Raw genomic sequence first — 144,179 nt, 5'->3', positions numbered from 1 at the left:
TTACACGGCCATTTTTAACTTGGCCTATTTAAAAAATTTAAAGGTCATGTTAAATATACATTGATAAATATTACGCTAGACTAAAGATTAAAGAAAAAGTTATACTAAAGATAAAAAGCGTGGGCTTTTTTTTTTAATTTTTAAACAGGATATATAAAAATTTAATTGTTCTTTTCTGACATTATCTGAAATTAAAATGCTGGAAAAGAGCAAACAGTGGAATTAGCGTTACATTTTATTCAACACTGTATATGATGATCCATACATGCTTTTATAAGCCTACATGAGTAAAGAATATTTTGATTTTGATTTATATTGTCACCGTTCCTCTCAAAACGATCAATATTATTGTAAATGTATAAAATATTGATGTAAAAGGTATATTGTAAACAGTGGCGGTATAACGCCCACACAACCTACGGCCTCGCGTTGTAAAGGGCCCCGCACTCGAAATTTGAAAAAAAAATTTCGGGTATATAATTGAAGTGCTATGTAGTAAGAACAGCTCAACCTACTCCGAATAAAACGAGTTGGAATACATGAAACTCTACTAAATAAATACATAAATAACAACATCACATTACTCTGATCCAAATGTAAGTAGCTAAAGCATTTGTGTTATGGAAAATCAGAAGTAACGACGGAACAAATATTAAATTAAATTAAGAAGATTTTCTTGGTGTTAGGGCTTTGTCATTGACGATGTAAAGAATAGTTAATATTTCTTACAGCATCATTGTCTACGGGTGATGGTGACCACTTACCATCAGGTGGCCCATATGCTCGTCCGCCAACCTATACCTTAAAAAAAAGATATACCTATATTTTATTTAACCTCATACCCGTCATTAATAACAAAATTATAACCCTAAAGTTGTCTCGAACAAGGCGATATCAAACAATAGGGGTGTTCTTGTACGAAAGTGATTATTACTACGTGGTTTATACAAAACAATATATAGTATATCTATATATTTAACAAGAGAATGAGTAGCGAGACGGCAATTTACGGTAGCGAAAGAAAAATCTGTAAAGTGCCACTTTAATTTTCACTTCAAAATACTTAAATGAGAAGTAACATTTTACCCGCGTATAGTAATTTGTATTCCGTTGAAATTCTTTCTCATTAAAGCCGTTCCTGCAACGGCACGGTTACCTTAATTACCGACCACCGACCAGCTGATGACCATTATCTGGAACTCTTTATGGAACAAACTTTTCACCGTACAGTTCAGATCATATTTTATTTTTAGTAATATTTTAAAACGTTATAGTGAAAATGGGTAATGTGTTACAGAGAAATGTAAGTATTTATGATGTATTATGATATTTTTTATAAATTTCTATATTTTATTATTCTTTCTCCACTAACTAATATAATATCTATATATCAATACCATCTTAAAACAATATTATATCATAACAAGTAAGTTTCATATCAATTGTATTGCTATTTCTGCATGGATTCAAAAAAAAAACACAAAGCTCTCATTTTCTAATTACTGTATTTCTAACTGAAATATTTTAAGAAAAGAGCCTACATATTTCTCAAGGGCGACAAAGCAAATGCAGGATGCATTGCAGATGTCCAGGACGTTGGAAGTCGATTTCCATCAGGAGAACCACATGCTCGTATTTCTTCGTCTTTCGACTATATATAAAAATTAGTGTAGCTTTGGCTATTATGGCCCAGTGGTTAGAACGCGTGCATCTTAACCGATGATTTCGGGTTCAAACCCAGGCAAGCCAACCCGCATTGGAACAGCGTGGTGGAATATGTTTCAACACCTCTCCTTAATGGGAGAGTAGGCTTTAGCCCAACTGTGCGAAATATACAGTCTACTTTTTAGTGTATATAATATATTCAAAACGTTCTTGTACGGTTTGAAGGGTGAGTGAGCTAGCGTAACTACAGGCACAAGGGATATAGCATCTTAGTTCCCAAGGTTGATGGCGTATTGACGATGTAAGGATTAGTTAGTTCTTACAGCGCCATTGTCTATGGGTGATGGTGACCACTTACCATCAGGTGGCCCATTTGCACGTCCTCCAACCTATTCCATAAAAAAAAAGAAAAACCAGCATATTTGTATAACATTTATATTCAAATTTAAATATTAAAATGATGAAACAAAATAGATAGACATATTAAAAAATTCACACAAGATGGCTTTAGAAGCCCTCCGATGCACAAGAATGTGAACAGTTCCATCTTCCAGACTCTAGTCTACTAAAAATTCCAATTACTACTCAACCTGACCCAGACTTTGAACCCAGGGAGTTAAAATCTTGAGCTTTATAAACTAGTCTCCAGAGGAACGAGGCAAAAAATATTAAATAAAGCTAAAAGTTATGCCGATTTATAAAAGTATTATGCATAGAAGGAAGTTTGTCAAGTTCGTAAGGTTGGCCGACCGCTTGTAGCAGGTGCTGTGGTAATGAGACTTATTCCCAACTTTTTCTGCAGTCTCGGCGGACGCGGTGATAAGTAAGGAACATTCGAGGAGATAGCGATAGAGAATATTAAGAAACTTTTGTCTTTAAAAATAATTTTAATTACCAACTTAATACCCAATAGACGACCTCGGTGATAGAGTAGTTTGTACGCCGGTTTTCAAGGATACGCCACTCCGAGGTCGCTGGTTCGATTTTCGGTCGAGTCGATGTAGAAAAAAGTTCATTAGTTTTCTAAGTTGTCGTGGGTTTGGATGTTTGTGTTACCGTAGCTACTTATGATTTTCCATAACAAGTGCTTTAGCTATTTACGTTGGGTTTAGAGTAATGTATGTGATGTTGTCCAATATTTATTTAATAGATTGCCTCTCAAGTCTCAACTATAACTGATGCAGCGATCCCATATCTGTAGTAATATTGTAAACGAAAGTTCTCTCAGTTTATTTCATCTTAATGACTGAACCGATCATAATAAAAGACATTGCTCGTACGAGGGTCTACTTTATGTATTTAATATTTCAAGCACATTAATTAAATTAATTATTGTTGTAAATAGCTGGATACACTCGTAACAACCAATTATTCATGGAACCTCTTGAGACAAACCAATAATATTTGCTGGGTCGTATTTTAGCCAAAATCTTTGTACATTTACATTCAAATATTTTGAAAATTATTATTCGAAACCTTTAACATTATTATATAGATAGAAATTCAACTTAGAAATTGAAAATATGCAAATAAAATTAGACATAGTATGTCGTGCTTTCGTGGAATGCACCCTTTTGTTGACGACGTTATGTAAATACGAAATAGCCTTTCCATCCAAATTCGTCGATATACAATGTTGGCATTTAAAGGTACGCCTTTATATATAAAGAGCGAATGTCGTCAACCCACGAATAAATGGATCATAATGAAAATATATTATGAGCCGTTCCATCGTAAACGACTGCGGTAGAAACGAATGTTGCTCAATGAAACATTGCCCTGAACGATATCACTGAGTTACAAAAATCGTAAATTTTACAACTATGCTTGCTTGCGTAACACATATGTACGGTAGATGACGAGTACGATAAAAAATCACCACAGTGTACGATAAATCTATTGTCGACGCCTTCTTTTAGAATAAAATTGTTATTTCTCTATTTTTTTAAACTGAAACCAGTATTACTCTATTTTCTTTTCATGTGCGAATAAATTCTATATTAAAGACCGAAATAGGACTTAGAAATCTTCGAGAAAAGAGAGTACACATTTCTTAAAGGCCGGCTATGTTGCAGATGTTTATGAGTGGTGGTGGTAGCCTCTTACCATCAGGTGAGCCTGAGGCATATTCGCCACCTATTCCATAAAAAATGTATTAAAATGTGCTTCATAATGTAATAAATTATCAATATAAACATTAACAAATACCAAATAACTTCATTGCCTATATTAGAACTAAATAATTTTATTAGTATTATAAATACGCAAGTTTAGATGTGAGAACGTTTGTTAGTGAATGGCGATAGAACAGCATAACAGATCTTAACGAAATTTGAAACAGACATATTATAATCTGCCCAAACACGTAGTCTCTCCTTTCACCTGGAAAGGAAATTTAATCACTAGTTCTTGCCCACGGGTGAACCCGTGGGCAAGAACTAGTGATTAAATAAACGAGGAGGAAGCTGAAAGAGTTTCTAATTGAACTCAAATTCCGATTCTTTTGTGACTAGTGTAAGAAAAATTGAATTAATTAAATAAAAGTGCACCAAGTACTCCAATAACCGAGTGTTTCGTCCACAGTTGATAAAAAAGTAAATTTTGTAATGGAAGATGTATTGCTTTCAGCACTTTCGCCGCTGCCCTGAACTCCATTCCTCTCACATAAAACGAAGATATTGCATGAAGGAATAATATTCTTGATATTTTACGATGTCCTACTTACATTTGACTAGAATACATTTGTATCTTTTAGTTGTAATGATATTTGTCATCCCTTCTATTAATCATAATCTCATTATACAAGATATGCCCATAATATTTCTGTAACAGTGACTAAAATAAGTTGTCAAATGACCTGCCACATCAATAAAACATTTTCAGGGATACTAAAAACACTTTTATAAAAATAACATTTCCTAATATAGTTGCATAGAAATGACATATTTTTAATGAATCAAAACAAAATTTTCGTATTCAATATGGAAGCATATTCTTACTTATTGATTGTCAGATTAAACCATTCCACTCGGAACTCAGTGGCGGTGTTTGTTAATTTGTGATTATTTTTATATATATTAAATTCCCAATATATTAAGTTCCCAAGGTATGAGCCATCAACTCATTAATTCCAACAAATAAATTTGTCCGGAGAGGCATTTTGAACGCTTTCTGAGATACTGTTGTAAATCCGTATACATTGATTTATAGATTCTATGCAGTTGAATTTCAATTCCACCAACCCGCATTGGAACAGCGTGGTGGAATATGTACCAAACCTTCTCCCCAAAAAGCGAGAAGAGGTCTTTACCCAGCAATGGGAAATTTACAGGTTGTTGTTTGTTGTTGTTGAATTATAGGAGTGACAAGTTTGTGTTTATTCCTTGTACCAATGTTATGAGTGTCAAATGAATGCAACCCTTTCTAAAGCAAAAATGTCGTATCGATATCGGCTTCGTTACCACAAAACATTATACCGTAAGATATTCTACTGTGAAAGTAACTGAAATATGTAAGCTAGATTTCAGCATCGATAAATAATCAAATAAATAAAATCGAATACTATAAAGTGACCTAAATTCACCGATAACAATAATTCATATAAAAAAGGGGCGAAGCCTCAGGCCAAAAGGCGGGACTCGGGAGAACACTGAATCGTAATGACCACTGAATTTTCGTTCCCGGCGGTGAGGAAAACATCTCGAGGAAACCACAGGCCCGCAAGGGAGTAGCGTGGTGGAGTAAACGTTCTCAAGGTCATTTACAGGTTGTTACTTTTTTATTAATATGTACTACCAATACAAAATTTTTTAACACATAATGTGTATTCTTTTAAAAGTCAATTGTTCTAGCATTCAGCCGACAAAGGGTAAAATGTTGAAACGTTTATAATTAAAACTCAGGAGTCGATAATAAAGAAATGACATCATACTAAGAAATTGTGCTGAAAATCAATAGCGGCTTTGTTACGATTAATTTATATTATGTTTGTACAATTGTGATATTGTTTCATTTATTAGTTTATTATTGTTGTTCTTTGTTAACGCAAAGTAAAGTAAAGTAACAGCCTGTAAATTCCCACTGCTGGACTAAAGGCCTCCTCTCCCTTTGAGGAGAAGGTTTGGAACATATTCCACCACGCTGTTCCAATGCGGGTTGGTGGAATACACATGTGGCAGAATTTCTATGAAATTTGTCACATGCAGGTTTCCTCACGATGTTTTCCTTCACCGCTGAGCACGAGATGAATTATAAAGACAAATTAAGCACATGAATCAGCGGTGCTCGCCTGGGTTTGAACCCGCAATCATCGGTTAAGATGCACGCGTTCTAACCACTGGGCCATCTCAGCTCTCAGCCTTTGTTGTGTTGTGCGTTTATGTTATATTGTGATGTATGTATTTAATGAATTAATTGCTATTATTAACCTATGGAATTAAATATACGCCATTATATTGCAGATAATTTTACTATAGTAACTCCTCATACTAAACTTTAATCTGTGATAAATTAGTTAAAATAGAAAAAAAAATGCAACAGATTACATCTACGCTTATAAAGAAAACGGATAAGAGCTAAGTGCACGTTGAGAGCTAATTAGCTGATATGAATACTGCGTTCGTGAAAGAGATAAGTTTCTTTAAGTCTGAAGTAAGTCTTTCAAGTAACCTTACTATCGGCACAATAAAATTGTGTCATCAAATTATTATGCCAGCTAATAAATCAGTTAAATAACAAAACAAATTGGTGGAATTGTATAGGTTCATATCTTTCAACGTTTAAATTCAAATATCATATATTTTTGAAAGTTATATTTTCTTACAATATTTCTTTATGTAAAACCAGATGTTTGTTTTTTTTTTATGACATAGGTGGCAAACGAGCAGGAGGCTCACCTGATGGAAAGTGTGGAAAGTGACTACCACCGCCCATGGACATCTGCAACACCAGGGGGCCTGCAGGTGCGTTGCCGGCCTTTAAGGAAGGATTTTTCCTTAAGCGGAACCGTTGAGCTATGAAACAAATTAATGCAAATATAATTATTATTTATTAAAGTTTAAGATTCTTAATATATTCTCAACGTCTGTACTACAATCCTGTACAATACTTCAACTGATAGGTTAGTTCACCATACGAGTATCTGCCAACAAACTCTTCTGTTCGATTGGACATGATTTAGAAATAGTACTAGTCCTATATTGGTGTCAGGCACTTGGGCAAAACCATCTAGCTCACTCCTCACTTACAGCACGCAGAGAAGGTAAGCCAGTTATATTACAGGAACAAGGACATAACGTGAGATCTTATTTCCTTATCCAATTTCTTAACGTCTGTGACGCAATTTTATGTTATGATTACAGCACCATTATCTATGGGCGGTGGTGACCATTTATCAACACATGGCCTTACTGATAGATGGTGTCATTGTGAGAAATATTGAGCGGTGGTAACCACCAGATGCTAATTTCGCGTCCACCTATTCATTTTTAAGAATATAATATATTATTCTGTAACAATTTCTCTTGAAAAATTTAGCCAGAAAAATCGCTTTTCATAAGATTACACATTAGTTGCCTGTCAAGTAAAAATAATATTCATTTTCGAATGTTTATTTCTCACAAGCAGTGAGAATAGTGAGATATCAAACATTGATGTTCGGAAACTAGTAAGCTGAAGCGTCATTCGCTTTTCCAACTTTTTTTTACTTTAGTTACCTTTAATAATGGGTTACTGTAGATAGTCTTCCAAATAAATTATTAATAAAATCCCACCCAACTAGGTAAAATAAAATTTCACTGGTGACAATAATATAGTAAATAGTTTTTTAAATTTAAATAGATTAAATTAAAGCTTATATCTCATAAATTTGTATGGAGCTTCGTAACAACCTAGCGATCACTACAAGAAGCCTTTGCGTAAATCATTTAAAATCTTCACAAAAATTCAGTGTCGTTCATAAGATTCATAAAATCATAGAACAATGAATAACATAATTTCAGCTTTATCATAAAAGTTCCTGAGAAACTAACGCGATGTGAATGATTGATAAAGTAAGGGGCGCCTTCGGTGATCTATCAGACTAGCCCGGCCGACGATTAATAATGTTAACACACCCAAAGAGAATCTAATTAATTATTTTTCCTACGCACGCTAACCATAAAGCCCAGTGATTCATTTTTAAAAAGTGACGATAACTTTTTTATTGCAAAAACATAACGTAAAAGTGCCGGGAATGTGTAACGAAATGTAACTTTAAACTACCTCTATACCAGCAGTGGTTACATATAGGAAAACATTTTTTTCAGAATAATTCCACAATACCACTTATGTGATAATAATGTGATTGTGGATAAACGTGGAAGTTTTCGCTGACATAATGAAAATATATTTTTTTTACGATTTAAGCAAGGCGGCAGGCAGGAGCTGGATGCGAGTAGCCGGAGAAAGACCAGAGTGGCGTGCGCTTGGAGAGGCCTATGTCCAGCAGTGGACGGGTACGGGCTGATGATGATGATGATATATATATTCGGTACTTGGAATTGAAATAATAAATAACATAGAGCGGTTCGCTCTCGAAGACCACAAGAACATCTGTTTTAGTAGGAAATCATTCAATCGTGACCTGATTTCCTTCATAATAGTGACCGTTGAGACGTTTTGTTTTTCCGTAACGAACTTATTATTGCGGTCACTCCCCTTTTCCTCGTTATATCCGCGCAACAAATATCAACGTATTATATTTCCGTCCAAAAAAGGTTAAGACCAACTATAGGAGTGTATGAAAATCATAAATTAGATGATCACACGGAATAATAGCTATTAATTTAATGACGACATGAATTCCCCTAATTTACAGATGAAACCAACGTGACCTGATAATTTATGTGTTCCCTATTCACCTTGCCAATAAAATAACATTTAATTTCACAACAACAAATAACTATTGTCATGATTTTTTTAAATATACTTAAACATAATTTGAATTGAAATAAAAGTTAGTACGTCTTTAATTTTTTAATACGTTTTTATTTGAATCAAATCAAATCAAAATAAACTTTATTCAAGTAGGCTTTTACAAGCACTTTTGAGTCGTCATTTTACAATTAAGTGAAGCTACCACCGGTTCGGAAAGTAGATTCTACCGAGAAGAACTGGCAAGAAACTCAGTAGTTACTCTTTTTTAACATTTAAAAGATACAAAGTCATGTTAGTTAAATACAATTATTTAAATTAGTAGTAACATTTATTAGTATAATTATTGATTCTGTTATCGACACCGTATTGTGGGACTCCCGTCACTTCTCTAGTGGTGTGGTGCGGCGAGCTGGTACTGCCTGGCACGAGAAAAACTAAAGGCGGTGGATTTTGAACGGGCAGGGCAGAAGAGAGCTAGATTCGGGGATGGGCGGTAAAAGGATATAATTATATACAATAAGCGGATAAATAACATATGTATCGATTGGAAGATTAATATAGTGACATAAATTAATGTTGCGTTCGTAGTTTTATTAAACTGTTATCAAATGTATTTATATATGTAAAACTGTAATGTTTCAAAAAACCTCTCTATCATCTTTAAAAGTATAAACATATACCTTCTTCTATCTATGTTTTGTGGTAGAGCTCTCTGCAGACGCGCCAATGTAAATAACACCACATCACATATGCTACTCCTTAATTAAATTTGATGTGGAAGAGTGCATAAAGCTAATATTTTTGTATGAAGTATGCATTAGTATTACGTTAAAATAATAAAAGAAACACTAACTACGTGATCAGTTTTACGAATTTTGCCAATGCTACATCAAAGTTGTGTCGTACTATACGTACTGCCAATGACATACGTTTTACGTCGAAATACTGTCGAATTTCGACCAATGGGCGGCCAATGGTTTTTTATTAATTTTCATTATGACTGCGAAAAATCCCATAGTCAGATATTCGTACTTATATTATAGCTTCAGTATACAAATAATAAGTTGGACGAAGAAAACCGTTTTAGGTAACTATACAATGTTGCTTATCAAGTACCCAGTTTTTATTATTTATCTGTCTTAATAAATATTTTAAAATCAATCAAATTATTTATTAGCATTCAATATTAGGCTATATCTATTACTATTATTTTTTTATTTTAATTAGTATATTAAATCACCGTGCACTTTCGCATTTATTATTCAGAATATATTATTAAATACTTTTTTAAGTAACCGCATAACAGTTACAACACCTGTGTTGCTATGGACAGCGAGCTACTTAAGTATATGAAAAAATAGCAATACTCACTTAATTTTACACACATCTTGATTTTTAAAATTTAATAATGTATATGATAATAGTTTAATTTATTAAGTTTTATCTAATTGATATACTGTAGAGTGTAGACCGTAGACTTATTCCGTAATTCGAAACTCACCACAGAACATGAAAACCGCGTGAAAGTTACAATTTGATATGCGATTGACAACGATAATAATAAAATGTGTTATTTGTTACAATAATAATAAGTTATACATGTCAAAATGGCATTTAATGGCGCTTTGCTGCCCATCAGTGGTTTTATTTTTCAACCGATTTCAAAAAGGAGGAGGTTATCAATTCCCATTTTATGGGACCGGCTCCAAATATAACAATACTTATAACTACGTTAGGTATATAATCGTTAATCGACTTTTAAGTAGTCTAGTATTTTTCAATACATTTTACCTAGGAGGACTCTAAAAATATGTTAAAAATGCAATTATTTTTATCACTTTTTAGTGCATTTTTATTTGATTTAAAATAGTGTTTTGTTTGAAGTCGGTTTTTCTTTTTGTTAAAATTTTATTTTTTAAATATTGTAAACATAAAATATTTAACATTATCAAGTACGTCCCTAAGAAAATGTGATAACCCTTGTTGCTCATTAATATTACTGGGAAATAATTGTAGTACGTGAATCTCGAAAATACATTCCCGCTTTTCCAACCGGACGTAAGTAATGTTACAGTATCCGGTGTAGAGATTAAACTAATACATTGAAGTTTGTGTACCGCCCTCATAACGAGGTTTTCTTAAAAATATGTATAATAATATAGCATGTATATGTGAGAGCCGAAATGGCCCAATGGTTAGAACGCGTGCTTCTTACCGATGACCAGTATAGATGATTACAATATTATTAATTGAATATACATTTAAAATTAAATGGCAAACTCCAATGACAAAAACAAGCCATCGTCGTATGTGTTACGAGAGTAACCTAAGCCTTCAATACGGTGTTATGACATATGATTCTATATCATAATTTATATCACATTATTATTGCATATTATTAATATAGCAGGGGCTATTGAATTTACTTTATTATATACTTATTATTGTAATTAATTGATCAATAATTTGTAAGACTGTGATTAATATTATTTTAAATAGCATAGCATTTAATACTGGCATGTAACACTATTTCTTATTTTAAATATGATTGAGCTGTCATTAAAAACAATTGGACGATAGCTTACAAATGATAGAGAGATTGAAGCATCATTGTAAAACGATAATATTATTTTGGCCATCCCGGACTACTGAAATTACAGTAGGTACGTTGAAAATTAAATCGCGAACTCCAATGACAGAATCAAGGCATCGTCGTGTGTTATTAATCAATGGAAAACCTAAATGGCAAACGATGCCAATAAATTTATAATTCATAAAATACCAACTAAAATAACATCGCACTTCAAATCACTATTATTCAATTCAGCTAAATTATTAACTGATGATTCCAAATATAGTATTGACTTATCATTTAAAATAGCCGCTGCAGATTTCATAAAAGTATTTCAAGCTTTATTATTAAAAAACCGAATGACCTGTGAAGTGAAGTGAAGTGTTTCAGTGAATTGAGTTATAAGCATTATACATGATATCGCTCCCGATTAAAGCTTTAATTTTTAACGAGGGGTTGGGCACGGATTCTATTCCGGATTTATTTAAATTATATTGATACCTCAAACTTAGGTAAATATTTTAAAATGCTTGTCAATTTCGACTGAATTATTATAATTTGTCATTGTTAGTGTAACGTGTCTTCGTTCCCAAGGTTGCTAGCGCATTGGCGATATCAGGAATGGTTAATATTTCTAACAGCGCAAATGTTTACTGGCAGTCACTTACCATCAGGTCGCCCATATGCTCATCCGAATGGTATAAAAAAGCCAAGCCAAGCCAAGCCAAGCCTTGGAATTGAATAGCCGACGCATTCTTGTACGACTATCAACTAATGAGTTTATGGAAAAATGACTCTCGCCCGGCAACCGATACCACAAAAAAAGAGTGTCGCGATAGCAACGGCCGGTTGGAGAATAACAGAGTGAAGGAAAAGATAAAGGGTTCATGACAATAAAAATGGAGAATACAGTAGTTGTTTTTGTCTTTCGTTTCACTAGCTATGCTGTGTTATCAGATTTTCATTACAATCAAGTTTATAATATAAGTAATATATAAGTTAATAATAAATAATAATTAAGGACCAGAATCTTGTATATATACGCCTGCGTCATATGTCGTTGATTCCAGAAGACCTCTTCGTTGACTCGGAATGGAATTATTTCGTTCTTATATCAGTCAAATAATTAACTTATATTAATTAAATAAAGCATTCTTAATTATTTAAATGCGTGGAACTAATATTTTCAACAATTCATATTATGTATATTAATTATGTATATTTTACACCATATTACCAATATTGAATATTAAAAAATATTTATGTAGTTTCGTTGACTATGGTGCTTTAATAATAATAACATTAAAATGTTTAAATACATAAATCTACTGGTCGGTAAAATGACTCAAATACTAAGAACGGTTTATAAAAATAAACTCCTAGATCGCAAAAGTATAAAAACCCTCCTTTCCCATAACTTCAACAATCTTGGAGTTTACACGTTCGTCGTTCGTCCAAGACCACCCACAGCGGTTGTCTGTATAATAAGAAAAATATCCTTGCGACCTTTTAAACTTTTACTTTTAAACAAAACTTCTTTTACTTTTAAATAATTTTTGAACTTCGAATCTCTCTCATCTCATTAAAAGTTGTTTTTTGTAATTAACATTTCAGCTACTAGTTACAACGTGCTCTGAATACTCACCAAAATGAAGTTGTGGACAATAGCTCATAGTTAAGGAAGTGTTTTGAATATTGCCTCTCGTGCCTTTGCTTCCACCTTTCGTCATAGATTTTCGGAAATCCAATTTTGAGTTATTGTCTTTATGGTATACGGAGCGTCCATGATATATGTATTTCAATTCGAAAAAAGCTTTCAAGACCCAATACCGACGTAGCCCAGCCTACATATATATAACCTAATATATTTTTGTTGTTTATTTTTGCTTCTTTTATGTATAATATTATGTTATTATTCCAAAAATGTGGTGCGCAATTTATATTTAATAGCAATTAAGGATTATTCATAAAAAGCTTACTAAACAAATTTGGCTCTATTTGTATGAAATTATTTTCAGGTTTCACCCTTTTTTGAAGAGACAAGATTTTGGTCCATTTAAAAAAAAACCGTTTCGTTATAAAGCATTTCCTATTAACTTCCAGATTAAGAAAAACAATAGAATTACATGAGGAAAGTCTAATTTCACTGTTGTCAGTTATTTTTAATAACATCATAATTGAAGTAACACTATATTAAAGCAACCTTCGGCTTAATTTTGCAGAACCCATCTGAACAAATTAATTGCGTTTTGAAAAGATTTTTCATTTCTTTAAAATTATCTTAAGAACGATACGCAAACCGTCTTGACGCTTTGAAATAACAAAAGCATAAAAATATAAATGTTTTTCAAAATTAGGAATACTCATAAAAATGGTTAATCATAATAAAAATGGAATAAAAAAAATAGTTGCTTCGTACCATGAGTTGTGCAATATTTATTTAAAAAAAAAAACATCATACGCCTAAAAATATTTTAATTTAATTTAGATGCACGTCATTTAATCTTGCAATTAAGTCTTAAGCTGGCAACTTTTGTGTTACACGAGTTGATGACCAAAGTTTCTGTAGTTGTTGGTAACTTTCTGAACAATTACAAATACAGACGTTGCAAACAATTTAAGTAGAAACGAACCTTTAAACACAACGTTTGGACTATTTACTAGCAATCAGCTTGTTTTTGTTTTGTATTTCAGTTTGTAAGGTGAAGGAGATGAGCCCAGGGAATATCTTTACAGAGCGATGGGCGAAGATACGATCATACCCGTAACATATGATACATAACCATGGTCTACATCACGGGAGTCGTGAATACGTAGACCACGTAGGCGTGAATAAAAAATCACAAGATGTTAAAATATGGTCCACAAAATTTTTTCTGCTTTAGATACTTAAGAGCAAAATTGTAAGCATAGTTATATTTCCTTATTAATTTTTAATTGTAGCTAATTCTATTCTTTTAAAGTTTCAGAAAATTTTCTTATTTTCGTCCTATTGGAATATACGGACGGAACTCAAAGCGACGCAATTTTTATTTTTTGGCGACTTTAAGAATGTGGTAGAAATGTAGCACGGAAACCAATAAAATTTTGAAAGTGATCCACGAAAAAAAATAAGTTTGGGAACTACTGGCCTACATCCTTTCTAATAAAAATGTAAAAAATATAGACCCACAATTATATATTATATTTACCTATTTAAAATATAATTATTTACGATGGTATGGAAGGCTTCGTTTTTCTTATTTTAAATCACGTTAGCATAGAGTGGAAAACTGGCCGCGTCTATTTCGTCATCGAATCCTGAATATTTACTAATGATATTCTAAAGAAATTAAATCATACAAAAGATTTAAGACTAATTAGGGTTTATCAAAAAAAAACAAAACAATTAAGAAATCAAACAACACAATATTAAATTAGTTAAATAAGTAAAAACGTAGTGTTTGTGTAACTCATCTAGTAAGTTAGAATATTCCTTCAGTTGCATGGATTTCCTTCTATAAAACACAAAGAAAGATTAGATAGAGAACAGAATTTTTTTATTAAGTCTTTATGTTGTGAAGAAAACAATAGTTTTTTTTTATAATATTGTTATCTTGAATAAATATTCCAATTCGTTAAATAAGCATTTTACATTTGCTAATGCGCAGACATGATGGATTCGTATTTTCTACGTAAAATATTATCAGGTAACACAGATTACCGCGACCTACTACCTACTGGCTGAAATTAAATTAGTTATTCCGAGAGAAAATGCAAGGCCTATAAATATACCGACTTCCAAATGTCGGTTTTCGAGAACAAATTTAGACATAACCGCGTCTTTAACTGCACCCGCAAATTTTATAAAGCTTCATAGCATACAAACATTTATCCTCCATTTGAAAAGAGAAGTAAAAAAGTAGTCTATATCCTTCAATATGACTTATCTCTAAACTATCTCCACACTAAATTGTACCTAAAACGGTTTGGCAATTGAAGCGTGAAGAGGTAACAGACAGAATTTCGGATTTTTAATTATTATATATAGTTAGAAGAAAATTAAAATCACAAATAGCAACACTGTGACCGGATATATAAGGACGACGGTTGGCGATAATCGTCCATCCGCTTAGCTGTCTGAATATTTAGCCTGTCATAGAGTAAAAAAGGTCTGTTGGCCGTGATTGAAATATTTAAAAAATATCATTTCGTAATTCACTAAAGCATATAAATATAAATAAAAAAATATTACGATAATACAGTATTATAGACGTAAAAGTACCGCCTCGTTTTGTTCATACTGTAACCCCAATTTTATACCGATATATTTTTTTATTTTTTATTCATATTACGATATTTTAAATCATATTATTGTTTTCTTTTTTCGATTTAATTTATATATTGTTTTTCTTTTGTACATATCATTTTACTTTAATACGTGCTTCTATTGAACATTGTTTTTTATAGGTAATATTGTTTCGAGCAAAACTGGATCTGCCAGATCTGAATAGCATAATGTGTTGGTATTACTAAATACGTCAATTGTTAACAAGTGGAACATAGGCACCCAACTGTTGTGGCATATAATAACAACTCTCAATAATATACATATTATCCTGATTTATTTACCTATACTTTATTATTTGTACAATGTATTATTTATGATTACGGTATTCGTTATGTTAATAAATTAACAGTAATTTAACCTCACTAGTTCGTCAACTGACTTCCGACTATTTTTTTTAAATGAGATAGGACGCGCCAAAAGGGATGCCATTCTGTTTTTTAAAAATACCTGTATAACGTTACGCTGCTCTAGTATATCAAAATGGAGAGTGTGTTAAGTGATAGATTTTGTTTGAATTTCTTAAAAACCCACAAGTGTTAACACAATATTTAAAATTGTTTTTTTTTAAGACAGATATAATGCGCTTTGTGTTAACTTCATTGCCGTCTCAAGCTACACTAAAATTATCTACCTAGCAAAATATTTACCAAAGTTATAATGAAACAATATATTTTTAATTTTAAAAATTCGTATACCTGTAGAAATAATGTACAGAGATCAACATTAGTTTTAAAATTAATTAATAACAAGTAAATTTCATAAATTCTTTGGAATTTGATTGGTGGTATAATTTTATGGTCATAGCATATTTATTTCTATCATGAAAATTATAGATGTATAATTTTCAACTTTTAATATCGACTACTGTCAAAGGCCTTTTGATAAATATGTTAGTTGATTCCGACAAATATGGAAAATCTGAAAATATACATAGTAGTCTACGTCTACTAGACAAAGACGGTAATGGTTAGTATCTACTTAATAAAAAAAAAACTAACATATAACCTCCAGAATATTACCTGCCAGTATATTAGGCATTATAACCATTTTTAATCGGAAAACACGAAACAATCATATAATTTAAAATGATATTCTTAAAAAATATTAAAATCCGTTTATATGAAATAATCTTCTGATTAAAATATTTCTATTGTGGATTTCCCTCTAAGCTCGCCGCGCCTCAACTAACCTAATTCTCTCCAACATTTCTCATTTTAGACTGAGTTTATAAATTCTCATTATGTAACTTAAGGGCAGGTACAGCTTAACAAACTTAGTAATAATGTTACCCTATTTCTTTTTTCGTGAAAACTATTCACACTAAATAATAAATAGGTACATGCGGAAAAATTTTAGAGTATTAAATAAGTCGGGTCTTGAACATATTTATTATTACCATACCTCACCTAATGAAAACTGATTTCATATATTAAAAATGTTCGTAACAAAAAGAATTGTGAATAGATTTAAAAACGCATCCTGTTAGTGGGTATCTTTTGACATTTATGTATGTTTACAATATTTTTAAGTCTACCGATAAGATATCGATTCAAAACTGCAGTATAGTTCTCATCAGAATAAGTTGATCTAGTGCGATAAGCTCTTTATTTGTTACTACACTTATAACTTATTATTACTTTGAGAATAAAACGTAGATATGTGTACTGCTGCTACCCTAACACGGTATCAGTCAAATGCTATATGTGCGCTTCGCCACCGACAGACACCGTGTCGAGCTAGTAAAAGCCACGTTTCAGCCAACTACATTCGTCAGATTATTTATACACTCCATTTCTATAAAGCTGTGTCGGTGTATCACAAAATAATTAATACTTACTTCATTTTCTTGCTTACTCTCTTCTCTTACCTGATTAATTATTATTCGCATATACATATAAATAGAATAAGCCGATTTGATATTAAAAAAGCAAGTGTAAAACGAGTTATAATGAGCGTACCAAAAAGGCGCAAATAAAACATTATATATAATAATAAATAAATAAAATAAAAAGGCTCTTATTTCTTGCATAATACTATATGCTTTACATACAATTTCGAAAAAGAAAGATTATGACTATAATTATAAAGAAAAAGAAAGTACTACACATACTATGTTTTACAATAAAGATCAATTTTTAGCAAGAACCCCTCCTCAGGTGAAGGTGAAGGCCTCCTCTAATGAAAAAATCATTCTACATCTTAAAATATTTATTGAGAACAAATCGAGAATATATTATTGTAATCTATGTTATTGTGAATATACGTAATAATAAAAGATATTGTGACACAACTATAAATTTACCCACTTTATGAAAAGCATCCCAAATGGACTTTCAAGCTTTTTTGATGGTTGACGGACGAGCCTATGGGCCACCTGATGATAAGCGGTCACCATCACCCATAGACAATGACGCTGTAAGAAATATTAACTATTCCTTACATCGTCAATGCGCCACCAACCTTGGGAACTAAGATGCTATGTCCCTTGTGCCTGTAGTTAACCTGGCTCACTCACTCTTCAAACCTGATCACAACAATACTGCGTACTGTTGTTTAGAAGTTAGTAGAATAACTGATAAGTAGGTGGTACCTACCCAGGCAGGCTTGCACAAAGTCCTACCACCAATTAAAAAACTATATAAATAGATTGAACAGTTCTTTTCTGGAGAATAAAAAAAAACTGTACCACAAACCAAAGTATTCTAATCGACCGATATACATTGTATGTTACATGGTGATTTTTTTTTTTTACAATTTCAGAATTAGCAGATGCAGGAGTGAAGGAGAAGGTAAGTGGTCAATAAAATGCATGAACATGGTGAAGCATACATAATATTGCCATATTATAATGTAGAATGTGTTTTTAATATGACAGATGTCAATGAACCGTCAGTTCTGATTAAATATTTCACGAGATGCTGTGTTTCAATATTCACCTCGAAATTAGCAATACACAATAAATATAACGATATACAAAATCATGTATTTAAAATATAAAACATTCCATCCTTAAAAAACATCTATTTTAAATTAATTGAAGCTTCATTCTTCAAATCCATCTATAACTTATTTGATAAAGGTGACATTGTGAAAATAAAACCAAAATTTCAAACTTCAAAGTATTTGCCCCCGGGGCTGATTCAACTTCCATGTCACGATATAAAAGGATTTTAACGAGAACTTAGAGCTTTAAAGTGTTTTCGTTTCTGAAAGATCATCACCTAATAGAGCCTTCTAGATATATTTTGAATATCTACTAAGTTAATAATTACAATTGAAATTATCTATGTGATTTTAACTTAAGCGATTCATGGGATTAATTAATTCCTGAACGAAATTCGTATTTAGAGCTAAGACTATTACATGGAAAGTAGAGCTAGAGGATGACGCCTGTTGAATTCACGCCGGTGACCTGCGTAATTTACGATTTCCGAATTCTTAGAAGTAATTGAATTCGTAAAACGATTCCTATTGAACCTTCGCACTTAGCTTTATTATTTACACACATTTTAAATATGCAGAACTTAGGATAGTGGCTATTTAAAAAACAACATCAACTGCAAATGTTAGGGTTCTCCTAGACCATTGTCAACAACTGTTATTGAATAAATTCTGTCACACACTTGTTCTTCAATTGTCATTAAAACCTTTTTAATGTATCAGCAAGTGAACCGATAGAGCTAATTTTTATATACTGTGTAACGCTTATATCGGGTATTTCGATAAGCTAGGTACAACCGAAACAGCAATTCTAAGATTATCTACGCGGCAATTCCGATTCGCGGTATTACAAATATACCTTACACCATGGCTCGCGAAACCTTCCCTGTTGAGGATAGTTGGTAGATAACTGGAGTGATCCACACTATACGAAGATGACCTCAATTTGCGAAAGTCGTACGTCATGGAAAGATTACAGGCGTGAAAATAGTATCTCCGTTGATCCGCTCCACCAAAGAAGACAGGAGATAAGTCACCAGCTTTATGATAATCACATGAAATTGTATATTAAGATTTTGTGCAGATTTGACGTGCTTTTTTAGACCCGAAATTATCGTGATGCCAACGTATACGTAACGTACTAACCATCTACTAAACCAGGATATCGGTGTATTGTAATTTTAATCAATGCCCAAAACCAGTGGTGCCGTGTAATGTTGTGATGGAAAATAAAGTTAAAAATGTAATACAATGTAATAGTACATTTGCTTTAGGAAATATTGTATAATATTATTTGTACACACGAATTATATTTAATAACTGTCAACAAAATCGCGTCACAGCCATGTATCGTTAAAGTTTCAACGCTTTTTAAGGTGGCTTTGTTTCAGCGAGCATAATAAAGACATTTTCCAGGGTGATAGAGCGTCCGATATCTTATTACAGCGAGCTTGTAAACTGACGAAACGCTCCTCGAATCACTGCTTTTATAGCCTCCGTTGCGATATTCACATTCTACAGCCATTACAATCTTGCAACAAAAATGTATCTTATGGCTCGAATGATAGAGTTTCGAATCAAATAACAATCGTAAACCAAGAGTATAGCCTGGTATAGGCAGATTTTTTGTCGACTGTGATGGATAAACCGAAGTAACGGGAGGCGTCTTGATTGAAAATACCGTTAAAGAGAGAAAAGGCTTTACGGGGTTTTTCAAAAGCGGTATTTCTACGTTCTTTGTTTAAATATCTCTATTGTAATAAAATTTAGTTTCTTAGAATTGTAATGTTTTCTTCAAACAACAAATGAATAGCTTGAACCTTAATGAGATAGATAAAATTATATTAATATTAAAAGGCCTTGAACGCATATTTAAGTAGAGATTGTGTTAAGACTTGATGCTTTTACTCAATAGTAGTAATTAAAGTATTACAGTAAATTGGTTCGAGTAAGCTGTTCTGGGTATAAATACGTCAAATAGCAATATAACTAGAATGAGCTAAGGTAACATACAAACACGACATCTTAGATACTTAGGTTTATGGTACTTTGACAAATGATTAAATAAGTATGAGACAATATCACATACATTACTTTTCATTACTCTGATCCCAATGTTAGCTAAAGCTCTTGTGGCATGGAAAATCAGAGGTAACGACGGCACCACAAACACCCAGACCCAAGACTCGGCCGAGAATCGAACCCGGGACCTCGGAGTGGCGTACCCATGAAAAACACATGAGTAGTATTGCGTACAGTGAAAATAATGACTATCGGCTATTGTGATGACTTAACAGGTGGTCCAAATTCCATCCTGCTTTCCATCGTAAATCAATTAAATAAATAAAATTTTAACAAAAAGAAAAACCGACTTCAAACAAAACACTATTTTAAAACAAATAAAAATGCACTAAAAAGTAATAAAAATAATTGCATATTTAACATATTTTTGAGAGTCCTCCTAGGTAAAATGAAATGAAAAATATTAGACTACTTAAAAGTCGATTTACGATTATATAACGTTGTTATATTTGGAGCCGGTGTCAGCCACGGGCACACGCTTCAACAATCAAAAGAAAGAAGCGATACGAGCCTCTTGATTGACCCAGTATAATTTCGTATAAAACGTAATTTGTAAGAAACGTATTTCTTAAAGTATTCTCGTATTGTTTATTGATAGATATAGTATAGGTTGGCTGACACCGGCTCCAAATATAGCAATAATTATAACTACATTATATAATCGTAAATCGACTTTCAAGTAGTCTAATATTTTTCATTTCATTTTACCTAGGAGGACTCTCAAAAATATGTTAAATATGCAATTATTTTTATTACTTTTTAGTGCATTTTTATTTGTTTTAAAATAGTGTTTTGTTTGAAGTCGGTTTTTCTTTTTGTTAAAATTTTATTTATTTTTTGATTTTAAGTGAAGCTGATGTAGACTAACATTTTTTTCTTATATGGATAGATTAAGCGTGCCGTTTATATGAATCAGAAACTACTTTGGGGACAATTTCAAAAGAAACTTTCGAATAAAGCAAAAATAGACTTTCGAAAATGCGGTTTTAATACGTCATGCGGCATAAACTACAAGGTACCACCCTCGAATGAGCTGTAATCGACCTCAGTAAAAAAAAATTGCAAAAGAGCTATTCGTATGCTATGTCGTACATCATATGACATCACATCATATACACAAAATTTGATTGAAGACAGTAAGAAATTCTGCCCCAAATAGCACCCTAACTGTAAGCCTTTTAGGAGTTCCGCCAATACATAGTATAAATCAAAGTCGCTTTCTCTGTCCCTATATCTTTAAAACTACACAACGGATTTTAATGCGGTTTTTTTTAATAGATAGTGTAATTCAAGGAGAAGGTTTGTGTATATAATACATGAACAATATATTAAAGAAACACTGACAATTTTAGAAGTTTGCAATGTGATGTCGTAAATAAACAAATTCTTTAGTATATTTAGTATTAGTTTTGCACCCGTGAGAAGTCGGGATGGGTCGCTAGTTGATTATAATATTCGATTATGACTATTACATGAACATAACCACGTTCCGGAAGGTGATTTAAATATCCAAGTAACCCATAAATAAAAGATTCGACCGAGTATTGCTAACGTGCTCCTCAGAATTGTTCCGTTCCCTCCCGTTCCCTTAATTTGTCATGGATCCTATGCTCAAAACCTTACCAAACTTACACCAAGCTACCCTTAAAGTATGTCCTTTATAATAAAAAAAGAATCATCAAAATTGGTTTACGTGATTTTGAGTTATTCACCTATTTGTCGCGCATATACATAATGCAAATTTAAGACTTATGTCGTTTTCATACGGATACCATCATCGGAAAAAAATTAAAAAAGAATGGGACCCCACGGGAAGCACTACCTTTCAAACAAAAAAAAATTATAGAAATCGGTCCACCCAGTAAAAAGTTATGAGGTAACAAACATAAAAAAAAAAAAAAATACAGACGCATTGATAACCTCCTCCTTTTTTAAGTCGGTTGAAAATATATGAAGATCCCCTGACCATTTTCTGCCGAGGCGCTTATTCTCAAGGGATATTCGCAGGACATAATATATGCACAAGTGGGTGCGCGAAGTGCTCTTTATTATATCACTCTTGTGACTCAATTGAACGGCAAATTCGACACGACCTGATATTGCAAATATTCGATACCAACGGTTTTCCATATGTTGCGAGGAACGGGAGAATAATCTTTAAAAACATATTCCATAGAAAGGAATCTTATAATAGACGGCACATCGGCGTATCAGTCAAGACTGAAACAAGTTCAATCCTTGAAGACGCTCAACCCGCGTGAGCCTCGAGGTGACCACGGCTAATTAGTTGCCATGGTTGTCAAACCTGGAAAAGTAAATTTTTTTCATCGATATATTTTTTTTATGGTTATATGATAAACTTATACCATTTTTCTTAATGATGCAGAATGTAACCGTTTTGGATAATAAATAAATAAATAAATAAATATGGAACAACATCACATACATTACTCTGATCCCAATGTAAGTAGCTAAAAAATCAGAAGTAATGACGATACCACAAACACCCAGACCCAAGACAGCATAGAAAACTAATGAATTTTCTACATTGACTCGGCCGGGAATCGAACGGGACCGGGATCGGGGAGTGGCGTACCCATGAAAACCGGTGTACACACTATTCGACCACGGAGGTCGTCATAATGCTCACCAGAAATCTTTGTCTGAAAAAATATCAACTTCCAAATCCAGAAAATTAGAAATACGGTATTGTCACAAAGAATTTACAACATTATTTTATTTTTTTATTTAATTTTCAGTCGTTTAAGGTATTTAAAATTAATAAATTAATAAATGTGAACCAATGATTACAAAATAATATTTAAATACAAAAAATATCGCGACGTAATTTAACTATACAAAATAATTTAATCTGATTGTTCATAAAGGTCGTATCTACATGTTCCCACTAGATTTCCCAGCTGTTGTACGTGGATTATAATGTCCTCATACTACTGCAGACAGGCCTAAATGGATAATATTTTTTTCATATTCCGACTACTGGATTGTTTTTATTTATTTTATATTATTAATTGTACCCTGCATATCGTAGTTAACTTAAGGCAGGAGTTACAGATAAAGAAAGTCCTGCCTTAAGTTTCCATACCAAAAATGAAACTGTTTTATTATTTATGGTGTCAAATTCCTGTCTCGTAGATTTTAATAATTTTAGGTGAAGAAACAGTATCCAACGACACTTTAATTTTAAAAAATAGGCTTAAATATATATATTTATTAATATTCAATTCAATTCTTAGTTAAATGGCTTTTAACTAAGAATGGTAGCTTCACTTAATTGTAAAATGACGATTCAAAAGTGCTTATTAAAGCCTACTTGAATAAAGTTTATTTTGATTTTGATTTTTGAATAATAATAATTCTTTTTTTTTTGGGCGGATATAATAAGGAAGATGCAATATTTTTATGTTGTGTTTATTTTAAACAACTCCATATAGAATAGACCACGAGTATATTAAAAATCTAAAACAATGTAATTTACTGCCAAAAATGCGTTACAAAATGTCAATTTAAATTTTCTCGCGAAAATGGATCTATATTTCGTATGTTATTATTCATTTATATCACATATCTGTCACTGGCCCACTGATCATACTTGTCCTCGCTGGCTTTCATACTTATGCATTTTTGCGGCCTTTAATATTTTTTTTCGCTTTTTTCTTTTCTTCGAGGGAAAAGGCAAAGGTATTACACCGTACAGCCATTTGCGGCCTTTAAGATACTTTTTTGGAAAAATTTAAAACAGACTATCGATACTTCGAAAACAAGCTTCGTTGACGTATTTTTTGTACCAATGAGATCATCTACTTCAACAATGTTTTCAAATAAATGGTTTTTGACTGGACCTTATGACTCAAAACTGAGATAAAAGTGATTTCAAGCTAAAAAGAGGAATCTAGAGTCTACTTTGTCAAACGTAACTTCCATTTTAATTCGAAAATTGCAATTAATTTTTGTTTCAACGTTCATTATTTTATAACTATAACCTAAAATAAGTAGTCATAACAGGAGTGACGTCACTGAACGCCAAATCAGTGTTTTTGAAATACGTTCCGTTTCACGTCACTTTAATTCGTAATTATTGTCAAAAAAAACATAACTATATCAAATATAAACCAGTTGCAGTGGCTATTCTCTTATTTTTTTTTTTAACATTTTGATAGCAACATATTCATAAATATTATATTTGCGTTTTCCCTATTAGTAATAAACGTTTATTTTATATACTTACGCAACATTTAAAAAATAGTGATATATTTGTAAGACATAGATCCAGAATTTAATTTAACAATAAAATTTTAACCTAAAACATCTTATAATATGTTATGTGTAAATGATTATTTGTATTTATTTTATTATGTGATATTTTATGGCTCCTTAGCAGTTTTACAATTATGTAAATATTTATAATAAAATTATGTCTGTAAAAATATTATGCTTACGGAGCAAACAATGAAACCAAAATTATAATTACAATGGCAACCTCAGCTAATACGTCACCAGCTGAAAATTCAAGGCCCTACCTTTTATTTCTACTTGTCAAAGCTTGTCGACTGAGGCTGTAATTTCTTACAGCCGGATACTGTCGTTGTAAATCGAATAAGAAAACCTTAGATATCCCACAACAACATGGGAGATTCCCTTGATGGGAGTGAAAATGCCCCCGAGGCTCAAAATATAGTTGTAGTCGAATTCCAAGATTTTGCGAATTACTTGCGTCGGGCTGCAACGGTACTTTTGCCTGAGGATGACATCGTTCCACCGGCTCTCACCGCTGCACTTGACGACAAAGTGAATCAAGATTGCATTCGAAAATTTATCACAGATCCGCAAGTCTCAGCGCTGTATGTTCAGCGATTTTCATTAAAAGGTATGCGTTCTTTTAAGACTATCGATCGCATGAGATCTTTATCCAACTGCATTGACGCATTATGCAAATTATGTGTTACCCACATATGAGTAATGACTCATAGAAATCGAGCCAATGAACTATTATTGATCATAGATATAATTCTGTTTGTATAAATTGTATTATTTGTATTATAAATTTGGACTAAAGAAATTACATTTGATATTCATTAAATGAAATGATTTTTTAACAGAGGATGACAATGAGCAGCCTACAGAGGGGGAAGAAGAGAAAGAGGCTGTCTCATACCAAATTAGCAATGAGGTATGCAACAAATAACAAAAACATATGAAAGTATATTTCAAACATATTTATTAACAAATATTTAAAATCACAGGTGCACTTCACATCACCCCGAGTAGCTGCGTTTGTCTGCATCAAGCGTGGTATTGTGATCGAAGCTGACAAGTCCATTCACAGCCAACTGCGCCTCATCAACTTATCCGATGGATCTCCATATGAGACCCTTCATGCTTTCATCAGCAAAACGATGGCACCATTCTTCAAAAGCTATGTTAAAGAAAGTGGAAGGGCTGACAGGTTGCTATACTTTTCACATCATTATCTGCTTGTGAAATTACAAACGTTAACATTTATACTAATATTGGTTCATTGTATACAGAGATGGTGATAAGATGGCGCCATCAGTTGAAAAGAAAATTGCGGAATTAGAGATGGGGCTGCTACATCTACAGCAAAATATTGATATCCCTGAGATCACTCTTCCTGTTCATCAACTCGTTGCTGCTGTCATTAAAAGGTTTGTTAAGATAATTGTAAAATTAGCTAAACACAGCCTAATATGATGTTTTAATTTTTACATTCTTCTAGGGCTGCTGATGAAGGTCGTAAGCCCCGTGTAGCAGATTTTGGTGATAAAGTGGAAGACTCAACATTCCTCAACCAATTGCAAAATGGTGTAAACCGCTGGATCAAAGAAATTCAAAAGGTTTTTATTTTTAAAGCTAGATTTCATCAGTTTCATCATACAGTATTGAATATTGGACATAATATACATTGATATGATATTATAATAATATATATGATATATGGGACACAGGTGTTTACTAAGAGTTACCTGTGTCCAGGCAGTTTGACTGACAAGAACTCTTACTCTTTACCACCAATAAAGTATAATAGTAAAGATACTCGAGATACATATGTACAAAACATTAATTTGTAAGGTTTCTTGGTCTAGAAAGCCAAAATGTTAATTAATGGCATTACATCATTATGTAATACCATTAAATATTTTAGCATGTTAATACTCTCGGTATATACTATGTTAATTTAATGCCATCTAGGTTACCAAACTTGACCGTGACCCATCTAACGGCACTGCTCTGCAAGAAATCTCTTTCTGGCTCAACCTTGAGAGGGCTCTCCATCGTATCCAAGAAAAAAGAGAAAGCATTGAGGTAAATATACATCAATAAGTACTATAAAATATAGGAAATAAAATTTGTATTTATTTAACAACTAAATTATTATAACAGGTTGCCTTGACACTGGATATCCTCAAATACGGCAAAAGATTTCATGCTACAGTCTCCTTCGATACAGACACAGGCCTTAAACAAGCTCTTGCAACTGTGTCTGATTACAACCCGCTTATGAAAGACTTTCCTATCAATGATCTGCTCAGTGCAACGGAACTGGAACGGATTAGGTAAGCTTGTTTATAATTTTGGTGAATCTGTTTATTTTGTTTATTACATGTGAATATTTTCATATTTTATCTTAAGGTTTTGGCTAAAGAAAGCTGTATTTTGTTAAAATTTTTCTCATTGCAAAAGTAATGAGAAATATTTTTTTTAGGCTTGGCTGAATGTCATTCAGATTGCTAGTAGAACTGTGCCGATTAGGAAAATGGCTAGGCGTTTGATTAGATAGCTAATTAAGCTATTTGCTTACAATATTAATTGCAGCAATTTGCTGGGTTCTGCCTGTATGGTATAATAGCTACACCTATTGCAAATTTGCATAACTACTATGAAAAATTTATTAAACTAAATTTCTTTTCAGGCTGGCTGTGCAACAAATCTTCTCACATCTGCGCAAAATTCGTTCCACTAAATATCCTATCCAGCGTGGCCTCAGGCTCGTCGAAGCTATATCTCGCGACTTGGGACAGCAGCTCTTAAAGGTGATACAATCTATAACACAATTATGACATAATTTGTTAGATATTCACTTATTAATAATAATTATTCATACAAATCTATTGATGGAAATTTCATGTGACAATTGATGTTTAGAAAGAATCCAAAAGAGGTTGGAAATAATTTTTAACTCGAAGACCTGTCCAATAAATCAAATAATTCTCGTAGGTGCTGGGAACTCGACGCCTGATGCACATACCTTTTGAAGACTTCGAGCGTGTCATGACCCAGTGCTTCGAGGTGTTCTCCTGCTGGGACGACGAGTACGAAAAGCTGCAGGGCCTCCTGAGGTGAGAGTCGACCCACACTTTACCGTTAGTGGATACTGTTTGATTAGTTGATGACTGAGTTGTTCTGTTCCGTCCGCAGGGACATCGTGAAGAAGAAGCGCGACGAGCACCTGAAGATGGTGTGGCGCGTGTCGCCCTCGCACAAGCGCCTGCAGGCGCGCATGGAGCACATGCGCCGCTTCCGCCGCCACCACGAACAGTTGCGCACCGTCATGCTCCGGGTACGGACAAACAACAACAACAACAGCCTGTAAATTCCCACTGCTGGGTTAAAGGCCTCCTCTCCCTTTAAGGAGAAGGTTTTAGAACATATTCCACCACGCTGTTCCAATGCGGGTTGGTGGAATACACATGTGGCAGAATTCCTATGAAATTTGTCACAGGCAGGTTTCCTCACGATGTTTTCCTTCACCGCTGAGCACGAGACGAATTTTAAAGACAAATTAAGCACATGAATCAGCGGTGCTTGCCTGGGTTTGAACCCGCAATCATCGGTTAAGATGCACGCGTTCTGACCACTGGGCCATCTCGACTTGTTAATTCATATAACAGAGCTGGTAACGAGAACCTTGCTATAAATGTTTGTGTTGTGTGCAGGTGCTGCGTCCGCGCGCCACTGCCAATGCAGAGGGAGGAGCGGGGGGTGAACCCACGCAGCCGCACTCGCTGACCATGGACGCGGCTGATGCCAACGCCATCGCTGAGGTGAGCTTGTTGACTTACACGTCTCAAAGTCAAAGTCAAAATATACTTTATTCAAGTGGGCTTTTAAAAGCACTTTTGAATCGTCATATAAAAATTAAATGAAGCTACCACCGATTCGAAAAGTAGGTTCTACCGAGAAGAACCGGCAAGAAACTCAGTAATTACTCTTTTTCAACGGTACTCTTTTTCAGTAGTTGTCTACTTTTCAATTCCAAATTGTAATGTTTAATTTGAAGGGGGGCCAATTGTAATATATAATTGGCTAAAATATAAATTTAAATTTAAAAAATATTAATTTTCTTCGAGGCAAACTAAAAATGCGGTAGAGCTGGACAAGGTTTTTATATTAAACAAATCCTCGAAAGAAAGTGCTCCGGAAGTCAGTTAAATAACCCTTCAACATTACAAGTAGATTTACAGAAAAGGCAAATCTATGTTCCAAATTAATTTATTCAAAAGAATATATCAAAATAATTTTAACAATTAAAAAGTCTTAAAGTAACAACAGTAACAAAATCGGGCGCTTGGATGTTTACATCCATTTAAATTCACTAATCTTAATTAAATATTTACCAATTGTAAATGTTTTAAAGTTAGCAAAAATATTTTAAAGTTAGACTAAGTTATGTAATAAAAGTTACAAACAAGTCAAAAATTAAGTGTAAATAACGTTACAATAAGGTATAAATATCCTTAAAAAAAAATGTTTGAATGCCAAATTTTCATAAAGTTATAAAAATGTATACTAAATCCCACAAAGTTCCAAAGTTGACGCAAAAATAAATATGTAAAAACTACATACCGAAATCCAGAGGTTAAATAATTGTTATAAAGTTTAAACTTCCTTTACACGGTGTACGGTTTCTAAAATTTAATCTTCAAAATATCCAAAGAAATAAAGTTCATGAGTTCTTCGAAAAGCGTTGAAAATAATCCACTCGAAGATACAGCCAAAGAGAATAATTCGAGGAATCATCCACGATAATAAAGTTGTAGAAAATAACTGCAGAAAATAAATTTCGAAAATAACCATTGAAAATAACTGCAAAAGAGAAACAATTCTAATTAGAACCTAATACGAATTTCGAAAATCTATAGTTTCACTTTAATAATCCAACCAACTTACCCGGTCAATTCCGGTTATTTTCCAAAAATAACAAAATGCATCATGGGAAATATTCTAAAGATCCCCTGTAAAGAACCACAATCGTTGTTACGAAACCGAACAATTGAAATAAATTCAAATTTCGAAGAAAGTTTTTCGACTTACCACGAGGCGACAAATATCCAAATTTATTTATGTAATCCGACATGGATTTACTTCCAATCGTTTAAATTAAGACATATCGTGCCTTAAAACTTCAATTTTCAACAATATTCAATAGTTTAAACCAAATAAAAGTTACAAAAACTTTGAAAATAATTTAGCGTCACATTTCGACTTAAAAGGCGGAAGGAAAGTGAGGTCTTAGACAAATGTCAAAGATCATCTCAAAGATAATATAAAGATAATAAATTACAATTAGGTCAGGAACGCATAATGCATAAAAAGTGCATTTTTATTTTAAATGTCAAATTTAGCGGTATTTTTAAATGATGCATAAACATAGCCTTAGAAATGATTGTCAAAGTCAAATGACAGATGACATCCGATAACCTATGTTAGAAATTTAATATTTTTTGACGAAATTATTTAAAAATGGATGAAACATGTAACGTGCGCCACAATTACGTTACAAAATATTACCAATTTTATTACAATCCCAATCATAAAAACGTCATAATGAATATATTTTTAAAATTGAAGGTGAACCTGGCGTACGAGAACGTGAAGGAAGTGGACTGCCTGGACATCTCACGCGAGGGCTGCGACGCGTGGGAGGCGGCCGTGCGGCGCTACGAGGACCGCATCGGTACGACTGCGCGTGCGCAGTGCATGTGGCGTGTGGAGTGACACTAACCTGCCCCCCCCCCGCAGACCGCGTGGAGACGCGCATCACGGCGCACCTGCGCGACCAGCTGGGCACGGCCAAGAACGCCAACGAGATGTTCCGCATCTTCTCGCGCTTCAACGCGCTGTTCGTGCGGCCGCACATCCGCGGCGCCATCCGCGAGTACCAGACGCAGCTCATCCAGCGCGTCAAGGACGACATCGAGGCGCTGCACGAGAAGTTCAAGGTCGCTACGATGATTATATGCTGTATCGATAGTTACAGCGCAACACTATTGCGTATAGTATGACACAAATTAGATGTAGCATCGGAAAATGCAATGGAATGAACATAAAACCGATTGCTGCCGATTTACACAACCAATAGAAATAGCTCCCTATCGCGCCATTCGACGCTATTCGTCGCTATAGATTCACGCGTCAGAGGAAGCAAGTGCATGTAAATCGACGCGTCAAATTGACGAATATATTAGGTCATATGATATTATACGTTATTACGTTTGTGTAAAGATCATATTCGCATGACAAATAAATATTGATAATTTAGGATAGCGTACTCAATTCGGATGTGATCGGTTTTACGAATTTTGCCGATGCGACAGCTAAGTTGTGTCCTACTATACATATTTATGAGCACAATAATTTTCCCTCTAAAATCATGACACAGACTTCGCCGACATTCAAGTCGCCATTTAAACACGAATCCAGGACATTGAAATCAGCTGGACTTTTGCTTCTAGTGATTGAATTTAATTTTAATGTAGTAAATATTTTTTTTAGGTCCAGTACCCGCAGTCGAAGTGCAGCCGGCTGTCTCTGGTGCGCGACTTGCCCCCCGTGGCCGGTTCCATCATATGGGCCAAGCAAATCGACCATCAGCTCACGGCCTACTTGAAGCGGGTCGAGGACGTGCTCGGTAAACTTGATTTAAGTTATCGCAGACACTGAGCACAGACGAGTCGAGATGGCCCAGTGGTTAGAACGCGTGCATCTTAACCGATGATTGCGGGTTCAAACCCAGGCAAGCAGCGCTGTTTCATGTGCCTAATTTGTCTTTATAATTCATTCTTTATTTCATTGGAACAGCGTGGTGGAATATGTTCCAAACCTTCTCCTCAAAGGGAGAGGAGGCCTTTAGCCCAGCAGTGGGAATTTACAGGCTGTTGTTGTTGTTGAGCACAGACTAATCCATTCATTAACGCGTTCGTTACATTTTATAGGAAAGGGCTGGGAAAACCATATCGAGGGACAAAAGCTGAAAGCAGACGGCGACAGCTTCCGGCTTAAACTGGACACTCAGGAAGTGTTCGATGATTGGGCTCGTAAGGTAAGATACGAATGAGGGAAACAAGCAAAAACAAAAAAAAAAACAATAAATTGAACGATATATTATTATTTGTTGCTAATTTCAGGTCCAACAACGTAACTTGGGCGTATCCGGTCGGATCTTCGCAATAGAATCGGTGCGCGCTCGCTCCAGCAAGACCGGCACCGTACTCAAATTGAAGGTCAACTTTTTGCCCGAAATCATTACACTCTACAAGGAAGTCCGTAACTTGAAAAACTTGGGATTCAGGTGAGTGTGTTTTATATTTAAAGCAGATCTGATCTATCTGATGGTGAGGTCGTTAACTTAACTATCAATGATGTATTATGGCTTGGTGGTAGAATAAATACTGAGAGAGTGAAGCACATCAGACAAGCCTGACTTGTATAAACTACGCCACCTGTTAACAAACTGCTTATAAAGTTAAAAAACAGAAACGATGACAACACAAACAACGCCACGTTCCCGATATCATATCCAAACAAACGCTATGAAAATATATTGCAAAACAAACCAATATAATGTACATGAGAAACTTTAATTTCAATTTTAATTTTTAGATATTATTATCATTCTTAAAATGTTATGTGAATAAATATAAATTTGATTTTCAGAGTACCGCTCGCCATAGTGAACAAAGCTCACCAAGCTAATCAACTATATCCCTTCGCGATCTCGCTCATCGAAAGCGTACGCACTTACGAACGTACGCTCGAAAAGGTATTTATATTAACATCCGTCTTATAATAAAAAAAATATGCCAACATTCTCACAACGTAAGCACCACGAAATAACATAGAACAATAATAGTTGCCACTTCTATACGCCTTCCAATACAACGCGAAGGGAAATGAAAATACACTTGATATATATTATAATGACGTCACTAACACCTGTGTATTTAATTTGTGCAGCTAAATAATAGGAACCATACGAAGGTAGCTTATTTATAGGCCGCATGATATTATTACAATGCTTGAGAAACTGAGCACATTTTGCTTTTTTAATTAATATGCTTTAAAAAGCTTCATTATTTACGTTGTTACTGTATACAACACTTATCTGAGTGCCGTATTTAACATTGTGCGTAATGATAGAGTTTGAAAATGAGCATTGCTTATCTAGATAGTGCAAATTGGCTTAGATTTTTGTGAAATTTTTGGTCCCACTTGTTTGACTATATCCTAATTAATGTAAAATGTTCCAGATCCGCGACAAGGCTTCGATCATACCGCTGGTTGCGGGGCTTCGTCGCGATGTCCTATTCCAAGTTTCCGAGGGCATGGCTCTGGTGTGGGAGTCGTACAAACTCGACCCGTACGTGCAGAAGCTTAGCGAAGTCGTACTACTATTCCAAGAAAAGGTAAGGAAAAAATATATTCCTCGAATGAAGATTTAACTTTATATAATTTTTCACGATAGAAACTAAAGTAAAGTAAGTAAAGTAACAGCCTGTACATTTCCCACTGCTGAGATAAGGCCTCCTCTTCCATTAAGGAGAGGGCTTGGAACATATTCCACCACCCTGTTCCAATGCGGGTTGGTGGAATGCACATGTGGCAGAATTTCGATGAAATGAGACACATGCAGGTTTCCTCACGATGTTTTCCTTCACCGCCGAGTACGAGATGAATTATAAACACAAATTAAGCACATGAATCAGCGGTGCTTGCCTGGGTTTGAACCCGCAACCATCGGTTAAGATGCACGCGTTCTAACCACTGGGCCATCTCCATAGAAACTATTAAGGGTTAATTTACCCATTTGGTCACAATGGTCGTGTGCGCCAGGTGGAGGACCTGCTGGCCGTGGAGGAGCAGATCTCTGTGGACGCGCGCTCGCTGGAGACGTGCCCGTACTCCGCGCACAGCCTGGCCGACATCCTCAGCCGCCTGCAGCGCGCCATCGACGACCTGTCGCTGCGCCAGTACAGCAACCTGCACCTCTGGGTGCAGCGCCTCGACGAGGAGGTACGACAAAACAAACACATAGACACATCACATATAGATTCATTATTGTTAAAGCCTCACATTTTATGTAAATATTCATAAAATAATAAATAAGTTTAAAATAAAATATAATATAAAATGAGATAAAATGTATGTAATCAAATAGTATGTCACTATAAACAAATCACGATTCATCCTGAATCGCGCTAGCGAAGTTGTCAACTGAATCTTCATATATGTCATGGGCGGTAAGCAACGGCAGCTCATTTCTGAATCGCGCAAGCGTTGTGTTCGCGGGAAAGTACAGAAGGGTCGCCCTGTTTACATACGGGCTTTTTCATACAAGTGTGTATAAAGTCGGTTCACCTTGCAACGGTTGATTTACTGAGTGTAATCCCGTAGTAGGTGGCTTTTATTGGATGCGTGTCGAACAATTATTATTATTTTTTTAATGGCCTGTTTACACCTGTAATAATTTATTCACCTAGATTTAATACCCTGTATCTACTGCCAAGTGAAAGTGTTAGTGATAAGTCGATGGTGTAACTATTTCCAATAAATAAATAAAATAAAACAATATTATATACCTCATTCTCTTGTATGTCGATGAGGAGACTTAATTCTTACAGTACAAATTATACTCTTTATGACTACAAATGCAAGAAGTGAATTGAAATGAATTATGTATGTATACAAAAAATAATGTATTTTGCAGGTCGAGAAGAGTCTTGCTGCTCGCTTGCAAGCCGGTATTGAAGCTTGGACCATGGCTCTGTTGGGCAAGACAAATGAGCTCGATCTCTCCATGGATACATATTCTCCCACCGAACAGACCCACAAACCAGGTGGTGAACCTCAGGTAATGTTTACGTACAAAATGCCTTACAAATAATTAGTGAAATAAGAGTAAATATGTTTTGGTATTATTGCTTTAAATTTGAATAACGATTTTGTGATTGTGGTACAGATCGGTCGCGTGGTGCACGAGGTGCGCATCACCAACCAGCAGATGTACCTGTTCCCGTCGCTGGAGGAGGCGCGGTTCCAGCTCATGCGCCAGATGTTCGCCTGGCAGGCCGTGGTCACCAGCCAGCACCGTTTGCAGAGCACTAGGTACGTTTGGGGTCTTTATTTAGTTATATATATTGCTGGCATAAACAAGCAACATCAGCGTCAAGTCACACAACCTCCGTTTTAAAAAAAAAAAAAAAGCGGGAGATTCGTAGTTGACACATTGAGAATGGCAATTATAATTATTACGGTGTAATGTGATTATTGATGGTTATTTGTGTTGTAGACTAAATGTTTTTCTTTTGTGGTAGATTGATTGTTATTATAAATTAAAGATAATTGTTTTAGAGGTTAACCTACTTCCTACTTCTGGTTCTAAAAATATATTATCAGAATGATGAAATATTTACTCATATGCATGGTTACAACTAATACGTGTGGGCAGGTACCAGGTGGGCGTGGCGCGGGCGCAGACCGCAACCTACAGGAACCTGCTGACCAAGCTGCCCGGCGGCTCGTCGCCGCTCGAGAACGCGTACGACGCCATCGAGCAGAAGATCTCGCAGGTGCGCGAGTACGTCGACGAGTGGCTCCGGTGAGTATGCGTGGTGAGGCTGCCCGGCGGTGGTGGTGGTACGGCTCGGCTGTGACGAGGGTACCCCCGCAGGTACCAGGCGCTGTGGGACCTGCAGCCCGAGAGCCTGTACGGGCGGCTGGGCGAGGACATCGCGCTGTGGATCAAGTGCCTCAACGACATCAAGAAGTCGCGCACGACGTTCGACACGTCGGACACGCGGCGCGAGTACGGGCCCGTCGTGATCGACTTCGCGCGCGTGCAGAGCAAGGTGGCGCTCAAGTACGACGCCTGGCACAAGGACGTGCTGGGCAAGTTCGGCGCGCTGCTGGCCGGCGAGATGGTGCAGTTCCACGCGCGCCTCGCCAAGTCGCGCGGACAGCTCGAGCAGCAGACCATCGGTGCGTCACTCCATCCGTAGTGTTGCTTGCCTACTTGTATTGCAGCTTGCCTACTTGTATTGCTGAGGACGCGTCTCCCGCCTGTTGCAGAGGCGGCGTCCACGAGCGACGCCGTGTCGCTGATCACGTACGTGCAGCAGCTGAAGCGGGAGGTGCTGGCGTGGGAGAAGCAGGTCGACGTCTACAGGGAGGCGCAGCGCATTCTCGAGAGGCAGAGGTATACAGCAATACTTATTTGCTTGTTGCGCTGCTGTATCAGCTCATATTATATAATGGCTGAATGTTTCGTGTAGATTCCAGTTCCCTGCGCAATGGCTACACGTGGACAACATCGAGGGCGAGTGGAGCGCCTTCAACGAAATTATGCGCAGAAAGGACTCCTCCATCCAGACCCAAGTAAGACGCCGTTTTCCCTATTTTATAAATTGCTACTAATTAAAATTTTCACCAGAAAAATAGCACTAAATAAAATATATATGAAAAACAACATTATATAAAATACATTAAATCCTCCTGTTCCAATTTTATACTCAACGACCAATTTCACGGACCACAAAAAAGTAACTAAAGTTCACAAGTTTATTTACAAACACTCCCATACAACTAGTGCATAACGTAAAATAATATATAGACACAACCATGGTAATTTGTTTCGTAGGTGGCATCACTGCAGCAAAAGATCGTGGCCGAGGACAAGGCAGTGGAGGCCCGCACGCTGGAGTTCCTGGGCGAGTGGGAGCGCAGCAAGCCCACGGACGGCTCCACGCGGCCCGAGGACGCGCTGACGCGCCTGCAGGCCATGGAGACGCGCTACACGCGCCTCAAGGACGAGCGCGACAACGTGGCCAAGGCCAAGGAGGCACTCGAGCTGCACGACACCGGTGCGCTTGTTCTACTACTACTACTACTACAATAATGGTTTTTATTCAATGAAGCGACTTTTTTCGAGATGGCCCAGTGGTTAGAACGCGTGCATCTTAACCGAGGATTGCGGGTTCAAACCCAGGCAAGCAGCACTGATTCAAGTGCTTAATTTTTCTTTATAATTCATCTCGTACTCGGCGGTGAAGGAAAACATCGTGAGGAAATCTGCATGTGTCTAATTTCATCGAAATTCTGCCACATGTGCATTCCACCAACCCGCATTGGAACAGCGTGGTGGAATATGTTCCAAACCTTCTCCTTAAAGGGAGAGGAGGCCTTTAGCTGTTTTTGAAGCGACTTTTTTAAATGTAATGTTATAATGCATAATTCTGTGATTTACAGGTAGTTCAGTGAACAATGAACGTATGACGGTGGCTTTGGAGGAACTGCAAGATTTACGCGGAGTTTGGAGTTCACTCAGCAAGATTTGGACCCAAATAGATGACATCAGGGAGAAGCCGTGGCTCTCGGTACAACCGAGAAAGCTAAGGTAAGTCTTGTCTTGGTACTTATTACAAATCATACTTTTTATTTATATTAAAACATGAATATTATACATCAATAGCTTGGTAATATGAACGTTACAGAATCTATGCCAATCCCTTGCGACTATAGTCCTCCCCATTTCTAATGCCAGGTGTACTTTTAATTGGACGAAAATCATCTAAATTCGCTTTGAAAGAACGGATACCATTTAATGTTCGTTTTGATCGCAGGCAACAGCTGGAAGCGATGCTGAACGAGCTGAAGGAGCTGCCGGCGCGGCTGCGCATGTACGACAGCTACGAGTACGTGCGCAAGCTGCTGCAGTCGTACACGAAGGTGAACATGCTCATCGTGGAGCTGAAGTCGGACGCGCTGAAGGAGCGGCACTGGCGCCAGCTGTGCCGCGCGCTGCGCGTGGACTGGGCGCTGTCCGAGCTGTCGCTGGGCCAGGTGTGGGACGCCGACCTGCTGCGCAACGAGCACACCGTGCGCGACGTCGTCTCCGTGGCGCAGGGCGAGATGGCGCTCGAGGAGTTCCTCAAGCAGGTGCGCGAGTCCTGGCAGAGCTACGAGCTCGACCTCATCCACTACCAGAGCAAGTGCAAGATCATCCGCGGCTGGGACGACCTCTTCAACAAGGTCAAGGAGCACATCAACAGCGTCGCCGCCATGAAGCTGTCGCCCTACTACAAGGTGTTCGAGGAGGAGGCTCTCACCTGGGAGGAGAAGCTGAACCGTATCAACGCTCTGTTCGATGTGTGGATCGATGTCCAGCGCCGTTGGGTATACCTGGAGGGAATCTTCAGCGGTTCTGCGGATATTAAAACTTTGTTGCCGGTCGAAACTAGCCGCTTCCAGAGTATAAGGTAATATATTAACCATTATCTTAGCATAACAACTAAACTGCTATGTGAATTGCTCCTAATCGTTGGTAACAATTTATTGCTACTTATATTTTTAATTTTAGAAATATTTTATAGTAAATATATTTTCCTCCAGTTCGGAATTCCTCGGCTTAATGAAGAAGGTAGGTAAATCCCCAATGGTTATGGACGTCCTTAACATACCCGGCGTGCAACGCTCTCTGGAGCGACTGGCAGACCTACTGGGCAAGATACAGAAAGCATTAGGAGAGTACCTGGAGAGGGAGAGGAGCAGCTTCCCTCGGTAAGTCGTTAAAAGTAATCACTTCTGATCCAACGAAAAATCTGAAGTAATTAATAGTAAGACATTTAATGAATTATTGTATTTTAGTTTCTACTTCGTCGGTGATGAGGATCTCCTGGAAATTATTGGTAATAGCAAAAACATCGCTCGGCTCCAAAAGCACTTCAAAAAGATGTTTGCGGGAGTCGCGGCCATCATCCTCAACGAGGACAACACCATCATCAACGGCATCGCCTCGCGGGAGGGCGAGGAGGTAGGCAGCCGCCCACCCGTACCCGCGTCAACACGCGCACCGGCCTAATGCGAGGCGTGCCCGCAGGTGTACTTCACGTCGCCGGTGTCGACGGTGGAGAACCCGAAGATCAACTCGTGGCTGTCCATGGTGGAGCGCGAGATGCGCGTCACGCTGGCGTGCCGGCTCAAGGACGCCGTGTACGACGTGAAACAGTTCAAGGACGGCAACGTGGACCCGCAGAAGTTCATCGACTGGTGCGACAAGTACCAGGTGAGGGTCGGCCCGCCTCCTCGTGTGCGTGTGGGGGGGGGCGGGGCGTGACGCAGTGCTGCTGGTCCACAGGCGCAGATCGTGGTGCTGGCCGTGCAGATCCTGTGGTCCGAGGACGTGGAGGCGGCGCTGGCGGGCGGCACGGACCTGCAGCGCGTGCTGCAGCACGTCGAGAACATGCTGAACATCCTGGCCGACTCCGTGCTGCAGGAGCAGCCGCCGCTGCGCAGGAGGAAGCTCGAGCATCTCGTGAGTCCGCACTGAGGAGTCCAACGTACGTGACACGAAGTCCGACTGCGACTTTGCTAACTCGACTGCTTTGCGAACAGATCAACGAGTTCGTCCACAAGCGCACGGTGACGCGGCGCCTGATCGCGTCCGAGGTCAACAACTGCCGCTCCTTCGAGTGGCTCTGCGAGATGCGCTTCTACTTCGATCCGAGAAATAACGATGTGAGTTGTAACACAACAGCAGCAGCTTTGACGAGAATCATCGAAACATAGTCAATGACTAAAATAAATTGGATTCAGACAGTTATGAGAGTGCAGATTATACGAGCATGTTTTGTAACGCAGGTGCTGCAGCAACTGACGATCCACATGGCGAACGCTAAGTTCCTGTACGGGTTCGAATACCTGGGCGTGCAGGACCGCCTGGTGCAGACGCCGCTGACGGACCGCTGCTACCTCACCATGACGCAGGCCTTGGAGGCCAGGCTCGGAGGCTCCCCATTCGGTGAGTACCGCTCACGTCTATATGTAACTATAGATTTATTTATATTAAAACAACAGCCTGTAAATTCCCACTGCTGGGCTAAAGGCCTCCTCTCCCTTTGAGGAGAAGGTTTGGAACATATTCCACCACGCTGTTCCAATGCGGTTTGGTGGAATACACGTGTGGCAGAATTTCTATGAAATTTGTCACATGCAGGTTTCCTCACGATGTTTTCCTTCACCGCTGAGCACGAGATGAATTTTAAAGACAAATTAAGGACATGAATCAGCGGTGCTTGCCTGGCTTTGAAACCGCAATCATCGGTTAAGATGCACGCGTTCTAACCACTGGGCCATCTCGACTCAGTATTATCCATCTCGTAAATAATTTAGACAATGCATTATATACTTTGATTATCTATTTAATCCTTTTAAAATCATATGTTATCTGGTTTGTATGATTGATGCCGCCAGGCCCCGCCGGCACGGGTAAGACGGAGTCGGTGAAGGCGCTCGGCAACCAGCTCGGACGCTTCGTGTTGGTGTTCAACTGCGACGAAACCTTCGACTTCCAAGCCATGGGAAGAATCTTCGTGGGTCTTTGTCAGGTACGCTATTCATAATTACTATTTTTCTAAATCATTATGTACAAAAATTAATTTATGTTTTCTCTAGGCTACTTTGTATTGTAATTAATGATATTTCTACAACCCAGCTTTGATATAATATTAAAATAGGCTATTTGACTGTTTTTTAAAATCCATTTTATATTATTTAGTAGAGGTTAAGGAACCCAGTAAAAATTGTTTTTTTTTATTTCTAGTACATATTTACCGAAAAATATCATATTAAAAATTCCATATTTAAAGGCGCGAAAAAGATACTTGGACAATATGGCGTTGCAATGGGGTCGGTGACGTCACTTTGCTGTATTTTAATCTGTGGTACATATAGTAGAAAAGCAAGGTTTACAAGAAAGTGACTTCATCATAAGCCCGGCCTAGCAGGAGCGTTTTGTGTCACGTGACAAACGTTTGAAAAAATGCATTTTTATTTATTGATTTTTGAATAAATTGAGTATTATTTTCAAGTTTCGTTAGTAAATAACCATTTTTAAACTCATTATATACACTGATTACAATAATTCACAATTTATTTTTGCATTGTCAAATAGCCTATTAATGACTTTTTCTGCAATCCACTGATAGCTTCGATATTATATTAAAATTGTAATTTGTTTTGTTCAATTTAATTTCAATGTACAGGTGGGTGCGTGGGGTTGTTTCGACGAGTTCAATCGTCTTGAAGAAAGAATGCTGTCCGCTGTGTCGCAACAAGTGCAGACTATACAAGAAGCTCTCAAGAGTCACCAGGAAGGAGACAATACGGGTACATATACTTTCGCTTTTAATTGTTTTTTTTATATATCATCCAGTATATAACATTATGTGGTAATATTTCTGTTTCAGCTAAATCTATAACAGTGGAACTAGTGGGTAAGCAAGTGCGCGTCAGCCAAGACATGGCCATATTCATTACTATGAACCCTGGCTACGCGGGTCGTTCCAACTTGCCCGACAATCTCAAGAAGCTGTTCCGAAGCTTGGCCATGACGACGCCCGACAGGCAACTGATCGCTGAAGTCATGCTGTTCAGCCAAGGGTTCAGGACTGCAGAGAAACTCGCTTGCAAGATCGTACCTTTCTTCAAGTAAGCACTACTAACCTCTTTTTTTACTTGTCTTAAAAGTAGTAAATTAAAGTTTACTAAATCTACTAACCGAGCAGTCATCTCCTCCTCGTCAAAATATTCAGTCTATTAATATTTACTTGATGATTTCTGACTTTGTATCATCAATTTACAAAGATATTTGACCTGCGAGTCGTATTTGAAATTGCTTACAAAGAAAGGAATTTAAAAACGCTAATATTTCTCTTTATTTACAGACTTTGTGACGAACAGCTGTCAAATCAATCTCACTACGACTTTGGCCTGCGTGCTCTGAAGTCGGTTCTCGTGTCCGCCGGAAACGTCAAGCGTGACCGCATTCAAAAGATAAAGGTATTGAACACATTTTTACGTTTTTCTAACATTTATTTTAGGTGTGTTTAAACTAACAAGGTGCTATCATTGTAGGAGAACCTCATCGAGCGCGGCACGGAGGCCCCCGACGAGGCCTCGATAGCGGAGTCCCTCCCCGAGCAGGACATTTTGATCCAGTCCGTCTGCGAGACCATGGTGCCTAAACTTGTGGCTGAGGACATTCCTCTGCTGTTCTCCTTGCTGAACGACGTCTTCCCTAACGTTGGATACACCAGGGCCGAAATGACCGGTGAGCGAGACAGAGATATAATCTATCTCGTATTTCTTTATCATAATTATACTCACACATGGTAATTTTTAGGTCTGAAGAATGAAATTCGGGCGGTCTGCGCCGAAGAATTTTTGGTCTGCGGAGAGGGAGACGAGCACGGCAACACCTGGATGGAAAAGGTAAATTACGAATATTTCAAATCAATAGTAACGAATGCAATGGTTACATGCTGCAATTAATATCCATAACAAATTAATACTACTAATTCGGTTAAGGATCACTAGATAACTAAGTGGGGGAAAAGTCACTCATCTCATCGTCGATCAATCGTGCAAATCCAGCGACGCTTAACGGAGCACTATTACTTATTATTTACTCATCGACATAAGCATCCGTGACCCTGTCACCACCGCTCCCATGATCACAGTCAAGGGGGGGGGGGGTGTCACAGGCCGTAGTGTCATAAGCCGTAAGTAGCGCGACTGAGTGGGTGGTTGTTGCATGCGGCGCAGCGGCGCGGCGCGGGCGGGCGCGCGCAGCACAGCACGTGGATCGAGAAGGTCAGTCGCGCCGCCGCTTGTGTGTCCCATGTCTGCCGCCTTCCCGTTTATTATTTCAGTTGTACCTGTCCGTAGCCCGTTTTCGCTTTATACTTTTAAATAACTACTCTAACACGACTTACACTAGCATAGTTTTAATTAGATTAGCATGCTGCCTGGCTCTGGTCGTCCTGTTATATGTCCTGCTGTCCCCGATACTTGTAGTCAAACGTGTGTCTTCCTCGTCGGTAGAGCGTCTTCAGATTAAACTTTAAGCCCATCCTCCACGTGAAGTCTTTATGTGGAGTCACCCCACGCAATATATATTTTATTTGCTGCGCACTCTTCATTTGCATTGCACAGACATTACTCAATCCTAGTTCCTTCATTGAAAGGTCGAAATTAAAATGGCTGAGTAGATTTGCAAAGAGTTTGTATCCTGTTGCTAAATCCAAGTTTTTTTAATTTAGATACATTTTGTTCTTTCTCTTATGTTTCTTTAATTTGTATTTTAAACGTTTTATTCAGTTTTTATTGTAAGTGTGGCGTGTGCAGGTCCTGCAACTGTACCAGATATGCAAGTTGAATCACGGTCTGATGATGGTCGGACCGTCGGGAAGTGGAAAATCTACAGCCTGGCGTGTACTGCTTAAAGCTTTGGAACGGTAAGTGCTATATCAAACTATACATACAGAAGTTGACCTTTTAGCAATACTATTCAAGACTGACACAATAATACAGGATGTTTCTTTTTTTTTTGATTTTTTTCTTAAGGCCTTCTCCCAGATTTCATTGAGAATTTTTTGATAATTTTGGACTTGATTTTTGTACCGTTTAAATTCAGGTTTGAGGGAGTAGAGGGCGTCGCTCACGTCATCGATCCGAAGGCGATGTCAAAGGAAACGCTGTACGGTGTCCTCGATCCGAATACTCGCGAGTGGACCGACGGACTGTTCACTCATATACTGAGGTTAGTACACACATACCGTTTTTCTATAATTCGTTCGTATTAAGTCGGTTATATAAATTGACGACCTCCGTGGTCGAGTGATGTGTACACCGTTTTTCATGGGTACACCACTCCGAGGTCCCGGTTCGATTCCCGGCTGAATCGATGTAGATTATCATAAGTTTTCTATGTTGCCTTGGGTCTGGGTGTTTGTGGTACCGTCGTTACTTCTGATTTTCCATAACACAAGTGCTTAAGCTACTTACATTGGGATCAGAGTAATGTATGTGACGTTGTCTCATATAGAAAATATAAATGAGGCACTCGTATGGCCCGCAGGAAGATAATCGACAACGTGCGCGGCGAGATCAACAAGCGGCAGTGGATCATCTTCGACGGCGACGTGGACCCCGAGTGGGTGGAGAACCTCAACTCCGTGCTGGACGACAACAAGCTGCTCACGCTGCCCAACGGCGAGCGCCTGTCGCTGCCGCACAACGTGCGCGTCATGTTCGAGGTGCCGCCCCCTGCCTCACCTTGCCTGACCTTGCCTGACCTTGCCTGACCTTGCGCACTCGCACTGTCTCATGATCGTAGTTAACTTCCATTTGGCAAAATACACCCGTATGGCGTTGTATCAAGTTATATACAATACCAAGAATCCTATGATGTTTGCAAATACTATTGGTGTATGCTATATTTTGGCTCCTAAACAAATTCGACCAAAAAATGATTTGTTTCTGTAATTCTAGCCATTTATGTATATTGTTACAAGGATTATTGCTAGTTGTTAAATATTTTTTCAACCAGTATAGAAGTATCAGGCATATTATAATATCAGGCAATTTAAGCATTTTCTGAAAAGTGTATTCTAACAAAAATAATGGTGTAACTTAGGTACAAGATCTGAAATACGCGACCCTCGCCACGGTGTCCCGCTGCGGCATGGTGTGGTTCTCACAGGACGTGCTGTCAACGGAAATGATCTTCGAGAATTACTTACTGAGGTAAATACATTTTATATGATCATAGTTATATACAGTCTTTTTGTCAAGTTTCACCATATTTATTATTAATTCCTGTCACAAATCCATGACTCTAAATGTGGCTTTAAGTGACGCCGTTTTTCCACGCATTGCAATTATCATGACGCATAATTTTTTTTGTTTACAGTACAGTATATTTAACTGTATTAACATTTATATGTATCTGTGTCTATATCTGTATGTATAACACCTGCTTCATTTTAGGTTAAGGAATATACCCCTGGAAGACGGCGAAGAGGATTCCTTCAGCATCGTAATGGCAGCACCGACCGCAGGCGGCGATCAAAACGCCACGGAGAATATACTGTCGCCGGCGCTCCAGGTATGGGACGGGCCCCGGGGCCAACATTGACGGAGAGACCCGTGCAAGTCACTTAGCGTTACTGTTTCGTGCGCAGACGCAGCGCGACGTGGCGGCCATCCTGCAGCCGCTGTTCTACGGCGACGGGCTGGTGGTCAAGTGCCTGGAGCGCGCCGCCAGCCTCGACCACATCATGGACTTCACGCGCCACCGCGCGCTGTCCTCGCTGCACTCCATGCTCAACCGCGGCGTCAGGTGCGCTGCCCTGCCGGCCTCATCGCTATCGTCCAGGGGGCTCCCTTCACTAACTGGTATGATATTTTTATAGGAACATCCTCGCCTACAATCGGCAGCACCCTGACTTCCCGATCACCAACGAGCAGCTGGAAGCTTACGTACCCAAGTGGCTCGTGTACTCGTTGCTGTGGTCGTTCGCCGGTGACGCTAAACTTAAGGTGACCCATATTCGATGGACTCATAAATATTTATTTCTCATAGTTCGGAGGTAATCGATTTAAAAAAAGTAAGGAATAACACACTTTGACCGTATAATTATTCCACAGGACCGTAACGAGTTGGGTGACTTTATAAGGTCGGCCAGCACGATGCTCCTGCCCAACTGCGGGGCCAACCAGCACATCATTGACTTTGAGGTACGGCGGCATCGCACCAAGCGAAGAAGTCGCGGGAGTATCGATATCGATCTCTTGTGTACGGTTGGACTATGCGCAGGTGTCGATAACTGGCGAGTGGGTGCCGTGGTCGGCCAAGGTGCCGCAGATCGAGGTGGAGACGCACAAGGTGGCCGCACCCGACGTGGTGGTGCCCACCCTGGACACCGTGCGCCACGAGGCTCTGCTCTACACCTGGCTGGCCGAGCACAAGCCACTCGGTACGCTGACGGCTGACTCAAATGGTAGGGCAAATTATAACGAGGATGTATTTTTATTCGTGTGTAACTGTTTTAGTGCTGTGCGGTCCCCCCGGTTCCGGTAAGACCATGACCCTCTTCTCCGCGCTACGAGCCCTGCCGGACATGGAGGTGGTCGGTCTCAACTTCTCGTCGGCGACCACTCCCGAGCTGCTTCTCAAGACATTCGACCACTACTGCGAGTACCGCAAGACGCCCAACGGGGTCGTACTCGCTCCCGTGCAGGTAAGCTACAATACATTATGTGCACTCCGCAGCGACTTTGATGCGATAAACTACATACCTTTCCAACATTTTAATAACGCGACTTTCACTCGTTTCCAGCTCGGAAAGTGGCTCGTGCTGTTCTGCGACGAGATCAACCTGCCCGACATGGACCAGTACGGCACGCAGCGGGTTATCTCGTTCCTGAGACAACTGCTCGAGCACAAGGGATTCTACAGATCGAGCGGTAAGTAGTCCCCCGCCCCGCCCCCCGCCACTGCACTCGCACGGTGCTGAGTAGTGACTGACGCGCGGCCCGCAGACCACTCGTGGGTGCACCTGGAGCGCATCCAGTTCGTGGGCGCCTGCAACCCGCCCACGGACCCGGGCCGCAAGCCGCTGTCGCACCGGCTGCTGCGCCACGTGCCCGTCATCTACGTGGACTACCCGGGCGAGACGTCGCTGGAGCAGATCTACGGCACGTTCACGCGCGCCATGCTGCGCATGCAGCCCGCGCTGCGCGGCTACGCCGAGCCGCTCACGCAGGCCATGGTCAAGCTGTACCTGGCCTCGCAGGAGCGCTTCACGCAGGACATGCAGCCGCACTACGTGTACTCGCCGCGCGAGATGACGCGCTGGGTGCGCGGCATCTGCGAGGCCATCCGCCCGCTCGACAGCCTGCCCGTCGAGGGCCTGGTGCGCCTCTGGGCGCACGAGGCGCTGCGCCTCTTCCAGGACCGCCTGGTCGAGGACTCGGAGCGCCAGTGGACCGAGGAGAACATCGACAACTTCGCCATGAGGTTCTTCCCGGGTGAGTGAATGTTTCTATTGAGGATGTTCTATATCAGCGTCGAAGCTATATCACGGTTACAAACGGTGCATCGTTCCCGATCAGGTATCAACCGAGAGCAGGCTCTGGCCCGGCCCATTCTGTACAGCAACTGGCTGAGCAAGGACTACGTGCCCGTCCAGAGAGATCAGCTCCGCGAGTACGTCAAGGCTAGGCTCAAGGTAAGCTCGCTCACTCACATTTGTAATTTCTATCGCAGTGGAAATTCAATAGTGCTTGTATCAACTTGTCGAACTTTATCAAATGGATCCCTGTGTAATCTTCCATGACTGCGCCAGGTGTTCTACGAGGAGGAGCTGGACGTGCCGCTGGTGCTGTTCGACGAGGTGCTGGAGCACGTGCTGCGCATCGACCGTATCTTCCGGCAGCCGCAGGGACACTTGCTGCTCATCGGCGTCTCCGGCGCCGGCAAAACCACGCTCAGCCGTTTCGTGGCCTGGATGAACGGGCTCAGCATCTTCCAAATCAAGGTACGAAAGATAACCGTACGCCACAAAAATATACTGACATTTACCGAGTCTAAATTGCTCAGCTCTGATACTCACTTAATGTGAATTGGCTTTGTAGGTCCACAACAAGTACACCGGCGCCGACTTCGACGAAGATCTCCGTTCGGTTTTGCGTCGCGCCGGCTGCCGCGACGAAAAGGTCGCCTTCATCCTGGACGAGTCCAACGTGCTCGACAGCGGCTTCCTCGAGAGGATGAACACGCTCCTCGCCAACGGAGAGGTCACTGACCTACTTATTATCAAATTATATATACAATCTATCGTGTATAAGACCATACTATATTTGTACTACTGTTCACAGGTGCCCGGTTTGTTCGAAGGTGATGAATTTGCAGCTCTCATGACACAGTGCAAAGAAGGTGCCCAGAGGGAAGGACTGATGTTGGATTCTAATGACGAATTGTATAAGTGGTAAGATAATATGTGGTAGCGACTTAAGAGTTTACACATAAATAAAACTAGAACCCGTGTCGAAAGCCACGGGCGCTCGCGAGCGGAAAGCAAGTAACGGCTGCGTGCGCAGGTTCACGGGGCAGGTGATGAGGAACCTTCACGTGGTGTTCACCATGAACCCGTCGTCCGAGGGCCTGAAGGACCGCGCCGCCACGTCGCCCGCGCTCTTCAACCGCTGCGTGCTCAACTGGTTCGGCGACTGGAGCGACGGCGCGCTCTTCCAGGTGCGCTACAACACTCACTAAACGAAATACTTAATAAGAAATCTGTTAGCAACACATGATGACATTTCACGTGTATTAAACTTCACTAACAAAGTAAAATGAATATGGGCACTGACGGTGTAACGGTGATGGGGCGGCAGGTGGGCAAGGAGTTCACGTCGCGCATGGACCTGGACTGGGCGGAGTACGCGCCGCCGGCGGAGTTCCCGCGCGCGTGCGGCGCCCTGGGCCCGCGCCCCGCGCACCGCGCCGCCGTGGTCAACGCGTGCGTGTACGTGCACCAGACGCTGCACGCCGCCAACGCGCGCCTGGCCAAGCGCGCCAACCGCACCATGGCCATCACGCCGCGCCACTACCTCGACTTCATCCAGCAGATGGTCAAGCTCTACGCCGAGAAGCGCGCCGACCTGGAGGAGCAGCAGCTGCACCTCAACGTGGGGCTCGGCAAGATCGCCGAGACCGTCGAGCAGGTCGAGGAGATGCAGAAGAGCCTCGCCGTCAAGTCGCAGGTGCGCCCCCGCGCTCGAGTGCGCGTTAAGTATAACTTGAGTCGCAAATGTACTCTATATTGACATTTTGCTATGGTTTATTTTCAATATCACAGGAGCTCCAAGCTAAGAACGAAGCCGCCAACGCGAAACTCCGACAAATGGTTAAAGACCAGCAGGAGGCCGAGAAGAAGAAAGTCGAAAGTCAGGAGATCCAGGTTTGAAACCAGTTGACAACAGAGTCCAAACTGAAATTAGTGTCCGTTTCGAAACCGATGTAACAACCATTCTGTAATGTTGCAACGATGCAGGTCGCACTAGAGAAGCAAACGAAGGAAATCGAAGCCAAGCGCAAGGACGTGATGGCGGACTTGGCACAAGTCGAGCCGGCGGTTATCGAGGCGCAAAACGGTTTGGTTCCTTTCTTATCTGTCTTCCCTCTCTGTCTAACACACCGTAATATTTCAAAGCTTGATTAGCAAAATTCAGCCACAAAAATATGAAAATTATATCCCTGAAATTAAATCATTTTATGTAACTTGTTTTTGTGGTTGCACGTTGATGTAGTTTAATACGCAAATATCCCCAATCCTCATGTAGATGTAGATATGTGTTCGCCATCTAAACGAGATCCGATGTGAGGCCGTAGGCCTAGCTCCTCGTTAGTCGTACGCCGATGTACGAAAAGATCGTAAGTGTGTCTGCGGAGCGTACGTTTCGTATTAAGACGAAGCTGATCCCAAACAGCGGTCCGATCGATCAAGAAGCAACAGCTGGTGGAAGTGCGGTCGATGGCCAACCCGCCGTCCGTGGTCAAGATGGCGCTGGAGTCCATCTGCACCTTGCTCGGCGAGAAGGGGGACACGTGGAAGGGCATCCGCTCCGTTGTCATGAAGGACAACTTCATATCCACTATTGTTAACTTCGAGACTGAGAACATCACGTTAGTGCAGTTCAGTTATGGCCGGGAAGATCGCACGTTTCTCTCTCTCTCTTCGCCTCTCTCGTGAAGGAGACGGCAAGTTTCGATAGCCACTAAGTCATTAATATTAATACAACGTGCGATCTTTCCACAAGTAAAGAAATAGATAAATATGTAAAAGTCCATCGATAGTCCTCATCTCACTCGAATGTAACTGTAGATAGCAACCATAAATGTACCCTTCTCAGTCCGATATTTATTGGCAAAAACATTTTAGTGTATTTAGTGCATCGAAAATTGTAATATTTATTATACTGTCTGTAACACATATTTTACTAAGCATTGTACGTATTTATAAGTTCTATACTCTTTGTTATCGTGAATGATGTTTAAACGAATTAGATGATTAATATTGTACATAAGCTAAGCTTGCTCGCATACGTGACGATGTCATGAATGTACCGCATCGCAACCGGCCCGGCCCGTCCGGCGCCGGCGCACATTAACCCCGTGACTAACCCGGCGACGTACACTCAGCTAAAGCCCGTTTTGTTTCTCTCGTATCTCGCTCTCGCTTGGCGGGTGTGGGCTCTGCAGCGGTGAAATCTATAAAGAAGCAGCACCTGGTGGAGGTGCGCTCCATGGGCAACCCGCCCGCCCTCGTCAAGGTGGCGCTGGAGTCCATCTGCCTGCTGCTGGGCGAGAACGCCACCGACTGGAAGGCCATCCGCGCCGTCATCATGCGGGAGAACTTCATCAACAGCATCGTCTCCAACTTCTCCACCGAGGACATCACGTGAGCACGCCTCCACGCTTACCCGTCTCGTCCCCCGACCCTGGAACTGCTGTCCGGTGGTGGTCCGATGGTGCGGTGACGATGGTACTACTTATCATGCTCGGGGCGTCACCGTCCGACGGCGGCGGGGCCGAATGATGAGTGGTATCACTAGGAAGTATTGCGCGAATAGGTTTATTTACGTGAAGGTGTTATTGTTTAGTCGCTTCGGGCTTGCTTTTGCATGGTGAATGTCTGCATTTGTAATTGTTCGTATTTTAAATGCATAACGAATTTTCCAGAATATTATATAGAGTAGATAGTGCCCGTTGGAAACCCGCCCCCTAGCGATCGATCTCAAACCATAATTTAACAACTAGATCCTCCACGTTGACAATGTATCGTAGTCGAACATTAATCATTGCAATCAGTAAACAGCAGCATCCTAGATATTTGACATACTGGCAAAAATATTCTAAGATAGTTCGTTCTGCACAGTTAAGTTGCATGTGTTTGGAAAGGTTTGTGGTGATGGACTGTACTAAAAATAAAGTAATCTCTCCTACTTAGAATTTAGTTTTATGGGTTATCAAAGTTTTTATATTTGCCAAGGAATAAAATGTGATTACCTTGACAGGTAACACTTTGTTTGATTACATCATGATGTGGCAAATGTTTGAAAAACTGTTTTCCTAGCAGTGCTCGGTTCGCAGATTGTCCAGGTATCACACACACACAGATCTTCGAGTTGCATGAATGTATTTGCCAATAAATAATGTCCGTCCGTAAGTGGTCTCCAAGACGCTGTTGAATATCACTAACGGCAGTGAATTGCTTTGTTTTTTTTTTTATCATCATTATGTTAGTTTGTTTGCTATCTATATCGTTCAAACAGGACCGTGAGTCATTCATTCTTTATTTATTATTCTGTTAAATGTTCAGTTAAAGTTACTTTCATTCCGTTCATCATTCGGGTTGAAGGAATTAAAGGTTTATGGATATCCGAATGTGCATGAAACAAATGGTCAAAGTTCATTTTTTGTTTTGTTTTTGGTTTGGTTCATTGGTTTCACATAACGCACAGAGATAGTTTCAAAAGTAACGAAGAGCTTTATACAAATTATTAATCACCGTTTTTCATTTGTCAGTGACGATGTAAGGGAAAAAATGAAGACTCGTTATCTCAGTAACCCTGACTATAACTTCGAGAAAGTAAACCGAGCCAGTATGGCCTGCGGTCCGATGGTAAAGTGGGCTATAGCTCAGGTAAGTTACAAATGACTACGGATACATTTGTCAATACCACATTCGTATTTACAAAATGTTATCTAATATGGCTGTGGGTTTTTTAGATTGAATACGCCGACATGTTGAAACGCGTGGAACCGCTACGAAGCGAACTCCAAGCTCTCGAAGACCAGGCTCAGTACAACGTGAAGGCCGGCAACGAAGTGCGCGATCTCATCGCGCAACTCGAGAAATCCATCGCCTCGTACAAGGAGGAATACGCGCAGCTCATCAGCCAGGCTCAGGCCATCAAGACTGATCTAGAAAATGTCCAAGCTAAAGTAAAAATATTTCTATAATCTTTTCATTCGAAACTATACTTCTACCTAACAATATTTTAAATTTTTCAATCTCAATCGTTTTGCAGGTGGACCGATCGATAGCGTTGCTGAAGAGCTTGGTGATCGAGCGCGAGCGCTGGGAGGCCAGCTCCGAGACGTTCCGCTCGCAGATGAGCACCATCGTCGGGGACGTGCTGCTGTCCGCCGCTTTCATCGCCTACGGCGGCTACTTCGACCAGCACGTGAGTATACCACGTATACTCCACGTATTACTTGATACCGAACAAGACTCGGTCCTATACTGTCTCACCCCTCCCCACAGTACCGCCAGAACCTGTTCTCGACGTGGACGAGCCACCTGGCGGCGGCCAACATCAAGTTCCGCGCCGACATCGCGCGCACGGAGTACCTCAGCAACCCCGACGAGCGCCTGCGCTGGCAGGCCAACGCGCTGCCCACCGACGAGCTCTGCGTCGAGAACGCCATCATGCTCAAGGTGAGACACCCCCCCCCCCTGCGCACGCGACCGTGACCACTCGACTGGTACTCACGCACTCTCTGTTGCAGCGCTTCAACCGGTACCCGCTGATCATCGACCCGTCGGGCCAGGCGACCGAATTCATAATGCGCGAGTTTAAGGAGCGCAAGATAACGAAGACTTCCTTCCTCGACGACTCGTTCAGGAAGAACCTGGAGTCGGCTCTGCGTTTCGGTAACCCGTTGCTCGTACAGGTTAGTCGGGATTGTTCTCACGTATAGTACGACACAAATTAGATGTAGCATCGGAAAATGCAATGGAATGAAAATAAAACCAATTACTGCCGATTTATACAACCAATAGAAATAGCTCCCTATCGCGCCATTCGACGCTATTCGTCGCTATAGATTCACGCGTCAGAGAAAGCAAGTGCATATAAATCGACGTGTCAAATTGATGAATATATTAGGTCATATGATATTACAAGTTATTACGTTTGTTTAAAGATCATATTCGTATCAGAAATAAATATTGATAATTTGGGATAGCGTACTCAATTCGGATGTGATCGGTTTTACGAATTTTGCCGATGCGACATCTAAGTTGTGTCGTACTATAAGTACCTATTGCATTGTAACATATTAATTCAATCGGCATATATATTTGTAGGACGTCGAGAACTACGACCCCATCCTGAACCCAGTACTGAATCGCGAATTGCGTCGCACCGGCGGCCGGGTGCTCATCACGCTCGGAGACCAGGACATCGATCTTAGTCCCTCGTTCGTCATATTCCTAAGTACCAGGTACGAGTTAATTTAATGATTTAGATGACTCGTTACAAAGAAGTGAATATTTATGGAAATAAATGTGTTTTGTCGGAAGGGACCCGACGGTGGAGTTCCCGCCCGACATGTGCTCGCGGGTGACGTTCGTGAACTTCACGGTGACGCGCTCGTCGCTGCAGTCGCAGTGCCTGCACCGCGTGCTCAAGGCCGAGCGCCCCGACATCGACACCAAGCGCTCCGACCTGCTCAAACTGCAAGGCGAGTGCCGTCAGCTCGTACTTTGGATTTTAAGTGCAATTACATTTAAATTTGAGTCGAGGTGGCCCAGCGGTTTAAACACGTGCATCTTAATCGATGATTGCGGGTTCAAACCCAGGCAAGCACCGCTGATTCATGTGCTTAATTTGTCTTATAATTCATCTCGTGCTCAGCGTTGAAGGAGAACATCGTGAGGAATCCTGCATGTGACAAATTTCATAGAAATTCTGCCACATGTGCATTCCACCAACCCGCATTGGAACAGCGTGGTCGAATATGTTCCAAACCTTCTCCTCAAAGGAATTTACAGGCTGCTGTTGTTCATTTAAATTGTTTATATAATACAAGAGACTAAAAAAACCCGCTGAGTTTCTTTCGCGAGTTCTTCTCAGGTCAGAGTATTTTCTTTTCCGAATCGGTGGTACTGTTTCAATTGACCATCAGTAAGAAAGTGTAATACTTCTATATTGAATAAAGCATTTTGAGTTTGAGTTTAAATTATGTGTTGATTCTATCGAATAAGTAATGTTTACTAACGGTGACTTGTGTTTGAATAAAAAAGGCTAATAAAATCACTGTGTTTCATGCCCTTCTCATTAGAATCTACACACCTATGAAGTGATATTAAATTTAATGTTCAATTTACGCTACTTTATTGCAGTAGTAGTAGTGGAGTGCAAATGAATGGCATCTCCGAGGTTCACAAATTTCTAAATTGTAATATTCATTACATGCTGTGCCGCCCGCAGGTGAATTCCATTTGCGTCTCCGGCAACTCGAGAAGTCTCTGCTGCAAGCGCTGAACGACGCGAAGGGCAAGATTCTCGACGATGATTCCGTTATCGCGACCCTCGAAACGCTCAAGAAGGAGGCCGACGATATCGGACAGAAGGTACGGAATATTTTATTTTTATCCTGAACATTACGTGTATCACCTTGTTATGTTACGAGTGACACAATCTCTTGCCCCTTTTCAGGTCGAAGAAACCGATAAGGTTATCGGTGAAATAGAAACCGTGAGCCAACAGTATCTGCCCCTGTCTCAAGTAAGTCCACCGCAAAATAATACAATATTTTATATAAGACTTTTATTTCGTTACAAAAAATATTTATTTCAATATTTGTTTATTTCAGGCTTGCAGCAGCATATACTTCACGATGGAGTCCCTGCACCAGGTGCACTTCCTGTACCAGTACTCGCTCAAGATGTTCCTCGACATATTCAGCACCGTGCTGGTGTGCCCGCGCCTCGCCGGCGTCAGCGACTACACCGCCCGGCTCATGATCATCACCGAGGAGCTGTTCACGGTAGGCCCCCGCGCTAAGTGCGTGTAAGTGCGTCCGCCCCGAGCGCCAAGTGCATCTCCCGTCGTGCGCAGGCCGTGTACGAGCGCGTGGCGCGAGGCATGCTGCACACCGACCGCCTCACCTTCGCGCTGCTGCTGTGCCGCATCCAGCTCAAGGGCACGGGCGCCGAGGACACGCTGGACCAGCAGTTCGGGGTGTTCCTGCGCGGCCGCGAGGGCTTCGTGGCCGACTCGCCGCCGCTGGAGCCGCTCACGCAGCAGCAGCACGACGCCGCCGCCCGCCTCAGCTCCCGGTGAGTGCCCGTCCGCCCGCCCCTCGCGGCGCCCGAAAGCCCCACTGACCTCACCTCCCGCAGGCTGGTGGCGTTCCGGCGGCTGCTGGACAAGGCGCGCGAGCTGCCCGAGCTGTGCGCGTGGCTGGCGCAGGCGGCGCCCGAGCAGTGCGTGCCCACGCTGTGGGACGGCGAGCCCTCCGCGCGCCCGCACACGCTGGCCATGTACCGCCTGCTGCTCATACAGGTCAGCGACCACCAAACACAACCACCCCCCGCCCCTCACCTCCGGTTCCTTTGTGCCGCGATACTCACTCGCGTGCTCCGCAGGCGTTCCGGCCGGACCGCGTGATCGCGGCCGCCACGCAGCTGGTCGCCTCGGTGCTGGGGCCCACGTTCATGGCCAAGGCGGAGACCGAGCTGGAGCTCTCCAGCATAACGGAGAACCAGCTGAACGCCACCACGCCCGCGCTGCTGTGCTCCGTGCCCGGATACGACGCCAGCGGTACGGAATATTCGAGAGTGTATTTACATTCCGACCTCTCGTGGTGGTCGATCTGATTATGATTAATATTTACGCGGTGTTTAGGTCGGGTGGACGATATGGCCACGGAACTGAACAAGCCACTGTCGAGTATCGCCATCGGTTCGGCGGAAGGTTTCAACCAAGCCGAGCGGGCCATTAACACTGCTTGCAAGACTGGAAGGTTTGTAATTTTGTACAATACCACATAAATTTGAAAGTATATAGTAGACATTTTATTACTTAAATTAAATTCACGCTAGTCAACTATATCGATTCGTTTATTTACCATATATGAACAATTTGTCGCAGACTCGCAAAATAACTTACATGTAGAGCAACCAAATGCCACAGACACTCTTTATCGACAAGTAAAATGAAAAAAATTTGGCTCGCCATGCGCCGTCATATATATTTATCAGTACATAATATATAGAGAATTTTATTGACGTTTAAATGTAAACAAGTAACAAGCTATGACTTTGACATACATATATCAGTCACTTTTTTCTTTCATGTATAAACTACTACTACCCTTCAAAATAACTCCAACAAACTGCGCTTTTATCGTCAGATGGGTGATGCTAAAGAACGTGCACCTGGCACCGGTATGGCTGGTGCAGCTGGAGAAGAAGCTGCACTCGCTGCAGCCGCACCCGAACTTCCGGCTGTTCCTGACGACGGAGATCAGCCCCAAGCTGCCCGTCAACCTGCTGCGAGCCGGCCGCGTGGTGGTGTTCGAGCCGCCGCCCGGCATCCGCGCCAACCTGCTGCGCACCTTCGCCACCGTCAGTAGCTCCAGACAGAACGTCATTGGCTACGACAGGCTGTACTATAAGTTTAAATCTGTCCTTTTCCTCCAGGTTCCGGCATCTCGGATGATGAAACAACCCTCGGAGCGCGCGAGGCTTTACTTCCTGCTGGCGTGGTTCCACGGTACGCGACCACCCTCACTCTTACATGGTTTGCTGTTTGTCACCACGCTCTACAATATAATGTTGGTGTTGTGCAGGCATCGTGCAGGAGCGCTTGCGCTACGTGCCGCTGGGCTGGGCTAAGTACTACGAGTTCAACGAGTCCGACCTGCGTGTGGCGTGCGACACCCTCGATACCTGGATTGACTCCACAGCCATGGTGAGTATAAGAAAATATTTTGTCTGCATATTGTTTACTGGTTGGGTAATTTGAGTTCCAATTCAAAGTGAGCACATTCCTAAAATTTGCCATTGATAAAATTGTTATATAACCCAGAGATGAAAAGATGCCAATAAGCCTCAACTTGATGTGCGCAAACTGCAACTACGTGAAATTAATTGGCATTGTCATCCACAGGGTCGCACCAACCTGCCACCGGAGAAGGTACCGTGGGACGCTCTCGTGACGTTGCTGTCGCAGTGCATATACGGCGGCAAGATCGACAACTTGTTCGACCAGCGCCTGCTGCACTCGTTCCTCTGCAAGCTTTTTACCCCGAGGTCATTCGAAGCCGACTTCGCTCTCGTGGCCAACGTCGACGGTGTAAGTTGGAAATATTTTGCGAACTACACACATACATAAATACAGCTGATATATTTTAATGTTATCCATGAATTTTTTTTACAGGCTTCCGGCAACCAACGCCATATCACCATGCCGGATGGAAACCGACGCGATCACTTCCTCAAGTGGATCGAAGAACTGTCGGACCGACAGACGCCTTCGTGGCTCGGACTTCCCAACAATGCTGAGAAGGTAATGACCGAAATTTTATTCAGAGTAAAATTATAATTAGCAGTTATTCATAATTAATTTAATTTATAACATTTTTGTTAGGTTCTCTTAACAACACAAGGCAGTGACCTCGTTTCTAAGCTTCTGAAGATGCAGCAACTTGAAGACGAAGAGGAGCTGGCGTACAACGCGGCCACCCAGGAACATGACCCGCGTAAGACACCACTCGTTTCTGTAACTGTATAGTGTGTCCTCAGCTGACGATGTAACTATTGTATCGTTTGTCTACAAAACAGTCGCAGTCGTCGTGGAAGGCGATGGGCGCCCAGCGTGGATGAAGGTTTTGCATCAAACTTCTACGAGCTGGCTGAAACTTCTACCGGAGGAGTTACCAGTGAGTATTAAACTTGTCATTTTGACATCCCTGCTGCTACTTGATTCAATATAAATTGAAGGCTCTCATCACATAGGACTACGTATAATTTTAGAATAAGTTTTTATATCCATATCGATTTATATAATTTTCAATTCATATAAGTTATTTTGTTCTCGTTTGCGTTCCCAGACTCTTCGGCGCACGGTCGAAAACATAAAGGACCCGCTGTACCGGTTCTTCGAGCGCGAGGTGGCGGCCGGCGCGTCGCTGCTGCAGCAGGTGCTGCACGACCTGCGGAACGTCTCCGCCATCTGCCAGGTAACGCCGGCCTGGCCCAGTGTGGCCCGCGAGCTCGCCCGGCACAGCTAACCCTCGGGCGGTCGCAGGGCGAGATGAAGCAGACGAACGAGACGCGCGCCATGGTGGGGTCGCTGGTGCGCGGCATGCTGCCGGCGGGCTGGCGGCGCTACGCCGTGGCGCGCGGCTGCACGGTGCAGCAGTGGGTGGACGACTTCGCGCGCCGCGTGGCGCAGCTGGCGCACGTGTCGCGCGCCGTGGCCGAGCAGGGCGCCAAGCGCCTGCAGGGCGTGCCCGTGTGGCTGGGCGGCCTGCTCAACCCCGAGGCCTACATCACGGCCACGCGCCAGTGCGTCGCGCAGGCCAACTCCTGGTCGCTCGAGGAGCTCAGCCTGCAGGTCACCATCCCCGACCCGGGCGCGCCGGCCGACGCCGCGCAGGCCGAGTGGTCCTTCTCGGTCACCGGCCTCAAGCTGCAGGGCGCCACCGTCAAGGGCAACCGCCTGCTGCTCACCAACACCATCATGGTCGACCTGCCGCTCACCGTGCTCACCTGGATACGGTACGTCTCGCTCGGGAGCGGAGGGCCGGGGCGTGCGCTTCCACTGACGAGCGACTGTGTCCACAGCGGGGCGGAGCCGGCGAGCGCGGGGCAGGTGCTGACGCTGCCGGTGTACCTCAACAGCGCCCGCTCGGAGCTGCTGTTCACGGTGCGGCTGCCCATCGCGGCGGGGCAGGAGCCGCACGCCTTCTACGAGCGCGGCGTGGCGCTGCTCACCTCCACCGCGCTCAACTAGTGCGCATCCGACACCGACACCGACACCGACACCGACACCGGCACGCACCGCGCTCTCGGCGTTCGTTGCCGACAGTGCGTAATCTTTGCACTCGCATATATTTATTCAGTAAATAAAACAATGCATTAAAAATTTCAAGATTTTTATTTATCCAATAATTATTACAGTAAACGAGTGCGATTTTGCTCTTGTCGAAGCAAAAGTTCTTAAACATATTAATAATGTTTTACAGTAGTGTCATGGTTTGATAACTATTCTCGGAGTAAACAATACTGAAGAATTAAAGCTGGCTGCTGCCCTGGATAACTGTTTTTAACCCGGGCGGTTTTTGCTTCGGCAACCTGAAATAAAATTAAATGATAATAAGGTTGTAAAATCCAATGACCAAATATGCTCGAAATTGTTTAATTTTCACCATTTGATTTGTAAGGGACAGAATATTTTATATTAAAATTCGTAATAACTTCCTTTGGTTTGGTAAAATCAAATTCTTTAAAAAATAAGCGCACGTCGGCTAAATAATTCACCTTGTATAGATTATTTTCCGAGGAGATGACGGATGCACGAGGTCGTGCTGTCGCTCCCACTCCATGTATTTCTGGTGCTGACGTTGTCGTCGACGATCCACGTAACTTATCTGAACAAAACATATGGATATATATCATTGTCTCAAAGCAAGTTCAAAAAGATATCGAGAAACCCCGGTAGCGATCTGATTTATTGAAATAAGAATGTGACCTAAAGTAGTACACAAAAGAGACTCCTAGTTTTTTAAATGCAAGTCGAGTTTATTTGTTTTTTAATCAAAGGTTTTATAATGAAAAACATATTAGTGTTTTAGTGGAATCATAAGGTTGAATAAATAGATAGAATTATTTTAAATTTATTACAGATAAAATAATATAGATTAAAAATTTATACTATGTTCAATTATTTCAGTGTTAGAAACAAAAAAAAATAAATACCCAAAAAAGGATTGTAACATCCTAGCATCAAATATTAAAATAAAAATCATAGTTCGCCATCATCTAGTTTTCCTTTTTTTTGTTCATCAATCCCATGAAAAATATAGAACATGGGCTATGATACGTCGACGGGGAATCATAGATTAACAGATATTAAATTATTTTTGGATTCCGTTGATGCTTCCCATGTTTTACTTATTTCCCTTATAATACGTATCCAGAAGCTTATGGGTTAGCTCATGGGATGGGTTACAGCTAGTTATTTAATATCGACGCCAGGGGACGAACCACGCAGCTGGCCGGGATCCACACGAAGGCGGTGACGAGCACGACGACGCCGACGATGTTGTCGCGCAGGAAGCCCAGCACGTTGTTGATGTTGATGTCCTCGATGATGTCCCAGAAGCGCTCCACCACGTCCTGAATCGTCTTCTCACAAACACCCTGACAACACAGCGGATTTTTTTTATGGTATAGGTTGGCGGACGAGCATATAGGCCACCTGATGGTAAGTGATCACCATCGCCCATAGACAATGACGCTATAAGAAATATTAACTATTCTTTACGTCAATGTGCCACTAGCCTTGGGAACTAAGATGCTATGTCCCTTGTGCCTGTAGTTACACTGGCTCACTCACCCTTCAAACCGGAACACAACAATACTGAGTCCTGTTGTTTGGCGGTAGAATAACTGGTGAGTGGGTGGTACCTACCCAGACGGGCTTGCACAAAGCCCTACCACCAAGTAAAAAAAAACGCGGTGAACTCATTACCATCTTTAAGTTACATTTTTGACTCACACATGGATAAACAATGTATAATCTGTTCCAACCGTGAGAGGAGCGATATTATTGGTCGAGAGCTTGATTAGTTTGTGATATTCAGTATTGGGTATTGGAAGTAAAATTTAAGTGGAAATAATTACTTTAGTGTAATAGTGTTGCTTTATAAATAAATATGCATTAATCATAAACTTATTACATCTGATTTATTAACATGAAATACCTGAGTATAAGGTTTTATATTATCTTTATGCCTATTATACTTCCAATGGAATAGGCTATACATAATACTTATATATTGCTTCACAAATTGATTTACTTTATAATTTACTTTGTAATATAAGGTAATATAATTCACAGTTAGTTAGAGTTATAATATAAACATTGTAATTCCTATGATTTATAAGATCAATATTATATTTATATTAATTTATTTAAAAATGAGTAAAAAAACAAATTTTTATACATCAGCATTCTGTCTCCTTTCATAATGCAATACTATTATCCTCATTTTTTTATTTCTTATTGCTTCTTATATCAACGTCGCCAGTGTTAAAATTACATTTTATTAGGTTAGTTTAAGATTTCAGTTACATACTATTATAACTATACTCCTGAATAAACTTTTAATAAACATATAATATTTATTTCTTATTGCTTTTTATTATTTAAGCAAAAAAAAAATCATAAACGGTATAATTATATTTCTTATTAGAATATTGGGTATAACATACTTTATTGCAGAAGCCTTGAATACAGGGTGTTCCATCCGGCAGGATATCGTTGTGTGCGACCGGGAAGCAGGTCTTGTTCAAACTCTTGCGGCAACAGCGCTTGCAGGCGTCCGCCACTACATGTCCACGGGCAAGACAAAATAGGGAGATTGCTGCAAACTTTACGACCGGTTACTATATCCAGAACAAGATATTGTTGCTTACGGGTGGTAGTTGCTGCACATTTCGAAGTTGTCAACTTCTAATAAAAGTCTAAGCGGTTTAAGAGTTTAAAAGCCGATTAGTTAGTAGCGTAAAGTAATTATGTAAATATAGGAACCGGTCATTTCAGATTTAAAATAAGTTAAATATGAAAGATAATGTCTCTACTAATATATTTATCACTTTAGTAAGACAAATAATCCTATAAATTACATATATTTTATAATTACTTTTCAAACTTCATATAAAAACTTTTTTTTAATTGTTAAACTTATTTAATTTGTAAGTGCACATATCGTGTTCACTTAAAAGGAGGGAGGCATGGCTTTCTCGGCCTATAACTACTGCAGTAAAATAACAACTATCACTGAATTCATTAAAAAGTGGTAACACAAAAGTTGCCATAGTACTGCAGCTAATTAGAAATCGCAGTACAGCTACTCGTGGGACGATTAGTAGGGAATATTGTCTGAGGAAAATAAACAAAACCCGTCCGGCGGCGCCCGGGGCGGCGGCGGCGGCGGGGGCGGCGTACCGATGTCGCACATGCAGCTGTGCAGGCCCTGCGTCTCGCAGTACGGCACGCACGAGCCGTTGCGGCAGCGCCCGCGCTCCGCGCACTCGTGCTCGTCCGCGATGGCCGGCGCCTGCGCACGCTCGCGTTAGTGTGTGCGGGTGTGTGTGCGTGTGTGCGTGTGCGTGCGTGTGCGTGCGTGCGGCACCTTGGGGCAGTCGGCGGAGGCGCCGGTGCAGATGGCCTGGCCCTCGCAGGCGGAGTGCGCGGCCTCGCGGCACACAACGCCGGGCGCGGCGAACACGCAGCCGGCGCAGCAGGGCGAGTTCTTGTCGCTGCGGACACGCCACGCACTCGTTAGTTGGGCCCTCGCCCCCGCCCTCGCCCCCGCGGGCCGCCTCCCTCGCACACTTGCCTGCAGACGGCTCCTTGGTTCTTTCTGAGCTTGCAGTTCTTGTCGCAGCACATGTCGTTGTCCTCGGTACCTGCGGGAGACAGAATATTCAATTAATTACATTTATTACTATCCTAAAAAATCACAATTGAAAAATACTCGTAAATTAATTTTATTTTGATTACTATAAATAATTTTACTTCAATCCATCATTCTCTTTTGAGTTCTTTTTGTACCTTACTTTATTGGCACTGTGACCGCCTTGACAACATGTCAGGCCAAAAATTCGATGAGGAATTAATCACTCACCGAGCAGGCCCGCGTCGCACTCCTCCCCGCCCTCGACGCGCAGGTTGCCGCAGAAGCTCTCCTCGGGCTCCGAGAAGCAGCGCCCCGACTTGGCCTGCAGCACCTTGCGGATGGAGCGCAGGCTGCACGGCGAGAACCTCTGGCGACAGAGCGGGCCGTGAGCGGGGCCGCGACGGGGGCGCGACGGGGCCGCGCCGGGCCGGCAGCGGGCGGCTCACCTTGTTGTTGACGTCGTAGCCGCTGACGCTGTAGGTGTACATGAGGTAGGAGCCCCCGTGGCTGGCGGCGGGCGAGCACTCGGCCACGTCGGGGTCGTGCTCGGAGCCCCAGTTGTGGCCGAACTCGTGCGCCGTGACCAGGTCGGCCTCGCGGGTGATGACGCGCTGGCCGTAGTGGTTGCGCGACGACGACAGCCCCGAGTTCAGGTACAGCGTGTACCCGTTCTTGAAGTACTCTGCAACGCGCGCTCCCGTCAGCTCGGCCCACTCTCGCCCGACCGCTGTCTCATTTGACTTGCTCGTATTAGTGCATCTAACTATTCCGTTACTCATCCTATTAAATATTCAGTTTCAAAATTTGTAAATAACGAATAGCTTTTACTTTTTACTTTTACTCGCCGATAGATGGCGCTCCAGAACATCAACCTCTATAGCGTTCAACTGATCGCTATGACAATTGGTAAACATTTGTGATTATTTTGACACTATCTACAGACGAAAAATTAAATACGCAGGAGAACAAATTATATTGGATCTATAATTTTAGTATACGTGCCTACTATCCAACAGACTATTGGCAATTCATGGTTGATTAACGAGACTCATTACAACACTAAATACACTTATAATGTAAAGAACGAATGACTTAACAATAAATATGAGTATATAATGATAGCAAATATTAAGGTTATATAAACAGAGCATGCAAAGCGAACAAAACAACATAAAGGAACACTCACATTTTGCACCAAAGAAACTGAAAATAAAAACAAAAATCTAAGCATGTATAAAATATCAATAGAAATATAAATAAATAAAACACTACACGCTAGTGATGTAATCAATAATGATATTCATATCCGAATATACTTATCGAATATTATGGGTTTTTTTTTATTAAAATTAAGATATATTTCTTATATAAATATTACAAGAAATTTATTCAAAGATAATAAATTACTTGGAATATACATGATAGTAGTTAAACGGTATTGGTTACATCACTTCAACAGACAATCGCATAATTTACGTTTTAAATATAATAATTAATAAACACAAACTACAAAAAAAATCTGATTGATACAAAATAATATCGAGGTATATTTAAAATTTCGACCACTTTTTTAACGAGCAAGTCACGGATTCGAATCCTTGGTTCTTATATCCAACCGATGGTCCTTTGATCCGGTGACGTCATCAGGTTACGGCTGCAAGAGAGCTGCTCTTAGCCTGGCGTGCCATGCCAGCGGGCTGGCGGGGTACGCACCGGGCGTGCAGATGCCGCCCACGGAGTTGCGGCGCGGGGAGCCCACGTAGGCCAGCCCCAGTATGCCGCCCTCGAACTTCAGGTCCGTGAACAGGTGCGCCAGGCAGAAGTCCTTGTGCGAGTATTCGCGGCTGAAAACCTGTTCGCAGAAAGAATCTTGAAGAATTCGTTGATAATACTGAACTATTTTTATGAGTCCCCCAGTGTAAATGCACCTTTATAACTAGACTAAGCTTCAACACATTGTAGAAGCCATCTTAAAGAATGTATTTGCTATTCTGAATTTGCTCTATCATACAAAATAACTCTAACTCTTAACTCAAATTCAAATTCCTTTATTCAATATAGAAGCATCACACTTACTTATTGATTGTCAAATAAACACTACCACCGGTTCGGAAAAAGGAACACCCTGACCTGAGAAGAAACGGCGAAAGAAACTCAGCGGGTCAAAACCACTGAATTATGCTTATATACAACTATTTCATAATCTTAACTAAATATAATCGTCTGAAATTATTCAGAGTGAATAAAGTATACACTCTGTCGAGTGTGTGATTCTCATAACATTGGTACAAGGAACAAACACAATCTTGTTACTCCTGTTACTCGACTGCATAGAGTCAGTAACTCTTTTGTGGGGCAATGTATACGCTTCTACAACAGGATCCCAGAAAGCGTTCAAAATGCTTCTATTGCCAAATTTAAAAAAATTGTTAAGGAACGCTTGTGTGCAAAAGGTTACTATACAATTAGCGAGTTTATGTTTGATAGCACACCTTGGGAATGAAACGATCGCCTCCTGGCTATTTCTAATCATATACTAAAATGGACCTTATAAATTTGACAAAAAAAAAATAACAGAAAAAAAAGACCCGCTGAGTTTCTTTCGCCGGTTCTTCTCAGGTCAGGGTGTTCCTTTTTCCGAACCGGTGGTAGTGTTTATTTGACAATCAATAAGTAAGTGTAATGCTTTTATATTGAATAAAGGAATTTGAGTTTGAGTTTGAGTGACACGTGGGCAGGCCCGTACCTCGAGCAGGTTGCGCACATCCCACTTCTCGCGCACCATGTTGTAGTGCGCCTCGCCGCCGCGCACGCGCGTGGGCTCCGAGTGCACGAGTATCTTCTTGATCACAAAGCCCATGCCCTTGAACCCGTCCGCGTCCTGAAACCACTTGCCATCACACTCTGACCGCACTTGGAAAGACTTCAAGGTAACATACTAACCTGGCGATCCTGCCACACTGTATCGTTGTATATCTTATGAACCCTATCAATGAGGCTGATCTGTAATAAAGATACCACTGTTAGAAGAAGAAGGCAGTCTCTATGGTGTGCTTCTAAAAAACCTTCATAGCCATACAAACATACCCTATTGTATGTCTTATTTAATTGCTTAGTTTAAAGTTTTAATTTTCAATTTTATCTGAAGCTTTGTTGAGTTACAATTCAGAAAAAATATTTTAATGCGATAAAAGCCATAATATAATATGATAAAAATATGTACATCATTAAAGTCCACTGTTTTCCAGAAAAAAATATACTCTTAGTAGAAAATCACTGGTTACTGGCATGGAAAAACCAAACAAAAGATTACACACTAACCAGATAACTGATGGTAGTTTTAGTGTTGCTGGCTCCCATTTCCTGAAAGAACCTGTAATCTGCAACGAGGAGCAGAGGGCAGCGTGTCTTGGTTGGGGTGTACTCATAATCACTTTGTCTTTTAACTCTCTTCCCACTGTTGTCCTGGTTCCCCTCGCCCGGGGCTTGTGCTGGCTTTTTATCATCTGTATTTTGATTTTGACTAAAATATTTGTCTTTTTCTAACTGTTCATGCTTAGACTCTAAGTTTTCATTGTAATCGTCTTCATCATCTTCGTCTTCTAATTCTATGTATAAAAACAAATTGTATTAATATATGCAACATTGCCATATTTTTTTCATATGTTATTATCTTTTATACCTTTCCCTTCCTTAACATAACCACAAACACGTGGCTTGCTATCTCTCGAATTGGTCCAACTAAATCTTATATCTGAAGACCGGTATGTGATCATGGTTTTATCATCAAGGTGTGGCAGGTGCCGCCATGATGGCTACATAAACATGAAATGTTATTATTTAACATAAACATATATGAACTGAATTTGAAATTAGAAATTTTACTTTAAGAATAGCCAAAGAGGTTTTATGTCCAAAAATTATGCCTTCTTGCCTTTTACACTAAGCTTTTTTTTATATCTATTTCATTTCTAGTATGTCTAAAATGGAAATAAATAAATGATAAGCACTTCTGAAAGAATGTTTTACCTCAATGTGATAAGTTTCCTCAGGAGTGTGTATTGTACCCGTAATGACACCATCCTCAATGTGTAACTTTACGTCTGATGATTTCTCTCCAAAAACTCTTCCAGTATAAAAGTGATCATAATCTAAATAAAATTATACATCATTATTATTGAATGAAGAAGAATTTCATAGCTTAAGAACTTGCACAGTTTTGAAAGTGCATTACATCTCTACTTGGAGCAGTGATCTTCAAAGTTGCATTTTTTAAATGATATAAGTAGGGAGACAAATGGATGGTCCATAAAAAAGGTCCTAAGAGTTCACTACCATTAATTGGCAGTGACTCATTGGCGCTCCTGTGCTAACTTTCATAAGGACTAATTTGTATTAATACTATCTGAAGTTCACTATCTAAGTTTTTTATATTCTGACATTTTTAATATGCAAATTACTATACCCCGAGTCATTGTGCCCATCTTTATACACCCATAATGTTAAATATGTTATGTATGGTTAGGTGACAAAGAAATATATTTATAAATATGTTAATATAGATTTATAAATAGTGTTGTCTTTTTTAAATATATTATTAAACTACGCATACAATGGGCTCATTAATGAGAACAAAATTGTTTTAAATTTATGGTTTTTTTATAGAACTAATTTTTTTTACGAAAAATCTTGAATATAGTAGATATAACTTACCTATATGAATAATACTTTTGTTTCCATCGGCATCTACTGAATATGCCTTAAAATTTGAATGCAGTACTGAGTTGTGCGGATGAAGTATAAGCCTAAAGCTCTTCCCGAGAGTTTGAAACTGCAACTCCTTGATTATATTAAAAGGATGATGTGATAACTTCACACCTCGTTTCACAATGTGATGCGTGAATTTTGAAGCATGCAACGTCTCAAAATATTTTAAATTTTGATAAATCGAACCTTAAAACACATAAAATCAGTTATGTTTCTGTCTCATAACATTATATATATTTGAATTTATTAATATTTATAATATTATGTATGTTTAATATGTACTTACAATGAGAAAAATAGATAAAACTTATTACTAATGTTAATGGAAACAAGTAATTTATTTCCATGATCAAATATTACAAACAAAATATTAACTTATCTCACATGAACTATTTAGCTAAATACAAATAAACCACGATTCAACTATTTATTTTAATTTTTATCCTTCCTTTACTCAATAATACAACATCTATAATAAATTAAATATAATTAAGCTTTTCTTATAAAATCATTAACTAATATGTACGGACTACTGTATACCTATATTTTTGTATTTAAATTTTAGAAATGTCAAGTGTCATCACAGATAAATTATAGTAAGTAGGATATCTAAAATCCAATAATGACTAGTCCATAAATCCACGAGTGCATTCCGAAAGGTTTTAATTTATTTTTTACTAAGAAACTTAACTAATAGCATTTATAATCATCATCATCATCATGTCAGCCATAAGACGTCCACTGCTGAACATAGGCCTCTCCCAATGATTTCCACCTTGACCGATGAGTACAGGCCTGCATCCAGCGCTACCCCGCGGACTTGACCAGATCGTCGGTCCATCTCGCGAGGGACGCCCTACGCTGCGCTTGCCGATACGTGGTCTCCACTCGAGAACTTTTTTACCACATCGGCCATCAGTTCTTCGAGCAATGTAGCCCTACCCATTGCCACTTCAGTGCGCTGATCGCTTCGATACGTTGGTTACCTTTGTTCGTTTATGGATCTCCTCGTTTCTGATTCTATCACGTAGAGAAATGCCGAGCATAGCTCGCTCCATAGCTCGCTGAGTGACTCTGAGCTTTTTTAAAAGGCCCACAGTTAGAGAACACGTCTCGGCACCGGCAATACGCACACTTTTGTCTTAAGACACTGAGGTATTTTGGACGTGAAGACGCTGCGTAACTTCCCGAACGCTGCCCAACCGAATTGGATTCGCCGAAAGACCTCTTTCTTGAAGGTGGATCTTCCTAGTTGGACCGTTTGTCCTAGATAAACGTATTCGTCTGCCACTTCGAGAATCGAGTTTCCCAATGATATTATGGCGGGCGCTACATGGGAATTGGCCGTGACTTTGGTTTTGTCATGTTTATTTTGAGGCCCACCTTTTGGGAAAAACGATTGAGGGCTTGGAGCATTTTGCTGAGGTCTTCCAACGATTCTGCCAAGACTACGATATAGTCTGCAAATCGAAGGTGAGTGATATATTCGCCATCGATATTGACGCCAAGCTCTTGAGCTTGAAAGAGTTTGAAAGCATCTTCCATCGCATTGGTCAAGAGCTTTGGAGATATTACATTTGCTAGTCTCACTCCCCTCCGCAATGGAATTGCCTCAGTGGTCTGATCCTGTACTCGAACTGACATGGTGGCGTTTCTATACAAAAACTTCAGCACTTCGATATACCGATAGTCAATGTGGCGTCATTGTAGAGCCTGCAGCACTGCTGACGTCTCGATCGAATCAAAGGCCTTCTCATAGTCCTCAAACGCTAAGCATAGTGGCAAATTGTACTCTTCGGTTCTCTGTACAATCTGCCGCAGCGTGAAAATGTGGTCTATGGTACTGTACCCTTCTCGGAAACCGACTTGTTCGGGAGGCTGTAAGTCATCAAACCTGTGCGCGAGACGATTCGTAATAACCCTCGAAAATAGCTTGTAAACATGGCTCCGGAGCGAGATAGGCCTATAGTTCTTAAGAAGAGCCTTATCGCCTTTTTTGTAGAACAGGACCACCACGCTTCATTTCCATGCCTCTGGCGTGGTACCCTCAAGGACGGTATTAAAGAGCTTTTGAAGGACTCCGAGTACCGGTGTCCCACCCGCTTTCAGATATACGATGTAATTCCTTTCTCTCCCGGCGCCTTGTTGTATAGTGTGGGGTGAGTTTCACTTTAGTGTCTTCGGCTGAGCTTTTACCAGGTTTGGCGACCGCGGTATACAGCTGTCCATAGAACTTACCCTACCGAGTGGACAGTTTCCACTATCCTGTTATAAATAACGTCCATTGTATCGCAATCTAGGCCAGCAAAACGATTTGTGAGCTCGAGTTGGAAGTTTTCGGGGTTTTGGATATGGGCTGCTGATGGTCGGAGATTAGACTTCATTAAGCGGAACCTTTCAAGTTTAATGTTTATGTTCAATGTGGCTCTAAGCATTCGGTGATCTTCTCCAGCGTGCACCCTGTGGATCACGGAGACATCAATGAAAATTTGTCTCTTTGTGGCCATAATGAAGTCTAACTCATTTTTTGTTCGACCGTCGGGGCTCATCCAGGTCCATTCCCTATGAGGTGGCTTCAGGAAAAAAGGAGTTCATCATATAGAGTTGCTCCTTCTCCAGGAAGTCGGCCAGCCTCTGGCTCCTCGTATTCCGATTCCCATATCCAAATGGCCCCGCACCCAACTCGGAATGAGTTGTTTCTCTCGCTTAGTTTGGCGTTAAAGTCCCCCACAAGGATGGTGAAGTGCGATTTGGAAGTATGTATGGCCTTTGAGATATTCTCATACATAACTTCTACTTCATCATCTGCGTGTGTCGATGTCGGTGTGTATACCTGTATGACCTTCAGCAAAAATTTTTTAGATATTCCGAGTATCAGGAACGCCTTTGTTTGACATACTTTCGATGGAAACGATATTGTTAGTGAGGGACTTGCGGACAACGAATCCGACACCACCTTGGGACTGTTGGTCGCCCTCCCGGTAGAAGAACAAGTTACCGGACTTTAGGGCTATCGTGTCCTACCCCTCTCTTTGAACCTCAGATAACCCCAGCATAGCGAGCTTCACATCGGTCCTCAGGTTGATTGCGTTGTATATCACCAATGATAGCCTAGGTTGGTTGTCCGTGTTAGCATTTGCCAGGGTCGTCTGACGGAGGAACGCCTCCCGATGATATATAAAGATGTAATATAATATACACGAGCATTTATCTGCTCGTGTAAGATCATTATTTCTTGTAAATATAGATATTATTTCTGACTTCTGTAGCTAAGCGCTTGATGATTTCCTTATGGATTTTATAATAAGATCTTGACTTAATTAATATGGGGTCATTATGAAATTAAGAACCACCTTTTCAAGGGTGGATCCACCGTTATGGGCACGATGGGCAGGCCCACAACCTTAATAGACTTGTGACGTCACACTTTTACGGTCTATTGAGATTGATAGGCCGATGATAATAAACGAAAGCGTTTGCTAACGCTTCTGCAAAACGCCATAGCGTATTCTCAGAAGAGCTTGATGGTACGGCTATTCAAAGTATATGCGAGACACAATGGAAGGACACGACGGCCATTTACAACTCCAGGGCGATAATTTAGTTAAAATTTGTAACGCACTGGAGGACATGGCAAGATAATAAAACTTCAAGTGACGCTCACTGTCTCTTACAACACTACGTAGCTCTGACTTTATTATATCTTCGATATGCCGAAACGATATTCTAGGTAAGAAAACAAAATAATACAAATCGATCTATGTAAGCTTTTTATTTCTTTAAAAATAAATAATAATCTCTTTTTTTTATATTTTAGGAACTATAGTTTCGTTGAGCTGATTCTTGCAAACTGCATCGGTTGACATCAAAAGAGCCATCGATGCAGCGAAGGATGTCATGGAAGTATTACGATCGAGCTTTGATTGTAATACTTCCATGAGCATGACAGAGCATGCAAAAGAGCTGGATGTTACATTAAAATCCCCACGTAAAGTTCAAAGACAAACAAACAGGTCCAATTATGAGGCGAAATCGGTGGAAGAGTACTTTCGGAAATCAACCTACATACCTCTATTAGATTCCATTATTAATAATTTGGAGGAAATATTGTCTCCGGAGGTACTCGAACTATTTCATTTGGGAGTATTTCTACCAATCCTTAATGTGAGTATCAGGGACTGGGATATCGATATCGAGATAGTGAAAGTGAAAAAAGTGGTCCAGATTTACCGCCAATTTATTAACAATAGTGAGTCAACTATCATAAATTAATACCGACTCTGAATGACCAAATGGAAGACTCCGTAGCTCAACTCATTGAAGCAAGCGAACAAGATTTGTACCCCAACATACAAATTTTCTTACAAATACTGGCAAATCTTCTGGTCAGCGTAGCTACCGCAGAGAGATCTTTTTCTACTCTTCGCAGAATAAAATCTTGGTTGCGTGCCTCAAAGGCACAGGAAAGATTATCCGGGCTAGCTCTCCTAAATATACACAAAGATGTGACCTCGATATCGATGACATTTTCAAAGTTTTTGCAAAAAAGAAACGTAAGCTTGATTTTGTAATTTAAGTAAGTACCTAAATAAAGTTGTTTTTATTTAATTTAATTTGACGTTCTTAGAAATTTTAATAAGCATGTCAATGCTCCGACTCGTAACTAGGCGATTTTCTAGTAGCTGTGACCACAACCTTATTTGAAGGCTGGATCCGCGCTAGCACTTTTTTATATTTTAAAAATATGAATATAATAATTAGGCAAGGTACATACTAAAATTACTAAACATAGTAAACATAACTTAAATGATATTTTATCTCTTCTCTATTTTATTATTTTATCAGCAAAACCCTTCTACCTCAATGAGCGATCCAAGCTTCCACAGGAAACTCTCCTTCTTACTATATATAGTAAGTCATTTCATTGTTGAAGCTTCTCGACTTTGGAAACCCCACCGACTTCGATCTAAGCCGAGGTGCGATCTCATAGAAGACACCCTCAGGACGAACTTTAAACCCTAGCCCAGCGCTTAACTTCAGGGGTGAGGACTTAAGTGCTCGCTCGAATGTCCGGTGACGCTGTAAAGGCCAGTAGGGCCAAAAGCAATACTTTACACAAAAAAAGACCTTGGAATACATTACCATAAGCTATTCAGTTCGCTCAATCACTAGCCGACACTAAAAAAATATGATTAAGGAATTTTTTTTGTCGCTGTAATATTGCTAACCATTCGTTGTTTTTTTTGGGTATGGTTACAGTAATAGGTATGTTTTATATCTAAGTAAGTTTACATACAGGTATTTATTTTATTTTGTATTTATGTTTATAGTTATGAATTCGGAATAAAAAATAACTACCCCTTCCCACATTCATTTTACAATCAGTCCTTAAAGGTTGCAGGGAAGAGTTGCTTTTGCGATAAGGCTGCCTGTTGAACCTTATACAACTTTCATTTTAACGAAACTTAAGTTTTATTTTAATTATTTGGTTTGCAGTAAAAAATTAATAAATCTTGTATTACAGTAACTTATAGGCAAGTTACTTATTAAATTTTTGATTTAGTTTAGCATTAAATTTTAACAGCTTCACTACCAAACCAATGACCTGAATTAGATGGAGTTAGTAATGAAGCAAATTTGAACTCCAAAGAGGGACACTGGTTACTACTACTTTTTGTCTAAGATTATTTTGTATTTAAAATTTAATCATTTGTTACTTTTTATCTCATTAATAAAGATAAATGGTTATTACCCAAATTTATGAAAAAATAAAAACAGATACTAATATGTAATAAATTCGTTTATTATTGTGTGCAAAAAAAATACAAATTTAAATGCAAAAACAATTTATTTTTCTTTTAATTATTAAACACCACCTCGCAGACGCAATACTAAGTGGAGTGTTGATTCTTTCTGGATGTTGTAATCAGACAGAGTGCGACCATCTTCCAACTGCTTGCCGGCGAAAATGAGACGCTGTTGGTCTGGGGGGATACCTTCCTTGTCTTGGATCTTAGCTTTAACATTTTCAATTGTGTCAGAAGGCTCAACTTCCAGAGTAATTGTTTTGCCAGTCAAGGTCTTGACGAAGATCTGCATACCACCTCGCAGACGCAATACTAAGTGGAGAGTTGATTCTTTCTGGATGTTGTAGTCAGACAGAGTGCGACCATCTTCCAACTGCTTGCCGGCGAAAATGAGACGCTGTTGGTCTGGGGGGATACCTTCCTTGTCTTGAATTTTTGCTTTGACATTTTCAATTGTGTCTGATGCCTCAACTTCTAAGGTGATTGTTTTGCCTGTCAAGGTCTTGACGAAGATCTGCATACCACCTCGCAGACGCAATACTAAGTGGAGTGTTGATTCTTTCTGGATGTTGTAATCAGAGAGAGTGCGACCATCCTCCAACTGCTTGCCGGCGAAAATGAGACGCTGTTGGTCTGGGGGGATACCTTCCTTGTCTTGGATCTTTGCCTTCACATTTTCGATTGTGTCTGATGCCTCAACTTCTAAGGTAATTGTTTTGCCTGTCAAGGTCTTGACGAAGATTTGCATACCACCTCGCAGACGCAATACTAAGTGGAGTGTTGATTCTTTCTGGATGTTGTAGTCTGACAGAGTGCGACCATCTTCCAACTGTTTGCCGGCGAAAATGAGACGCTGTTGGTCTGGGGGAATACCTTCCTTGTCTTGGATCTTTGCCTTCACATTTTCGATTGTGTCTGATGCCTCAACTTCTAAGGTAATTGTTTTGCCTGTCAAGGTCTTGACGAAGATTTGCATACCACCTCGCAGACGCAATACTAAGTGGAGTGTAGATTCTTTCTGGATGTTGTAGTCAGACAGAGTGCGACCATCTTCCAACTGCTTGCCGGCGAAAATGAGACGCTGTTGGTCTGGGGGGATACCTTCCTTGTCTTGGATCTTAGCTTTAACATTTTCAATTGTGTCAGAAGGCTCAACTTCCAGAGTAATTGTTTTGCCAGTCAAGGTCTTGACGAAGATCTGCATACCACCTCGCAGACGCAATACTAAGTGGAGTGTTGATTCTTTCTGGATGTTGTAGTCAGACAGAGTGCGACCATCTTCCAACTGCTTGCCGGCGAAAATGAGACGCTGTTGGTCTGGGGGGATACCTTCCTTGTCTTGAATTTTTGCTTTGACATTTTCAATTGTGTCTGATGCCTCAACTTCTAAGGTGATTGTTTTGCCTGTCAAGGTCTTGACGAAAATCTGCATACCACCTCGCAGACGCAATACTAAGTGGAGTGTTGATTCTTTCTGGATGTTGTAATCAGAGAGAGTGCGACCATCCTCCAACTGCTTGCCGGCGAAAATGAGACGCTGTTGGTCTGGGGGGATACCTTCCTTGTCTTGGATCTTAGCTTTAACATTTTCAATTGTGTCAGAAGGCTCAACTTCCAGAGTAATTGTTTTGCCAGTCAAGGTCTTGACGAAGATTTGCATACCACCTCGCAGACGCAATACTAAGTGGAGTGTTGATTCTTTCTGGATGTTGTAGTCTGACAGAGTGCGACCATCTTCCAACTGCTTGCCGGCGAAAATGAGACGCTGTTGGTCTGGGGGAATACCTTCCTTGTCTTGGATCTTTGCCTTCACATTTTCGATTGTGTCTGATGCCTCAACTTCTAAGGTAATTGTTTTGCCTGTCAAGGTCTTGACGAAGATTTGCATACCACCTCGCAGACGCAATACTAAGTGGAGTGTTGATTCTTTCTGGATGTTGTAGTCTGACAGAGTGCGACCATCTTCCAACTGCTTGCCGGCGAAAATGAGACGCTGTTGGTCTGGGGGAATACCTTCCTTGTCTTGGATCTTTGCCTTCACATTTTCGATTGTGTCTGATGCCTCAACTTCTAAGGTAATTGTTTTGCCTGTCAAGGTCTTGACGAAGATTTGCATACCACCTCGCAGACGCAATACTAAGTGGAGTGTAGATTCTTTCTGGATGTTGTAGTCAGACAGAGTGCGACCATCTTCCAACTGCTTGCCGGCGAAAATGAGACGCTGTTGGTCTGGGGGGATACCTTCCTTGTCTTGGATCTTAGCTTTAACATTTTCAATTGTGTCAGAAGGCTCAACTTCCAGAGTAATTGTTTTGCCAGTCAAGGTCTTGACGAAGATTTGCATACCACCTCGCAGACGCAATACTAAGTGGAGTGTTGATTCTTTCTGGATGTTGTAGTCTGACAGAGTGCGACCATCTTCCAACTGCTTGCCGGCGAAAATGAGACGCTGTTGGTCTGGGGGGATACCTTCCTTGTCTTGGATCTTAGCTTTAACATTTTCAATTGTGTCAGAAGGCTCAACTTCCAGAGTAATTGTTTTGCCAGTCAAGGTCTTGACGAAGATTTGCATACCACCTCGCAGACGCAATACTAAGTGGAGTGTTGATTCTTTCTGGATGTTGTAGTCTGACAGAGTGCGACCATCTTCCAACTGCTTGCCGGCGAAAATGAGACGCTGTTGGTCTGGGGGGATACCTTCCTTGTCTTGGATCTTTGCCTTCACATTTTCGATTGTGTCTGATGCCTCAACTTCTAAGGTAATTGTTTTGCCTGTCAAGGTCTTGACGAAGATTTGCATACCACCTCGCAGACGCAATACTAAGTGGAGTGTAGATTCTTTCTGGATGTTGTAGTCAGACAGAGTGCGACCATCTTCCAACTGCTTGCCGGCGAAAATGAGACGCTGTTGGTCTGGGGGAATACCTTCCTTGTCTTGGATCTTTGCCTTCACATTTTCGATTGTGTCTGATGCCTCAACTTCTAAGGTAATTGTTTTGCCTGTCAAGGTCTTGACGAAGATTTGCATACCACCTCGCAGACGCAATACTAAGTGGAGTGTAGATTCTTTCTGGATGTTGTAGTCAGACAGAGTGCGACCATCTTCCAACTGCTTGCCGGCGAAAATGAGACGCTGTTGGTCTGGGGGGATACCTTCCTTGTCTTGGATCTTAGCTTTAACATTTTCAATTGTGTCAGAAGGCTCAACTTCCAGAGTAATTGTTTTGCCAGTCAAGGTCTTGACGAAGATCTGCATACCACCTCGCAGACGCAATACTAAGTGGAGTGTAGATTCTTTCTGGATGTTGTAGTCAGACAGAGTGCGACCATCTTCCAACTGCTTGCCGGCGAAAATGAGACGCTGTTGGTCTGGGGGGATACCTTCCTTGTCTTGGATCTTAGCTTTAACATTTTCAATTGTGTCAGAAGCCTCTACTTCTAGAGTAATAGTTTTACCAGTCAAAGTCTTGACAAAGATCTGCATGATGATCTGTAAATAAAAAAAAAATCTTATAGATCTGTTTATATATTTAATCTTTTAATAATCTAAATTATACTTAACTTTCAAGTTTTGTGTAATATTAAGAAATTAATCAAATAATATTCAAGTAGGCTATGCACATTTGAGTCTTAAATTTCACAAAATCATAACTGCTGTTTATAAATTGTTATTTATATAAAATTATTCAATCAAAAATTATTCATCCAACTTTAATTGAATACATGGTGTTCCATTAATTCATATAAAATTGGATGAATAATTTTTGATTAAATTCTACAGAGAAAATATTAGAATAAGGGAATCTCATAGTATTTACACATTACACTGATATTTTGCTTTATTAAAGTGTGTTTTACACAATATATCATCAGCTTTGGTTTACATTACCAAATACTTTTCTCAGTAACTGTTTGACTCACTTCTTTATTTAGTTAAAACTATGCAACAACCTCAATCCCACAATTATGTATAATTTTTTCTTATCATCACTAAAATACTAAGAAAAATTGAACCTCACATCATAAATAAAGAAATAATCCTTGAAACTTAATGTGAGTTACTGTTATACTAAAATATTTTTCACCTTGTATGTTCAAGATGTATATGATAAAGATTTAAAGTTAATTTGTAATAGGCGTAATAAGCATATCTACCTATATTAATAAATTGCATAAAATTACGAAAATACCATGAATACAAACGATAAAGTTTTAAAATTGGAATCTAGGTTAGTAGGTAGGTGCGTCATATCCGCATAAAAAATATTATGATAAATTTATTGAGTACAAATGTTATCTACCTTGAATATTATTTATTTTTACTATCTACTATGAACTATTTCGTAGAGGTTGTATGAATAAAATATTAAAAATTAGGAATATCGTAAGTTTTAAAAATATTATTGACTAAACCTAAAACGTCTACCCGTTAAATCTTATTTGTGTACTATGAAATACTTCTTTAAAACTAGAAGTTAATATCATCATGAAGGTTTTTGTTGCATAAATAAAATAATTTAATCAAATAATCCGCTAACGTCATTAAAGAATAAAGTTCAATTATGTGTACTACTGTAACTCGACAAAATAAAAAGTACAGAATGCTTTGTAGATTTAATTACTACGTAATAACTCAATACATTTTTATAATACTTCAGAAGTTTAGACATTATAACGAACAAAGGGTATTTTGTAACGACAAAACGAGATCATGGAAAACAAGATGGCGGTCAGGGAAGTATCTATTTCATTTTAATCCTTTACGAGAACGGATATTTATTATCCCAAGTTACAATAAATACATTGAATAAAACTTACCACTTAGTTTAATTCTATTCCAAATTTATGTAATTCTTTGTCTTAGTATAAAATTAATATTAACACTATATATTTCACTTCTCAGTTCTTTCTTATTTGAGTTCTTATTTGAAAATAAATGCGCATAAAGCGTTCCGATTCTTTATATAGACGGCGATGATTACGATCAATATTGTTGACGATGAACACCGAAGTTCACCGACATTTATTTTGTCTCTTTCTAGAGCTTGGTGATAGTTGAAACAGCTATAGGTAGTTAGGTGCAGACAGTGAAATTGTTTCTGGAACGTGGGCGAAAAACCTTCTTTGTGACGTAGCATAACATCGACATAATGTGTACAAAACAAGTCATTAGTCATTCTTATTCCACTAAGTCATTGAATTTTATGATGAAATATATGAAAATATTATTTTTATCAGGTTTTTCTTCTTTTAATAAACATTAAAGCAATATATAATTATTAATTTAGGATAAAAGTGAAAACGATTTCATCCATTTTGATTTAAGCCTGTGAGATTTACTAGAAAATAAACTTTCATATCACATTAGATCCTTAATTGTATTCTGATATTTGACTATTTGTACATGATTCTGTTTACCTACAAAATATTTACGTATAATATGTGTAAAACTATTATTAATGTTAACCAAATCATCCGTAACTAATAACCACCAATTTGGCCTCTCATTTGTTTATATAAAATGCTATTTTGTTTTCTATATTGTTTTTCGTTTTGTTGTTGCAGTAAAGTAACTACAAAGTACAAGTAATACGTTATTCAGGTAGAATTGTACAGACAAATCATAGTGATTTTATATGAATTGTTCTATACGCTTTATGTACCTATTGCGTTTTATTGTATTTTTTTATTTTACATAGGTTTTATCTAGACAAACCTACTTGTAACATGCCATTGTGATAAAATTGATTTAATCTGTGTTTAACTGTCTAGGGTTGCTATACATTTTTAGAAAAATACCAGTATACTTCGATAACAATAGAGAAGATAAAAATTCTACAGTTTCAGTCGATATAGTCGATTAGTTAAAATAAATAAAGCTCTACTTAGATATATAATTTGTATCTTTCGATTGGTATGAAAACTAAGGAATTGTATGTTTAAAACAATAGATTTTCCAAAAATATAATGAATATCAATGATTAAAAATTTAGAGGACCATCTTAGGAACAGATAAGCTAACTAAAATTATATTAACTGCTAGGAAAATTTGAACAAACTTTAAATACAATTTTAACCAAATCTCACCAATATTATTAGGAATATGCTTAGTATAGGTTTTTCACTTAAACTTAAGCCGTCGCCATATTGATCGCCATTCCTCTCTTTTTATTCCGATATCTACTACTAATTTAAAGTATTTAAATAATTTTATACATATTTAGTATATTACATATAGTGCATGGTTATGTAAAGGCTGAGCTAAAATTTAAAAAGTTTGGGTTAAGTAAGAGATGCTTGAATATTGCGTTATATACTAATAATCTATAGTCAATAATTTACATGATATACCTACAGGAACTCCTACTCAAAGTATTCTTATTTAGGAAATTAGATACATCATAATAAAACAAACCTTAGTTTATCTGGAAGCTAATATTAAAAAGATCCAGAATCCAAAACGAGGTTAAAAATTCTATAATTTTTTTTTTTACTTTTATTGTAAGTATTGGGATATATTTTAATTTTCAGTTTAAGTTGTGAAATGTAAACAATTTCACAATTGTTTTTTAAAATCAAAATTAATCCAATGGTTTCATATTGATTTAAAAAAAGGCAAAGGCTGTGTCCGTACATCCTCAAATCCCAATTAATTATTTCAAGCTGCACTTAACTTAAAAATAACATCCCTTTAGAAGTTAATGTGAAATCGTTTGAACTTTAAAAATATTATAACTAAAGTTAAAGATACTAATCATCAAGGTCTCTGATAAATTTTGAATAATCTGTTAAACCTATGTTGAATACTTTTATCAATTTTGTCAAGTGTCATCTGTTTGGTGGAAATAATAAAAAAATGATTTCTAGATTTACATACACTTCACAATTATAATAAATTCTCCTTGATTGCATGTAGATGCAATGTTGATATAGAAATGAATATTTTGGGTAATAATTGTTACAGTCGAAGGAATAATAAAGGTTTTTTAAAATCAACATCTTGACAAGGTGGTAAAATGACTTGAAAATGACGAACGGATGCAATGAATATTTGGAATCCAAAATAGCTGAGCGCAATGAACGTGCTAAAAAAGTCTATCGGTGAGAATACATATGAATATGCATTACAATTGAATAAAATAATACGTCATTAATTTAAGTGACGTAGATAAAGTTTTGACTGTATATTAAATGAAATTTATTCGAAATGTAAACAATGAAATCATCATAGTAATCACTACTTACATATATTTCTCAGTTAAATCAGTTTCTCAGTTTAATCAGTTTAAAAAATATATTTACATTCAATATCAAAACAAGCTCTTCTTCCTATTTTAATTATATGTAAAGTGAGGTTACCAAAACTCCTACACTATGTTTGTGCTATGTATTGAAATAGATTGTACAATATAGTATTTCTAGTGTTCAATAAAAATATATTTGTTTACTTGTAATTTCAGGTATGTAAGTGATATTGCCCGACGCCTGAGTGAGGCCACAGCAGATTGTCGTGTGCTTCCAGATCTTTTCAGCACAGAGATTGAATCGCAACGTCAGAAGCTACGTGACTATTGTGAGAAGTTGTTCTTTTTAGATCCAGAAAATTATGGTAAAAAATCTCTTGAACTTCTCTGGCGTAAAGTATATTATGATACAGTAAGTGTTGCTAAAAAGCTAAGAGCAAATGATAATGGAGGTGAGAACTACTTATTCAGTCATATCCTATGCGGGATTGGTCAGTTCCATCATTTTATGACTAAAGTCCAGTCTGAAATGCAAGTGGAACTAAAGGAGTTAGACTTTTTGCCTTTATTCATTGATGAGGAAAATGAAGAAGTTGTGCAAGAAAATCAACAATCTCAGGAAAACTATGAGCTAGGCAAATCAATCTTGTTTTCCTGTTTGATATATCTTGGTGATCTAAGTCGCTACCAAGTGGAAATATTTAACACATTTGATTCTTCTTTGGCAGCTCGATACTATCTACAAGCTGCTCAGATTGACTTAACATCTGGAATGCCATTTAACCAGTTGGGTAATCTATACTTGGACAAGAATTATAATTTAGACTCTGTTTGTTACTACATCCATTGTCTCAATGCCTTGTTGCCTTTTGAAGGCGCAATAGGAAATTTGACAAAAATATTTGAAAAAAATTCTCAGTTCTGTGAATCAATGAATGCCACCGATTCAATGACTCAATCTGAACATATGCAAATTACCATTGCAAAATTCCTGACATTAATTGAAATATGGTATCTAGGCAAAGAAGAGAATAATGTCGCAAAAATATGCAACACAATAGCTCTACAATTTAAAATAGCTATGGATTTTACAAAAATGCCCCTTCCAGATATGAACAAAAATTACAACGAATACACTCAAGCAATTGAAGAAGAAAATGTTAATCCGTCTTATTTGAATGCAAGCATTATTCATAACATTGTCCAAATTTGCTTATTTACTATTGCCAAATTAAATGAATCAGATGAAAGTCAAGCATTTGCTTGTAAAGCATTTACTCTGGCCTTTTTATCTCAAATACTACAAAAGCTTTTGAAACAATTAGAATCATTTGGTTTAAAAAATCCTGCCCATAAATATAATTCAAGATATTTATTCAACAAATCATTAAATAAGCAAATAGAAAAAGATGTAGAATATGAAAAAAATGTAGAAACTGCAACTGAACCAGATGAAGTGAACTTAACAAATGGTGATACAAACAATGACGAAACATTAAGTAAAGATAATAACTCTGAAGAAATAAACACTGTAACAAATGGCGATGTCAAAAATAATAAAAAACCTGTCGCAAAACGCCGTCGTAGACGTCGAGTTGCTTCATCGGAGAGCTCAGATATGAGTGACGTGGACACTGAGAGCAGCGGAGTTGACACGGATAAATCAGATTCAGAAGACGAAGAAGATGCCTCAGATTCACCCTTTCACTCCGATGATGATTCAAAAAGTGATGGGTCTGTGTATGATGGCATGGATAATGAATTAGATGTTAAAATGAATGGAACATCAGAAAATATAAATACTGGTATTGATGATGAAAATAAAGAAATCAATGATAATATAATACCTACAATTACAAATAATAACAAACTACAACCTCCTGAGGATACAAATAAAGTTAATATTAAAGAGATAGAAAAGTTTTTACTTGGTGATAATTTCCTACCCAGTATAAAACTATTGCAGGATTGGGTACTGACAGAAAAAGACCTGATTTTGTCATGTGGGGACAGTGGAGAAGCTCTGTTTCAGTGTGTGGTAGATTTGTTAAATATCTTTCTTTACTATTTCGGTGCAAAAAGCAACGAAATGATTGCGAGTACAGAGTATAAGATTCTAGACTATGCTAAAAAAATTGCAAAACGACTGAAACTCGAATATAAGACCATACCGTTACCTGAAGACATTAATTTGCGCGGTACCAATATTTGTAAATTTGATAAAGATGCGGCTGAATGGCAAATAATTGAAAAATCGAAGACAACTGTAATTGAAGAAAACGTCATCCGTATTTTGAATTTCATTGACTTTGGTTACCAAATTGCGAAGATTATTCCGAGGATAAGGTTCAATAGATCATTAAAAGTATTCTACTTTAAAAAATCTCTTCCTCCTAAAGTGACAACAAAAATTAACCATAAGAAAGTTAGAGAATGGCAAAATACAAAAAAACAGGTAAGCATGATTTTATAAAACTAGCCTTGAAACACAACTTCAGTTCCAATAAGATTTATAAGTAGGTTTCATTTGTATAATTACTTTTTTCATTTTATATAGAAAAATCGGGGATTTTGTGTAATCTAGCTTCTTTATAATTTATTGTACCTCTGTTTAAATGTGTCTATAGCACGGGTTTAAACCATTAACTGATTTAATGGATTACCACAAAGAATGCAATTTAAACCCATGCTATGTTCTTCAAAACTTCGTGTTAACGAAAAAAAATAAGATATTTATCACTTTTAAATCTTTTGATGTGTTGTTGATGCCTAAGCAATAATTAAACAATACATGTAATTCTTGTATCGTAATGACCATATCGACCTTTTATAAACACTAAAACCTAATTTACTATCTTTGAGAAATTTGCTTGTAACTCAGCTCTTTTGGATTGGTTAGCTGTCGCATCGGATTACAGAGTGAAGTGGAGTTTATAAAAAAACACGTCACCCAAAATCCCGTTTATTATAATATTTTAGATTGTCTATACGTCATGATATTACGACTCTGGATTACGTATATGTATTTCATTTTTTTTTAGCCTTGTAAGAATATATTAAAAGACTCAATGTAAACGTTGTTATAAGGTAAAATTAATTATTATATAAAATATATAGTAGAAAAAAAATCCTATTTTTGGTCGTTGATACAAAAAAAAAAACTTATTATCTCTAAATATTTTATTAATTTTATATGATACTTAATCATTTTCTTCATCACAAATCATGAAAAGTAGTTTTTGGGAATTATCTCCTCGTAAATGAAAGAAACGTATTTGTATATGATCTTAAATTTAACAAGAAATTAATTTGTTTTGTTGTATAAAACATCTATGTCGAACTCGGGATGTTACTATATTTTAGGTACTGATATAGATAAAGATGCATTATCGCGGTCTGGTTTTTTGCGACAGCTTTTCTATTTTACACATTCAATGATAAAATCCTATTATAACATAATTATGTTTTTTACCTAACATTGCTATGCTCATTATTGTACATATTGGAAATGATATTTTATTTTTCACTCAGATGGAGTCCAGTGAAAGTGGCCTGTTACGGCGCCTCGGTCGCTTGTGGCTCGCGTCTCAGGTGCGCGAGCTGGAGCGCAGCGGGCAGACGGACGTGCCGTCGCTGCTGGCCGTGGACACCGCCACCCTCTACAAGCACCTCCGACGAATCAAGCAGTTGGTGCGCACGCGGAATTTCATATTTCTCGTCCCCACCATTGGTGTGTATATTTGGTACTCCGAAGACATAGTAGTTATGTTTATCGTCAATGATAATGTATAAATGAATTCAAAATGTTTAGTGTTGCAGGAACTAGACGAGTTAAAGCGTGAGCGCAGTTCCGCGCGGGACGCCATCCGCTGGCTTGAAATACAACTCAAGAGCGGCTCGCGGTTTCTACGGACTCAGCGCCCCGGCCAGTCGAGGCCCCTGCCTCTACTGAAGTACCCGCGGAAAGCGCCGCCGCACGTACACAACTTCATGCAGATACTGGAATTCTGCAACCACTTCACGGCCGACGAGAAACAAAGCCAAGGAGGCAACGGCGACCCCGACAATTCGGTGCACGGAAAGTCGGCCCCGCTGCTGATATTGCTCGTCGGAAACGAGCTAGGAAAGAGTGACGAGCAGTACAAAGACTTCAGTCTGACCGGCGCGGCGCAGGCCTCGGGTATCACTGTGCAGTACATCGGAGACTTCTACACGAAGTGGCGTCAAACGATGCACAAGAGTGGCAAGAAGAGATGAAAGAGAAAGCTCTGCCTTCAGGACTCGATAGCTGGAAAGGGAATTGACGCGATGCCCTTCGAACGGCCAACAGATCATTATCATTCAGTGATAGGATTTGTACACGCTCACCGCGAGCGTACCAATAAGCATTAGCAACGGTTGATTCAACCATAACTCGACGTTGAATTAAAGTTGTCCTCTGTCTAACAAGCATTGTCATTTTAAATCATTATTAATTCATTTCCACATATTACATTATCGGGGTGCAATTTTTTTTATAACACATAATGGGGATCAAGTTTATTTGTGCATTATTTGGATATATATTTTTCATCTGTCATCATAATAAATATTTGTAACTCATATCTTATTTTATTTTGAAAAGATGCCATGGCTAAAATATACAAGTTAAATACATGCTGGACTCAGAACTTTTTAAATAAAATTCCTTAAATAAAATAAATCAAATGAATGATTCAAATGAGATTCTGAGTAAAAAACAGTATTATGGAACAATTTGTGCAATTAATTTTTCTACAAACTCATGTAAGTTAAATTAGCACAGTTCATTCTGCAGGTCAGAGATTATAAATGTAAATATGTGAGGGTTTGGAAACAAAAAATATTAATATATGCTATTTTTATTTAAATATATATCTAAAATAAGCGATAAATTAAAAAAAATAAGTTACATAACAAAACATAATTTACAATGGCTCACGTCAAAAATAACTGAAAAAATGAGCGCAAATTTAAATTAAATCTACATAAAAATGATTTAAAAGTCGTATTACCTATGTTTTCACTAATGCGATGTTAATAACAATCTTTAAAAAATATTATAAAGCCAATAAGTAAAAAAAAAACAAAAAGGTTTATAAGATGTGCAATGTAACTTGTAAGTATCATTACCTTGTAAAAGTATTTGTGGTGCAAAAGTTTACAACCAGTGTGATATATACAAATCATTAACAATCTCTCTCAGTCCCACTGACTTAGGGAGGTTAATTAAAAACTCTCGAGTAATTAACTTACATTATAATAAATCAATACAATATAATGTACAAAATATACAACACCTTTAACAATCTTTTAACAGTCTTATAACTTTATATAACCTATACAATATTGCACTTACAACTCCATTAAAATATAAGAACATAAAATAGTTAATAGTAGACATTTGAGATTATTTCTTATGCTTACAGATAGCTCTACATGCAAATGCACTTTATTTAATAGCAATTTTAGTTTTCAAAAGAGCAAAATAATCGTAAAATGATCTACCTCACGCTCAAGGTAGATGATACTTCATATTGTACAACTGTCTTATCGCATACAAAGCCACATATTTACATTTGCCCTTATAAGGTCCATTTTTGACGGCTAGCAACCCACGAGCTGTATCAATTGCTGCACTGTTGAACGATCTAATAAACATAGATCAAAATCAAATGTTTGAGTGGTTACTTCATACCTCCCAGTCTCTGCTATGAGATTCACAACCCTTTCAAGATCTTCATTGTTCTTAATTGTCATTATGCGTTGCTGCAAACCTCTCAATTGTACCATGTAGTCTGGTGACAAATCTCCTGGCTCTGCATCCTCACCCAAACTACTCGACACTCCATTGTCTTGTACTTTGGTCTCTATTGACAAAGAGCCACTGCTTTCTCCATGTTCCGTTTCATTATTAGAGGGCCCTGAATCAGCAGCCTTAGCAATTTTTCTGTTCTCTGCATCTTCCTCCACAGCAGCTTTTCTTTTTCGTCGCTTTTCTTCTCTTTTAGATTTATCCTTGTGTTTTTTGGATTTTTCTTTTGGCTGTACTGGAGGTACTTCAACTATACGCTCAGGTTCTGGTTCAATTTCAGGTTCTGGCTCTGGCTCCGGCTCTGGTTCAGGCTCTGGTTCAGGTTCTGGGGAAGGTTCTCGTTTCACATGCTTTGGTGATGGATTTTCTATTTTTACTTTCATATCTTCCTCATCTGCAATCATTGAACCTTCAGAATCTGAATGGCTGCTGTTTATATCTTCGGTTCCAATAAGAATACCTTTATTAAGACCACTTTTAGAACTACACTGAGATGCTGTATCTATAGATATGGGGGAAGCTGGCTCAGGAAGAGCCCGCTCTTTTTGTATTGGAGTTTCCCTGAGTTCTATAACCTCAGGTTTTTCAATTGCTATTTCCCGAACTTTATCATGTTTTTGTTTCCTATCTTTGCTTGATTCTTTGTGCTTTTCTTTAGATTCATCTCTTTTTTTATCTTTTTTCTTGTGCTTATGTTTCCTTTCAGGTTCACCTTTATCTTTAGATTTGTGATTTTCATGACGTTCAGGAATTTCTAGCTGAGGAGATTTTCTAAGGTTTTCTTTAGTTTTTTCTGGTTTTAATAGTTTTTCTTTTACAGGAGAATTTTTAACTATTTCTTTTTCTTTCACTATTTCTCTACTTTTTGGTACTTCTTTTACTAATTCTTTCAATGGCTCTTTTGGAGAATCTTTGTTTTTGTGACTGTCCTTCTTATGATCTTTCTTTTCTTTTCTTTCTTTATCTCTATCATGACTCTTCTTTTCTTTTTTCTTTTTCTCTTTTGTATCTTTTTCTATTTTAATTTCGGGTATTCTATCATCAGATTTTGTTTTCTTTTGTTCAAAGTTTTCTGAAATATGCTTTGTTGGTTTATATTCTTCTTTCATACTAGATGCACTACTAGATCTAGGTACAGGACTTGGAACTTTTCTGTTTGGAGTTGGACATTTTTTCTTTGGTGGTTCAGGAGAAGGTGGCCTTTCGCTTTGTCTTTTAGAGGCTTTCTCTTTAATTCTTTCTTGTTCTCGGCTATGATTTTTAGATTTTTCAACTTTTTGTTTCTCTTCTTTCATATTAAGTTTATCAGATTTTGCTTCTTTATGTTCATGTTTCGCTTTCTTATCAGAGCTTGACCGTTCTTTATCTTTTTTATCTGATTTTGCTGATGTCAAATTTTTCTCAAGTTTTTTAGGATCTGGTGACACTTTTGGTGGTTTCCTGATAAGGGGCCCAAATAAATTTTCAAAACTGCTAGTTTTAGGTTCTTCTTTGTACTCTTTTGTTTTATGTTTCTTGTTATTATCTGATGATAGCTTAGGTTTACTGACAAGTTGTGGCTTTTCATCGGTAAATGAATCCCTACTTCTACTCTCTTGGTCAGGATTGGTATAAAATGCATTTTTGTCAACAATCATTCCACCGCCCTTTAAAAGTCTTCTCTTAAACTCTTCATTTGGATTTTCAAAAATATATCTGTCTTTTAAAAATCCACCATGCTGTAGTGTTAAATCATAGATAAAGGTAATTTTCTTAGGTTCGTCTTTATTTTTTAAATATAGTTCAATTGGAAGATTAAATCCTGCATAGCCAGACTCTTTAATAGAAAAGGGAGGTTCTTTTACAACTGAAAAAAAAATTATACAATGTCTTATCAACATATTTTTTATCTTCGATATATTAGTAAATACTATTTCAGTGAAAAACTGGAATTAAAAACAATATTATCTACATGTTTATGTTAACATACCATTCATGTATTGACAATTGTTATTTATCAATTAAAAGAATGCAGTTTCATAAAAAAGAAATACAATTTCAGCTTGTTTACTTTAACAAAGTAAACGAGTTAGGTGTTATTAGTCAATTATTTTACTTCTAACTAGAGATATAGTTGTATAAAAGTTTAAATTGGGTACCTCGTCTTGGTTTTTGAAAAGTTTCATGTAGTTTAAAAACTACTTTTTCGACAAAATGACTTATCTCAGCGCCTTCTTGACCGCGTACGAAAATTTCCCAATCATGAGTGAAGCCTTCAGAGGTTTTCTTAGATTTCAATGAAGCTTCATGCCCGATTTCTATATTTACTCTAACTGCCGACATTTTGGATCTAAAAATGATTAAGAAAACTGTATTTAACATAGAAGTTCATATATCAATCTCGACGCATTAAAAAATAAAACAACTACTAAATATAAAATGACTAAATCCCATTTTAATTACTTACTATTAATGTTTACTGCTTAGATTAAACAAATTTCTAAATATCACTAGTGATAATAGTTTCTAATCACTGAACTGAAATTATATTAAATAACGAAAATAATCTTTTAGCGCCCTTGTTATTTTTGTCCGCCATATTCAATTTCATATCGACATTGGTGTATGAGGTGCGTTCTTTTCAAAACAACATAAAATAATCCGCCTCTACACATGTAAAATATTAGCACAGGCCACATTTGCATTTAGTAAAGCATAATGTTCTGTTAAGAATAGTGACTTATGATAATGAATGCAAATTATTACAAATATTTTAAAGTATTTAATTTAGGTCTGAAAATTTTAATTCATAAAATATCAGCAATCATAAAGTTTTAATGACGTGTAGTGCCAGTTTAAGAAAAACCATAGATAAGTTTTCAGATTCTAAAGATAACAATGTTATGTCACAAATCACAATTGACAGATAGGATTTTGTAACCTTGTTGGTGTTAGTTTTTAATTAATCTTAATAGTTAACATATAATAGTAAACATATAAAGGCAATAAGCATGTCTAAATTTATGACAGCTGTTCTACAACCCTTAAAGTAAGTATTAATAATGGCAAATATATAATGTATTTTTTTTCTTATTTATATTCATTCCTAATTTTCAGATGCGTAAGCCAAACGTTACAATCATTCGCACACGTTTCACCAACTACCAGTCTAGTAAAACCCGAAAATCCCTTGTTATCACTTATTAGAACTAAGGTAAGATGTTATTTTCCGCGTCCCAACGAAGTGAGAAGAGTTCGTCGCCATGGCTGGAATGCTAGAATGTCAACTCCAAATGGTCGAAGAATTATCATGAGAAGGTTCTTAAAAGGCCGACACGTTTTGTCTCATTAATTTGTTAGGTTTAAGGGTAGGATTAATTGTAGAAATAATATAAAATAAATATTGTGTGTTTTATTTTCATTTCAACAGTTAAATTAGAACTTAGCCATTTTTCTTACATCTAAGCAACAAATTTAAAAAAAGTTTTATCTATTGATATCTTTGATCTACTTTAAGATAAAAAAAATATAATCACAACTATTTAAAACAATAAAAAAGGTAAACTCAATTTACTTGTACAATGCAGATTTAATGAGTCGTATTTGTATATCAGGACATACAAACAATTTGCCACTGATAACTCATAGCTAGCCTTAAATCAGTTAAACAAATACTTTTGTTGTGAGTGAACAGAATCCTCTGAATTAGTTGGGGTGCTAGCTGGTTTGAGGAGGTTAGACATTTCTGATACTACTAATGTTGTTAGTTTTATTATAGCTAAATGTGCAGCGAGCTGTAGCACTAGGGCACCAAAACCTTTGTACAGGCCACCTAAGCCCTCTTTGGCGATGGTTGTGTTGTAGCAATCCATAAACCCTTGGTAACCCGTTAGGATAGGGGTCACAGATGTTCCTGTGTCTAAGTTGTCTATTATTGTTCTTGTCCCCTAGAAATAATTTTAAGATTTCATTTTCACATATTGCTGCTTTTATTATTTATAATTCTTTATTTACATTAAATTACACTCTTTAAGTTCTCAATTTATTAATACTGATGCATAATCTATTAGTTAAGAAGTGTCAAGTTCTATCAGTAATTAAAAAAATATATATATACCCTAAATAATTTAGGTTTTTTTTTCATAGCATACCTGTATATGTAGTCTGTGTATGATAGTCTCAACTGGGTAGAATAGAATTTCCATTGTTATAAAGGAGAATATGTTGGCCTTTAAATTCATATCTTCTATTAGAGGATTTTGGGCATTCTTAGAATAGTTTACATTATATGAATCATTTAATTCATGTTTGTGTCTCTGTTGGAAGCGTAAGATTCTTACTGTTACGCTTCTTAATAAAATACTGAAAGTTAAATTTATAAATGAATATAAATTATTCTGATAATTTTAAATAAAATAATACCTCAAATAACTCACTGAGCAAAATATTTTGAAATGCCAAGAGATACTGTCGGCAATACAATAGCCCATATGGGTAGCATTCTGCCACGGCTCGGAGTTCCCCATTCCAGAATACGCATAAAACCTTCTCTGAATACATCCAATAGAGCAGGTTTATCACTTGCAATGTCGCTTTGCACTGTCTCTACTAGACTAGCAGAGTAGAAAGGAGTGACTATTGCTATACTTATACTGAAATGATGTTAGAAAATTAACACACAGTATGTATGGATGTCAATAAATTAAAACAATTAAGTATTATTTGTTACCTTTTCAAAGTCAAATGTTGTAAAAATTGTAACACTGAGCTGCACTTTCCAATTTCTCTGCAAATGGTCATAATAAATGTTTACATATTTAAGATTTACATTGATAATTTAATGAAAATAATAAAAAGATACACCAGAAACTAACTACAAAATCAAACATTTCAGTATAAGACTTTTATGTATTTAAATATATATTTGTTTTGAATGTATATAGATATTATTATAAAATTATTACAATTCTAAAAAAATTAAGTCCTCAGATAACACTATATATAAAACTATGTATAAGATATTTATAAGATACCAACTTTGGCCATCCCGTTCCCTTCGACATGACATCTTCAACAGCCAAGTTAAGGCCCTTCACAATGCATGTGGAACCAATTCCTTTCCAGAGTGTGGTGAAGTCCTGCCTTCTATGCAACCTTACCACAACTGGTAGAAGAGTGTATGGTACAATATGGTAGTTCCTCAAGCTATTGTGTACCTAATCATAATCAATTATCGAAATCTCAGCTTTATTGTAGAATAAAATTTATATAAAAATAACTAATAATGAGTAAACAAACCTGACATTGTCTTCTAAGCACAATAAATGGGTGACTTAATAAATTTTCGGTTATAAGACTTGCTACACTTATGGCTGTTGTTACATAGGCATTGTTTTCTGAAACAACATATTTTCTGTTACTCTTTAAATTATAAATTTAATAGTTCTTAAAAGCTTTTTAGACTAATCTGTCCTTTTGTACTTTGAAAAGAAGTTCATTTTTAGTATAAAAATGCTAATTACGAAGCTCATAAAATAGTGTTCAATTATTAAATTTACCTTCTTCTGGAGCATCGTCCATTACCAAGGGCGGACCTTGATACTCTTCAGTTAAGGGGGTATGGTAGCCGTAGATTTGTTGGTAACGGGTGTCATATATATCATTAGTCTCCCTATTAGGATCTAATCCGAAAGGCCGATTATAACCACTGTAATCTCCAAAACCAGCCATATTTTATAATTATCTAACAATTAGTGCATTCTTCTACAAGTTTCAACATATAACTGACAGTAGTTTACTTCCGCCTAGTAATTATAAAAACAGTATTAGGAAATATTTATACAAATAAATAAGAAAAATGGAACGATTACAAATTATAGCAATAATGATGTTCAAAATGTTAAAATTGCGCTGTCTTAGTTGTATTTGACAGATGACATATGTGATAAGACATATAATTTAAGTATGTTCATCTTTAAATAAATTTTGGCTAAGTATTAGGATTCCGATGGAGACGACCAACAAGACATTGTTTTAATATACATCATACAGAGGTGTACAGGTCTAAAGGCAATTGTGTTGTTTGGAGATTATGTTATGAAATCAATACGCCGATCTGTACTCAGGCTTTTAATCGACATACAGAAACATATAGAACCAAAATACATAAAAGTAACAATAAGGCTAAAAACTATAACCCTCTACTGATTAGTAAGCAGATAAATTTGTAAAAACTGTCTAATTTGGATTTTGGATGTGTAGTTTCACTTATTTAAAATAAATTTTCAAAATCACGCTAGATTTTCTATGCCGCGTCTATTTAAAATTGTTTCCATTTTAAAGCCGTAATGTGGCTGATACTTAAACTTCATTATTATGTTATGTTATTATTAGAGGTGTTAAGTTAGATAATATGATAGCAACTTTCAATACACAACGTCGTTCGTGACATAAGCTTAGCCTCTATTGTAGAGTTGTGTACCTTTTGACGACTGACGTATTGATTATAACGAAAACCTCGTACTTTTTATTGAAAGTAAAATACCTAAGAAAAAAATACACGAACAATGGAACTAAACATTATTTCAACTATTAATACTAGTATCTAGTACTTTGTAAAGTTAAGCAATAAGTTATTAAAGCTTATCAGTTTTAGCGCCACCGTGTGTCAGAAAGCAGGACTAAATATTACTTTACGAAAGGCCTTTAGTACCTACTTGTACCACCTTGGCTTAAGACGCATGATCAATTTTCTGTCTGTCCCTATCTTTTATAAAGATTTCCCACGGTCAGCGAACGACTATCGATTTAAAATAAATAGGACAGAAGTCCTAAAGCCCTAAAAATGTGGACTTAGAGCTGACGTTAAATTTGTGTCAGTGTAAAAACAAAATGTTTAGTAAAGCAGTGTTGTGTCTATCGACCTTACACTTTTATAGTAAGTGGGAAGAAATAATTATATGTATCAATAATACGATTTCTAGTGAGTGTTATAATGTCGTTTGGGTGTTATAGGTGTTGCAGCACAAGGAGAATGCACCGATTTAAGGGGAAGGCTCATTACAAATGGGATGCACTATGTTCCAGGCCCCGATACATGCACGTTATGTATTTGTGACAATGGCGTGCCAAAAGTATGTAAAGCTGTTCTGTGTTCACCTCCCCAGGTATGTTATTTTTTTAATTACGTATATTTCAATTACAGGTACAAAAATCTAGTTTTGATTAAAGATTGACAGTTGAAGTCGATAGTAGATTTTATTTATATCGTTTTTTTATTTTAATAAATAGCTCATTGGTATATATAACTATCAATATGTCACATTTATGTATAATTTATGTTGTCAATTAGAATAGGGCTTTTAATAAAACATTTTTTGTGAATCAGAAATATTTCGGAATACTTCTTAATATCGATAAAATATTATCGCGCAAAAAATGTATGTTAACAACACTATGTGAAAAGTCGAATATAAATAAATTTAACAATAATATTTTTGTTGTGTTTATAGTTTCCCTTCGCTTAGCCGTAAAATTTACTTCTTAAATATTTTGCCCCTGAATAATAACTAATCAAAAAATATTTGCGACCTATTTTTAGGAACTAAAATAATTTAATATAATAAATATTTACGTTAAATTTGAATGTAAAATAATGATAAAATATGTATCATTGCAGGATTGCCGTTCATTTCGTGTGGGTACTACGTGCTGCGAGTTTATTTGTCTCGACGATGTAGTGAAGCCCGCTGAGGGCGCTGAGGCTAATGTCCGAGTAGCGGCCGGAGGAGCAGCGGCGATAGTCCTGCTCACTGTAGCCTTGGTTGTCTACAGAGTTAGGAAACAGAAACGGCGGCGGCCACCCCACACGGAAGATCAGAGAAGTTTGACGAGTATTGGGTAAGATAGACATTGAAAATATTGACACCAATCGTTAAAAAATTAAAATACTTATGTGTAAAAATGTAGTAGGTACAATGAAAAAAAATTTTTATGCCTTCAGCTACATAAGCGGCAGTATGGGCTACATGGGCGGGAGTTGCGAGACAGCGCCGATGGGAGCTTGGAAGCCTCCTTCTAACTACCTGCCGAGGGGCGAGGCACCGCCGCCCTACGAGGAGGCCATGGCGCAGTGTCGTTCGGATCCTATGAGGTTACACATCATTTTAATTTATATTTGTAGATGCACTTTAACAAAAAATATTCTTGTAAAAATTCCAAATCATGTCGCAAATTCCTTTGGCATTTTGTTCGCAGTCATTGCCACATAAAACATTAAAGAAATTTATATAAAATCGAAATGCTTCAATTGAAAACTGCGTTAAGATTTTAATGTTTTTAGAGAATATTACTTAAGTATTGCCGATATATTTCAGTAAATATAACACGTGGAACTATGATTATAATTCATGTCGGGTTTTAACGTAAAGGAAAACGTCGCGAGGTCGTATGTCTCTGTGGATATTTTGCCACCCTTACATCTACCGACTAACAGTGACGAATCGTGATAGTTATAAATTTCATCTTAAAATAAGAGAAGGGCTATTCGGGGTCATATTTGTGCTGCACAGTCGGCACATAAATGACACATGAGTTTGTAACTCAAGCATCACAGATATGTAATTCCCTTGATTACGAAATGATAATGCACAACTATATCAAACCCACCATGTCTTCCGGTGAGGTAACAACCTAACTGGACTATTAAACCGATGCGATTATAACTTAAAACGTTAAAAATAATATAAAGCGAAGGATCGACAGTTCTCAGACACTACAGGCTAATAGAAAAACGGCCAACCTTGATTCACAATCCTAGGAATAAGTTATTATTACAATGAATAACGTATAGTAAGACACAAATTAGATGTAGCATCGGAAAATTCAATGGGATGAAAATAAAACCGATTACTGCCGATTTACACAACCAATAGAAATAGCTCCCTATCGCGGCATTCGACGCTATTCGTCGCTATAGATTCACGTATCAGAGAAAGCAAGTGCATGTAAATCGACGCGTCAAATTGACGAATATATTAGGTCATATGTGATATGATATTACAAGTTATTACGTTTATGCAAAGATCATATTCACGTGAGAAATAAATATTGATGATTTGGGATAGCGTACTTAATTCGGATGTGATCGGTTCTACGAATTTTGCCGATGCGACATCTAAGTTGTGTCGTACTATAGCTTGTTAATAACTTGAAGGCAGTTATTATAAGATCTAAATGTTAATTTAGAAGTAATTAAAAAGTGTTCATTACACAAATCAAGTCGCTCGGTCGTCAGAGTGGGCACGGAGCCGTCGTTCCACCGCACGTACGCCGCCGACGACGTGTGCGCGTCGCACGCCTACAACCTGCCGCGCCCCGTCGCGCAGGTCAGTTACCCATGCATTAGCCATATGCAGTTAGCCATGCATGCCATTACATATGCCACGCGATTTGCGAATAGCTCTACTGTATAATTATGCGCAGAGCAATCAGTTCTTGATTAGCTATTAAATTAAATCTTTGTTCTTAATTCAAGACTATTCCACTTGACATAAATATATGTTCCCTTTAATTTTACTTCGTTCGAAGATTTCGACCAATGGTATCACGTCAATTCGATTTGATTTTGACGTTTAACCTTTTTACTTCCCCTGGTTGGTAGAATGAAAATAACACTGAATGATGACTTAAAGTTTTGAATATTCTGTATTGATTTAAACTTTCTTGTGGCAATCATTACCATGTATATACGACTACATTTAAATTCGAAACAACAACATATCCATCTAACATACATCATGGTTCAACTGCAAGATAGACTTCGTCAAAAAATTACGAAAACAAATGCCAATGGTTGCAGATTGCGAATACTCAGACCTGCTACAACGCTCCTCTTCTGCAATCCGTACATCCGTCGGAAGTGAGAGACGCGTCTAATATTCCTCACCCATTGGCTCCAAACAGTACGTATATGGCTTATTGGCTTGGTGGTAGAGATTAAGTGACACTTGAATTACTTAGATAGACATTTTATTTTGAAAATGTGTATCTAAGTAATTTACTTAGATACACATTTGTACTAAAATCTTTTAAATGAAACCTTTTTGTCCAATTTTGATTTTATGAAATATTTAACATTTATTAAAAATATATATTTTAATGGATCGTGATTGTGATATTATACTGGTCGCTTTCACGAACCATATGCATATGAGTCTTTAAAACATATACACATGTAGTTATGATATCAGTGGGCGCAGTGGTGGGCGGCGCGCGGCTCACGGGCTCGCTGGGCGCCATCAGCGCGCGCCTCAGCGTGCCGCGCGACGACCACGAGCGCCCGCACAACGTGCCCGGCTTCTACGCCACGCACGCCGCCCTGTGAGTGATCGCATACGCCCCCCCCCCGACTCCACGAGTAGTCGTGCATATTTATGTACTGTCACGCCGCGCGTCTGCGTTTTGTTTTATATTTTAGTTTGAGCAAACCCCACCAGTAGCGCATAGGGTGCCCGAGGTGACATTTGACATGCACGGCAGGCACCGCACGATCCCGCGCATCTCGACGGCGGTGGACACGTCGACGCTGGAGGCGATGGGCTTCACGCGCGCCGACCGCTCGCTGGCGGGCGAGGTGCGGCGCTCGTTCCACCGGCCCGGCGAGCGCATCGAGCGCGTGCACTCGGGCCGCAGCGTGCCGCGCAACCTCAACATCGCCTCCGCGCCCGACGCGCCGCCCGCGCCCCTCGCGCCGCACGCCGCGCTCGCCCCGCACGCCCCGCACGCGCCCCCCGCGCCGCACGCCGCGCTCGCCCTCGCCGCGGAGGCCGACGACACGTGAGTGTGGCGATATACTCTTAGGATACACTCACGACCCCTGTCAGTTCTTGAAATTGAAGCATATTTTGTATGTGACCAAGTTGTAAGTTTTATATTTTTACATTCAAAATTAACCAATTTCATCGATGAGGTGTAGATAGGTAGTCGCTGCAATACTGCTATTAAAAATTAAGTTAAAGTACGATCCCGTTGCGACGATGCTAACGGCGTGTATTGTGTTGGTGCAGGAGTCAGGCGTCGGTGCGCACGGCGGGGCGGCCGCGCGCGCTCAGCGACGAGCACGACGCGAAGAGCAAGCAACCCGAGGCGCCGCCCACTCTGCCGCTCACGGTCGACAAGGTAACGTTGTTATAAGTCCTCACATTTATTTAAATAAATTAAACATTGTTGTTATACAATAATCAGGCCGAATTTTAATGTTATATCTGTATACTTTATGTGTTGTCGATATGGTTACTCATTTACTAGAAAGCTTAATTTTATCATTTAATTAGTTGTACTAAATTTTATAGAAGACTTGTTATGTTTGATTTGAGCTGAGTTTTTAAACGATTGTTGAGATTTTGTAATGTAGTAGGAAGACGTATATGAAATATTACACTGTACCGTCAGCCTTCGTGCGTGTGCAGCTACGAGAGCAGCGCGCGCGCAGAGGACGCGGACGACTACCGCAGCGAGTGCGAGAACTGCCACTCCACCAATAACAACTCGGGGTGTGTTGTCTGTCTGTATATTTACACCGGCGCATGTCTAAAATTGAACGAAGACTCTCCCACGGGCTTCAATTGCCGGGATTTTTTCTTTCGTTAATTTACGAGTATTGGACTTAAAAGTGTTCTACTGTTAACTTTCTTTGACAAATTTAAATACACACTAAAGTAGTAACTGCAACTTATCTAACCTTTTAATTTATCTAAATACATAAACGTGTCTATACAATGTTCTGTTGTGGTTGTTCAGGTGGGAGGAGGGCAGCGGCGCGGAGGGCGCGGGGTGGGGCGGCACGCAGACGCTGCAGCGCCGCGCGCCGCCGCCGCCCGCGCCGCCGCCCGCCACCGCCACGCTGCCGCAGCCCGTCACCCGCCACGGGTACGTACGGCACGCACACGCACGCACACGCACACGCACGCACACGCACACGCGCTATGCGCTGAGCGATCCTTTATACAGGGTTATTGGTAATTCGACGTACATCTGCCAGGAGGTGATAGGGGTGACTATTTGCAATAATTTTAACCCCCACATGCATGCTTCAAAACTGAACTATTTTTGAGTTATCACGTTTTTTAGCTTTTTTCAAAATTTGTCAAAAATGCAACTTCAAAAATTTATTTAGAAAAATATATCATTAAAATACTTTTTTTTTTCTTCTGATTTATAAAAACGAATAAACACTGGATATTTGTGAATATTTAAACAATTATTATCAGCCCAAATTTAAAAATGGGAGACGAAAAACTAATTTATTTCAATATTTTTTAAATTTTGTTTCCTCAAAAATGTCTAAAAAACTAAAAAAATCATTATGGAATTTGTTCTGCAGATTATTTTAAAAACATAACCGTTTTCTTAACTTTCCAAAAACGTATAAAAACTAGGAATTTATTTCAAAGCCGCCGAAATAGAATGACCAGAAAGGACGCTGGTAGGAATTCGTATTCGAAGATTAACGAATTTGTACTCTTTAAAATTCCCACAAAATTAATTAAAAATAATATCCAATGTAAGAAATTTTACTTACTCACTTAACTTACTTACTTAATACAAGTTTAAGATAAAATTTAAATACATTAACAGTTGAATAGCTAATGAAAGATATAGATAATGATAAGTATAAGGATTATACATATGGGGGTTAAAATTATTGCAGATAGTCACCCCTATCACCTCCTAACGCATATACGTCGAGTTACCAATGACCCTGTATATCGTTATATATCCTTGTAATACTGAATTTTGTCTAATTATTTATGATGCGCTTATTCGTAATATTGTTTTATCCGTAGTCGAACCACGATGGGCAATCCCTCGAACTGGGAGAATTGGTTCAATACGATACCTGATTCTGATACAGAATCTGAAGAGGAATGAAACGAAATGAACCGATGTATGGACATCGACAGAGAAACAGCCCTTTAATGTAGTGACTAACAATTTTCGAACTGTCATGTATTATTTTGTTCCTTAGACCGGCGCCACACAAGTGCAAACATTCGTTCAAATGTTTTAAAGACTATTTCTGAATCTCTTAACCTGTTTTCAAGCAATAGGAACGCTTTGACAGAAGTGTCTCCTTAATTATTCACATGTGTGGCACCGGAATTATTAATTCGATATATTGTACATTACATATATGTATTATTTTTTTATTTATTTATTGTATTACTAATGTGCATTTTGTTTTAAAAACAAAAATTAATTATCTTAGCAAAACTATTATTGACAAGTGACAAAAAAATATAATTACTATGTTGCATTACATTGCATGCGGTTGTGAGAAAATATGTTTGCGTTAATATTTTTTTAAACGTACTTTATGTACCTCGTGTAATATACTAACGGGCGTTCTTTTTTTTATCTTGATAGATTACCTAGGGCTGATTTAAAATGCAAATGTATTTTCTTAATTTTGAAAGATAATATATAAGGTTAGGTTAAAATACAAGACATTCCCAAAGTTTCACATATAAATAGCTATTATGTGTTAAATTCATAAAAGTTACAATACTTTTTTGTAAAGTTCGGTCGTTGATAGAATGCTTCTCTGACGTCTGTCAGTTGGTAAATAAATCAGTGCCACAGTAAAATAAAAATATGGTGGCATTAAAAAATATATTTATTAAAGGAATAAAAATGATTTTATAATTTCTGATATTTATAATTTGTTAGTGGGACACATAAAATTGATAAAAGTATTTTTTTTCGTAAATTTTTCGTCACTTCGAAATTCGACCATTCGATTGCGGACTTGTCAGAAAACCATTCACTCTTCGGCTGGTTACTAATAACTGAAGTCATTAAAAATAATATCGTTTTTCTTGAAAATTGCAAATAGTTGCAAAAACAGAAATTACTATGTAAATATCTATTTTATCGAAACAAATAATCACATTCTATTCTTTAATTATGCATCACAATCGATTTGATATTATTTGCACAAGATGGTTTTAACTATTTATAAGTTATAATTATACTTAACAAACTCTTTTGAGTGGCATAATTTTACCAAAGAAAATGATTATTCATTATAAAAACGTATTGTGTCCTATTTTTATGTATTCGAGTTAAAAACATGAAAATAACTGTTTTTAACCACGAATGCAATTTAGACACAAAATAATAAAACGTTTTATTAATAATTACTATGAAGCCAAAGTTATCCGTCATATAGTATGAATATTTCGTTGTAAGTTTATGTCTTGTATATTTGTTGTGTTATTTTGATGTGATATCCTATGTTGTATTTATTACCTACCATGACAATACAATAGTTCAGTGATAGATAAACATAGTTGGTTTTAGTTTAGATACACCATTGATTGTTCTGTAAATAGGGTCTTGTACTATTTTCTTTTGCAATATGTCTGATTTTAAAGCCATATTCATTTTACAATAATTTATTCTATTTTGTCAAGTATAACTTGACATATCGTTTTCTTTACTCGAATTAATCAAAGTAACTTAATTATGTGTTGTTGTTTATTTAAGTTTACCATATTTTTATTTACCAAAGATGATTTTTAAATTTATTATGTCTTGGTTAAATTATTTTAATTCGTTTATTTTTATGACATTAAATGTTATTTTCTTTAAGTCAATAATATAACAACGTATAGATATCGTAAAATATTTCACGTCGAAAATTTAAGTATGACAACACTTTGTGTTTTTTTTTTCAAAGATACTGATCCTTCTCGAATTGTTTTAAGCAAAGAGAATCTGCAATGAATGCGTCTTTAATGTTATCGTGTAAAATATTATGGATTTATTTTGTTTAGAAAACATGAAATTGTTTGATATGATTTTTTATGCACATTTGATTCGAAATAATTAGATAAATTTATATAACGCACAATTACAAAAAATATTATATTCATAATTGCATCGGTTAAGTTTTATATCATTTTGGGGAAACTTTTTTTTTATTTAAATATATCGCTCGACGTAAAAGACGCATTTAGCTGAGAAGCAGCGGTAATTCGATTCCTTCGGAATAATTTGCTAGACCTCTAGGTAATACAGTTTGATGAATTTAAAATCGTAGATGTTGTTAGCGTTAAAATAGAATAAATGGTGCCAAATTATGAAATGATTACAAGGAAACGCGGACGTTGAGATCGAATTCATGTTTTTACAAACTGTAGTTAGGTAGACATTCAAGAATTTAATCTTTTCTAAAAAATAGTTTCGATCGAGCCACGTTCAAGAGCTGTTGAAATGATGTATAAATAAAATATAATATTTTTAATGGGAGAAAATATCCGATATCCCAATCGTAGAAGCTCAAATTATATTTTAATACTTAATAGCGTTCGATATAATTCCGTGTAATGTTTGAATAGGTTATATTAAAGTTCAAGTCCGAATATGCGTTAAGGGCCGATTCTATTGTATAAGCTTCGCGTTAGGTCGTTGGTCAAGAAATGCTGACTAGCGGCCCAAGTTGGGAGGTGCGCACGTAAAACCTTTCGACTTGCGCCTCCTGTTGGACTGTTTTCCGACCGGTATGTAACAGTGAGGAAACTATGTTTGAGGAGTACTGTGTTTGCGCAAAACACTTACATTATAATATATTTCGCGTAGTTTGCTAGTCTCTAGAGTGAACTACCATCTGAAACTCTCTAGTAATTTGACAGGATTAGATTATATTAACTAAAAAATTAATCTTGGCCCCACTAACGATTTCAAGTCTCAAAATCTAAGTCCAGGAAAGAAGACTATTTGCTATCTTTTTTAATTTGACATGTAAGAAAGAGATAGCAGTACGTTTAATCTGTCAGATTACTAAAGTTTAGAGATATACTGCAGGATCGGCATTATTATCAACGTATTCATTAGTGTCGATGTTCAAAAGCGTTGTACTTAATTTAACTAAGATGATATATTTTCTTTATAAATCGACACGATTAACGACTTATTTCATTTTACTATTAACATAACGTTTCTCTATAATTAACAGTTTTCGGACGTTAAATTTAAGATTTATAAGTATAATATGAAAATTCTAATCTATTTTTTAATAAAATTATATAAGGATTCATTAGAATTAAGGTTCAGCGAATTCATTATTTTCTTTACAATTTAATTCGTTAATTATCATGAATTATGTAATTTTACCATTTCATTAAACGGGCCGGTTATATTGTCGTTTGTCGAGGAATTCGCGACATTTTGAAAAGATACGGTTTATTCCTCGATGGTAAATATATGTAAAACCATCACGTTTATCAATAAGAGTAAATATGAATTCGATATTTAAATATACATTCATTCATTCATTCAATCAATCTTCTTATTTTAAATTATTACGTTAAAAATTTAAGATATTTAATGATGTATATTTTATGTTCTCAACACCTACTTCTGTCATTCATCCGTATGTTAAATTTAAAATATAAAATTATATAATTCAATAATTATAAATTAATACTGTTTAAATTGTTAATATGTTTGGATTGTGTCGGTAGGTTTGAGAACCAATTAAATTGGAATTAGAATTGAATAATAATTTTATTTTGACTTGGGAAACTTAACTTCTTGTGATTTAGTTATTAAGTTGAATGAATTTCGAAATAAAATGAAGCGATGCAATTGTATGAAATGTCTAGTAATTCAAGGTAGCAAATCTCATGACTCGAATAATTAACACAATGACAAGCGAAGCGTAGAATAATAATGCGGAGGATATATCCGTCATGCCGACTGTTGTGTTTCGTAACGATGTTTTAAATATATATATATATCAATCATTGAAACAATGGATTACCAAACATAAATGGTTTCTAAAAGGCTAGCTTAACGGACTATTGGAACGGCTGAACATTAATTATCATTCAATTGCGATATGGTTGCAGAAATGTTCTTTTACTAAATTGTCTACATAAGTATCATTTTCAGTTTAATTTTGTTACAACTGTTCGAATATCAATTATTACTTATTGTCATTACGATTAACCCCATACCAATAATTGTTTTGACATTTGTTGTCTCCTTCATTCAAATGTGAAATAGTTAATGTTAGAACGAGAGAGAATTACTAACTAACCTACTGAGTCGTTATTCAATGTTTATTAGGCCGGTACTACAATTTCTAATGTTAATTATGCATTCATTCGCTCATTCACAATGAATGATATGCTTAATAATGTGACAATAATGAATAAAAAAATCAAAAGGATTCAAATGTACGATTAATTGCTTTTATTGCGTTAATTAATAGCCTTTTAGGAACCTAATTAAGATTAATTATTTTTCTATGCAACTAATATCGTTTATTTATAGTAACTGTAACCCACCAATTTATGTAAGATTTATTTCAATAGAATTATAATATACTGACTTTAAAGTATGGAAGTAATGAATAATATACTTTCGCTACAGTTAATTTATATTGAGGTCCTAAAGCTGTCATGATTATGCTTACGAAGAAGTCATAAAACTATCTATCTTCATAACTTTGCGCTATTTCTTTCTCTTTCCTTCTTGAGAGTGACCCAATTTATTTTTCTCTTTCATCAGTATCTTCTCTAGTCAGTTCCTTCCAAGACATGACACATTTTTATTTAATTTAAAATGTAATTTTATTAATATATCTTTATATAATAATTCTATTGGAATAAATAATAATTTTGAACATTCCAAAAGTAAGTTAATGTTTAATTAAAGTTCTCAAAGGAAATGTCGACAGCTTGGTGACTTGCTAACTTTATCACTATAAGTGTGTAATACATTTCCGAACCAAATAATTATATTTAATAAAACAAACTAAGGAATGTGGTAACCGTGTTTCATTTCAACATTTTTAACAAGAGCGTCTTTTAAATTATATTTTATACATGATTATTGTTTAAATTATTTTTACAATTACATAAAAAAGATTGATAAACATAGCCATTGATAGAACAATTGATAGGTGAATACTGCTGGCGGAGTCAGGGTCTGGGAGCCAGGGGCCGCATTGTCGATAGCCCACTTCCTGAAATCAGAATAAAAATCTAATAATTAGTTACCCGATCAGTAGAGCTTATTCATTAATAAAGCTATTCTTTAGTAGTTTGAAGTAGACTCATAAAATCAATCATCATGTTGAAGTCCTGAATTAATTGTAAAGCTATCACCGGTTCGGAAATTAGTTTCTACCGTCCAAAACTGGCAAGAAACTCAGTAGTTATTCTTTTCCATCACTCCAATTACCTACAGAGTATGTCGGTGACAATTATTATTTCAAATATCGTAGAAATCAATAAATACTAAGACAAGTTAAAGTCATTGTGGGATTTTTTTATGCTAGTTTGGCGGACGAACATATGGGCCACCTGATGGTAAGTGGTCACCACCGGTCATATACAAAAGCGCTGTAAGAAATATTAACCATTTCTTACATCGGCAATACTGCCACCAACCTTGGGAACTAAGATTTTATGTCCCTCGTGCCTGTTACACTGGCTCACTCACCCTTCAGACCGAAACACACAGTAGAATATTTGATGCGTTGGTGGTACTTATCCAGATGGGTACTCATCACCAAGGATATTATGGGAATGATATGTGTCTTCGGATATAGTAATTATAAAATTCAAAGAACATGATTATGATAATATCGTATCTTCGTTATTTGGTATTACAAAATTTAAAGAATGAGATAGGGAGAGCTCTTCAATGATAGCATCATAGATTGTATCGCAATAGAGCGAGGTAGCAATAATCTACATCTGATCGGAGAATATCATACCGTGAATAGATACTAAAAAACGATCTAAATAATTTGATAAAGTTGAAAAATAATTTCTTCTATTGGTTAATTAATGTCTTATCTTAGTTAAATCTTATCAAATTTCATCTTATTTATCGTGTAGGGAAGTTTATCTCTTTTTATGGAATTAGAGATATGTATGCTATTTTTATTTCCCTTTGTTATGTCACTGGTACACCACGGTGATGCCGTTTTAAGTGACTGTGAAAATAAACTAAAATTAACCGTTAAAAACTATTAACAGGTATCACTTTTTGATACATTGAACTACATATGCTGAAATTCGTTACGCACACAAGCTTATTTATATCTAAAGGGATTGGTCGTCAGGTATAATCCAATCGTACAGCTTATAAAACATTAAAATCATTTCTGCTTTATGTTCCACGTGAAACGAAATAATTTTTTTTTTAGTTTTCGTTTAAAAGGAATTCGTGTGAATATTCTCTCTCATAGCGTCTCCAAACCGGAGGCGACTTGGCTACTGCTAGGGCGGCGGGGAGCTCACGTAGGCGAAGTCGTGCGGGAAGCAGCGCGTGTGCGGCGCGCGCGCGGGCAGCGGGGCGCGCGTGCGCCAGCACGCCAGCCGCGCCGCCAGCGGCCCGCGCCACTGCGCCGCCAGCGGCACCTGCACCGCCGAACGATCAGCGCACTGCCGCTACAGGCGCAGCCGTGCGGGTTGTAATATATCTACCGGTTCGTTAGTGAACGGATTGTTGACCGGCTTCCCGGAGTGCTTGCAGCCGTTGTAGATCGCCAGCAGGAGCAGGTTGGTGTTCGGAACCTCTGCGCCGATTAGAGGCCACTTGCACAGGTGGGGGGTCCGCCTTAAGGCTTCCATTGCTTTAGGGGTGCGCTGTGAAATAAAAAAAAAGTGCTCAAAATGCTCTCTATTTCAGTTTACTAAATATTATGATTACAACAACAACAGCCTGTAAATTCCCACTGCTGGGCTAAAGGCCTCCTCTCCCTTTGAGGAGAAGGTTTTTGGAACATATTCCACCACGCTGTTCCGATGCGGGTTGGTGGAATACACATGTGGCAGAATTTCTATGAAATTTGTCACATGCAGGTTTCCTCACGATGTTTTCCTTCACCGCTGAGCACGAGATGAATTATAAAGACAAATTAAGCACATGAATCAGCGGTGCTTGCCTGGGTTTGAACCCGCAATCATCGGTTAAGATGCGCGCGTTCTCTCCACTGGGCCATCTCGACTCTATGACATGATTACGTTTGTCTCATAAGATTAGTGCTGAAACGCGTTCTTTTATAATATCAATGTTCAAGAAATTAGGTATATAGAGCATATAAATGAAACTGCCATAGCCTAAATGGCTTCGCTCAGCATCCCCGCGTGAGTGTCGGCGGGGCGCGCACCTGCAGGTCGTAGAGCGCGCGCGAGCGGTCGCAGGCGGCGAAGCGCGTGCGGTTGACGAGCACGCGCCGGTCGTAGAGGCGCTCGTACTTCTCGCGCTCGTAGTCGCGCCGCAGCCGCCGCCGACGCTTCTCCTTCTCCGCCTCCGTGTCGCTCGCCACGGGAACACCTGGATTTCACACGAGTCGTACTTACAGCCCCTCTAATAATTGTGAAGCTATCATATGTGCAGCATCGCATATATTATTTAATACAAACTAGGGTTCAATCTACGAACTCGTAAATAGATTCAAACGAATGTCATATTTAGAACTACTTTTTGAATAGAAAAATAAGTAAGCTATATTAGTTAAATATATACTAGCTAAATGATTAGAAGATGAGAAACTTATCAGACAATTTCAGTTTCAAACCTATTACAGACAAGTACCACTAATTTGTCATGTTAAGAACGTCTGTGTTTACCATTGGACTCGACGAAAAACATACCGAACCTTTTGCTTTGGTAGCATCAAACTTAGTTTAGAAATATTTTATTTAAAACTTTATAATTCGAATACAAAATGGATAAAGCCTTAACGAACAAAACCATTGTTTAAACAAACTCACTGGAATAAAGTAAAGTGGCAAATGTGAGAACATGTTCAGTGGCGCGTACGAGCATCTTCACAGAATGCCAAGCTGACCTCACCAATGAAGGTAGCGACTGAAAAGTTAATAAAATTCGTAGCAAATTTTGTTTTGGTTATAGTTTTTTATTATGTAGTCTATTATCCCGTCCATCTAGGACGGGATAATAGACTATCTTTTGGTGATCACCACGTCCATACATAATGATGTAAGAAATATTGACCGCCCCTTACATTGCGAATGCACCTCCAACCTCGGGAATTAAGATCAAATGCCCCTTATGCCTGTAGTTACACTGGCTCTCCCACCATTCAAATTGCAACACAATAATGCTGAGATTTGCTGTTCGGTGGTAGAATATCTAATGATTACGAAGTGATCACCAAATGAACTTTACTATTGGGCTTAGTCACTTAGCAAGCAAAAACACTGCTTTCCTTTATTTTATATGCTTAATACGCATTGAAGATTTCTAAGGAAGGTGATGATGGCTTAGGTTATTTGGTTAAATATATTATATATTCACTTCTTAGCTTTTGTAATGTTAACGAATTTTATGTATAAATGTCTGCAACTAACCGGAGCTCCCGAATATATCTTTTCATTCTTAGGCGGGAAACAGACACCCTGGTAATCGTGTACCCAGCTCAACTTAAATATGTTAGCATTAAGCAGCGCCGCCATGGCTGCGGGGTGCGAGTTGGCGAGGTGTTCCCTAAGCGGCTCGTCTTCCTCTTCGCCGTCGTCGTCACGCACGGCGGACACTATCCACGCGCCTTCGTCGATGAGCACGCACGACCAGTCCTTGCCGTCACAGCGCGCGTCGCAATCGTCTTCGTCCTCCTCATCGCACTAGCATGGGGTAAAATGATCACAAATTGAACAAATTATTACAAAGGCTTACTATTGTATTATAAGCTAGCTTTGCCCGTATCTTTGCTTGCCTGAAAATTGAATATATTAACACATTAACTATTTTATATTACGTAAATTTAAAACCTTTTTTTATACTACACACTAGTTGTTTTCCCTTTGGGTTGGAATATTTAAATACGCTTAAATACATATCTACTAATATTAAATCAGGAACCCAAAAAGAAAGTTTTATGTTTCTAATTAAAAACTAAAGGACTTCTTTACAAATATTCAAACACTATTTCATCCCCAATTTTCAAAGGAATCTTGAAAATTCCTTCCTTAGTGGGTTTCTACTCAATAAAACGATCATACTTACGAATTTCATGGCCTTATTATGCTATTTTATGTGTACAGGAAATGAAAAATTTAAAGACCAATTTTAGAATCTCTAAATAATGATGCAAAATTTTGATCAGATAACGAGAATAGTGCTTTTTGATATCGAGACAAATGATATAGTTTAAATTCTCTTACGTCATCCAGTATACGTAAATTAGTGACGGAGTTGAGCAGGTCCTCCAAGTGCTTGGGGTGGAAGTGGTATCCGGCCACGCCAAACACGCCCGCGCTTGCGTGCCCCACAGTGCGCGCTGCCGTGAGCCACTCATATCGCTCGCCCAGCTGGGATGTCAGAACATTTTCAATTAGCAGGCTTAAAACTTCTAATAAAGGAACTAAAACTTCTTGTTATTTGATGGTAAGATGGTTAAACTTGCAATCTAAGGAAAGTTTCTGAAGTCATCTTTAAATTTGCAACATGAAAGCTGATGCGCTGCCCGCCCTCCAGATAATACTAAATGTCTGAAAACTCCTAGATTATTGCGCAACGGGAAAATCTCAAGTAAAATTGCACAATCATCACGGCGTGGAAAGAAAGATGTTAGATGATTCACGTTTCTTGGTATGTGAATTGGTCTTTTTCAATTAATATTCTAAAATAAAATAATACGAAAATGTATTTGTTAGTTTTACCTTCTTGAACGCAGGAAGTTGATAAGATTGGTATATTTTTGGAAGCATTTATTATTAGTAATGTTTTAACTCAACGGTTTTTGTCTCATAAGTTTGCTATAAATAATTATGTATGCCTTACAATCTTGGGTAGTTTTTAATGTTGTCAAATTTAAATAGTTTTAAGTGTAACAATCAGTTTGACGGGTTTATTTTTTTAACCCAAAATTTACTATTAAGAATAAACCTAATTGTTTTAAAAGTATGTGTCTATTTTAATATTATTGACGTCATATATGAAATTACGCCAGAAAGCCATCTGTTAGTGGGGTCAGTGCCGTTTGACTTAACAGTAATTAATATGTACGTACAACTAGAAAAAAATTCGACATATACGAGACTAAATGATGATCATAAACATGCATAATGCGATTATACATTAAACGGTTATCGATACTTTATTTTTTTTTTCGATCGTAGATTAAAAAGATACAGAGATTTGATAACGACGATGATCAAATCTGAAAATTAATACAATACTAGCAAATGGAGTTGCACGAAAAATATAAAACTTTTCATTAAAAACTATATTTTTATAAAACTACTAATTTATCTTGAAGTATTGTTTCGATTAGATTTTAGGTAATTTTCAGAAAAAGGAGGCCATTAATTGGCCATATGTTTTGATTATTCTGTTCAATTTCTACAAATTTCTCTTAAGTACTCAGGTACCCTGATCTTTCTCGTCGTTTCATAAATTCATTACGAGAAATTTATTCGGCTACTGTATATGAATCATTTCATTATTTTTTATCTGAAGTTTTACTTTGTGAAAGAAAATCACGGAAGCTTTTAATTGCAAAGGATTATTATTGTGGAATATTGTGTCCTTATAAGACATTTAACCTTAAATTTAGAACCATTTTTTTGAGTAACCGCAAAACTAGTATTAAAATTCAGCGCTAATATAGATGTAAATATTTTTGTTTTAAAGAAGATAGTTACATTCAGTTTTATTATGATAATGATTCCTCTTAAATTTAGGCATGTCTTAGTACATATGATTAGTACATGATGATGATCCTGTCTTGGTGAAAACTAACATTACAGACTTATATACTAAAGGGTTTTCCATTAAGGGCGCTTGATCTTTGAAATGCAAAAAAAAATACATGTAGGAGAGATATTTGTGATTTTTTTTTTTTATTTGAAAGGTCAATCGACCCCATTATGTATGGAATATGACATTATTCAAATGACCGCCATGGCTTCGGTTGGTGGCGCACACACGAAAGGTCCAATTTTCGATGACTCTGGCGCACAAATTGGGCTGTATTTGATCGATGACGTGGCGTATGTTGACTTTGAGGGTATCTGTGGTTTGCGGTTTGTTGGCATAGAACTGCGACTTAAGAAAACCCCACAAGAAAAAGTCCAGCGGGGTCAAATCGCACGATCTCGGTGGCCAGTTCACGTCGCCTCCGCGCGAGATGACCATGTCCAGAAATTGCTCGTGCAGACCTTCCATCATCAAACCACATGTTGTCCAGATCCATATTCTCGATTTCAGGCCAAAAGAAGTTGGTTATCATCGACGGCCACACCATTATCGTTTTCGAAAAAATACGGACTAATCACGCCTCCGGCCCAAAATTGCCGGACTGCCGTGGTTTTCGAGGACACTGTCGCGCACAGCGGCGATATTTTCGGCAGATCTCGCGTTACGTTGACGCACGGGAACCGGCTGATTGTTAACTGAACCGGTTGACTCGAATTCGTCCACCAATCGACGGATAGTCGACTCGGCAGGACGATCATCGCGACCGTAAAACGGGCGAAGTGCGCGGAACGTTGCTTGAACTGAAGACCCATTTTCATAAAACAATTTTATGATTTGCACGTGCTGCCCGACACTGTAACCTGCCATGGTGGTTTGGGAGGACGGAATGAATATAACACACTGCATTTGACAGCTGTCACTCAAACAACATGGCCGTAATCAGCTGTCAAAGTTCAAGCGTCCCTATTGGTAAACCCCATACTAGTGACCCGCCCCGGGCTCGGCACGGGTACAATGCTGATACTGCATGTACTACAGATTTTTTCTTGTTTTTTTTTTAATATTGTATTGACATATGTATCATATATAAAAACCTTCATTAGAGGTATCAAATTCAGATGCGTAATTTGAAAGATAGAGGCAGACAGCGGGAAGCGACTTTGTGTTATACTAAGTATTGATAATGATGATTGTGTTTCTAGCGGCTGACCGGCGGCGGCGGCAGGTAGGAGTTGCGGCGCGCGCGCGCGGGCGCGACGGGCGCGTGCACGACGAGCGCGGCGGGCGCGGCGGCGGCGCGGCGGTACCACGCCTCGCGCGGCCCGCGCGCCCACGCCGCGCCCGCCGGCGGCTCCGCGTGCGCGCTCGTCGCGCGCCGCACCGCCCAGCGCGTCAGCCCGCTCTCTGCGGAGAGCCTTCTGTTGCAGTTCAAACTAACACTTCTAGTACGTCACTTGGTGGTTACGTTTACTTGGTGGTAGGGCTTTGTGCGAGCCCGTCTGGGTAGGTACCACCCACTCATCAATTATTCTACCGCCAAATAACAGTACTCAGTATTGCTGTGTTCCGATTTGAAGGGCGAGTGAGCCAGTATAACTACAGGCACAAGGGACATAACATCTTAGTTCCCAAGGTTAATGGCGCAGTGACGATGTAAGGAATAGTTAATATTTCTCACAGCGTCATTGTCTATGGGTGATGGTGACCACTTACCATCAGGTGGCCCATATGCTCGTCCGCCAACCTATACCATAAAAAAAAAAGTTCATACTCACGTTCGCGTCGTTTCTTAGCGATAATTTAGTCTGAGGTGACTTGCCACTGTTATTTCAGCTACCTTTCATTTTATGGTATGTGTGATAAGTTTTGTTTCATAGAAAAAATATATACCTCCTATGATAGTTGTTACAAAAGTTCGTAGACTGTATTTTGACGGGCGATTTTAATGTACTCTTATGTATTAAATACCACATTGATGTCTGATGTAGCAGTTGAACCGCAACCATACGAAGTTGATAAATAACGTTTGATCGAATAAATTAACCGATGAACATATCTGTCAAATACCGACAAAAACGTCAGCCATATCGAGAAACCTACACTACCAGTATAATGACCGCGATTGGTTGACATAAATACCGCTAGCAAAGAACGTCGTAATGGAGCCCAGCGAATGTTCTCCCTCGATGGTGTCCATCTCCATCCACGGGCCAGTGGCGATTATCTCCTTGCATAGGCGGGCCATTAATTCCTCATTACCTGGACAAAATTGTATTAAATTAATAAGTATATTAAATACTTTAGTTATAAATAACATAATTGGATGGTTTGATTTTGCTTTTATCACAATGGAAAGTTTAATATTTATTATCTGTGGCGTCAGTGAGGATACGCTGATCGCAGTGATAGTTGATGTGCTGAACAAAGATAACTCATTAGCATTATATATTTTTGTACAATAAGTTAATATATGTGATATAATTAGTGGTAATCGAAGTCTATTTACAATGTCAAAGATTGCTGCGAATGATAAATGTTCTTATCAAAATTTCAATTCAATCGTTTAGGTTTGGGTGACGTTTGGGGTTAAAACTTGAGTTTGAGTGTTATTGCTTGCATTATTGCGCTGGATATTGGTTGTCATATAAAATGGGCCGATTCCGATTTTCTTGACTTTAAACCCAGGTCGGGTCAACAAAAACTTATTGAGATCTTAAACCAAAGTCTGAAAGTTGACAGTGTTGACACACCCGTCCTGGAAAGAAAGTAAAGTCTTCCAGCCTGTACGCTTTCGGATGAGTCTAATTGACTTTATCTCGGATTATGAGAATGTCAGAGAATAGAGTACATATACACTCTGTAAATATTTGTACACATACAGTTTATGCACTAAGATAGGTCTTGCTTAGTGTCCTATATGCTACATATATATACTCTAAATTGTAAATTGACATTATAAAAAAAAAATCCCGCTGAGTTTCTTTCGCCGGTTCTTCTCAAGTCTGAGGTATTATATTCCGAACCGATGGTAGATTTTCGACAGTCAATAAGAAAGTGTAAACACTTCTATTTTGAATAAAGGTTTTTGACTTTGACTTTGACTATGTTTTAAGAATGTGTCGTCAGCTTGGGTAAATTAAGGGATCCATTAAGGCATTAATGCGTGGGAAACAAAAATTTAAACTAAGAAAGCCTTAGAATCAAAAGTATAATAATTATAATTACATTGGTAAGTTTTTTCCAGAAGAGACGGCGTAATTGGTGAAAACAGATGCTTTATTTTCCTCATAGCGAAGTTAGCTTCGTCTCGTCTCCGTTTGATGAAGTGGATTATTTCTTCGTTCTTTGTCTCAAAATGTGGATCGACATATTGACAGTACAACCTGAAATGTATATACTTAAGTAGATTAAGACACTACACGCTACATATAGAGTATTTATAGAATGTAGTGTATTTATTTTTTAATGCTGCTATTTTTGTTTACGTATTATTTAAGGACTTAATAAAATAATTTCCCATTTTTTTTTAAATAATAGTAATGCCCCGCATTGCTAATATTCTTAATAATTTATCCGTTTAAGTTTATCACTTGTGTTAGGAGTAGGGACGACAAAAGCCCAAGGGTTTAGGATTATTGCCGCTTTACTTCTTGTAGTGTATGCATTTATTCATCCATTCATTCATTCGTACAAGCATTCGTTCTGTCATTCGTTCAGTAGTCACACAGACAGTGACAGTCTCGTTCGCACCACGTGAATACGAGAGCCACTGGCGAGAGTAGACATGCTGGTAGCCTGTCCGTTAGAGTCGTCCGTACAAGGACAGATTATACACTACCCATTAACAGTTATTTTCAAATTGCATAATAGGTACAAGGTGCTAATTTAGTTAATACATAACATACCATTCTGGATGTACGGAAAACTCCGTGTCATGCAATATCTTGTAGGCTTCCCTAGCGAGCTGCTGGGTGAACGCCGCGTCGGGAACGGCGTGTCTCGTGTTATATTTTGGCAGAGCAACTACTACCGTGTAATGGTTCATCACTCTCTTCCAGTAGTAGTCTTTCTTCTCTAAGATCGCTCGCATACCACCTTCGAATATGCTCTTCGTTTCCATCGTTCTGTGTCCACTGGGATGATCGACCACTAACTCCTTTCGGAACTAATAAATAAGAATTAATTAAAAAGGTTATTTCAAGTATGCTCGTATAAGCACTTGAATCTATATGTAAACAATTTAATGCCGCAATAGGTTCTTAATTTAGATTCCAGAAGATTATGTAGGTACCCTGGTCGTCATAAATTCTATGTTTAAGTATAGTCGAAGGAGTAAGCTGTATTCTTCCCATTCATCATATATACTACGTATTATCTTGTTCTGGTTTAAAGGGTGAGTAATTCAGTGTAAGGGACATCGTAATTTCCAATGTTAGTGAGGCATTGCCGATGTAAACGATAGTTAATATTTCTTACTTTATATCATTCTATTTCGTATAAACTATTGATAAAAACAATAAATAATGACAGAGTTAATAACCGGAAGATACATTTATCTCTCGACCTTTACTTAAGTAGCATTACCGCACCTTTTGCAGATAATCCAGAACGTAATGCGATTAATAAATGTATTACCTTGACTATTGTTTATTAAATTGAGTTTATTTAAACAGAAGAAATGAAGTTCCTGATGGCAAGTGGTTACAATCAATCAAGAAATATAAACAAAAGTTAATTATGGAAACAAAATTTTCAAGACGTATGTGCAGTTACTGTAGCTAGCTCGGTCAGAATTAAATAATTTTACGAATGTTTTTTGTTTAGCGATAGATGAATGGATAAGTAAAATATCACAGTTTGTGACAAAGTATTCGTTTGCAGCAGGATAAGGCTCAGAGCTTCCTCACGAAAGCTCTGTCGGTCCGGGTTTGACATTTGCCTAGGTTTTAATTCATTACATATATTCTAGGTATTTTCCACTCGCTGTCGTAACGGCCCTTGGAGTAGTGGTGCAAAAAGATTCATGAAAAGTATAACACCTCGCTTCATTGCCTCCACTGGTGACTGGAGGGCTGGTTCCTTTTTTGTAAAAAGGATCGGAATTGCGGATCAACGGGGAAATGCTGCTGGCATAATTGCCACCATTTAGTTGTATATATTTAAATATTTAATGTCATTAATTCTTATATTCATGATGTCATGAAATGATATATTTTTGTACCTACTATGTAAAATATAAATATTTATTTTATGCTCGTATTAATTATTATCATTTATTTTACTACGAATCGAGACGAAGATTACTATAAATGATTGCTTTTTTTATTTTATTTAATCGGACGCAATAAAAAATAATCTTAATCAGATAATCAGCAAGATATATTTCTTAAATTATTTAACAAAGAAGAACAGGATAATTTTTTTTATGAAATAGGTGGCAAACGAGCAGGAGGCTCACCTGATGGAAAGTGACTACCACCGCCCATGGACATCTGCAACACCAGGGGGCTTGCAGGTGCGTTGCCGGCCTTTGAGAAAGGAGTAGGCTCTTTTCTTGAAGGTTCCCATGTCGAGATGTCCGAAGGTGAAATTCAGCAGCCGGGATTAATCCGAACAATTCCTCGGAACATTCCCCGTGAAAAATTCGGTAGAAGATGCAGAGTGATCCAACATCTCTACACAAAGCCAAAGGATCAAGGAGATCGGAAAGGGCTTGATCGTCGATAACTCGAGCCGCTCTACGTTGGATGCGGTCAAATGGAAGGAGCTGGTACTGGGGAGCACCCGCCCAGAGGTGAGAGCAGTACTCCATGTGAGGCCGAATTTGCGTCTTGTAAAGTTTTAGGCGATGGGCCGACGTGAAATACTGTCTCGCCTTGCTGAGCACACCGAGCTTCTTTGAAGCCAATTTGTCTTTGCCTTCCAATTGACCGCGGAACTGAACGAGGCTCGAAATATCAACGCCAAGTATTCCGATACTACCTGTAGCGGCTATCGGGATGTTCTCAAATCGTGGAGATACGACAAATGGTGTTTTTTTAGCGGTTAACGCGCAAACTTGCGTCTTTTTGGGGTTGAAATGGACTAAATTTAGACGGCCCCAGTTCGAGACTTCGTTTAACGAAGACTCGATTTCAGACACAAGTTTGTTCCGGTTTTCTTCGACGTTTTCCCGAGAAATATTAGCGCGGCCGGTGTATAAGGTGTCAACGGTACTGTCGTCTGCATAGCAATGAATGTTCCCGATTTGCAACAAATCATTGATATGCAGAAGAAACAGAGTGGGTGATAGAACGCAGCCTTGTGGAACACCAGCATTGACGAATTTTAAGTCAGAGCATGCACCGTCGACAACGACCTTGATGCTCCGATCTGCCAAAAAGCTGGTAATCCAATTGCATAATTTCCCGGGAAGCCCATAGGAAGGAAGCTTCGAAAGAAGCGCTTTGTGCCATACACGATCGAAGGCCTTCGCTATGTCCAAGCTGGCTGCTAATGCCTCCCCCTTGCTCTCAACTGCTTCAGCCCACCTGTGAGTAAGGTAAACTAGAAGATCACCGGCTGAGCGACCCCGACGGAAACCGTACTGGCGGTCACTAATCAGCTGATTCTCCTCTAGGTACCGCAGGAGCTGGCAGTTAATAAGGGACTCCATTATCTCGGAGAGCAAGGAGGTGATGGCTATAGGCCTATAATTGGACGGATCTGAGCGGTTGCCTTTTTTAGGGATCGGATGCACCAAAGCAGTCTTCCAGGAGTTCGGGACGACGCCTAATGCGTAGGATTGCCGGAAAAGACGCGTTAAGACCGGTGCCAACTCGGGAGCACATGTCCGTAGCACGATTGGAGGGATGCCATCGGGTCCACTCGACTTGTGAATGTCCAAGGCTTTACGAACTGCACTTTGCCGAAATTTAACCTCCGGCATCGTCGTATCACATCGCGGGATTGATGGTGGTGACTTTCCTTGGTCATCCAGAGTCGAGTTCGACGCGAAGAGAGACCCTAAAAGATCGGCCTTCTCCTTCGCGGTATGGGCCAATGACTCACCGTCCCTGTGCAAAGATGGAAAAGAAGGCTGACAGAAATTCCCTAGGACAGCTTTAGCGAGAGACCAGAACGCACGTGTTCCTGATGGGAAGCGCACCAATCTCTCGCCAATTCTGCCAATGTACTTCGACTTCGCCTCAGCTATCACGTTTTTGAAGGACCTGGAGGCAGAGTTATATTCCTTTCTGAATGTGCTGGTGTTTGTATCACAATAAGGTCCAACAGGGAAGGTGTATGATCCTCCACGTCCGGTATTCGCGTTGGCGAGGTGACCAGTTGTGTCAAATCATAAAACAAAGCGAAGTCGAGACAGATCTACCCGCATGATCAGTGGTGCGTGATCCAAGCCACTCTGTATGATGAGCATTGAAATCGCCCAGAATAATGATCTCTGCGGATGGAGTCTGCTGCAGCACGGAATCTGTAGCCAATTGGACGTGCTCAACCAGTCGGTCGGTTTCGGCATTACCGCTATAGGACCTATAAAGGCACGCGTAGATTCGCGGATGGTCGTCGCAGTCTACGCGCAGCCAGATAATTGATAGGTCCTGCCCTTCAAGGCTGCCGAGGCGTCGAGAGCAGATATCATCTCTGACGTAAACGCACACCCCAGCTTGTGGCACAAAAGTATGCTCCAATTTGTACCCGGGGTAAGAGAGAAAAGACGTATCGGCAGGAGAAGATATCTGGGTCTCGGTAAGAAAGAGCAAGGCCGGCTTCGCCGTCTCAAGGTGAAAGTGAACGGCATTCAAGTTGGAGTTGAGTCCCCTTATGTTGCAGAAGTCCACAGCGAGTGTGGTAGGGGTTGCCTTATGATGCCTGCTCCGCTTGCCCCGAACAGTGGCGAGCGCAAAATTGCTCCCCCCTCAGAATTCGAAGGGCAGCCTGGGCATCCCTGCTCAGGCGGTATACGTCTTAAGCATGGATGCCCAGAGAGGGATTCTCCATCGCAGTCACTGATGGTACCCTCCTGGGGTAATGTCACCAAATTCTGCACAACCATGTTTTGGGGGGAGAGGGATCGGGCCTCCGGAACTCTCACTTACCGGACGAAACGCGGTAGCATAGCTACCACTTCACGCCGATTTTAAGTGAGAGAGTGGTACTTCCCCGGGCGTGCCGGCCCATTCGACTGCAACCGAGAGGTATGCAGTGTGGCACTACCACTAATTATAGTCATATGACTTCACGCGGATAATAAGAGAGCTTAGGGCCCCGAAGGATACTTGCTACTAGGACGGAATTGGTAGTAGATTATTATCAGTTATCTTATTTTATGTATGTAGATTTGTTTGAAATTGTTTCTTATAATCTTAGTATCTCAAATTAATAACTACAAACTATTTAAAAGAAACGGCAAGTGTAGGCCAATATTATTTTGAACATAGGGAGTTGAGACTGTCTCAATGAATACTACGAGTTAATCTATAAGTGAACTGATAACCTTACCTCGTACCAATCTTGTGGATAATCTCGCGGCAAATGATCTGCGGCGGGCTGCTCGACATCTAGAAAGTCGACAGTGCGGTAGCCCGGTTTCAGTATGTCACCATCGAACTGAGAAACGAAAATATTACTGAATTAAGATCCAAGGCTTTTTTAAAAATTAGATGCAATGTTATATAATTATAAAGAGAATTATAAAAGTGTGTATTTACACATTTACAACTAGCGTTATAGTTAAATTAATTCAAAATGATCAACATATTTTGCAGCTGCATTTGACAAATCTTTTGTATTTATCTTGTTTAATTACTGTCCTTAAAAAATCGCGGATTGAATACTCAGTCAACAGATGTTGGTACTCTTCGATTAGTGTAATATTGGCTATATTCATTGCCTTACGTCATTTTGATTTGGAGTAACGCTATTGAAACTGTTTTCATTCTGTAAAAGAGAGTTAATCTTTGTTTTTGTTTTTAATGAAAACATACGGTCGGTTATATATTTTTTTTTATTTATGGTATAGGTTGGCGGACGAGCATATAGGCCACCTGATGGTAAGTGGTCACTATCACCCATAGACAATGACGCTGTAAGAAATATTAACTATTCCTTACATCGTCAATGTACCACCAACCTTGTGAACTAAGATGTTATGTCCCTTGTGCCTGTAGTTACACTGGCTCACTCACCCTTCAAACCGGAACACAACAATACTGAGTACTGTTATTTGGCGGTAGAATAACTGATGAGTGGGTGGTACCTACCCAGACGGGCTTGCATAAAGCCCTACCACCAAGAGAAAATTTGTAAACAAATACGCATTCAGAACATTTCTATGTTACAACTTAATTCTAGAAAAAAAAAAACATGATAATCAAAATGTTATACTGATTTAATATTGAGCAATTTTGCATGAATAATTTTGTCAATAATTGATAAAGGTACTTAAGAGCTTAGGCTCGAGTCTTAATAATTAAAGATTTCACATTAATGATTTGAATATTAGAAAGATTAAGCGTGTTTAATCATGTTGTGATTTATGAAATATTATCATTATTATTCATATTTTTTTTTAGTCAATGACTTTAGATATCGAAATTCATGTACACTTAGCTATATATGTATTATGCAACTCAATCCAGGTAAGCACCACTTACTTTTCATCTGCTTAATTTGTGTATATAATTCGTCTCATGATCGGCGGTGAAGGAAAACATCGTGAGGTTGTATTTAAATTCATAGAAATTCTGCCACATAAGAATTCTACCAAGTCGTCTTGGAACAGCGTGGTGGAATATGTTCCAAACCTTGATATAATATATTAACATATGGTATAATCATCTTTGTATACTTCTATTACTCTTCTTCATCCATCTCTTTGGATGAAAGGCAGAGAAAAGAAAGTTTACCCGTGTTTACGCATACACAGTTTTCTAATTAAAATTTAATAAGTGTCAAATCAAGTACATACTTTATCAACCTCTCTTTTTCCTTCTTTGATCGAAACAGTTTGATTCATTATATGTAGAAAGTCACATTACGCATGTACCTACAAATCGTGTAAGTTCCAAGAAGAGCAAAAGTTAATACTTTGTTTTGAAAATAAGTAACGAAAAATTATTGATAGTGTCTTATCGATCGTACGATCTCTGCTTTGCATAAATCCGGAAAAAACAAATAAACAAAATATACGTCTTAATAATATTAGTATGATGACTGAATACTTTATCAATAACGTAAGATAATAAAATCACTGCTAATTTTGCGGAATAAAAGATTATGAAAATTAAAAATAGTAATATCTAAAATGTTATCTCAATCAACAGCGATTATCCAGGCAACAATTTTGAAAGCCCTATAACACACTGCAGCAATAAAGGCTAATTTACTTTCGAGGAAAACTGTTAGAGCTACACAATGCACATATGGTCAATATACATTCAACGGTGCCTGCGTTTCCTTACGATACCCTCCCTCGCGTCAAGCACGAAATGAATTAACCTTTAAGTACTGACGTGGTTTAGTCAGATCATAAATGATGACGTGACGTCTATCAGACGGTTATTTAAAAAACCGAAATGGGTTCTTAATATTCACTAAAATTCACATGATTTAATTGCAATATGATCCGTTTATTATTCATTTACTAAGGAAAATTAAAAAACAACAACATTTTCGTATGAGGTTAACATTTATTAGGTACTAATCAAAAAGCTACTATTTCGCTCTTTTTAAGAAAGCTTTCATTTCTTCACGATAGGTGGGTTTTAGTTCAAAAATATTTGGATTTTTATTCTTTGTGCAAGTTAATCATCGTGGTGTCAAATAGATCAAGTCATAAAGATTTTGAGTCGTTGAATGTTTTGGGCTGACTTCGAGGGTTTTCAACAATATTGTGACTTCGCTCGACTCATAGATAATACAATATATGCTGTAATCTAGCTCGACTGATCAATCATTGCGTTGCATCCCGAAGATACAGAGAAGGGCGCGGGGGTAACTTAAATAAAGCTCATATATGTTTTGTCACCGTCTGTGAGACACCCACGTCAGTACTTAATATGTAAACAAATAAAGCAGATAAAAACGTGCTCAGTGCTCAATTCGCGGGCAATTGGCGGACTATATTTTGTGTGGGCGGCAATGACACCAAATATTTCGCACATTTACTCCAAAAAAACATCAAGTAGCTCATATTGTAAACAATAGCATGAGTATTACAAAAAATTCAAATAGCAAAATCAATTTTTTGCCACTGATGATTTACAGATAAGATAATTGTAATTATTATGAATCTGAATATTAATCTTATAATGGGAATTTTTGAGATAATGAAATTGTCTATGTACTCTTACAGATTGCCAGAATTCTACACAATATCAAAATATATTTTCTTATAATAAACAACATCATCGAAGCTGGACTTGTTATAATGTAGCTGGGCCATGGCCGCCTCTGGTAATATCTATTAGAGCTGTTTAATATAAACGATGACATAAGGCATTTGTTTGCTTTTTCTACATAAATCTATCAATGTCTGCATTTAATGAAAGTCTCAGAGATATTCTACCGGTGCGTACGTAGCAATAAACCATTATAACAATACGCATTTTAATAGCTCAGCACCAGTGAAGTACGAAGTGTGTGTGCCTACTTGTGCACTAAGCTAAAGCAGTTTAATTTGGAATAGTATTTAATTTTTATCTTATTTACTTTCTTTAGATAATTATTGTCGCCTTAGCAAACATGTACACAGGAAATATTGTCTTATCTTATTTCACGTATCAAAGGTATTTATCAAAAAATGGCTAGTAATCCGCGACATCTTTTATTACAGAAACTAACAATAATGAATGACCGGACATAAAGTGAAGAACGCCTTGGTTTTGTTCTATAATAAAATAAGTTATTTTTACTGTTTGTTTTACTACTCTACTTCCTCCACGGAACAGTTCCGTGCGATCGCCGTATTGTTGTTTCGTGATCGTCAAATTTGGCATTTACTTTTAGATCGCTTGTTTTGATGACGCTTCCTGTTTGATGGTCGTTAAAGGTCTCGAGTTCCTGAGTTTAAAATCTAAGATGGGATTGTTCCCAAAATAATTTGTCACGTTAGTAAAGGAGAATTACTCTTGGATCTTTCTTATCTAAAAGTCTTCAGTAAAGCCCGAACTATTTTGTACGCAATTGAACACAAAGCCGTCTTGATAAGTTTCTGTGTGAGCCGGCCTGCCATCCCATTGGTCTATGGGCCTGGAAGAACCTTGCCGTATGGCACAATATATCGTCAAAAACAATTGTCATTTGCACATATAATAATATTGTAAGTCGTCCTCTATGTTCTTTCACTGTAGGCGAAACTTATTATCCCGTGAACTTCTGTAAAGTCTTTGCGTTGCGTCTCTAGATATTTTTTAACATTGGAGCGCTAACTATATTAAATTTGTTACAGAAAATTACGAATTACTGATTGAGTCAATTAAATACTATATTGTATTTGTATTTTAATCAATGAGTGCAACCTTATTTTTCTTAAATATATGGCAAATATCTGTAGAACTGGGGACCATATTAATACCAAAATCATTCGAACAACAGTTCGTTGAGTTTTGCTTCAATCAATTATCGCAATCTTCTCTCGTCTCATCATCATCATCATATTAGCCGTAAGACGTCCACTACTGAAGATAGGATGATTTCCACCTTGACCGATGAGTACAGGCCTGCATCCAGCGATACCCCGCGAACTTGACCAGATCGTCGGTCCATCTCGCGAGGGACGCCCTACGCTGCGCTTGCCGGTACGTGGGCTCCACTCGAGAACTGTTTTGCCAAATCGGCCATCAGTCCTTCGATCAATGTGCCCTGCCCATTGCCACTTCAGCGCGCTGACTGTTCGCCTACGGATCTCCTTGTTTTTGATTCGATCACGTAGAGAAATGCCGAGCATAGCCCGCTCCATGGCTCGCTGAGATACTTACTTATGTACTTTAATTATAGTGTATATAATAAAAATTGCATCATTTTAAATGGTCGATTATCAACTAGGGTAAGATTATCCTTGTCAGCTTAATTGAATGTCATATGGAACGAGAAAAGTTCCATTGTGTATTTTTGCACTGTTGCACTTTTTCGGTATAAAGTCATCTTCTTAAAGTACGAAAACGAACTGTATTTATCATCTACTTTACAAGACGTCGTGCTTAGAGGTGTATTCAATGAAGCTGTTAGGTTTGGTGATCTATTAGTGATCAAATTAAATCAGATTTTATCCTAAATTAACTAAATTAAATTGATTGCCTCATTAATTCATGCATAAAGTTTGCATTTAAATTAAGTGTTTTATCTTGTTGTGCATGTTAATCTGAACATCAAAATATACATATTTTAATGTATTGTGTATTACTCACCACGACTTTGGCGTTTTCGTGTATAACGATGTTGCCTCTATGATCCACGATGGACAGCGAGCCCCCAGCACCTAGCTATAAGTAAAATAATGGACATTATAATAAATAAATAAATATCAGACAACATCACATACATTACTCTGATCCCAAGGTAAGTAGCTGAAGCACTTGTGTTATGGAAAATCAGAAGTAACGACGGTACCACAAACACCCAGACCCAAGACAAGATAGAAAACTAATGAAATCTATATCGACTCGGCCGGGAATCGAACCCGGGACCTCGGAGTGGCGTACCCTTGAAAACCGGTGTACACACCACTCGACCACGGAGATCGATTATAAATTTTTCTTTTGAATTATTTTTTAGCTCATATAAAAATGACAATAATAAAATTGAATATATAAACTAACAACCTGTAAATGGCTAGCTAGCTACGGGACAAAGATTATTCTTGACCTGTATATTTTTAAATTGGTATTGGCATTTTATTACTAAACATTTGTAATTAATTACTCGTATGCACTTTAAACTTTGTTTAATTACAGTGAAAAAGTAGAACGTCTCACAAGCGTGTACAAGTTGTAGAAGCTTTTTTAAATATTTAATTGTAAATTTTTGCTTTCTTCGTATATGGGATAACGTCCTTGCTGAAGTATTTTTAAGATAGCTTGCAGATACATTTGTTTGGTTGATAAACGACAAGACCTAAAGGCTGTTGTTACACAGCAGGAAACAGGCGGCGGCTAAAAAAAGAGATATTTATCTGCATAGATTAAATCTTTAAAACAAATTTCATAGAACATATAAGTATTCAAATGCATATAAATTCACTTAATAATTTTCTGTAATACAATTCTGATGCCCAATATCGTGTCATACATTATCTATTATCAGAAATGTATGTTATCTATAAGTTATTTACATGTTTAAATAAGCGACTTACATATTGTTACGTAGTTGGTTCAGATTTTTGTTACATTACATTTTTTAGATATGACGTCAACAAATTTCTGTCTACGTAGATATATCTTTTCCTGGAGAGCGAAAGCAATTGGAAGGAAAAAAGAAAGTCAAGAACTTTCAAATGTTAACTGGTTTAACAAATAACAGTAATTAATATAACCAGCTTTATTATGTTTCCATTGTATTACCAATCATATTGCGTTTTTTAATTACACTGGCTTACTCATTCTCACATACATCAACTTTGCTAATTATTTGAGGAACATTGTACATCTCTAGACACGCCTGACCGTGACTCTGTATATTGATATTTAATATAGCTATAGCTGATAAACAGAATAAGGGTGAGCTATGATTGATGATGATATTGAGGTTCATATAGGCTGATGTTAATTTTATTATTACACCTAATAATACCAAGCTGATAAAAATCAGTTTAAATCAGAAACTACCGTACACTGTGAACTGATATTTAGATTAACATTGTACAAAAACATATTAGTTTAAATTAGATTTGATTTGTTGTTAGATCTATGATTAAATCACAAATAATAATTGTTTATGTTAATTGCCAGATATATTACTTACATGAGTATAAGAACAGTTTTATCTTGATGCACTTAAAACAAATCCTACCTCTCGTTACTTAGTTATTTTCAAGGTCAAAGGGGAAATACCCGTGTATTGGTGACCCTCACTCTAGTACTGATAACTACTCATCTAAGTACACGGTGTAATACCTACTAAGGCATAACATCTGACACACATCCCAAGACAATTAAGAGTCAAGAAGTCGTCATTATAGACTAAAATCTCGTCTTAAAAACGAGGTTTGTTCAAATCTATCGTAAACTATACGGCCTATATTGGTACAGGATTGCCAATCCTGGTTTTTTCATAAAATTTTAGTTATTTTTATGAAATTATTTTTTTCCCATTAAATGTACGCCATGATTTTTACATTGTCATTGAGGGTAGGTCGAGATTTTTAGATGTAGAGCAACATAAAATCGGTAATTTTTTAAATAATTGATATATTTTGTTCAGCCATGAGTTCGAATAATTTAAAGAAATCAAATTAATTTCCGTCTTTATAAATATTATATATCGTTTTTAATTCTTTATATACTAAGAAATTGTTAACACATAACAAGTAGATCATTCATGTAGTTAATTAGATATGTAGATACATGTATGATAGGATATAGGTATCTATTGTGGAAATCGCAGGTGTCCTACCCCAAATTCCCTGGGTTATACCTATTATTACTTTCCTCGATGTCTTCAGCTGGCAAAGAAAAAAAATTAACTAGTAGATAGAAAATACTAGTACATCCTGTGACTAGCGCGTTAAATGTTTACTATAGATATTAAAATACTCGCCAGGTAGTAAGGTAGGATTAGCTTGAGGTGATCTATGGGTATGTCGACTCCCGCTACTCCGAGCAATCTGTTAACTGGGTACTGCAAGAAAAACGAGTATCAGTATAATCCTCCTGCAATTATCCCAATTTTATTTGGGGTCGGCGCAGCATGTCTTCTCCTTCCATACCTCTCTGTCAGACGTCATCTCACAAGTAACATTCCTTCTAACAATGTCGTCTTTCACACAATCCATTCATCGCTTTCTTGGTCGTTCTTTCTAAATCCATCCACATTCATGTTCAAGGCTTTCCTCACAATATATTCCTCATTCCTCCGCATTACATGCCCATACCATGACAGCCGTCTTCCACCTAACTTCTCGGCTATCAGTGTCACTTTCAAACTTCCTCTTATGTACTCATTCCTTAGTCTTTATCAATATGAGTATCAGTATTTTCTAATTTTAAGTCTTTCATAAATTTATCGCTAGCAATTCTATATTATACTTAAAATATTTAGGCCTCGAATGTAAACATTTGTGTATAATTACCGTTCTTGTTGAATTCCTCTGTTTTTCCTGGTATCGCATTAAATGATAAGATGTCAATTGTAATGATTAATAGCTAACACTCGTACGCTGATCAAACATTAGATACTGATAAATGTACTGATTCATTCATTGATAAATTCGTTTTTAACAAGTTGGAAGAGTTTATTGAATAAATGACTATTCATTGTAAATGAAAGTGGTGACGTCACGGTTCCTCCAATTAAAACTAAATCACAAAATTTGATAGTATTTTAATTAATTTGCGTAATCATTGGGAAACATTAAATTATTTGAATTTAAATATTAAATCGAAAAACACTTTTAATTTATTATTTATTTTAATAATGTAATGTAAGTTGAAGTACTTACTACCACGTGAAATTTAATTTGTGTGTCAAATGTATCTTTCAAAGGTGATTTTTTGATATATTATTATTTATCTACGTTTGTAAGAAAATTTACAGATATTGCTTATGACTGAAAGAAATAATGTGATCTGATAGATAGAATTATATGCACACGCATTAAAACTTACCTCTTCCAGGACTTTCGTTATATTCTGAAAAAAATTACATAAATACACAAATTAGTTAAATAATATTTTAGTACATGTAATGTTCGAGTGATTTTTTGCTCAATACTCTGGTTACTCACTTCTGACGTAGAGTGATCAAAGACGGGAACTGAAACGCTTATTTGCAGCCGGTAGTTCACATCTTCACCCTCGTAATAGTGGCCATAGGTATCCTTGAACAATAACAACATCAACAAACAAGATAGACAATAAAGATTTTACTTGGTGGTAGGGCTTTGTGCAAGCCCGTCTGGGTAGGTACCACCCACTCATCAGTTATTCTACCGGCAAATAACAGTACTCAGTATTGTTGAATTCCGGTTTGAAGGGTGAGTGAGCCAGTGTAACCACAGGCACAAGGTACATAACATCTTAGTTCCCAAGGTTGGTGGCACATTGACGATGTAAGGAATGGTTAATATTTCTTACAGCGTCATTGTCTATTGGGTGATGGTGACCACTTTCCATCAGGTGGTCCATATGCTTGTCCGCCAACCTATACCATAAAAAAAGAGGAAAACACATAGAAATATGAGATGATAGGTATCTTGCAGTACGTGGAATGCTTACTCGACCTGATCTGTAACTTTAAATGTTCAGAATCAATGGTGATAATCTGTTTAAATGAGAGTACCCTCAAGTATTATAGTTATTATTGCGAATATAGCAAATTACTTGTGGTCATAGTATGACCAATTTTTATGTTTAGTTTTAAGTCCATTCATATAGAATACTCCCACAATCTAAGAGAAATTATGTTAAGAGAATTCTACCTATTGTAATGTATTGTGTATATATGTATTTTACAAAATTTTATATTCACTGGTTGCCTACACTTTGGCACTTTGTTGGCACCTTTGTTAACTGATAGCCTATTTCGCAATTAAACTAGCCAATAGACCACCGAGATCAACTCCCTAGGAATATTATGACTGCTATAAACAAAACTCACCAGCTGTCGTATATGGATGTAGTCACCGTACAACTTCTCGGTGGCGAGGAATTTGTCCTTATTGCGCCGTAACTCTCCATATCGGAAGGTTTGCTCGGCGTTCTCTTTCTGTTGCCAGTAGTATTCACTCCTCCGTGGGTCCTTTTAATTCAAAGTCTTTACTGAAGTTTCCTTTCTTATATATATATACTATATATTGTAAGAAAGCTATAGTTGAAATAAATATAATTTCAATTAAAAGGTCGTACGTTAGATATATGGAATAATGTTCCAATATCAATGCACCCATTTTTTGTCTCGACCTATGTTTGACGTAAGGATAGATTAAGTAAAATGTTGCATGTATTTAATCTCTTTTAATATTATAAATGTGAAAGCAACTCTTTCTGTGTCTCTTTCATGACCAAACCGCTGAACAGAATTTAATGAAATTTGGTATGATGCAAACTTGAACTCCAAGAAAGAACTTGCCTACCACATGACAAACGACATCCTAAAAAACGAGCGAAGCCGCGGATGACTACTAGTGCTATACATATATCAGCCCATAAAAATATACATATATCAACCACATAAAAATCTTCGCTACACAAGTGACCCAGGTGGTTAAATAATTCATCAAAAATATCTTTCCAAAAGAGATGGCATCAGGCACGTGTTGTAATGTAATGGTAGAATATGTAGGCGGGCGGCACCTCGACGTTGGCGTAGACGTCGCTGTAGACGCGCAGGCGGCGCGCGCGCTGCGCCACGAGCGGGCGCTCCAGCACGCGCAGGATGCTGAGCACCTGCTCCGTCACGTCGGCGTCCGTCACCAGCTCGGCGAAGTAGCCGTCGCGCGCGCACGCCGCCGCGCCCGCCGCCTGCCGCGTGCTGTCGCGCACGCCGAAGCGGTCGTGCAGCCACAGCACGAACAGCCTGCCGGAGGTGATGCCTCCCATTATCGATGATATGTTTTATTACATTGGTTGACGTTAAAGGAAAAAGGTCTCCTGGGGTCTCAGTTGGTATGGATCCCTCAGGGATCAATTCTTGGACCTTTTCTGTTTCTCACATATATAAATGACTTGCCCTTTCTTGTTGGGAACAAACATGATATAGTATTGTTTGCTGATGATACCTCCTTAGTTTTTAAAATTAATAGAAAACAGGTACAGTACGACGACGTAAACAATGCTATAGCTGATATAGTACATTGGTTTAGCGTAAACAATCTTAGGCTAAATAATAATAAAACAAAAATTGTGAATTTTAGTACACCAAATGTACATAATGTAAAAGCCGATGTACTCATCAACGGGGAATCTATGGATCCAATTGATTCTGCTGAGTTTCTTGGCCTTGCTGTTGATGCCAAGTTGCAATGGGGCCCCCATATTAACGGATTGGCGAGTAGACTGAGTTCTGCGGCATTCGCGGTCAAAAAAATTAGATTATGTACCGATGTTGATACGGCTCGCTTAGTATATTTCAGTTACTTTCACAGTATAATGTCATACGGTATTATGCTGTGGGGCAACGCAGCCGCTATCCATACTATATTTGTGCTACAGAAGAGGGCTATTCGCGCAATCAATAACCTAGGAGCTAAAGAATCGTTAAGGAATACATTTAAAGAAATCAAGATATTGACTGTTGCTTCTCAATATATGTATATTCTGCAATGTTATGTATGTACGAAAAAATATTAATGATTTCATGAGAAAATGTGATTCTCATAGCATTGGTACAAGGAACAAACACAAACTAGTTACTCCTGTCACTCGACTACATAGAGTCAGTAACTCCTTTGTGGGGCAATGTATACGGTTTTACAACAGGATCCCAGAAAGCGTTCAAAATGCCTCTGTTGCAAAATTAAAAAAAAATATTAAGGAACGCTTGTGTCCAAAAGGTTACTATACAATTAATGAGTTTATGATCGATAGCACAAATTTTCTTTTCCGAACCGATGGTAGTGTTTCAATTGACCATCAATAAGAAAGTGTAATGCTTCTATATTGAATAAAGTTATTTGAGTTTGAGTTTAATTATGTTGAAACAACAACAGCAACGGCCTATAAATTCTCCACCGCTGGGCCTCCTCTCCCTTTGAAGAGAAGGTTTGGAACATATTCCACCACGCTTGATACGGTTTTGGATACACATGTGGCAGAATTTATATTAAATTAGACAGATGCAGGTTTTCTCACGATGTTTTCCTTCACCACCGAGCATGAGACTTAACAACTTAAGCACATGAATATTCAGTGGTGCTTGCCTGGGTTTAAATCCGCAAACATCGGATAAGATGCACGCGTTCTAACTACTGAGCCATCTCAACTCCATCTCATATAACATGTAACTCTTAAATAGTTTTAATTGGACTACACATAAAAATAGGGAAATACTTCTACGTATGTCATATTTATGTGTCTATATTATGTCTTATTTAAAACATTGCCTTTCTACCTAAAGCAAAAAAAGGTCGTCTTAATTGTTTTCTCGACTTGTCTTGTGATATCATCAATTGCACATATGTATACACTCAAGCAATATCCAATTATAGTTTTTCTATAATTTTGTAGCTTATTCTTATCATCTGAAGATTTATAAGCTCGTTAAAATATAAAAATATATTTAATTTTATTCTGTACTTGGTACAACCTTAGTATCATAATAATGTTTCGAAAAAGATATTACAAAAACTTCACAGGCGTACCTTATACTGCCATCCGGGTCGATTCGATGCATAAGTTCAGTATAGTTCTCGTAGAGGCTGTCCGTTAGCATGACAATGGCTTGTTGGCAGGACGTCGGCGTGTCTTTCGCCTTGCGCTGCTTATTCAGCAAGTGCACCGAGTACGTGAGGACGTTGTCCATTTTCGTTTCGTTAACCGCCTTCTGGTACTTCAGCGCGGCCATCATTGCCGCAGAGTTCACGTGGTTTGCCTTGTGAATATGGAAGAAACACAAAAGTAATAATAATAATAAATAATAAATATGAGACAACTTCACATACATTACTCTGTATATATCCCAATGTAAGTAGCTGAAGCTCTTGTGTTATGGAAATCAGAAGTAACGACGGTACCACAAACACCCAGACCCAAGACAACATAGAAAATTAATGGTAATCTACATCGACTCGGCCGGGAATCGAACCCGGGACCTCAGAGTGGCGTACCCATGAAAACCGGTGTACACGCCACTCGACCACGGAGGTCGTCGGAGGAGTAATTCATAACAAGTAAACGAATTCAAATTCTTCAGAAACTAATATAATAACAACAATAATACAATAAAATCTGTGTTTATTTAAAGATTTTTCTGCAGTTCTTGCACCGTACATGGCCAAAAAAAAAACCTTCTCCAGCGTCAGCGATTGTATCTTGCGAAGAATCGGTTTTGAAACTTTTTTTTGTCGTCAATTTATTCGAGAACATTTTGACTGAAAAATGCATTGAACTTTTTTAACGGAAATTTAATGTTCTGCAACTTTTGTAATACCTATTTGTTCAATAAATATCATAATTGAGGTGTTATTTAGCAAAAACCATAAAAGTGCACCTTTTTATCAAGATGGCGGAGCTTCAATTGTTCAGGACTTTTGATACATTCTATAATAAGCTAGAATGAACATTGTTACCAATTTTCAAAACTTTCGTATTTAACATTTTTATTTTAGCTTCGTTGCCTGGGCTAATAACCCACCTTCTATTATAAAACTAATACATTATAATTCATTGGAAATTATGTTATGTTATGAAAATTTCGCCGATTCAAATCTGTAAAGATTTATAGAGAACACTTCAAAATAAAAAAAAAGTGGTTGCCATATCTACTGTTTCCTTTGAACTAATTTTCAATTAGTCTATCTTTAAGCACCAATACTTAGTATCGTACCGTTTTGGTTTCAAGGGTGGGTGAGTCAATCGGTGTAATTATAGATAGCAGGGTTGTCGGCCCATTGACGCTGTGAGATACTAATTACATGTTTGTAGGTTTGGGTTCCTATTATGAGGTATAGTTTTTGAAACTTTTTTTATATGTCTAATATTTCGAGTAATATCAATCAGATGCAATAATAATTCCATTAAAAAAACATAACTTATCTTTTATCAGCTGTTATCGATTCTATATTTTTAAAAAAAATCAGTTCCTTAACTTGATAGCATCAGCTTACTCACTGGTACCAGTTTTTCGTTGAAGCATGGAATGGGAGATTCGACCACGACATTGAAACGAAGCACATTGACCTGGTCGTCATCTGTCAGTGCGCTGAGCAGTGCCAGTGTGAACTGTTCCGCTATGACTAAGTTGGAAGAGTTCATGGAACCAGAAGCGTCGAGAAGTATCAGCACGTCTATAGGGGCGCCGCTAGCGCTCACATACCACGGACGAAGTCGACAGTCGTATAAATATTCGCCATCCGTCTTCAGCTTGTACATATTTTGCCATAAGGCCGCTAGAATATATTTCATTGAACTTTATCTTCGCATTTCGATTAAAATATAAAACATATTATTTTTATCAATGTTTTAATTAGAAATTCGTGTTTCTGATAAGCAAATTGCGAGTAACAAAAGATTTGCAATTATGAGAAATTTCCTAAAATAATATTCGATAGAGTATTCAAATAAATTGTTATCATACCAGGATAATGTCTCAGGAAACCCTTGGCACTGCACATGTATTGGAAGTCGAGTGTGGCATCTTGGGCGTAATTTTCTCTAAAAGTAGACAATAGTCCTTCTGTCCAATGTACATGTTCAAGAACCCGAGGATCTAGAAAGACACATCCCTATCAGTATTATACATGTCAAAGTAACTGTATGTAACTTATTTGCGATTAGATTACTGAAAAAATTTAGATTAAATATGATAAAGAGGTAGTTTGAGTCCCGGGGAAGGAGACAGTTTAGTTTTTATCATGAAAATTATGCATTAAGAGTGTGAAAAGGGACTGAAAATTTGTATGGAGAATCTATGATTTCTTAAGTAAGGAATATAAAAGTCATAATACTTTAACTTTTCGTTAATCTATGTTACATTACATAAAAATAAATGGCTAAATCCTTAAGGAGTTTGTATAGGATGTATGATAAAATAGGGGTAATTGTTCTGTGAATGTGCTTGTAAATATATAGAAAAAGATTAGATATTAGTGATAAGCATTAAAATTTTTTAAAAAAATGATTAAAAAAAAACCTATAACCATTCGAAATTAATAGAAAAAAATGGGACTTCCGGCAAGTAATATTTTTTTATCAGTACAAAATAACATATAAACTTCGAAGTTCGACACTAGATTATAATTCTTGATCTTCGGTTAAGATTCACGAATTGTTCTCAATTTAATATAATTTATTCTCCAAAAATATGCTTTTGTATAATAGCACAAAGATTTATCACGCGAAACAAGTAAATGAGAGATCGTTCTTACCACATTCAAATACTTCTAAAGCGACGTGCACGCTGGTGTACTCTAAAGATACATTCGCGTCAAAGTGTACGCTACTCGTAAGTTTCACTTTGTTCAGGCTGCTGCAATTCAAAGGAAGCTCCAAGTCTTTCTCCTGTTTCTCCTCTTGTTTTAAGACATCTATGTCCTAAAACACACTTTTTGCTTAAGTAATATTAGGTTTCTCATAATACGTATTGTGATAGGGTTTTAGAATTGTTGAAATCGTTGGTTATCATGGTCGTTTTTTGTATGTAAAAATGTTTTATTTTATTTTTATTTTTGTGGGGTTTTTTTATTGTTGTTCTTATTTGAATGGATATGATGAATAAAGTTTATTTTGATTTTGATTATTTTTATTCTTTTTTCGAAGAATTTCTGTTGTAACGACAGGACATTAGCATTTACTTTCTTAAAATGAAAATCAAAATATAATTTATTCAAGTAGGCTTTTACAAGAACTTTTGAATCGTCATTTAACAATTATATTAAGTGAAGTAACAACTGGTGACGGAAAGTAGATTCTACCGAGAAGATCCGACAAGATACTCAGTATTTCCTCTTTTTCAACATTTTTAAAATACAGTCATGTTAGATATTTACAATTATATAATATGAATGTAGTATATCCTGCCTTGAAGTCATCAAGTATTAATTTCACGCTTTGTATCGTCTGTATAATCTTGTATTGAATAATATCCCTTCTTTAAACTGAATGTATTTTAGCTAACTTTAATGTTTCTCTATTTTCAACCGACTTCAAAAAAAGGAGGAGGTTCTCAATTCGACCCGTATGTTTTTTTCTGTATTCTGTTCGATTTGAACAAATCTTTTTTCGCCGTATAGGTAATAACACCTCAAGGGTGGTCCCATTTAAATTCAATAATAAAAAAAACAACGCCCAAGGGTGGAAAATTGGGGATGAACTTTTTTATACGCAATATCTTCGCCGATTATAAATCAAATTTGATCGATTATTTTTTTTGTGTTCACGCATTTGAAGTCGATTTTTTTTTAAGTTAATTACTTTTATGATAATTTTTAAATAGTTTATAAACAGTGCTACTTACATCACTCCTTATAAAGGTGTAATCAGATGGAGGAGGAACTTTATTTGCAGCCAGTTCTTCAGCTTTTCGCATGATGGATTCGGCAGCTCTACCACGTCGTTCTAATAGTTCGTTCAAGATATTTGTAGTTTTTTCCACAATTGCTGTTCCGTTACGGACTTCGGACTTTATATCGGCAAAGCCTTTTAAAAGTATGTCTCGTCGCACGAACTGCTTCTCATTTTCGAACAGTTTATCTGATATTGCCTTTGCCCAACTCCGTACCCTTATTGAGATGCAAAAACAAAAACTCGTTGTAGAAATTCTATTAATTATATTGCTAAGATTTTTCTTACTTAGAATTTTGATTTTAATCATTTTGATGTTTTTGATGATTTAATCAGATCTTGGTATATTGCATCTGTTCGATATAATTGTGCTAATAATAATGAAATAATACTTACTGTTCCAGTGTAATAATTTTCGCTTCAGTCTTTTTCTTTTTTAATTTTGGACGAACAAAATTTACTTTCGTTACATTCGCTATTTTCAACGGTACACTTTTTGTTTTACTTTTATTCACTAACAAGTGCCCCTGGTGTTCCTCGAGGGACTTTTTTATAGTGTCCATCGAATTTGTTTTAATCGAGGCATTTGTAACGTTTACGAAAAAATAACATATTAGTAAAATTATGAAGAGATTTATATTTTTATGCATTTTATATAATTAATTAATTATAATTTTAGTGGTACTAGGTAATAGGACGGACATTTTCGGCTTGGAGAGCAACGTGAGGCGGCCGGCAATAGCGCAAACTGGGTGCAGACTCCGCGACTCGTAGGGAACAAGGCTCCCGCCATTCCGGCGCCACTCTCCCCTTGCCAGTGCGAATCACATCTGACCTACATTCGAAGATGGTGATCTAAGATTCAACTACACTAGTTTTCGTGAACCATCACCCATGATTATAAACGTATCATTTATTAATCTATAAAAGGATAAGAAATTAAAAATCGACATTATAAGCGAATCTGAGAAGAATATTTAGGGAAATTTATAATCTTAATATATAAGTAGATACTTGGAGAACGGTTTGTAGCCGCTCGAGAGCATAGTAGAGAGCTCGACCAAAACTCTTCAAAAAAACTCTACCAATACTTTTTGGCAAATGGCAACATAATGTTAGAACTCTATCAACAACCCACTGATTGTTCTTTGAAAAACACAAATTCGGTGTAATTGGCCTTTTTGAAATCCGCCGTATCGGCACATTAATCCAGGAATACGACATTTTATTTTTTTGCTATACAGGTGAAACACGTGGTTTGTATGGTTGGATTCATTGTTAAGAAATATCAAAATAATATAATATATAATAATATAAATAGAGGAAGAACATTTCTTGTTGAAATTATATTTTCAAATTAGCTGGTGAAAACTGGATGACAATCGCCAAAGATAGAGACAAATGGAAAAGTCTGGAAGAAGCCTTCACCCTCACATAAGAGGGTTTCTTGCATGCTTGTATGTAAAATAACTGAAATATTTTAACTTACCATTATAAATTTAACTAATATTATAATGAAAATGTTATTAAATGTAAATCATAAATTAATTTTAATTCTATGCGAGAAATAAAAGGCTTTCTATTCTACTTATAAAATATACACAAAGATTTATAAAGAGTTTTATATATATTGGTGTACCTAGTAGATTTTCAGTTAGCCACTGCAACTCCTTACATTACATTTTAGTTAAAATAAAACGACAATTAACGACAAACGACAAAAATGTCGGAAAAAAAACAACAAAAATAAAAGGTAAAAATATAAAACAACAACTGACGTCCATCCGTGCCAAGCGGGGCTGCTAGTTCTGTATATTTTATCTATTATAGAATAGTATTTTATAATATTTTAGCACGTGGTGTTATAATATTATATATTTTTGTTATTTACTGGATATGATATAAGATATGATTAATTTTATTGATAAAGAAAGTGATAATCAAACGATAGGAACAAATCAAATTAGTTAGATGGTTAAGATTTGTACGATAAAACGTTTTGATTAAACGTCGTGACTATATATATATCGTTACGGCGATTATTACTAATCACATTGCAAAATACATAACAAACATGAGAGGTACGTTTGTAAAATTAATTATAACAAAATATTGATTTTGCAATTTTATTATAATATGTTGTACCTACGTGTGGATTAAATATTTTGAAATTTTGATAACACGTTTGGTGCCGATGTTATGTATATGTAAAAATATATTCGTTAATTAATTATTTTATATAAACAATACTTATTTTATTTTCTTGTTTGTTCAGCTATCGTAGCCGTACTTTTCGTGGCTGTGGCCATTGCAAATGGCGAAATCAACCAGTGTCCCCCTGAACAAGAAGAAGACTGGACCATCGAACAACTTCTTCGGCATGAAGACTGTAACAAATTTTACAAGTGTACTTTCGGAAAACCTGTAGTTATGGAGTGCCCAGCTGACCTGTACTTCAATTTAGAAACCTGGCAATGTGACTGGCAAGCTAATGTAGACTGTACCGGCAGGAATGTTCCCGATGAAACAACAACAAGCAGACCAATAACATCAACACAAGCTCCAAGCACAACCACATCTACAACAACAACGACACCGAGACCAACAACGACTTCAACTACGACTACTACAACAACAACACCAAAACCAACAACTACTTCAACTACGACTACTACAACAACGACACCAAAACCAACAACTACTTCAACTACAACTACTACAACAACGACACCAAAACCAACAACGACTTCAACTACGACTACTACAACAACGACACCAAAACCAACAACAACTTCAACTACGACTACTACAACAACGACACCAAAACCAACAACTACTACAACAACCACAACAACACCAAGACCAACGACTACTACCACAACTACAACAACACCTAGACCAACGACTACAACGACGACGACAGTGAGGCCATCTACAACCACGAACTCACCTAATCCTGATCTGAATGCGAATGGATGTCCAGTTAATCCTCATATTCATTGGCTCCTTCCTCACGAGGAAAATTGCAACCAATTTTATTACTGTGTGTGGGGTGAGAAAGTGCTGAGAAGTTGTCCTAGCAGTCTCCACTTTAACAGGAGAATTCAGGTGAGTCATTAACTGTTTATCATACCGTAAGAACAAGTCGTAAATAAACAAATGACAAATTTTATTATTAAAATTATACCTAGAAACGAATAATTGCTATTTTTAATTACAGTAATTTATTATACTATTAATTAGTCCTTACAATTATGAAATTATGAATTGTTTGGAATATTTTTAGCAATATATTGTTTAATATATATAAAGTATGTAACGAAATTAAAAATATTTTTTTACCAGGTATGTGATTGGCCACACGATGCCGGCTGTGCTGTTTCCTTCAGCAAACACTTGGTCAATCGGAGAGCGTTGATAGCCAGCTTGTAAACGAAAGGAAAATGAACTCTGCATTCGATTCTGTGTTATTTTGCATAATATTTATGAACAAAAGTATTATTGTATGTGATTTTAAGGATTAAAATATATTTTACAATTTCTATATTTTGTTTATTCTTTATTTTTATTTTTGTAATCAGTAGTCAATATACTACTTAATAGAAACTGATCATATATTCTATATATTCTACCGTCAAGCAGGGGTTAGTATTGCTATGTGATTCCCAAACTCAGATATTGATTCCTTAAGTGGATTTTTTAATGAAAAATCTATTTAGTATTCAGAAACTCAAATTATACGCTAGCGCCATTTTGTGAGATTCTAAGTAATACGAACTAATTTTAGTGAGAACTGTATTATATGACATTAACTGGCATTTTGTATCTCGATTTCGAACCTAAAAATTAAAATTTAACTCGATTACTGTTGTTCTGTTTGTTGTAAGAATCTGGTCAAAAGTCATAATAATTTATATGTCATTTTAAAAGTTGTTTAATAGCACCGAATAAGATTTAAAAGTAAGTATTATTTAATTAGTTATGAAACCTTTTATGATTGAATTGTTTGGTATTCATTAACAAATAAATCATACTTTCATTCTAGATGGCAATACCCTGGATTATGTTGAATCTCTTAACGGAAGGACATGAGCAGACGAGCTAGAAGTGTTTCACTAGTATTCACTAAGCCACTTAAGCAAGTCAGAGCGATGTTTACATAGTATTTATATAGTATTTGTCAATAAGGTTTCGCAACTATGAATACATTCGTATTTATCGACTCAGTGAAGACCTCATTGACGACCTCATTCCTTGGATGGATTCTCCCGTTGATCTCCATTATCAAGCGTGGACTTCCGATTAAGTCTAAGGTATGCACACTGTTGTCTCACTAATATGTTAAACGTATTTTATTAAATTTGTTTCTCATAACATTATAAAATTATTTATGTATACAATGATATTTTAATAAACAGATATGTTATACCCATACTAAACAACAGAAAAAAGTGTGCCGTGCCGGGGACCATTTATTTTACATTTCGTTACAAGTAAAAAGGATTGCTTGATAAAAACAATAAGTAAAAGGGATAACTAGATGTTTTAATTACGCAAAACGTATTACTACATAATTATGATGTATTATAACGTATTACTGGCATAATTATGATGAAAACGACTAAAAGCAAACGTCCCAATTAGGACGTTTTCTAGTCTTCACTTTTTGCGCGTTAATGACATATCTGTTTACTAGAACATCATTGTATGTATATAAATAATTTATTAATTTGTTTGATTAAGCGTTTGTTAATGTGTCCGTCTTGCCACTCTAATTCCCTTTGATTCGCGTTCAAAAAACCGCTTTTACGAACGCCACGAGTAGGAAGACCATTAAGGGCGAACCGTCGCGTCGGTCGAGGCAACTCTCCCGTATTCTTATAATTTTATTTAACTTAGACTTTCATTGCAATTATTTGACCAAGAGATTAGATAATATGAAGGGAGGTAATTGTCTACAATATTCCATGCGAGAAATGTTATGTTGATTAGTTGAAATTGTAACAATTGTGTATATACTATATATCTATAACTGAAACTCTAAACAATGTTGTTATCTATCTATCTATTTTAAATTTACAGATCGTGGATTCATACGGTAGGATTAGTGATGACAGTTTCGTTTTTAAAAATCGTGTTATTAAAAACCATCTATCGAATTTAACTAGCTTCGGTTAAGTTGCCTATTTATTGGGTAATAATTGTCTTATAAAAATATTTGTGATCACTATTATTGTGTAAAACCTGTGATATATTGTTTAAATCTATATATTTTCAGGGGACTCTGGCTACCCACACCAGCCGTATCTAATGACTCCAGTAAGAAATAGTATTAATGGTACTCTCGAAGCGTACTATAACCAGTTGCACGCTAACTCGTAGTTCGGTAGAAAGGGCTATTGGGGTAGGTACTCAAGGCACGATTTCGCAGCGTTTTGAGTCACAATATACTTCACTATAATCCGGAAAAGGCATCGAAAATTATAATCGCATGCTGTGTACTCCATAATCTAGGCAATCGCGCAGTTAGTCTTCTCCAGTATTAAGCGAAGATGGCCTGCAAATGAAAACACGCAGCAAGATCTACAATTCTTAGACTCTTAAAGGAAAAATCATATGTAACTCGGGGCGAAGCATAAATGATCAGTTGGCATAACGTACATATTATTTTAGTATCCATAACTCAGTTATAAGCATGAGAAACATATCATATTATTACATATCACCATGGACGATTTAGGTTGGTTATATCTTTAGTTAAATGTTTTAACATTCAAATCAATTATAACAAATAAAAAAAATGTAAAGGAATTCTTGTGTACAAAAGGTTATTTATTATAAAATTCCTAAGTCATTGCGATCATCAATGAAACCACACACACCTTGGGAATGAAATTATTGCCTAGCTATCTCTGTTGTATTGAATAATTATTTGTAATGCCTGTATTTAGAAAAGTTTTTTAAAAAAAGTATTATATTAATGTAATGCATGCTTAATCATCATTATAAAATTGCATAGGACTCATATATATATTTATTAATTTTTAATATCGAAACTCAGATTATGATACAAAGTGATTGTAAACTCATGCAGGCATATTAAAATAACATTAATAAACATACAAAAAAGTATTTATTTATTTTAGATTCGGTTAGCAGCCTTCAACCCTCCTCCATGGAATTAAGCCCTTCTCCAAGAGCCTTAACTATTATTATTAGGACATTATAAGTTTGGGCAATCTCTTCCTTCGCTTTGATGACTCTCCCTTCATGGGAAAGCAGCTGGTTCTCTAATGTCAAAGACTTCTCAGCCATGCTGTTAAATTGAGTGTTGTTGTGATGGTGATGATCGTCTCAAAGTTCGAAATGTACGACGCCTTGGACCTGAAAAATAAATAAAACAAATCACAGTATTAAAAAAAATAAAAATTATGTATTATGTTGTTAGTGCTTAACATGTGGTGCTGGTTTATTATTGTTATAATAAGCCAAAATCCTGCATCCAAACCCATTTGCTTAATAAGATATTATACCCATGGTACATAACACGACAAAATAGAATAAGGTAATAATAAATAATAGGCGGTAATAAAAATAGGAATAATTACTCAAAGATTCATTGGTATTGTCTCGCTGTTGCAACTTCCAGTTCTTTTATTAATTTTTCTGGTGTATATGCAAAAAAACAGTACTTGTTATAATATACAGTGTAAACTCGTAACGAAACTCAAGGGACTGAGCATTTTTGTCGTTATAGAGTTATTGTTATAAGGAATGAACAAAAAAAAAAACAACCATATATAGTTATCAGACTATAACTTTGTGTGACGTTTTTGTGGTATGCCAGTACTTTTTATGTATTCTATTCATATCTAGATTTGTGCTGGAATCGTTTTGATTAAACAACAAAAAAAATCTACCAACTTAGCAACGATTGGTTGTGATTCGGTTTCATCCACTTGATCATCTTCTTCATCTTAATTAAAAAAATACTGATTGTATTAGCAGCGAAAAATGCTAACTCTATGCTTTGAAGATTAGATATGATTGGGTGAGCAGGATAATAAATAGTTACTGTCTAAAATTATGAACACATTTCTTCGTAATAGAGAATGGCTGTATCGCTATAAAGGTGTATCAATAAGTGGGTTTTAACGCAAACCAACCAAGTTGTGCTCACTTCTACTTTATAGAGAGATTTAACGTTATAAAGGATAATGTTATAAAGAGTTTACACTGTATATGTCTTATACAGTAAATTATTTATTTATATTGAATTACCATTTACAATTTTACCTCTTGTTGCTGGGGAAACAGGTTTATTGCCATGTTTGGCTCCAAATTGTTGACCACATTTGTATCATCCTGAAAACAGTCTTTGATGATTATATTTTTGTGCAGTCATTAATAGTTTTTAGGAATGTTATGTTTACCAAAGCAAGAGCATGCCACTGAGAAGCTCTGTGTTCATCCATTATTTGTTCAGAATGAACAAGCACTGACATTGGTTTTCCTGGAAATTATTAAACATAATGACAATGCCTTTCTATTAGATATTATACTTATTATATATATATACATATTATAAGGAAAATATAAAAGAAAACTAACATTAAAAACATACTGTAAACTGCAGAACTGCAAATGATCATAACTAGTTGAAAATCTACCTCCACATATTAATGCCACAATTATTTTTTCAATCAACGATAACTCAGGAATTTCTTCCAGTACCCCATCAGTCCTACTTCAGCGAGCAGAGTAGCAGTTTTGTTTTTTACAGGGCTTTTTTATCGAAAGAGTTAAAAGCTCAATCTTCATGCATTATTTATTTACATTGGTAAATTTTAAAAACTTACCTTTATTCATTCATTACTACATTTTATAGCGCCTCCTCCGGAACTATTTAAGAAGGTGCCTTTGCGTTAGGGTTGCTTATAGATTCATTTGCAAGGCTAGGTCTCTCTTTTGAGAAGGTACTTGAGCTGCTCACGGATGCGAAACATGTTCAATAAGACCTATAACATTAAACAAGAAATCGAGTTAAGTATTAATGTTTTACTATAACTGAATTGTCGAATTTGAAATGAAATATTACCAGTCAAATAACTAATAAATATGTATACATATATAAAGGTACTTACTCCATTTTTGCGATTTCTTTATTATATTATGAGCTATTTTGAGTTTTTGAGGAAGAAAGTATTTGAATTTAAATTTTCAACTTACGAAAATTACGAATAATGACACTAGCAACTTATCTACCTTATTAAAAAAATTCATGCAAAGGAACTCTGTATTCAGACAGGTAACTGCAAATTTTGTCTTATATTGGTTTACTTTTTTTTAAATTAAAATTAAATTACATATTGGAAATTTTATAAAAAATACTGGTTGAAAGATAAAAGATACGATAAAACATCTCAAAAAAATATTTAATTTCTAACAAAGTAATTTTTATTTCTATAAAGTTACATAGTTATTTCTATAATAAGTTTTATTTTATTTATTTGATATATTTCTGTGTGCACTCCCATCATTCATTCATTGGACTTATGCTCATTGAGTTTGCAAATAGGTCAAACATTTTTTTATTATTTAATGGTAGATTTTTTAATCATTTCATATACATATTTTGAAACAATAAATTATAATTCATCCTTTAGAGCTCTGCCCTATTAAGATTACGGCTAGGTTAAGTATGACTATCGGTAAGTCTATCAATTACCCTTACATCTCCAATAAATTACGATTTGTGTGTTTCCACCGCTGCTGTGCTTATACAGATACGAAACATAGTACCTACAGTAAATTGTAGCACCATTGTAATTTAAAATAATTTAAACGTACATAATTGTATGTGTTCTTAATTATTCACTCCGTAATACGGGAGTAGAAAGAGCAATGACAACCCTAAAGAATAAACAAGATTTATTTGTTTGATAAAATTTTCGAGCGTTTACAAAACTGTTTGTGCCTGTAACTGTACACTACGCTATTCTGAATATTCATGTACTCCATTTATGGTGTAATATACTTTTGTAATATTTAAGTAATATATGTAAAGAAAATCTCATAAGGATATTAATGTGTCTTATGAAAGTCAGCAACATGTGTATACAGACACCAGAAATTATAATAGTCCAGTCGTAACGAGGGAAAAAGCAAGTGAACCAAAAAGACTGGACTTTAGATTAACCAGTTGGACAGAACAACATTGTTCCTAGTGATTTTTAATAGCAATTGTAGTCTAAATATCTTTTTTTCATATTTTACACTCCACCGTATCAATTTGAGTTCTCAACATTATTCAGGAATACAAAATGCTGTCAATATAGAAAGTGGTATTTGGATGAATACAAGTAAATATACCAAATACAAATGAAAAAAGTATAAATATACCTTGTCTTTTATAATAGTAAATAAACTAGTGATTAAATTAAAACATATTTTTTGATTTAGTTATACAAAAAAGTTAATGAGACATTTTTATTGTTCCTCGTGTAAGAAAATGATAACAATCTGTAATATTATATTTTAAAAAATATTATTATTTATGATGTTATTTATATTTAAACCAATAACTTATATATTATATAGTTAGTTTATTGGAATTATATGTTTATTTTGTTTACCGACATATTATGACTGAAATTAGAATTTTGTTATCTGTGGAAAAATCTGGATATTTTGGCGGGCTCTTATGTTAGTTTTGGGGAACAAAATGGCGGTCGTCTAATTAAAATATTGCAAATTGATTATGATATCGATTATAACTTATTGATGTAGTGATAGGTGAAGTTTTTAGGGTTCCGTACGTCCGAATACAAAAACGGAACCCTTATAGGATCACTCGTGTGTCTGTCCGTCCGTCGCTTACAGTCAATTATCTCCGAATCTAGTAGACCGATTAAGTTGAAATTTGGTACACATATCAATTCCTGTAACCCAAATACAGAGGTGTGACGTGAGCATATGAAATTTGTATATGAGGGGTCATTTTTGGGGGGGAAGGGGAAAATTAAAAAAAAAAATTCTGAAAACTGCATCGTGTGGCATATCAAATGAAAGGTCTTGTTGAGAAGATCTTAAATGTATTTTTTTGTAATTTTAAAATTAATAGTTTCCAAGTTATTCAAGAAAATAGACGAAAATTGACCATTCCCCCCCCCTTATCTCCGAAACTACAGAACCTAAAATTTTGAAAAAAATACAGAAATTAGTTTTCTCCTTATAGATTATAGGAAAACCTATTAGAAGTCCATGATATTAAAATAACATG

General features: G+C 37.6%; 10 protein-coding genes, 1 long non-coding RNA gene and 1 pseudogene across 16 annotated transcripts; 5 read left to right on the top strand and 7 right to left on the bottom strand.

Moving 5' to 3' along the window:
• The first annotated feature begins 25,038 nt into the window (after positions 1 to 25,038).
• Positions 25,039 to 58,608, top strand: LOC124534829 (dynein heavy chain, cytoplasmic). 3 transcript variants are annotated; one of them, XM_047110852.1, is made up of 86 exons: positions 25,039 to 25,392; positions 25,625 to 25,695; positions 25,769 to 25,971; positions 26,054 to 26,191; positions 26,263 to 26,380; positions 26,736 to 26,849; positions 26,928 to 27,100; positions 27,457 to 27,577; positions 27,762 to 27,883; positions 27,963 to 28,104; positions 28,481 to 28,588; positions 30,396 to 30,501; positions 30,567 to 30,766; positions 31,320 to 31,455; positions 31,760 to 31,866; positions 31,952 to 32,115; positions 32,481 to 32,586; positions 33,074 to 33,229; positions 33,657 to 33,836; positions 34,531 to 34,674; positions 34,783 to 34,928; positions 35,272 to 35,421; positions 35,494 to 35,801; positions 35,892 to 36,018; positions 36,095 to 36,197; positions 36,460 to 36,682; positions 37,068 to 37,215; positions 37,442 to 38,077; positions 38,211 to 38,378; positions 38,466 to 38,631; positions 38,698 to 38,883; positions 38,956 to 39,132; positions 39,213 to 39,335; positions 39,459 to 39,618; positions 40,071 to 40,204; positions 40,862 to 40,985; positions 41,066 to 41,306; positions 41,543 to 41,657; positions 41,733 to 41,928; positions 42,001 to 42,089; positions 42,423 to 42,470; positions 43,005 to 43,114; positions 43,294 to 43,419; positions 43,738 to 43,915; positions 44,296 to 44,405; positions 44,649 to 44,766; positions 44,843 to 45,000; positions 45,074 to 45,200; positions 45,309 to 45,398; positions 45,478 to 45,637; positions 45,714 to 45,901; positions 46,001 to 46,127; positions 46,203 to 46,691; positions 46,776 to 46,891; positions 47,009 to 47,200; positions 47,298 to 47,459; positions 47,541 to 47,650; positions 47,763 to 47,916; positions 48,057 to 48,425; positions 48,521 to 48,622; positions 48,716 to 48,815; positions 49,924 to 50,122; positions 51,250 to 51,367; positions 51,454 to 51,669; positions 51,756 to 51,911; positions 51,992 to 52,165; positions 52,237 to 52,401; positions 52,817 to 52,953; positions 53,033 to 53,193; positions 53,943 to 54,085; positions 54,171 to 54,239; positions 54,328 to 54,501; positions 54,573 to 54,793; positions 54,857 to 55,019; positions 55,103 to 55,277; positions 55,362 to 55,479; positions 55,870 to 56,083; positions 56,159 to 56,231; positions 56,308 to 56,429; positions 56,628 to 56,813; positions 56,898 to 57,026; positions 57,108 to 57,219; positions 57,302 to 57,399; positions 57,571 to 57,699; positions 57,768 to 58,240; positions 58,307 to 58,608. In XM_047110852.1, exons 1-86 carry the CDS (start codon positions 25,152 to 25,154, stop codon positions 58,473 to 58,475), a joined length of 13,998 nt encoding a protein of 4,665 aa, XP_046966808.1. In that variant the 5' UTR covers positions 25,039 to 25,151; the 3' UTR covers positions 58,476 to 58,608. The 3 variants fall into 3 exon arrangements, with proteins under 3 accessions (XP_046966808.1, XP_046966809.1, XP_046966810.1); XM_047110853.1 differs by lacking the exon at positions 49,924 to 50,122 and adding an exon at positions 49,152 to 49,347; XM_047110854.1 differs by lacking the exon at positions 42,423 to 42,470.
• Positions 58,601 to 67,483, bottom strand: LOC124534830 (ADAM 17-like protease). Its single transcript, XM_047110855.1, has 17 exons — positions 67,202 to 67,483; positions 66,862 to 67,101; positions 66,178 to 66,299; positions 65,831 to 65,963; positions 65,470 to 65,756; positions 65,092 to 65,151; positions 64,895 to 65,029; positions 63,862 to 64,000; positions 62,595 to 62,830; positions 62,377 to 62,515; positions 62,089 to 62,158; positions 61,882 to 62,008; positions 61,695 to 61,806; positions 60,959 to 61,074; positions 59,729 to 59,884; positions 59,003 to 59,112; positions 58,601 to 58,816 (listed from the first exon to the last, which is right to left on the bottom strand). Exons 1-17 carry the CDS (start codon positions 67,260 to 67,262, stop codon positions 58,756 to 58,758), a joined length of 2,304 nt encoding a protein of 767 aa, XP_046966811.1. The 5' UTR covers positions 67,263 to 67,483; the 3' UTR covers positions 58,601 to 58,755.
• Positions 67,484 to 67,659: 176 nt separating this feature from the next.
• Positions 67,660 to 69,971, bottom strand: LOC124534964 (annotated as a pseudogene).
• A 2,729-nt stretch (positions 69,972 to 72,700) lies between these two features.
• On the bottom strand, positions 72,701 to 77,830 carry LOC124534725 (polyubiquitin-A-like). Its single transcript, XM_047110715.1, has 2 exons — positions 77,541 to 77,830; positions 72,701 to 76,212 (listed from the first exon to the last, which is right to left on the bottom strand). Exon 2 carries the CDS (start codon positions 76,204 to 76,206, stop codon positions 72,781 to 72,783), a length of 3,426 nt encoding a protein of 1,141 aa, XP_046966671.1. The 5' UTR covers positions 76,207 to 76,212; positions 77,541 to 77,830; the 3' UTR covers positions 72,701 to 72,780.
• A 1,690-nt stretch (positions 77,831 to 79,520) lies between these two features.
• LOC124534676 (nonsense-mediated mRNA decay factor SMG5) lies at positions 79,521 to 84,568 on the top strand. Its single transcript, XM_047110655.1, has 4 exons — positions 79,521 to 79,823; positions 80,183 to 82,421; positions 83,498 to 83,696; positions 83,778 to 84,568. The coding sequence occupies exons 1-4, from the start codon at positions 79,750 to 79,752 to the stop codon at positions 84,221 to 84,223; spliced, it is 2,958 nt and encodes a 985-aa protein (XP_046966611.1). The 5' UTR covers positions 79,521 to 79,749; the 3' UTR covers positions 84,224 to 84,568.
• Positions 84,569 to 85,226: 658 nt separating this feature from the next.
• On the bottom strand, positions 85,227 to 88,580 carry LOC124534678 (protein AF-9). 2 transcript variants are annotated; one of them, XM_047110657.1, is made up of 3 exons: positions 88,246 to 88,580; positions 87,938 to 88,147; positions 85,227 to 87,645 (listed from the first exon to the last, which is right to left on the bottom strand). In XM_047110657.1, the coding sequence occupies exons 2-3, from the start codon at positions 88,119 to 88,121 to the stop codon at positions 85,592 to 85,594; spliced, it is 2,238 nt and encodes a 745-aa protein (XP_046966613.1). In that variant the 5' UTR covers positions 88,122 to 88,147; positions 88,246 to 88,580; the 3' UTR covers positions 85,227 to 85,591. The 2 variants fall into 2 exon arrangements, with proteins under 2 accessions (XP_046966613.1, XP_046966612.1); XM_047110656.1 differs by having other exon boundaries at positions 87,938 to 88,128.
• Positions 88,581 to 88,668: 88 nt separating this feature from the next.
• LOC124534680 (39S ribosomal protein L34, mitochondrial) lies at positions 88,669 to 89,199 on the top strand. Its single transcript, XM_047110659.1, has 2 exons — positions 88,669 to 88,827; positions 88,896 to 89,199. The coding sequence occupies exons 1-2, from the start codon at positions 88,790 to 88,792 to the stop codon at positions 89,128 to 89,130; spliced, it is 273 nt and encodes a 90-aa protein (XP_046966615.1). The 5' UTR covers positions 88,669 to 88,789; the 3' UTR covers positions 89,131 to 89,199.
• LOC124534679 (mitochondrial outer membrane protein SLC25A46) lies at positions 89,176 to 91,715 on the bottom strand. The gene is made up of 7 exons (XM_047110658.1): positions 91,337 to 91,715; positions 91,077 to 91,174; positions 90,816 to 90,994; positions 90,508 to 90,564; positions 90,215 to 90,430; positions 89,930 to 90,140; positions 89,176 to 89,725 (listed from the first exon to the last, which is right to left on the bottom strand). The coding sequence occupies exons 1-7, from the start codon at positions 91,506 to 91,508 to the stop codon at positions 89,438 to 89,440; spliced, it is 1,221 nt and encodes a 406-aa protein (XP_046966614.1). The 5' UTR covers positions 91,509 to 91,715; the 3' UTR covers positions 89,176 to 89,437.
• Positions 91,716 to 91,861: 146 nt separating this feature from the next.
• Positions 91,862 to 99,429, top strand: LOC124534878. The gene is made up of 12 exons (XM_047110920.1): positions 91,862 to 92,715; positions 92,793 to 92,944; positions 93,457 to 93,677; positions 93,781 to 93,930; positions 95,074 to 95,164; positions 95,638 to 95,740; positions 96,029 to 96,158; positions 96,318 to 96,548; positions 96,845 to 96,956; positions 97,230 to 97,330; positions 97,578 to 97,706; positions 98,624 to 99,429. Exons 1-12 carry the CDS (start codon positions 92,670 to 92,672, stop codon positions 98,706 to 98,708), a joined length of 1,551 nt encoding a protein of 516 aa, XP_046966876.1. The 5' UTR covers positions 91,862 to 92,669; the 3' UTR covers positions 98,709 to 99,429.
• Positions 99,430 to 103,606: 4,177 nt separating this feature from the next.
• On the bottom strand, positions 103,607 to 134,690 carry LOC124534691 (voltage-dependent calcium channel subunit alpha-2/delta-3-like). Its single transcript, XM_047110672.1, has 24 exons — positions 134,294 to 134,690; positions 133,851 to 134,115; positions 132,763 to 132,928; positions 131,973 to 132,104; positions 131,507 to 131,784; positions 130,039 to 130,268; positions 128,033 to 128,255; positions 127,338 to 127,478; positions 126,466 to 126,558; positions 126,347 to 126,370; positions 125,280 to 125,360; positions 122,933 to 123,007; positions 118,026 to 118,133; positions 113,432 to 113,691; positions 112,752 to 112,909; positions 111,666 to 111,785; positions 110,737 to 110,930; positions 107,990 to 108,136; positions 107,177 to 107,449; positions 106,577 to 106,673; positions 105,970 to 106,136; positions 105,284 to 105,445; positions 105,098 to 105,217; positions 103,607 to 103,812 (listed from the first exon to the last, which is right to left on the bottom strand). The coding sequence occupies exons 1-24, from the start codon at positions 134,545 to 134,547 to the stop codon at positions 103,684 to 103,686; spliced, it is 3,897 nt and encodes a 1,298-aa protein (XP_046966628.1). The 5' UTR covers positions 134,548 to 134,690; the 3' UTR covers positions 103,607 to 103,683.
• A 1,433-nt stretch (positions 134,691 to 136,123) lies between these two features.
• LOC124534702 (salivary glue protein Sgs-3-like) lies at positions 136,124 to 137,441 on the top strand (the record flags this gene model as incomplete). The annotated part of the gene is made up of 2 exons (XM_047110686.1): positions 136,124 to 137,005; positions 137,243 to 137,441. Coding segments are annotated over 2 exons (969 nt in total), but the record flags the coding sequence as incomplete, so codon positions are not given.
• A 2,404-nt stretch (positions 137,442 to 139,845) lies between these two features.
• On the bottom strand, positions 139,846 to 142,186 carry LOC124534695. 3 transcript variants are annotated; one of them, XR_006966750.1, is made up of 6 exons: positions 142,042 to 142,186; positions 141,757 to 141,915; positions 141,331 to 141,410; positions 141,194 to 141,262; positions 140,506 to 140,563; positions 139,846 to 140,281 (listed from the first exon to the last, which is right to left on the bottom strand). It is a non-coding gene; the product is annotated as an uncharacterized LOC124534695 (long non-coding RNA). The 3 variants fall into 3 exon arrangements; XR_006966749.1 differs by lacking the exon at positions 140,506 to 140,563 and having other exon boundaries at positions 141,179 to 141,262; XR_006966748.1 differs by lacking the exon at positions 140,506 to 140,563 and having other exon boundaries at positions 140,022 to 140,281.
• Positions 142,187 to 144,179: the final 1,993 nt, after the last annotated feature.

Source organism: Vanessa cardui, chromosome 13 (genome assembly GCF_905220365.1).
Source record: "Vanessa cardui chromosome 13, ilVanCard2.1, whole genome shotgun sequence".
Classification (NCBI taxonomy): Eukaryota; Metazoa; Arthropoda; class Insecta; order Lepidoptera; family Nymphalidae; genus Vanessa; species Vanessa cardui.
This window is presented reverse-complemented; position numbering and strand designations above follow the sequence as displayed.

Bases quoted from the DNA above. Each gene is read 5' to 3' on its own strand.
- LOC124534830 (XM_047110855.1), bottom strand. From the start codon at position 67,262: ATGGAAATAAATTACTTGTTTCCATTAACATTAGTAATAAGTTTTATC. The intron at 62,516-62,594 runs GTGAGCCGCCCG...CTCTGTCGCCAG, and splicing joins GCTACGACGTCAACAACAAG to AGGTTCTCGCCGTGCAGCCT. The intron at 62,009-62,088 runs GCAAGTGTGCGA...GCGTGTCCGCAG, and splicing joins AACCAAGGAGCCGTCTGCAG to CGACAAGAACTCGCCCTGCT.
- LOC124534691 (XM_047110672.1), bottom strand. From the start codon at position 134,547: ATGCATAAAAATATAAATCTCTTCATAATTTTACTAATATGTTATTTT. The intron at 131,785-131,972 runs GTATGATAACAA...AATATATTCTAG, and splicing joins TTTCCTGAGACATTATCCTG to CGGCCTTATGGCAAAATATG. The intron at 126,559-127,337 runs GTGAGTTTTGTT...TTATTGTTCAAG, and splicing joins ACATCCATATACGACAGCTG to GATACCTATGGCCACTATTA.
- LOC124534878 (XM_047110920.1), top strand. From the start codon at position 92,670: ATGTTTAGTAAAGCAGTGTTGTGTCTATCGACCTTACACTTTTATA. The intron at 92,945-93,456 runs GTATGTTATTTT...GTATCATTGCAG, and splicing joins TTCTGTGTTCACCTCCCCAG to GATTGCCGTTCATTTCGTGT. The intron at 96,159-96,317 runs GTGAGTGATCGC...CATGCACGGCAG, and splicing joins TACGCCACGCACGCCGCCCT to GCACCGCACGATCCCGCGCA.
- LOC124534725 (XM_047110715.1), bottom strand. From the start codon at position 76,206: ATGCAGATCTTTGTCAAGACTTTGACTGGTAAAACTATTACTCTAGAA.
- LOC124534676 (XM_047110655.1), top strand. From the start codon at position 79,750: ATGACGAACGGATGCAATGAATATTTGGAATCCAAAATAGCTGAGCGC. The intron at 79,824-80,182 runs GTGAGAATACAT...TTGTAATTTCAG, and splicing joins CGTGCTAAAAAAGTCTATCG to GTATGTAAGTGATATTGCCC. The intron at 82,422-83,497 runs GTAAGCATGATT...TTTTTCACTCAG, and splicing joins GGCAAAATACAAAAAAACAG to ATGGAGTCCAGTGAAAGTGG.
- LOC124534679 (XM_047110658.1), bottom strand. From the start codon at position 91,508: ATGGCTGGTTTTGGAGATTACAGTGGTTATAATCGGCCTTTCGGATTA. The intron at 91,175-91,336 runs GTAAATTTAATA...ATGTTGTTTCAG, and splicing joins GGACGATGCTCCAGAAGAAG to AAAACAATGCCTATGTAACA. The intron at 90,431-90,507 runs GTAACAAATAAT...ACATCATTTCAG, and splicing joins CAACATTTGACTTTGAAAAG to TATAAGTATAGCAATAGTCA.
- LOC124534829 (XM_047110852.1), top strand. From the start codon at position 25,152: ATGGGAGATTCCCTTGATGGGAGTGAAAATGCCCCCGAGGCTCAAAAT. The intron at 38,078-38,210 runs GTAATATATTAA...ATTTTCCTCCAG, and splicing joins AGCCGCTTCCAGAGTATAAG to TTCGGAATTCCTCGGCTTAA. The intron at 53,194-53,942 runs GCGAGTGCCGTC...TGCCGCCCGCAG, and splicing joins CGACCTGCTCAAACTGCAAG to GTGAATTCCATTTGCGTCTC.
- LOC124534680 (XM_047110659.1), top strand. From the start codon at position 88,790: ATGTCTAAATTTATGACAGCTGTTCTACAACCCTTAAA. The intron at 88,828-88,895 runs GTAAGTATTAAT...CCTAATTTTCAG, and splicing joins GCTGTTCTACAACCCTTAAA to ATGCGTAAGCCAAACGTTAC.
- LOC124534678 (XM_047110657.1), bottom strand. From the start codon at position 88,121: ATGTCGGCAGTTAGAGTAAATATAGAAATCGGGCATGAAGCTTCATTG. The intron at 87,646-87,937 runs GTACCCAATTTA...TTTTTTTTTCAG, and splicing joins TTTTCAAAAACCAAGACGAG to TTGTAAAAGAACCTCCCTTT.